The sequence below is a fragment of the Phaseolus vulgaris genome, chromosome 7 (assembly GCF_051622355.1).
Source record: "Phaseolus vulgaris cultivar YP4 chromosome 7, ASM5162235v1, whole genome shotgun sequence".
In the NCBI taxonomy this organism is placed as follows: Eukaryota; Viridiplantae; Streptophyta; class Magnoliopsida; order Fabales; family Fabaceae; genus Phaseolus; species Phaseolus vulgaris.
The window spans coordinates 54,821,253-54,943,148 of NC_143504.1; the positions used below are offsets into that span (position 1 = coordinate 54,821,253).

The 121,896-nt window shown below is 31.7% G+C and overlaps 10 protein-coding genes across 22 annotated transcripts; 5 read left to right on the top strand and 5 right to left on the bottom strand.

Moving 5' to 3' along the window:
• Window positions 1-3,955: 3,955 nt before the first annotated feature.
• On the bottom strand, window positions 3,956-4,706 carry LOC137829431 (uncharacterized). The gene has a single exon (XM_068636233.2). The coding sequence runs from the start codon at window positions 4,497-4,499 to the stop codon at window positions 4,188-4,190; it is 312 nt and encodes a 103-aa protein (XP_068492334.1). The 5' UTR covers window positions 4,500-4,706; the 3' UTR covers window positions 3,956-4,187.
• A 1,952-nt stretch (window positions 4,707-6,658) lies between these two features.
• Window positions 6,659-14,471, bottom strand: TAF12 (TBP-associated factor 12). Of its 2 annotated transcripts, XM_068637620.1 has the most exons (9): window positions 13,813-14,471; window positions 13,578-13,718; window positions 12,409-12,909; window positions 8,645-8,719; window positions 8,081-8,159; window positions 7,940-8,004; window positions 7,799-7,834; window positions 7,386-7,574; window positions 6,659-6,998 (listed from the first exon to the last, which is right to left on the bottom strand). In XM_068637620.1, the coding sequence occupies exons 1-8, from the start codon at window positions 14,299-14,301 to the stop codon at window positions 7,440-7,442; spliced, it is 1,521 nt and encodes a 506-aa protein (XP_068493721.1). In that variant the 5' UTR covers window positions 14,302-14,471; the 3' UTR covers window positions 6,659-6,998; window positions 7,386-7,439. The 2 variants fall into 2 exon arrangements, with proteins under 2 accessions (XP_068493721.1, XP_068493722.1); XM_068637621.2 differs by lacking the exons at window positions 6,659-6,998; window positions 7,386-7,574; window positions 7,799-7,834; window positions 7,940-8,004 and having other exon boundaries at window positions 8,641-8,719; window positions 13,813-14,465.
• Window positions 14,472-37,193: 22,722 nt separating this feature from the next.
• LOC137830355 (zinc finger A20 and AN1 domain-containing stress-associated protein 4) lies at window positions 37,194-38,444 on the top strand. Its single transcript, XM_068637641.2, has 2 exons — window positions 37,194-37,333; window positions 37,621-38,444. Exon 2 carries the CDS (start codon window positions 37,716-37,718, stop codon window positions 38,229-38,231), a length of 516 nt encoding a protein of 171 aa, XP_068493742.1. The 5' UTR covers window positions 37,194-37,333; window positions 37,621-37,715; the 3' UTR covers window positions 38,232-38,444.
• A 19,894-nt stretch (window positions 38,445-58,338) lies between these two features.
• ZPR3 (binding protein) lies at window positions 58,339-60,182 on the top strand. Of its 5 annotated transcripts, none has more exons than XM_068637622.2 (2): window positions 58,339-58,468; window positions 59,644-60,182. In XM_068637622.2, the coding sequence occupies exon 2, from the start codon at window positions 59,682-59,684 to the stop codon at window positions 59,907-59,909; it is 228 nt and encodes a 75-aa protein (XP_068493723.1). In that variant the 5' UTR covers window positions 58,339-58,468; window positions 59,644-59,681; the 3' UTR covers window positions 59,910-60,182. The 5 variants fall into 5 exon arrangements, with proteins under 5 accessions (XP_068493723.1, XP_068493727.1, XP_068493726.1 ...); XM_068637626.2 differs by lacking the exon at window positions 58,339-58,468 and adding an exon at window positions 58,622-58,738; XM_068637625.2 differs by lacking the exon at window positions 58,339-58,468 and adding an exon at window positions 58,964-59,104.
• Window positions 60,183-70,937: 10,755 nt separating this feature from the next.
• FACE2 (farnesylated protein-converting enzyme 2) lies at window positions 70,938-76,723 on the bottom strand. Of its 8 annotated transcripts, none has more exons than XM_068637628.2 (9): window positions 76,618-76,723; window positions 76,251-76,488; window positions 75,493-75,552; window positions 75,118-75,330; window positions 74,780-74,891; window positions 73,261-73,332; window positions 73,053-73,115; window positions 72,180-72,257; window positions 70,938-71,242 (listed from the first exon to the last, which is right to left on the bottom strand). In XM_068637628.2, exons 2-9 carry the CDS (start codon window positions 76,455-76,457, stop codon window positions 71,085-71,087), a joined length of 963 nt encoding a protein of 320 aa, XP_068493729.1. In that variant the 5' UTR covers window positions 76,458-76,488; window positions 76,618-76,723; the 3' UTR covers window positions 70,938-71,084. The 8 variants fall into 8 exon arrangements, with proteins under 8 accessions (XP_068493729.1, XP_068493728.1, XP_090161481.1 ...); XM_068637627.2 differs by having other exon boundaries at window positions 76,590-76,705; XM_090305355.1 differs by lacking the exon at window positions 76,618-76,723 and adding an exon at window positions 76,590-76,615 and having other exon boundaries at window positions 75,424-75,552.
• A 3,053-nt stretch (window positions 76,724-79,776) lies between these two features.
• Window positions 79,777-80,473, top strand: LOC150026002 (uncharacterized). Its single transcript, XM_090305171.1, has one exon. It carries the CDS (start codon window positions 79,802-79,804, stop codon window positions 80,153-80,155), a length of 354 nt encoding a protein of 117 aa, XP_090161297.1. The 5' UTR covers window positions 79,777-79,801; the 3' UTR covers window positions 80,156-80,473.
• A 5,382-nt stretch (window positions 80,474-85,855) lies between these two features.
• On the bottom strand, window positions 85,856-87,391 carry LOC137828290 (protein CENTRORADIALIS-like). The gene is made up of 4 exons (XM_068634786.2): window positions 86,976-87,391; window positions 86,719-86,780; window positions 86,310-86,350; window positions 85,856-86,212 (listed from the first exon to the last, which is right to left on the bottom strand). Exons 1-4 carry the CDS (start codon window positions 87,174-87,176, stop codon window positions 85,995-85,997), a joined length of 522 nt encoding a protein of 173 aa, XP_068490887.1. The 5' UTR covers window positions 87,177-87,391; the 3' UTR covers window positions 85,856-85,994.
• A 16,482-nt stretch (window positions 87,392-103,873) lies between these two features.
• On the top strand, window positions 103,874-108,001 carry LOC137830345 (alpha/beta-Hydrolases superfamily protein). Its single transcript, XM_068637629.2, has 5 exons — window positions 103,874-104,073; window positions 104,913-105,175; window positions 105,270-105,481; window positions 105,660-105,924; window positions 107,491-108,001. Exons 1-5 carry the CDS (start codon window positions 103,980-103,982, stop codon window positions 107,782-107,784), a joined length of 1,128 nt encoding a protein of 375 aa, XP_068493730.1. The 5' UTR covers window positions 103,874-103,979; the 3' UTR covers window positions 107,785-108,001.
• Window positions 108,002-110,336: 2,335 nt separating this feature from the next.
• On the bottom strand, window positions 110,337-111,259 carry LOC137830347 (RmlC-like cupins superfamily protein). The gene has a single exon (XM_068637630.1). The coding sequence runs from the start codon at window positions 111,186-111,188 to the stop codon at window positions 110,511-110,513; it is 678 nt and encodes a 225-aa protein (XP_068493731.1). The 5' UTR covers window positions 111,189-111,259; the 3' UTR covers window positions 110,337-110,510.
• Window positions 111,260-114,039: 2,780 nt separating this feature from the next.
• On the top strand, window positions 114,040-118,621 carry ABI5 (Basic-leucine zipper (bZIP) transcription factor family protein). The gene is made up of 5 exons (XM_068637642.2): window positions 114,040-114,225; window positions 115,773-116,883; window positions 118,018-118,089; window positions 118,196-118,225; window positions 118,351-118,621. Exons 2-5 carry the CDS (start codon window positions 115,804-115,806, stop codon window positions 118,432-118,434), a joined length of 1,266 nt encoding a protein of 421 aa, XP_068493743.1. The 5' UTR covers window positions 114,040-114,225; window positions 115,773-115,803; the 3' UTR covers window positions 118,435-118,621.
• Window positions 118,622-121,896: the final 3,275 nt, after the last annotated feature.

Genomic DNA, 121,896 nt, shown 5'->3' on the forward strand with positions numbered 1-121,896 from the left:
CAAATGTATCATTTTTTTTTATAAACAAAGTTAATAAATATTTCATTTGTAATTAAATAAATTATAATGTAAAATTATATGCGCGGCGTGTATATATATAATAACGTGTTTTTTTGTATTTGTGAAGAGAAAAGTACTTAAACCTTAATCATGATGGCTTATTGCAATTATATATTTTCCATGAGGATTAATGATATTGTAAAATAAGTGATTCCAGAGTAGACCAGGTTATTCCCAACGCAGCAAGGGAACTGCTACGTGCTTGTGTATTCTATTGAAATGGTCTTATATTAAACTATGTGCGCATATGGAAAGAGACATTTTTGTGTCCAAATTTTGTCTACTTATATAATATTTCAACATTTAATTGGCTTAAATGTGTTTTATAATTCTAAACTTTGTTCATGCATCTCATTACATCAACAAACAATTAACCAAAATTCCTTTGTCAAAGTGCCTAGATCTAGAAAAACAACCTCCTTCATAATTGGTAACTACAAATCCAAAAACATGTGTTGCACAGTTTTGTGAAACTGCATTTATCTCAATACAATTAGCATATTTTGTTTCTGCTTTATAGAGTCCCTTCTACTTTGAAGATTTGAAGTGCATCTTGCATATGGTAACAATATCTACAACATTATATATATTTGACATCAAGGGACAGATCAAATTGCAAATGAAAATCAGCTTCATAGACTCTGATAAAAATAAGATAATCTAAAGTAATTAGTAATTAAAACTTTAGTATTATATATCAATTTAGAAATTATTTTATAAACTTTTATTATTAACGAAAACTATTTTAAATATTAATAATTTGTTTGTTTATAAAGTGATATTTAACCTAATGACTAATATTATTTTATCTTTAAATTAATTATTATTTAATAATTTCCCTAAGTATAGGAATTGATAAGGAGTTAGTGCACCTCCTTACTCTTATTTTACCCTAGAATAAGCTATTTTTGAAATTATTCTTTTATTCTTTTTCTTTCAAGCTATTATTTCTATATAGAAGGTTTTCTTCAATAACTTTTACATTTTTTTAGGTCTTCTTAAGCTATCTTCTCCAAGTTAATTTTTTATTGAAGACTCTGATTTCAGTGTTAGATCAAATTATGATGTGTTTAGATTCACTTTAAATTAGCTCTTTCACAAACTTTAATTCCATTATATTCATTCAAATAGTACTTTACTTGACTTTTTGAATGAGTCATTATAATGAAAAGTCTAAATGGTTATAGTATTATCTACAAATGTTGTAACCTTAAAACAATGGTTATCAACATAACATTTACTATTTTGTTCAGCTATTTTAGAAAGACATTGAAGTACTTTAATATAGAAACCATAAACAAGTCACAAAAGTCAACTATTAACGTCACTTTCAAGTTGTTAATCAAAAGATTGTCTACAATTTTGTAGAAATCAAAACTAACGTTACGATGAACTAAATGATTATGCGCCAAAAAAAAACTTAAGATGTTCATTCAAATGTGTAATGTGAATAATCATGGGGTGAGATTGAATTATTTTTCCAAACTAGAAATTTGTGTGTACAACAACTCATGAAATTGTTCATAGCTTACAAGACCATACTACATTAACAACATGGCATGTGAAGATACACCATTGATTGAATGTTGACTCGTTTCATTTGAATTTGTTCTTTTAATTCCATTTACTTTCCTTTTCTTTCAAATAAATAAAGGAAATTTCACTTATCTTCGTATAAATATTTAAATCCCTCTACTTTAAATGTTTGTTTTAGCATTAAATGTTATTTGATATATTTGTAAAATAATTTTTTACAATATTTAATTTATTATACTTCAATAAATATAAATAAAAAATCTCTGTTAAATACTTCTTTTTTAGTAATCAAATGTTTATTAATTATAAATATATTTTATTTTTAAATAGAAATTTTTGTATATTTAAAATTATATTTCCCAACTACATTGATTATTTTATATCTATAATAATAATTTTCAAATTTTATGAGCGGAATTTATAAAATAATTTTTTAAAAATTACTTAAACTATAATTAATAATATATTAAAAGAGTTTTATATCGCTAATGCATTATTTAAACACTTTAAGTTTTTATTGTATTTTTTACCATGATTAATTATTATTGTCAACATAAGTTTTCATCATGTTTTGATTTATTAAACTTTATCAATCATTACTAATATTGATTTATTTTAAATAGTTTGCTCTTTATTTAATTATTTATAACTTAATTCATTATTTTAAAACTCAAAAACAAAAAATGTAGTAAAAAATTATTATATTTCATTTCTTTATTATTTATTATTTATTTAAATTTCTCTCATTTTTATACTTTATAAAAATAAATTAAAAAAAAATCAAATTAGAATTCAATTACCAGATACTCAAAACTGTGGCTGGTTTTGCGATCTAAAAGAAAACGAAAGTCAAAATTTCAACTATTCTAGTATGGAATTATGACTTTTGACAATAAATGGGTCTGTGGATAAAATGAAACTAGCTATATTTTGGATTTTACAATATATATATATATATATATATATATATATATATATATTCTGGAAAAACAATTTGAGGAGCTGGAAGGGATGAACTTAGTGCTAAAGGGGTGAGAATAACAGAAGTCCTTATGATAAAACACGTTCAAGTCTACTTACTACATAAAGAAGGAAATTTCTTCCACCACCTCCATAGTTTCTGCCTGCATCACCATAAATATTTTTATTCCAAAACTACCCTTCAGCAAAAGGTGTAGGGTTTTTTTTTCATTTTCAAATTGTATAATCTGTAAACCTTACAAAGTCTAAGATATTTTGTGAGTTCAAAAATATATTTCAACTCTTAAATTCAAAATACAATCTTATATTTTAAATTTTAAAATTCGAAAGTTATTTTTCAAAAAAAAAAAAATCTGTATTCTAAAATTTGAAATGCAATTGTATTTTAAATTCTAGAATTTATAAAATATTTTTTAATATAGAAAATACTTTTCAATCTCTAAAATTCAGAATATAAATTTGTATTCTAAATTATAAAGTTTGGAATTTTAGAATCCTAAAATAGAAAAAAAAAAGTGAATAAAAAAATGGTAAAATTATCATTTTATGTTTTCTATAGGAAGAAATTTTCCGTAAAGAAACGTAATAGACTACCGGACCCCAGAAAGGAAAAATATAAATAACCCAATTTTTAAAAAAGTTTATACTGACAATAAGATAGTTGTGTCTACTAAATCAACCAAAAATGTGTGATTTTTATTGTTGTCATTAATTTTTGCGTCATGTGTTTTTATTTTTGTGAAACACCAGAGTAAGATAAATGGACAAACAAGATAAAATTTAGGTTTAAAGTGGATTTAATATTTGTTACAATTTAATGTGATTTCAGTATTCTGTTTTTAATCTTTACAAAATAATTTATTTTTTACTTTTGTAAATAATTAAAAAATCACGCAATATCTTCTAAGTTTAAAATACTATATATGTGTCAAATATTATTCTGTTAAAAAAAATTACATTGATTTATAATTTTAACAAAAACGGAGAGTTGAGAAAAAAAATTAAGGAATCATATTAATTAACTATTTGCTAGAAATAGTGTGAGACTAAATAACATATTAAACTTAGCATTTAAAGTAGTGTGATACTAAATAATGTATTAAACCTAACATTTAATGATAATAATGTACATTCTAATCTTCAATCCAATTCACTCCGACAACCCTTGTAAGATTCTTTGAAACACTTTTAAGAGATAAAATATAAACAAAATTAAATCTAATATTTTTATAAATTAAGAATAGTTTATTCATAAAATAGTTGTAATCTAATTCTTCTTCTTTTTATCAACGTTTCAACCATAAAGGTTGATGTTTGTAACACATCCCTCTCATTTCTCTCCCTTCTATTTTAAACTAAATATATCTTATACAAAAACTTCACTACAATATGTGTTCTCATATTCAGAAACATTGAAATTCATAACCACTTTGAGTTCATGTATCATGCATCTATCCTTCTGAAGACTAGCAATTGGCACAGAAATTAAAACCGTAAAATGGTAAATGGTTACATTATAAGAAGCTTTTTCCATGACAAAGTTTTACCTGTAACCTTCATTTGTCACAGCAGAATCTGGGGTTGAAAAAAACATCCCACAGTGGAACATTTTATGATCTATTGGTGAAGGGGTTAATCTTGATAACTAGGCCAGGGAAAACATCATCAGGGTCATGAATATGTGGGTTCTCTTCAACAATATAAGGATCTCCACATTTTTCACTGATTGTTTGAAGGGTCTCTCCCTCACGAACCACGTAAATCTCATCACACACCTTGTTGTAATTTCTGTTCTTGACATTCTCCTGAAACACCTGATTCGTAAAATCTCTTGTGTTTGACTCGCAGCTACTCAACACCAGCATTACTGCCACAAACACTGCACAATTCCATGAAATCTTCTCTGCCGTTGCTGCTGCCATGTCTAAGTTGTCAACAATTTATGCACCCTTAGTTGGTTTTTCAGCTTCTTGATTGCAAAAGATCCCTCTTAGAATGCCAATGGAATAATATATTTGGTTTTAGAGGAACATATATGTATATATAGAGTAGCATGGATATAGATAAAATGAGAGGTGTTTCCTCAATAGTTTGTTGTTGGAGTGGTAGAGTTTTATGTGGGGGTTGAAATGGCACCTTCAAGAAAGTAGGTAATGGTTAAGTGCACAAAGGGTATGACCCAAAATTTAAGATGGGAAAGAGTTGGTTTATCTGCTTTATTAAATGGGATGATGGTCTTGGTTTTGACTTGTTTGTTTTAGGGCATTTTTTTCCTTTTCCCTTTATTATGAAAGACTTAAAACCCTTTATGGTATATGTGTCAGCAAACTAGGACAGGTGCCCCTTTGATTTGAGAGAATTTGGAATATTAAGATCATTACGGATGTCACAAAAGGTTGATGCAGAAGAACTTTGTAAGACATGATTAAGGTTTAGTTGAGCAACTGAAATGGCTGATAAGGGATGATTGGTGATCTTAAATTGCAATCATCCACCTGTCCTTGAAGCTTTTGGTACACATTTCATTCATGAACAAGATAAACTGATTTTTGGCTGTATAAATAACACCAACAATTCTCGACCAATAAGTGTGCATGGATTGACTTCAAAAACCGCAAAATCCTAAAAGTAATTACCTACTACGAACAACCTGTGGTTGACATCCAATAATTACTCAAAGTAAAATGTTTTAATTGTTATTCACGTCACAAACATTAAGACTGGAAGATAATAGTAGCTGACTTAACATACATTTAGATATATACAGCATCTCCGTTTATTTATAGATAAGTAATATTTTTCACAAAAATAAAACTTTTAAGTGTTAATTTTATAAACAATTATTCTATAATCAAAATTAGAGTTTTACTAATACAAATTTGCCCTGCAAAAAAATCACAAGAACTTAATGCAGACCATTATTTAAAATTTTAATTCTAGTTATATGTAAAACAGCAATAAAAGTAACTACATCTTTTTTAATCTATCGTTTAAATAATTAAGGGTTAGTGTAGTTTAATATTATCTTTAGCTTTTGGTTTACTTTGAAAATAGCATTTTAAGGTTGCCCAGTTTTACTGTGACATGCATATATAGTTGTTTTTCAGGGCAAATTTTAAGCATTGACTTCATTTAACAAAAGTAATCACCTTCGCAGATGCTTTCTTCACTAAGTTATCCATTAAATAAATACTAACAGATAATCCTATAATCTTAGGCATTATTATAGAATAAGCTTAAGATTTCGATGTGCAATTGACTGACACGAAATCTACCTAGAAGAAAAAGATAACAGAATGAAGAGCAACGTGAATTTCTGTGATGAAATGCGATTCGCTCGGTTGATGTTGATGAAAAGCGAAGGAAGAAAAGTAATAATGAAGAATGTTGACTCATTCACCGTACAAGAACAAGGTTTTGTGTTGCTTGTAAAGCATCTTAAAAACTTGTGAAAGGTCGAACCCCCTAATTATGATTAAGGTTCCTGGGAAATAAGGATTAATTTTTATATTGCGATTATAAATTAATTAGAAATTAATTAAATGTGATTTTTAAGATAAATATTACAGAAAACAATAATCCTCAATGTGTTGTGAGGTGGACACAAATTAAAATGTTTCTGATTTTTCTCATTTGTCATTTATGATTATTCAACGTGAAATTCGTTCCACACTTAACTAAAATTTTAGAGTATAAATTGTAAAAACTTAAAAAAACTTCTGATTCTCTTAATGGAACTATATACTATACAAAGTTAGATCAAATTACCAGTTAAGTTCAGTAGATTGAATGTTGGTATTACGCTACTCAATAATTTATAATTATCTTCACATTAATTGTATTTACAAATACAATTATATCAATAAAACATATTTGATGCAATGTATACTTGTAAAACATACAAAATAACAATTATTTGATTATCTTTCAACCATTGGATATATAAAGTTCATATTTCATATAAATTTATTATATAAATATGTACTTTATATACAGCCAATGTCAAAATCACTGCAGAAAGACGGTATTTCAACAATTTTGAAAATGGGTGCGGGAAATAAAAATGAATAAACAAAAACTGTTAAGCCACAATGCCACGGAATTTCAGATGGTGTAGGAAATGTTAGCTTACAGGAAAAGTGATTGCATATATATTTCAGGATTCTGTTTGCATCTAAATTAGAAAGCTGATCGGAATAAAAAATGATCCAGCCTAACCAACCAATGGCTCTCTTACTATTATCAGTACAAAAGAATAGATGTTGCTGAAGCCAATTCTGCTCTTTCTATTCTCTCTTTTCGGTTTTCAGATGTAAGAATTCATATGCATCGTGACACCCTTTACCTGGTATTCTGCAATGCTTCTGAGTTCGACCATTGCTCAGACTACGCAACGTGCACATGGAATGCTCAGGAACAGCCTGAAAATAACTATCATCATCCTCAGGAATCAGGGTCAAAAAATTAAACGCATCACTCCATGCAACAATTTGGTGCTAAGTGGGATACAACTTCAAAGTTTAAAGCATTTCTAGGCATTCAATTTCTGAACAGTGAATGACAGATATAGGAATGCCTAGTTTAAAGTTAAATCAAAGTTGTGAATTTCTACCATCTTCCTCAGGAATCAGGGTCAAAAAATTAAACGCATCACTACATGCAACAATTTGGTGATAAGTCTGAAACTACTTTAAAGTTTAAGGCATTCAATTTGTGAACTGTGAAATGACATGTGTATGCCATTTTGTTCACGATGCAAGATTTCAAACAGGAATACCTGTTTAATTTATATAACGAAGTTCAATTACCTTCACCAAAGTGGTTCCTCCATTACTGTGTAAAGCATAAACAAAGCGTGCATCCTACGAATTTTTTAGGTTTGGCGAGCCAATGATATTCATAGGTGTCTTTGCCTGATTACCCTTTGCACTACCAGAAGCCTGGCCAGCAGAGCCCTTAGCATGTGCCAACTCAGTAGCTGTCATTGATTTCTTTATCTGCCAAACCATTACAAATGAAATAATATATAATCACCATCATCACATTAACAATAGTAACAAAAAAAGGTCAAGAAAATAAAGAGTATATAGGAATAGTAAGGGTATTGCAAAAAGTCTACCAACACGTCTTCATGCTGGCAGAAATGTGCAATCACAAGAAACCACTAACAGATATAACAACTGCCAAAATAAGAAGAGGAAGAAAAGAGAACAAAACTTACAGCTGATAGACGCTCCTTGTGAATATCACTTGTAATCTGCAAAATCATCACAAATTCCAAGCCAATAATATGAAATTCAAAAGAGTACAAACCAATTAATGAAAAACATAAAGATGCAACAAAGATTCAGATCATTCTTACCTGTCTTCTGTAGCTTTTAATCTCATCACCGCCAAATCCAGGAAGTGTCATATTCCAATTTTTCTCTGTATAATATGTCAATAGCGTTAGATGTGAAATCTGCTGACAATTAAATCTGAGAACAGAACTTTAGTAACTAACCAAGATGGAGAAGTATGTCCTTTGCCTCCAAAGTTGTCGATTTCCTATGCTTGGCCAATGAACAACCAGACCTGATTATCTATTTAAAATAGAGAAAAAAGAATGAATATTACTGAAACAATCCAAAGAGTAAAAATGTAGGATAAGAAAATTATCTAAAAGAAGACCAAGAACAATTGAGAACATAATTCATTTCTAAAGAAATTAATCATCATCAATAAAGAGAAACAATTATAATCATTGTTCACAAGTAAGCACCTTCTAAGAACATGTCTTTTCGTATTTTTTTTTATTTTCAAAAAACACATCCTTAAAAAGCCTTGGTTTTATATACAAACACAACACAGAGGGAAGGAATTGTCGTACACTAGGTTAACATCCGTGTAATTCTGAAGAATTAAAACACCTGACCATTGATTTAAATTAACCTAATGGCTCAAAATAATGTACTTTGCTGAAAAGGAAAAATGATGAGTCCTAACATTAATAAGGAGAGAGACAGAATAATTTTATGAACTTGCAAAAGTGAACAATTCCATCACAGACTAAAATGTAAATACCCACAGACTCAAGAAAATTTTCTGCAATGTCCACAAGAATATCTGCAACTTCAGGATCCAACTTCTCCAATGGATCTACCTGCCAATAAAGCATAAATGTAAATATAGGGAAAACAACAAACATTTTTTGGGAAAAATAGGGCTGTTACAAGCTTTCCAAATCATTTAAGTTATGAAATTTGAAATGCCTCAAGCCATACCATCTAATGACCAACGTCAAATTGTAAATTAAAGTAGAGCTATATTTTTGCGGAACTAAGTGCTTAAGGTATCATCTATTGAGAAACAGAGGGCAATGGCAACTGTAAGCAGTTGAGTAGTTCGGGGTAAAAATTTATGATAACCATAAGCTACAACCAATAGAGAATCAATAAATAGAACACACCCATATACTGGCATTTTTTCAGCTGAATTTCAGGAAAATAATTGGTTTTTCTGTGAAAGCTCTCTTAGTCTCAGGAAGTTGCAAAAAGAAATAATTTTCTCAAAATAAGCAACTTCAATCACACACTAGGTTAGGCCAGTGACTTCAAAAGAATTGACCTGCATATAAGTTCCTAAATTCAGGTTACGTTTGGTTTAGTTTGGGGTGCTCCATGCTCAAAAGTACGTCAGAACATTGAAAATTTGTCCAGAAACTTGGGTGCTCCATGCTAAAAAGTGCATCTGATCTGATCATTAAAATTTCATTCGGAAACTCAGTTTCTTAGAAGCAAGAAATAACTCTAAAATAAAATATAAAAAAAAAGGAGTTTCTTTGGTATGCCATAGGAAAACTCCCACTTACCAAACCAAATAAAGGGCCACTATGGCATACCAACACAAACCATATCAGAAATATCAGGTCAGAAGCTTTGAAAGCAGAAACAGACATGGCTAAGAAACGGCAGGAGATGATCCATAGAGCAGAATTCAGACAGAAGCTTTGAAATCCTCTCTACAAAGTTCAAACATGGAGGGGATGAAAGTGTGTATGTGAATGGGAAGGTGGAAGAGATTTGGATTAAGCCTCTGCTTATTTTAGTAAGCAAATCCTATCTGCTTATATACGTGATTACTTTAAAAATCACTTATTTGAAAAACACTTAATTAAAGTTTAAACAAACTAGACCAATATGGGTAAGAACTTATGGATTTTTGAAACATGGTTCTCAAAACCAGACCCATGAGCCCAGCTACAATAAATGTATCCAGATTGGGAACAATTGCATTGCAGATCCTATGACATAGCGTGTAAGACCAGTGATTTCATTCCATTCTTACAGTTGCAATCCTAGCTGGTTGCAGCACAGAAGGGTGGTAACGGAACTAGAGCAATCATGAGATCCTATGAGTATAATGGCCACACTAACACTGATAAAAACAATCAATTACTAGTGGATTGCAGTGTCTCACTCCATTCGATAAAAGTCTTCAAATGTTGTTGGAGATAGATCAACTGGTAGTGTAGGAACAACAGGTGACTCAACAACAGATACCTAGGGAATATTGAGTGAACGAGAGGGTTTCCTACGCAACTTCCAACACTTATCCAGTGTATGTCCAATGCAGTGACAATGATCGCATTTTGGATGGTTTTTATAAACACCTTCATGAGAAGGTCCAGAATTATTACTCAGCGATGCAAAGACAGTGTTTTCCTCTGCAGACAAAGTATGTGTCTCCGTGTTTATTTTCTGAAGAATACAAAGCAATGCAAATGATGCAGAAGTCGTAGTAGGGTTTACTAGTGATCCCAAAATCTTATCATAGGTAGCAACATACTCTTGTACCAAGCCATAAAAGCCCAAGGTCATAAAGAACATACTGCAGTTCTCATGTTCCTTATTCACATCTGCAAATGGTGGAAGCAGCTTATTAAAATCATGTAAGGCAGCAAGCCGCCCATGATAAGCAAGCATAAAGGCAACGAGCCTCACTCCAAACCGATGCACACATCTCATGGGGATGGAAAATAGGTTTGAGTGAGATGTCAACAGTGGATTTAATAACACTATAGTGTTGCATCAAGTTTATCCATTGTTCTTGATTTTCTGTTGGAACGGATTCAGCAGTGGTAGTGAGATAGGATTTCTAGCCTAACCCACTTATCCATAACATGATTTCAGAAGCCCAAGTGGAATAGTTAGACCCATCTATCTTCTCAGTACTAACAATATGGTTGGAAAATATGGGAGAATTTGTTCTGGAGATTGACGATGGAAGACATTTTTTTTTCTAGAAAGCTAGAAAAAGAATAACCTTAATAGAGGGTAAAGTAGATCAAACTACCAAACGAACTTTGATGGACCCACCACCAAAGTGGTAGGAGCACACAAGAGGTAGCTTGGGCAAAGGTTGGTCAAAGAAAAAAGAGGTTGCTAGAAACTTCACCAAAAAAACTCGCTAGAGGCAACGCAATAAACACAAACCTGTGAGAAAGATTTGAAAAAAACATATATATCCTTGAGAGACAACGAGTCTAACAGGCCAACACGATTTTGAAAAAAAAAAAAACTCTAGATACCATTTTAAACTCTAAGAAAGAGAGAAAAAACTAAGCTAAAATTATGTTTCTGACCCAACACAAGTGCTTTGTTTATATTGAGAAAAAGGAATTAATCCAATAAATAGAAGAAATTTTATATCCTCTAATAACAAAGATATCCAGCGAATTGTGTTTATGTTCAACAAACTGGTGCGGTGAGCATGGTTCAAACACGAGTGGTTGAATCCTATATTGTTAGAATTCCTTGTATCAAAAGTCTTCCCAACAAGGGGTTACAGGTAAGTGTGTCCCGTTGTGATAATAACGGCGTGGCGGTACAAGTGGGTAACCACGCTTGTGCAGAAGTACCAATGTGGAAAAAAACTCGCACTTGAACGGTTGATTGTTAGGATTCCAAGTGAGTTTGTCCCACATTGAGTGGGAATGTGTTTCAAGAGCAATATAAAAGAAAGAAGACTCACATAGTCAATGCCTTAATGATTTGGGTTAGAAAAAACTTTCTTATATGAAATGTCCATGGCTCATTAGTGTCGAATCTCCTCGGCGTTTTCCCACAAAAAAAGCCCAACAACATATATAATCTAGATATTCTTAAATATATAGGATCAATTATTTATTTCTGTCATCATAATAGCTACTAAGAATAATATACAACATGCATACCTAATTACTAGCTAAAGTGGTTGTTACCTTGCATAGCTCCATTTAGACATTAAAACATTATTATAACCTTGATTCCAAGTTCCAAGTCCTAATACAACTTCTATAACATAGCACAAATTATAAAAGCTAGCCCAAGTTATCTTAAGAGCTTTAAGAATTTGTAAGCCACCATCCAATTCCTTAAACATCTAATGTGGGACCTGGGGAATTATAAAATTTCATAAATTATGAGAATCCATGAAATTCTTTAGAATTAAATCAGGAAACATAGAATGGGAAATGATCAAAATGATTAATGCAAGTCCGTTGCATGTTAAATATTTCTCTTTAGTCAAGGAATTATAAAATTTCATAAATTATGAGAATCCATGAAATTCTTTAGAATTAAATCAGGGAACATAGAATGGGAAATGATCAAAATGATTAATGCAAGTCCATTGCATGTTAAATATTTCTCTTTAGTCAAGAAATTCATACAAGTAGACACCTTCAGCATACCTACAAGGACCAATAGATCTGGAGAGTTCCACTCCTAACTTATTGAACAATATGTTGTAGAAATTAGAATATAAGCCCAGAAAATCTTCTATGGAAAACAAGAAAGTAGAACACTTCACCTGATTGACTAGCTCATGGATACTTCTTTTGCTGAGAATACTATTACAAGATTCCTCGGTATCTACATTTGTCAATCTACTTTGACTCCCTGTTTGAACTGCACTGGTTTGTGCCGCCACAAGAGATGAAGGTTTCTGATTTCCTGGTCCCTGTAGCCTAGTAACCTGTTGCTGGTGAGGCACATGATGAGGAGCCCTGGATGGCTGAACTTGTTGCCCGAAATGCTCTTGTGATTGATTAGACAAAGATGGTTGTTGTTGTTGTTGTTGCTGCGAAGATATCGGTGTGGATTGCTGTTGTGGAGGAATATGTGACCTCTGCTGCATTGATGGTGGGTTCAATTGCTGCCTATAAGCTGTGGATGGCAAAGGAGGTTTCCCTAGTGGTCCAGATGACAACCATGGCTGATTAAGTGACTGCACACTTTGTGATGCACCTTGAGATGGAGTAGCAGGTGATCCCACTGATGACGGTCTCATAATACCATGACCTTGGAAGCTCTGAAGAGAATGCAATGAATTACAAAACTACCTACCCTTTTTCCCTCAAAATATGCATGTTGCAAGAAAAGCACGAGCATTACAGCATGACACATGAAAGTGAGCAAATCTCTCAGATACACTTAACTAATGATATGAAGAAATTCTCAATATATTTTAAATCTTACACTCTAACAAGTCATATTCCTTCACCACCCTTAAACTAAGGAGAACACTCTTCCTTCAGGCAGAACCAAAACCTGCTATATTGGAAGTCTAAAGTGCATTCAAGGATCCCACATAAGAGTTGATATAAAATTCAGCCGATGTCCAGATGATAATATAATTTCATATGGAAGGCAAAACAGCAAAATTCAACACTAATTCATAGAAAGGACCTAACTATATCACTATATTTCTAAACACATTCAACCCAGCTTAAGTCAATCGGCCCAAATGTTTTAAGAAACAGCCCATGACAGAGATTTCAGCCACAACTTCAAGGTTTTAATTTAATGACCACGACTCGATCCCCATTTTGGTCATATCGGCCACATTTTTTCCCGCAATATCAAGAAATGCCACAAAAACACAAACGCGATTTAAAGCCTTAAACGGCGCAAACCCTCTAACTAGGCCAACACACAAAAAATGCAGAAATGGGCATAGTCAAAAACATTCACACTAACTTGTGAACCACCAGGTTGAGTATTCGGGGCAGAGGAAGGAGGTCTAAGAGACGATTGCACGGGTCTCTGTTGATGAGCAGCGATTCCACCAGGCCTCATTTGAGACCCTAACATCCCCATTCCTTGCACGGGCGTTCTCACCTAAGCGTAGTCACATTCATATACAAGAAATTGCCCTAGTCAAAAAGCAGGAAAACATGCATATCCAAAATAACGAAAAGATGCATAATAATACTTGAGAGGTGCTTGAATTGGAGGCAGATTCTGCGACATTGACTCCAGTTCGGCCCAGCCCGCCAAAGTGTTGACCGAAGGAGGATGAAAACGGAGGAGAGGGGCTTTGGTGGTGCGCGGGCACACCGATTGCCATACCGCCCCTCGGCGCTGCGGCGGCGCCGGGAGCGGAGGCAGGCGGAGGAGCGGAAGAGAAGTGCTGGAACTGAGGCTGCGACGGCGGCAAAGTGCGGTTGAAGGACTGGGGAGGGCGAGGTTGGGGAGGCGTGGGAGTGGGAGGTTTGGGGTTCGGGGGTTGGTTCTGGCTAGGGCCTGGGCTTGGGCTAGGGCCAGGGTTAGGGTTTGGGGAAGAGTGTGTTGGGGCTGAGATAGGAGGAGTTGATGATGTGGAAGATTGAGGTAAAGGAGGGGATGATTTTGCTGGTTGAGGTTGTGAGGGTTCAGCGGCACTCCGGGCGGTGGCGCCCGTTGCCGGAGCTTGAGAATCCATCCAGAAATGAGAATGCAATTGAAATTTTGAAACAGAGGAATGTCACTGCCTGAACGCGCTCTGATATTGCTTGAAATTTACATGATAATGCGTGATTGGTAAGTTGGGGGGGTACGCGAGAAGAAAAGAGAAACTTGAAAAGAAAGAGTAAATACCCAAACAGCTACATCAAAGATTGGTGAGCTCCTTATTAAGGTTTTTAAAACAAAAAAAATTCATTGATTAGGGAGAAATTCATGGTGTTTTGTTATTTTACATTTTTGTTTTTATAAATAAGAATAAATAATTAAAAAAAATATTGAACTATTGATACCAAATAAAATTATAATAAAATAAATCATTAAAATAAACTAATTAATTTAAATTTTCATATAATTTGTTTTTATTTATTTATTTTTAAATATAATTTTTTATTTATTAAGATTTGAAAATAAGTTTTTATTTTAATTTAAAATTCATTTAAACTCTAATTTATATCTTAAAAATTATGTCCATGTCAGATTATTTTTAAAAATTTACTTTACAAACTATTTTTAATTAATTACATTTATTACAAAATTTTCATTAACCTTCTATGTCTTCTCTTTAACCCAAACAATCTTACAAAATTTTCACTAACCTTCCCAAATCTTTCTTTCTCTTTTTTTTAGAAGTAGAAAATGAAAAAAAAAAAAAAATAGGTAAATACTGCAATTTCTTGTAGATACTGCCTGATGTAAACAAGAAAGTATGCAAGAATATTTGAGATAATTGCATTTGATGTTAAACAAAATTACAAGTCTTTGTGTTTTAAAAGATCAATTGATTCTTGATATAGTTGTTTTCAAATGTTGCTAAAATCACTGTGTTTTCGTATTTATAAAACTAACACATTGAATAGTGAGTACAGTGTTTAAGTTTATTTGGACAAATATGAACTTAACTAATATAGCTGTTTCTTTTATGTATAATTATGCTCTTACAGCATGTTTTGGATTAATAATTACGATGAGATATGCTAGATTGTCTTTTGCTTAAAACATATATTATTAGAAGGTTTACATGATCACTTCTTCAAATAACAAGTTAAAAGTTTATAACCATTATATAACATAGTTTGTTCATATTTATTTTCATTAAAACTTCTCGTAGAGAGGTAGTTTAGTGGGACTAAACAAGTACATATTATTCGAGTTTTAACATGAGGGACAGAAGAAATCACATAGTCAATGGTGATCTCGATGAGCATCGCCATAGTTAATTAAGAGGGTCTGACTCATGTATTAAGTTAAGTCTCTTAATCGTTACTTTAGTATGAAGAAATTTATGTCATGTAAGTCCTTAAGACGGGGAGGGTCTGAGGCAATGAAGACCCAAACTGTATTAGTGGTGAAAGAATATGAACCACAGAGAGGAAAGTCTTTGGACTAGTTTAATGATACATATACTTTATATAAATGTGTTTAGTAGTTGTAGCCTAAAACTTGATTTGAAGCTCATCATACACATATACATTTACATACACACACCTATATACACACATTTGTTAGACGATGATTTCAGGATAGCCTTTGTCTCTCTAATGTTTAAGTTGGTAATGCAACTCATCGAATGTCAATGGATTCACAATGTTTTATCGGTGTTATCATGTAATTTAATTTGTCTTTATTAAAGGAGGGAGAGTAAAAATAAGATCTTATTACATGGATATGTCTATGACTCTGGTTCAGAGAAAGCCTCCAAAGAAGCTTGATGATTTGACTACTTCATTAAGTAGTTTTTCTTACATAACATGACAATATGTGGTATTAGAGCCAACAGACAATATGATATCAAAGTCTATCTTTCCACCTTTGATCCCCATATGATGAGTAACTTCCTATTTTCTAGGAGATGAATAAAGAAAATAGAGTTTCGTGCTTACATTTTTGATACATTTGCTTCATATTCGTTAAAGAAGGATGACATAAGAGAGAACATCTAAAAAAGAAGTTGTTAGTAAGCCATCAAAGATCGAGAAAGGACATTCTAAAACATAATAGAATATAAAAGCATTTGATAAATTTTAATTTCTAAACTCCATCCATAACACGTATACAAGAGATAGGAATGGATGAAGTGAATGTAATTTTATGCATGTATATTACATTTGACACATAGTAGAGAACTTCATGAGGTGCTTAAAAAATGCAAAACTCGAAAAAAGGACCGTGTCAATATGGGTAAGTATATATCTTTAAAAATAACATTTTTTAAATTAAATGTACCACTTTGTAACTTAACTTGTTATGTTTAATATGCAACATACACAATGTCTTGATTGTGCTTAATTTTTTACCATCATAACTTTGTCCATAGTGGATGAAGTGAAGGTAACTTTGTGCATCTGTGTTGCATTCGACATATTGCAAAGAATTTCATGAGACATTTCAAGAATGCAAAACCCAAGAAGGTCCTTGTCACTGTGGGTTAGTACTATATTTCAAAACAACGTTTTTAAATTAAATGCACCACTTTGTAATTTAGCTTGTTACTTGCATATATAACGTACATAATGCATGAGTCTCACCCAAACTACTATTACAACATAATAAAGGAAGCTAATCCAAAAGTCGCAAATTAGATTGATGAGGTCCTTATAAATAAGTGCCCACTTATATAGGACGATCTCTCTGATTTTTATTTCCCTCTTTGCTGTTCTTGGTTTTTTTTTCTGTTCTCTTTCAAAATCTTGATTGGTTTTAAGAATCTTTTAGACAATGTTTAATGAAAACCCTAGTCTTCATAGTCTTAATAGTAGTCACACTATTACATGCAATTTTTGTGGTGGTAAATATGGTCATATTGAGACTGTTTGTTTTCGTAAAGTGGGTTTTCCTTGTGGTAATGTTAAAACCTCAAAGTTTTCTTTTACTAGAAAAGTCTGCACTTTTTCTAACCGTCTTGGCCACACTGTTGACACCTGTTATAAAAAGCATGGGTTTCCTCCTGGCTACAAATTCACCAATTGGACATCTCAAGCCAATAATATGATTACTACTGACACTTTTTCTGAGCTTTTTCCTAAAGAACAAGATGTAAAGGGGATTCAACTTACATCACAACAGTGTCAATTCCTTACCAACATTTTGCGTCAGCAAAACCTTGAGGATCCTGCCCCTCACACTCAAATTAATCAAGTCGGCACCATCTCTACGGATGAAATCCCAATACTGAGCATTCTTCAACAGGTAAGTTTCTCTCTTCACTATCTTCTATAAAAGAATCTTGGATTATTGATTCTGGTGCCACTGATCATGTTTGTCACAATTTGAACGTTTTTACTACTTATACTAAAATTAAACCTGTCTTAATTAGTCTTCCAAATGGCCAAACTGTTTATGCCACATATTCTGGTTTAGTACGATTTTCTGATCAGTTTTATTTGTCTGATGTGTTATACGTGCCTCATTTTCAACTAAACTTAATATCTGTTTCTAAACTCACACACCAACTTAAATGCACTTTAACTTTTACTTCAACCTACTGCATTATACAAGACAACCTCACTCAAGAGCGGATTGGTACAGTTAAAGCCACCGCTGGCTTGTACCTTGTCACTACCTTGCCTGCTTCTAGTCATTCTAAACCGCATTGTTTTGCTCCTTTTATTAATTGTAATATCACAAACAAAACACTATGGCATTATAGACTAGGACACCCTTCACATGAAAGATTACATGTCTTAAGCAAACAATACTCTTTTATTACTGGTGATACTCATCATGTATGTGACACTTGTAGTCGTGCAAAACAGAGAAAACTTCCTTTCACTTTAAGTAATACTGTTACCTCTGCTATTTTTGATCTTGTACACTTTGATATTTGGGGACCATGTTCCATAATTTCTATGCAAGATTTTCGTTATTTCTTGACTATTGTTGATGATTACTCGCGTTATACTTGGGTTATTCCGCTGCATAACAAATCTGAAGTGCGTCAACACATCATTAACTTCACTGTTTTCGTTCAAAATCATTTCAAAACTAATATCAAAACGATTCGTACTGACAATGGTGTTGAGTTTGCTATGTCAAATTTTTATGCTTCAAAGGGAGTTATACATCAAAAATCTTGTGTTGAAACACCACAACAAAATGGCATTGTAGAACGTAAACATCAACACATACTAAATGTAACCCGGGCTTTACTTTTTCAAGCAAATCTTCCTCCTATTTTTTGGGAATTTGCTGTAAATCATGTTGTTTTCTTAATAATTGTTATTCCTACTCCATTACTTGATAACATCACTCCTCATGAAAAGTTGTTTGGAAAACCATATGACATTTCCTTTCTAAAAGTGTTTGGTTGTCTCTGTTATGCTAGTACCATTACTGCACATAGGAAAAAAAATTAGATGATAGATCTATCAAAGGTATTTTTCTTGGCTTCCCGCAAAATACAAAAGGTTATATTATCTTAAATTTAAAGTTTCATAGCATAGAGATATCAAGACATGTAATCTTTTATGAAAACCACTTTCTATATAAATTGGACAGTGGCTTGCCTAAGGACCCTAACACTTTATCTCTCCCTATTTCTAATGCATATAATTCTGCTTTTGATTTTTTTTCTGATACTGCACCTCCTGTCGAGCCATGTGCCTCTACTCCTGCACCCAATATTGTTCCTCCACCAGCCTCATTATCCTATGATCTTCCAACAAATAGTGCCTCTGCTCCTGCATCCAACATTGCACCTCCATCAGAATTATCACCGCCTGCATCTCCAGGAAGCATCTCACCCCAATTTCCAAGAAGATCAGCTCGTCCTCACCGACAACCTACCTATCTTGCAGATTTCCACACTGCAACCAACACTGTAAGTAGTAGATATCCTATTCATAATTACTTGTCTTACAATTCCTTATCTTCCAATTTTAGAAATGTTATTTCCTCTATCAATTCTCATCCTGAACCTCGGACATATAACGAAGCCTCCAAACATGCTTCTTGGCAATCTGCCATGCAAGATGAGCTTCAAGCTCTTACTGTTAACAATACTTGGCAACTTACCCCTCTCCCTCCAGGAAAGAAAACTATTGGTTGTAAATGGGTATATAAAATCAAATACCATTCTGATGGCACTGTTGAGCGCCACAAAGCTAGAGTTGTTGCCAAAGGGTTTACCCAACTTGAAGGACTTGATTTCTTAGACACTTTTGCACCTGTTGATAAACTCACTACCCTCCGCCTTCTGCTTGCTATTGCCACTACCAAAAATTGGATTTTAAAACAACTTGATGTAAATAAGGCATTTCTTCATGGTGATCTCCATGAAGAGATATACATGACCCCCCCACCTGGCCTCTCTCTTCCTTCTCCCTAGCATGTTTGCAAGCTTCAACGGTCTTTGTATGACCTTCGTCAAGCTGGACGCCAATGGTACGCTAAACTTTCTACTTTTCTTTTATCAAATAATTACTCTATTTCTGTTGCTGATCACTCTCTTTTTCTTAAATATAATAATGATAAACTCACTATTATTCTTGTTTATGTTGATGACTTGCGCTTAACTGGTGATGACACGGAGGAAATCAATACAATTACTGCATCCCTTCACCATCACTTCAAGATAAAAAATTTAGGTAATCTCACTTACTTTTTGGGACTGGAAATTGCTCGCAACAGTACTGGTCTTCATTTAAGTCAACGCAAGTATACTCTTGATCTCCTTCAAGAAACTGGCATGCTTGACTCTGCACCTGTGGCCACTCCTATGACTCACACCTCCCGTCTCTCTCCCGACCAAGGCTCACCTCTCGATGTTGATGCCACTTCTCAATACAGAAGACTCCTTGGACGTCTAATTTACTTAACCAACACGCAACCAGACATCGCCTTCGCTGTCCACAATTTAAGCCAATTCATATCTGCATCCACAACTCATCATCAGCAAGCTGTCTCACGTCTTTTGCGTTACCTCAAGGGCACCCCTGGTGAAAGACTATATTTTTCTCACACTAGTTCACTTCACCTTTGTGGTTTTAGTGACTCTGACTGGGCAACATGTCCTACCACACGCAAATTTGTCACTGGATATTCCATCTACTTAGGAGACTCCCTAATATCATGAAAATTAAAGAAGCAGTCAACTATCTCCCGCAGCTGAAGCCGAGTATAGAGCCCTTGCCACCACCACATGTGAGTTACAATGGTTGTCTTACCTCCTTCAGGATTTACATCTTCCTCTCTCCCAGCCTGCAACCCTGTACTGTGACAACAAATCTGTCCTTCAAATAGCTTCCAATCAAGTTTTTCATGAACGAACCAAGCATATCGAAATTGATTGTCACCTAGTTCGTGAAAAACTTAACTCTGGTCTCCTCAAACTACTACCCATTACTTCTGCAATGCAAGTTGCTGACATATTCACCAAGCCCCTTGCTTCCGCACAATTCTCTACTCTCAAATCCAAGCTGGGCCTGACAAATATCTACTCCCCAGCTTGAGGGGGTGTTAATATATTTAATTTTCTATTTTAAATTATTGGGCTTTGTTAGTTTGACCCAACTTTCCTTTTCTGTTTCAGCTAGGTCTTAATCTTTTTCTTATATATATACCATGTATTTTACTCACTAATATACAAGTGAATAAAAGTTTCTTTTATATATATTTTTCTCTACAATTAGGGTTTATCAAAACCTCTTTTTCTTCATTACGATTACGTACGCTACATTAAAGCATCACATCAAACAAGGAATATTCATCTTCATTTACTGTAATAGATGGTACACTTGACAACAAACCTAGTTGAATCCATCAAGTCATCCCTAAAAAAATAATTTTTTCAACATTTTTTCATGAACATTGCTACATATAAGAGGTGTACCAATTTTTTCACACAAAAAGAAAGATAAATTACTACAATGAGTAATGTTAGTCATGTTTATTTCAAGGTTGCACCAAAGACACTGGAAGATGCCCATTCAAAATCAAACACTCACAAAATGTTTGAATTTGATATAAATATGAATGTTGTTGGTGGAGGAGATTATGAACCTAAGATAAGTTCGACGAAATAGAAAATTTGTATCAGAATATACATATACAGTGATTCCAACATGTATATCAATCTTTTATACATATTGGATGAAGTAGATAAAATATACGTTAGTTTGTTCGAAGAGCTTAAACACTAAAGGTATTGACCAATACAATGAAGGTCAACAAATTTGACTAAATGCTATAATTAAAATAATTTTCAAAGGTCGTTCAAAATAATCAAGAATTAGGATTGAAATCGACATTAGAGAACCAAGTCAACCAAAGTGATAATCTTATTATCAAACATAAAACACACGAGAAACCATTATTCCAACCATTTAACCTTAGAGATTATACTTTCAATCAATAATTATGTTATTTTTTCTAATATGTCATTAATATAAAAATCAATAAATCATTTAATTATGCTCATAATTTTAAGTCAAATACGAAATTTCATTTTACTTCTTCATTTTTATTTTATTTTATTTAAACCATTATTAATATTATTAAATTAATGTAAAAAATTATAAAAACTTCGTTGTTAAATTCTTTAGATTTGAATGTTTTTAAAAAAATATAATAATAAATCTTTAATCTCTTTCACCATATTTATTGATCCTGCCGGCAACTCGAACGTGGACGAATCGCTTCGTAGCACTCTCTGCCCTTTCTACGCGACTGCGTCTTCTGCAGAATCACCCTCCGAACTTTCTCTCAAATGTCTTCAAATGTGACCTGCAAAACACACAGACGGCGCCTCTAGCGGCCGTTTGCACTCCGACGATCAAGTTAGTCCAACAGAACCACCAGAAACTGGAAACTAGTAATGTGTGTGTGTAAAACTCTTGCTCTCTGTTTTTTTTCTCCCCCTCACTCTCACCCCGATTCTTTCTTTTATCTCTCTTTCCCTGCTTCTGGGCATAACAAAATTCTGTTATGCTTTTCTGGCATGTGTCAGAACCCTGTTATGCTTTTCAGAAAAAGCGTACCTTCAGAATCAGCAATGGGGAGCGTGAGAGTCTGCGCATGTCTGCACTTGGCTGCGCCTGTCTGTACCTTTAGTGGTACGGAGTGCTCTTTTGTCTGGACCGCACCCCTCTCAGATGATGACACGTGGAGGCCTGCAACTCACATCTAACCACACACGTGTCACTTACTGGAAGGGCTCTAGCGCCTCTCTTTGTCTGCCTAAGTTACGCCCTTGCGGAGTAACTTAGGATGCTTCTCTTATCTGGGTAAATCGCATACTCTTAGGAAAACGTCGGGTGTGGCTGGTCTAGGCACACTCACCAAACGTTGCTCTCTGTGCAGGCGACTTACCCTTCACGATACCACGCACGTAATGGGTTGAGGGAATCACCAATCACTGATTGGCTTACTAGTTCCCTCAGGCCACTCTCGTGCATGATTCCCTGAGGTGTGCTCATGCGAGGTCCATGCGTAACGCTCTCGCTGGGAACCTCAGTCCCAGTTTAACTGCGTGTAACACGAGACCCCGATGACTATACACCCGATGACTGATCAGTGTTTATTCGCTTATCGCGCTCTGCCTCCAGGCGCGAGTCTGGGAACTGGTCTGCTGGTGGTCACTTGGTTACTGACCACCGATCACCTCTCTTGGCGATCGTCCCCCCGACCTCTCTGCCACCTGGTCCACGTGTCACCCTTCGAGTGGTCCACGTGGTTTTCTGCTGCTGACGTCATCGACTACCGATGACCGATCGGATCACAAGCCCCCCAGTCTCGAGTCGAGAACTCGTTCTCAGCGAAGAGACTAAGTGGTCGTGCCCCCAGTCCACGTGGCAAGTGGGGCCGCCTCACGTGCCACCTCACGTGCTGCCTCTTTAACGTTTGGGCTTCTTCTCTTAATCCCGCGACACGTGGCCCCATCAACGGCCAGCGCTGCGCGTCGCTAGCGCTTCTCTTATTCAAATTGGCGCGCCCTTCCACTGTTCCTTCATCTTCTTCATTCAACTCCCAGACTCTCTGCGAACTTCTCTTCTGCGCACCCATCTTTCTTCAAATTCTCTGCTTCCCAATCTCTTGCGATCATTCAAAGGTATGGTTTTTCTTTTCCCTGGCCCCTTTTTGGTCATCTTTACCGATTGCATTTATCATTCTAGTTATCATGCATTCATCTTCCCCATTTCCCTCTCTCAAACCCGCGCTAGGGTTTTTTCAGGCTCTTACTCTGGCTTCTGCTTCTTCTTCTTCTTCTTTTCATCTGGGCATCTCCTTTTCCTTTCCCTTTTCTGTTTTCACCGAAACATTCATCATTCCTCCTTCTCCCATTTATTCTGACTTTTTCGTTTTTCCTCCATTTGCAACTATCTCACGATGGCTCGCTTGAAACAAACTGCGCGCGTCATTGCTTCTTCTTCTGGTGCACAGCCTTCCGCGAGTGCGCCAGCTCCACCACCGCCTGTGGCTACCTCCTACCACGACAATGCCAGGGTCTATCAATGGGCTCCTCTGGCATTGCTCGCCGAAACCTCCACCCTGCTGCCCGAGGGTCATCTCACGTCCCTGCTAAGTCGCAACCCCGATGAGCCTTCCTGCTCCATCGACAGGGAGAACGACTTCAACATTCAAATCCGCATCCCTCCTCAAGGGATGCCTATCTGCGTAGATGACAGGGCCACCAATGGGGTGCCCTTTGTCTTCATCTACTCCGCCATTTTCAAAAGACTAAAGTTGCGCCTCCCTTTCACTTTCTTCGAAAAGGAGCTGATGATGGAGTTAAACGTCGCGCCCTGCCAACTCCATCCAAATGCCTGGGCCTTCATCCGGACGTTTCAAATCCTCTGCAACTATTTCGGGCACAACGCCTCCGTGGACGTGTTCCTCTATTTCTTCGAAGCGAAGAATCCTGGGGACAGGTCCTGGGTCAGCCTGAACGGGGTTGCTGGACGGGTGCTCCTGGGCCTGTACCAGCAATCCTTCAAAGATTGGAAGGGCAGATTCTACATGATATCTGTTACCCCTCAAAGTCCAAGTCTGCTCGAGAGGTACCCCCTCTACTGGGTTCCTGGAGTTGAGTTCAAAAAATCCAGGGACCTCGAAGCTATGGCCCCCTATGAGCGCGAGCTGTGCGGGCTGCTCCTGGGGGCCAAGTACAGTTCTGCTAGTCTCATCAAAGACGAGTTCGATGTGGTGGCCTTAAAAAAGTACATAGGTAGCTCTTCATTCTCCTTTTAAGATACCTGCACCTTTTCATGTATGCTTTTATGTGCTTCTTAACTTACTTGCATACCTTGGTCCTCTAACTCTTCCTTTTTCCATCTGTGCAGACTCAATGACAGGGAAGGACAGGAGGCTAGCTTTACTGGAGCTTGCCAAACGTAGGGGGGCCAAGGGCACTGGCTCCTCTTCTTCCACAACAGAGCCCATCGCAGCCCATCCACTCTCGGTCGTGCCAGCTGAAGGCCCCGAGCCAGGGAAGAAAAGGAAGAGGCTGGTGAAGGCTTCCGCTTCAATCGCTGCTGCTACTGCTGCTTCAACTGAAGAGGAGAGCTCAAGCTCTCCTCTGGTACACCGCCAAAGGAAAAGGTCAGCAGTTGAGGGGGCCTCATCTCTCCAGCCTGGAGAGATTGAGGTGGTGGAAGTAGAGGAAGGGTCTTCCCCTCCTCCCTGCGTTCAAACTGCCACAGAGCCCATCAACCTTCCTTCTCCAGGCCACCAGCTGCCTCTAACTACCCAACTGCCATCTTCCCCCCAGCAGGCCAATCACCTGGTCCACCTGCTCATCTTGCTGTGGGTCCACCACCACCACTGCCAATCCCCACCGCCACTGCTGAAGGTGGGGGGTCCAGCTTGCGCCCAAGCACTTCTGGGGCCAACCACGAAAACTTCAGCAGGGTCATCACCCTAGTCCGACAACTTATAAGCAACCGGGAGCTTGTCGAGTGGAGTGGTGATGAGGTGGATATGCACCTGGCCAAGCAGGTAGTGCTCTCTCTGGAGTTTTCCACCCAGCATCGCAAGCAACTAACCCTGGAGAAGAGGGTGAAGGATCTTGAGCACGACAAGGAGTCACTGCGAAGTGACTTTGAGGCTGCCCAAGGATCTGTGGAGTTGATGCGGGGCATGGTGGAGAAAGCTAGGAGGGAGTACCTAGCGCAGGTCCAAGAGACCATCAAGACAGAGATCTTGATGGGGCAAGCTGTTAGCTCCTTGGACTGCACGGTGGTGGAGCTTAAGGCCGAGACTTCCTCCCTGCGCCAACAGAACACTCAGCTATTGAGGGAGCTCGAGTCCGCCAAAGAAGCAGCTGCTGCTGGGAAGAAAAGACTTGAGGAGGTGGTGGGCAAACTGTCTGAGGCTGCCTCCTCCCTTGCTGCCGTCACCACTGAGAGAGATGCTGCGGAGGCTTCAAAGCAAGAACTGGAGGTGGAGAAGGCTGATTTGATGAACGTGGGTGCTGATGCCCTTACAGACGGATTCGAGCTAGCACTCGAGCAAATCAAATGCGTTCTCCCGGACCTGGACCTCTCGCAGTTCAGCATCTACCATGAAGTGGTGGATGGAAAGCTCATCCCCCCTGCTCCTTAAACCCTTCTTTTCTCTGTAAATTTAGCTTCTGTACAGTTTTTCTTTCTTCGCACTTTGGAATTGTATAAGACTTGGCTATGAATGTAAACTCTCAATTTGTATGAGCTTCTTTTGTTGCATAAGTTTCTTCCCTTGTATTTTCTTTGAACTTCACTTATCTTTATGTGCGCGACTAACTGTTAGCTAGCTTAGGTTCAGCGCGGTCTTGGGCTTTACCTTTCCTTTCGCACACGACTAAGTGTTAACCAGCTTAGGCTCAGCGCGATCTGCTTCTCTTACTCTTTGCGCACGACTAAGTGTTAACCAGCTTAGGCTTAGCGCGATCTGCTTCTCTTACTCTTTTGCTTCTACTTGATCACAACTGGCTATTCCCTCAGCTTGGTGTTTAACAGTCCTCGTGCGCTGCTTTGCACCACTAGCCAATTACTGACGACTCATCAGTGATCGCTCTTTAGCCTTTACTTAGCTTTCTCTGTCGCTCTAGCGCTAAGTGCATAAAGGACTTTGACATCGATCGCTCAAGGTGATGCCTCGTCTTGGGGAAAGAAAAGTGTTTCTCGCTAACCCCTTTTACTTTCCCCAAGGTCATCACCCTTTGGCGGGTTGAGTCGCTCATTCTCTGTCTCACTCCTGGGGTGAGAAGGGTTTCTGACTAAGAGTCTTACTGGGCCAATATTGGTGTATGCCAAGTGGGTAAGGACGTTTTTTCAAAACCTTTCCTTTCCCCCCCCCCTTGGTCTTACTAGCACCCCTGGCTTTTCAAACCTTTAACTGCTTGCGCTCACACCTGGGGTGAGGAAGACTTAGATCGGTGCCAGTACTTGCGCCTAGGGCAAGTAGGGCCTAACCAATCACCTGCACTTGCACCTGGGGCAAGGAGGATTTTAACTTTAATACTTGAGCACGCTTTATATGCTGGAATTTTTTCTTTAATTGGGTGGCCTCGTTAAAAACCCTCCTTAGGGAAAAGAGTGCCCCCTTGTCTGTTCAACTGTTTCCACCACATACAAACATGCATCTTTTAGCGCGAGAACGCCTATTACTGTACAACTTTAACTGAAATAAAATTTTAAATGGGTGGCGTTCCATGTTCTTGGGATTGCTCCTCCTTCCAAAGTCTCTAGGCGATAGGCTCCGTTCTCTAATGTCTCCACCACTCTGTATGGGCCTGTCCACTTTGGGGATAACTTGTTCTTCATGTCATTCTGATGCGCCTTTCTCATCACCAGATCACCTTCCTGGAAACGCCTGGGCCTCACTTTAGAGTTGTGCCTCCGCTCTACTCTTCTCTTCACAGCTTCGGCACTGACTCTGGCCTCTTCCCGCACTTCGTCTAGCAGATCCAGATTCACCTTACGCTCTTCATTGGACTCTTCAGCAACGAAGTTCAAGAATCTGGGGGAGCTCTCCTGTATTTCCACAGGAATCATGGCGTCTGTCCCATAGACAAGGCTGAAGGGTGTCTCATGGGTGCTGGACTGTGGGGTGGTGTGATAAGACCATACAATTCTGGGGACCTCCTCTGCCCAGCCTCCTTTGGCCTTGTCTAGTCTTCGCTTCAGCCCCCTGAGCAGCACTCGATTTGCTGACTCCACCTGCCCATTTGTTTGTGGGTGCTCCACTGAAGCGAAAACCTGTTGTATCTTTAACACTTCACACATCTTCCTCAACTGATGACTTGTGAACTGGGTGCCATTGTCGGAAACCAGCCTCTTGGGTATTCCGAAGCGGCAGACAATGTTCTTCCAGACGAAGTGTTTGACTTTCTATGCGGTGATGTGTGCAACTGGCTCTGCCTCCACCCACTTGGTGAAATATTCGATAGCCACAATGAGGAATTTCATCTGCCTTGTCGCCAGGGGAAAAGGTCCTAGGATGTCAATCCCCCATGTATGGAATGGTCACGGGCTATGGATGGACCTCAACTCCTCGGGGGGTGCCTTGTGCCAGTCTGCATGCAGTTGACACTGTTTGCATCGCTGAGCAAACCTTATGCAATCTCCCTTCAGCTTTGGCCAGTAATACCCCGCGCGGAGTACTCTACTTGCCAAAGCGCGACCACCTACGTGGCTTCCGCACACCCCCTCGTGCAGCTCAGACATGAGTCTGGTGCATTGCTCGCCGTGCACACAGATCTGCACAGGATGAGAAAATCCAAATCTAAAGAGGTTTCCATCTATAAGAGTGAACTTACTTGAACTCCTCTTTATCCTTTTTGCCTCTGCCAGATCGAGCGGGAGTACACCATCTTCTAAGTATAGGTGGTATGGCGTCATCCAGGTGTCGGGTTCCTTCTCCACATGGACCTCCATCGACTCATCGGTCTTTGAGGGTCGCGATCTCACCCTCGGTGCTCTTAGCGTTTCTTGAGTCAACGACCGATGACTGATCGTTAGGCGCTCCATTGACTTGTATACATGAAGCACCTGGTTGTCTGATACGAACGCGCGCGGCACCTTCAGGGTCTCCTGAATGACAGTCCTCTGCTTCCCCCCCTTGCCAGAGCTGGCCAGCTTGGCAAGCAGGTCTGCTCGGGCATTTTGCTCTCTTGGCACATGCACTAACTCAAACTCAGTGAAGGACGTCTTCAGGAGCTGCACATACTCCAGGTAGGCTGTCATCTGGAGATCCTTTGCTTGGAACTCCCCCGTAACCTGCCCAGTGACCAGTAACGAATCGCTCTTGGCCAGCAGATTTCTTGCTCCCATTTCTCTTGCTAGCAACATTCCTGCGATCAGGGCCTCATACTCCGCCTGATTGTTGCTAGCTTTGAAGGCAAAACGGAGGGACTGCTCGATCAGTACCCCGTTTGGTTCTTCCAGGATGACTCCAGCGCCGCTTCCCTGCTGATTAGAGGAGCCATCCACCAATAACACCCATCGGAAATCTAGCCCTTCTGCAGGTGTCGCGACTGATGATAGCTCGACTACAAAGTCCGCGAACACCTGCCCCTTGATCGGTCCTCGGGGCTCGTACTGAATATCAAATTCTGACAATTCCACTGCCCATTTGACCATCCTGCCTGCTACATCAGGTTTCTTCAATACATTCTGGATAGGCAGGTCAGTCATCACCACCACTGTGAAGCTGTGGAAATAATGCCTGAGTCTTCTGGCTGAGAATACCATCGCCAGAGCAGCCTTCTCGAGGGCTTGGTACCTCGTTTCAGGGCCTTGCAACACTTTACTCACGAAGTAAACAGGCCTCTGGGCCTGGTCCTGCTCTTGCACCAGGACTGAGCTGACTGCTCTCTCCGTCACAGCAAAATATAGACGAAGAGGGATGCCTACCTGAGGTTTTCGCAAGACTGGTGGGCTTGCCAGATACCCCTTCAACTTAATGAAGGCCTCCTCGCACTCCTGTGTCCAGAGAAATCTGCTGTTGCGCTTGAGACACTAGAAGTATGGGTGACCTTTCTCCCCTCCAGCGGACATAAACCGGGACAAGGCTGCCAAGCGACCGGTGAGCTGCTGTACTTCCTTTACCGTCGTTGGGCTCCTCATTGCCACGATTGCTGCGCACTTCTCTGGGTTAGCTTCGATTCCCCGCTCTGTTAAGAGGAAACCCAAGAACTTCCCAGCCTCCACACAAAAAATGCATTTCTCAGGGTTGAGCTTCAGCCTGTACTTGGCAATGGTGGTGAATAGCTCTTCCAGATCAGCTGCATGATGCTTCTTCTCTTGGGACGTAACCACCATGTCATCTACATAGGCGTGTACGTTCCTTCCCAGCATGGGCGAGAGCACCCTATCCATGAGCCTCTGGTAGGTAGCCCCCGCATTCTTTAACCCGAATGGCATGACCTTGTAGCAATAGCAAGACCGTTCCGTCATAAACGCAGTCTTGCACTCATCCATGGGGTGCATCCTGATCTGGTTGTACCCCGAGAAAGCGTCCAAGAAGCTGAGCAGCTTTCCCCCCGATGCGCTATCGACTAGAGCATCTATACTGGGCAAGGGGTAAGAATCCTTGGGGCACGCCTTGTTGAGGTCAGTGAAGTCCACGCACATTCTCCACTTGCCGCTTGCCTTCTGCATCAGTACCACATTCGCTAGCCACTCGGGGTACTGGATTTCTCTGATATGCCCTGCGACAAGGAGCTTCTGCGCTTCGTCGTGGATCACCTTCCTCTTCTCCTCGTTGAATTTCCTTCTCCTCTGTCGCACCGGTCGAACCATGGGGTCCATCGACAGACGATGGCAGAGGAAATCGGGGTCGATTCCTGGCATGTCGGATGCTGACCATGCAAAGGCGTTCATGTGCTTCTCAATCACACCCATGATCAGTCTTCGCTCTTCTTCAACGAGGGATCCCCCCAACTTGAATTTTCTTCCCCCGATGTCCACTTCGACCCATCCTTCAGCTGGGTGGGGCCTTCTCTCACTGGCAATGACCGCTCTCGCGATCCCTGACTCGCGAGGAGTGATCGTGCCTTCCTCTTCTTCTTCAACTTGGGCTACTTGGGAGCCCCCCACCGCAGCATCCTCCATCCTCTGAGCGCCCTGTGTCTCTCTGACCACCGATCGCTCTTCGCGCACGCCCGAAGGGGGTTTTGTGGTGACATGGCACACACTTCTTTTTTGCTTCAAGCTGTTCTCGTAACAGCGTCTTGCCTCAGCCTGATCCGACTTGATGGTTATCACGGTCCCTTCCATCGATGGCAGCTTCAACTTCATATGCCTTGTCGATGGTATTGCGCCCAGTCTATTGAGTGTCGACCTCCCCAGCAGGACATTGTACGCAGAAGGGGCGTTCACCACCAGGTACTTTATCTTTTCAGTGCGGGCTGTCGTTCCGTCAGTGAACGTTGTCCTCAGCTCGATGTATCCCCGCACCTCTACCTGATCCCCTGCAAAACCGTAGAGACAACCAGTATACGGTCTTAACTGGTCAGGGGATAACTGTAACTTGTTGAATGTTGGCCAGAACATGACGTCTGCCGAACTTCCTTGATCTACGAGTACTCTGTGCACTCGCCTTCCCGCAGTGATGAGAGAAATGACCACAGGGTCGTTGTCGTGTGGGACAACGTCCCGTAGATCAGCCTTCCTAAAGATGATGTCCACTTCCGGGTAATGACTCTCATTCACCGCATCTACCGCCATTACTGACCGAGCGTATCTCCTTCTCTGTGAAGTTGTGCATCCCCCACCCGAGAAGCCTCCTGCGATCGTCTGCACTTCCCCATGGACTGGGACTTCATGCTGCTGTTCTCCAGTCTGGGATCCTGACGCGCGATCACCCTGCGGCTCACGCAGGTAATCTGCTAGGAAACCAGACTTCACCAACTCTGCCAGTTGGTGTCCCAGCGCCAAACAGGAATGAAGTGTATGGCCAAAAGCTTGATGAAACTCACACCATTCGTTCTTCTTCCTTCCAAACACCTTATCTGTCTTCTCTGGTACTCGTAGTCTTGCTGCTACAGCAGGAAGGGCGATGAGATCCGCCAATCCTACCATGAAGTTATATCTCGGGGGTGCGTTGTTCTCCCTTGCACGCCCCCTGCTCTGGTCTTTGCCTGGTGCATAGGGACGAGGTTTCTCTCGCACCTTCTTCCCCTCCTTGGCCTCATGCACCCTTGCTTGTTGTGGCTTTCCTTGCCCTCCACGCGATCTGGGTGGTGCAGCACTTCCCCTCTTCTCAGAAACCTCTGTTTCTGCCACTATGTGCGCCACCGCACGTCGTCGAATCTCTGCAAAAGTGCTGGGATGGCTCCTGATGAGAGACTCGCTGAAAGGGCCAGGCAGCACTCCCTTCTTAAACGCGTGCACAAGCATATCTTCATCTTTGTTGGGCAGTCTAACTACTTGTGCCCCAAAGCGGTTGAGGTAGTCCTTCAGCGACTCCCCCTGGTATTGGCGCACGTCGAACAGATCGTAGGACACCACTGCAGGTGCCTTGTTGACGATGTATTGTTCAGTGAAGAGCTTCGAGAACTGAGAGAAAGACGTGATATGCCCTTCTGGTAAACTCACGAACCACTCCATGGCGATTCCGCTCAATGTGCTCATGAACATCTTGCAGTACACAGCATCTGAGCCCCCAGACAACATCATCTGGGTGTGGAATGCCGTCAGATGCGCCTCCGGGTCTTCTACCCCCTTGAACGACGCTTTTACCCCCACCAGGTTGGGAGGCACCATGGTTCCCATGATCTCAGGGGAGAATGGCATGGGAAATGCCCTTGGAGGTGAGGGCTGCCTAGACACCCTTTCGTCAACAACGTGCTCCCTCTGCGCCTGCAGCGTCCTTCTCAACTCTTTGTTGATACGATTCAGCTCGTCGTTCCTGCTTTGCGACGCAGCCAACTCCATCTGCATCCTTTCTTGTTCAACTTTCGACGCTGCAGCGTTATCCTGCAGCGTGCGCACCATTTCCACGACCTGCGCCATTGTCACAGCTCCTTCGTCAGCGGATGGCGCAGGTGATGGTTGTCTGTTTCTAGGCATCTTCTCTATCAAAGAAACTGATAAAACTCTGGTGAGCTTTAAAACTGTGGTATATATGGGACATCGATTCACTCGGGCCCCACGGTGGGCGCCAAATGATCCTGCCGGCAACTCGAACGTGGAGGAATCGCTTCGTGGCACTCTCTGCCCTATCTACGCGACTGCGTCTTCTGCAGAATCACCCTCCGAACTTTCTCTCAGATGTCTTCAAATGTGACCTGCAAAACACACAGACGGCGCCTCTAGCGGCCGTTTGCACTCCGACGATCAAGTTAGTCCAACAGAACCACCAGAAACTGGAAACTAGTAATGTGTGTGTGTAAAAATCTTGCTCTCTGTTTTTTTTCTCCCCCTCACTCTCACCCCGATTCTTTCTTTTATCTCTCTTTCCCTGCTTCTGGGCATAACAGAATTCTGTTATGCTTTTCTGGCATGTGTTAGAACCCTGTTATGCTTTTCAGAGAAAGCGTACCTTCAGAATCAGCAATGGGGAGCGTGAGAGTCTGCGCATGTCTGCACTTGGCTGCGCCTGTCTGTACCTTTAGTGGTACGGAGTGCTCTTTTGTCTGGACCGCACCCCTCTCAGATGATGACACGTGGAGGCCTGCAACTCACATCTAACCACACACGTGTCACTTACTGGAAGGGCTCTAGCGCCTCTCTTTGTCTGCCTAAGTTACGCCCTTGCGGAGTAACTTAGGATGCTTCTCTTATCTGGGTAAATCGCATACTCTTAGGAAAACGTCGGGTGTGGCTGGTCTAGGCACACTCACCAAACGTTGCTCTCTGTGCAGGCGACTTACCCTTCACGATACCACGCACGTAATGGGTTGAGGGAATCACCAATCACTGATTGGCTTACTAGTTCCCTCAGGCCACTCTCGTGCATGATTCCCTGAGGTGTGCTCATGCGAGGTCCATGCGTAACGCTCTCGCTGGGAACCTCAGTCCCAGTTTAACTGCGTGTAACACGAGACCCCGATGACTATACACCCGATGACTGATCAGTGTTTATTCGCTTATCGCGCTCTGCCTCCAGGCGCGAGTCTGGGAACTGGTCTGCTGGTGGTCACTTGGTTACTGACCACCGATCACCTCTCTTGGCGATCGTCCCCCCGACCTCTCTGCCACCTGGTCCACGTGTCACCCTTCGAGTGGTCCACGTGGTTTTCTGCTGCTGACGTCATCGACTACCGATGACCGATCGAATCATTTATTAAACACACATTTTATTTATCTATATTTTTATATGCTGTAAATATTATTAGTCAATAAACAAAATTTAACTTTATTATTTAATTATTTTTTCATTAATTGGTCAAGTATAATTTTTTATTTTTTTACAATTTTTTTAAAATATCATTTAATTTTTTATATTTCAATTACTTAGTTTATCTATTTTTCCTTTTTCTTCATTTTTATATTATAAATTATTCAATATTAATATTAAATATGTCAATTAAACAGAAAACTAAATAATTATTACTTTTATTTATATTTTAGTTATCATATTTATTACATTTAAATAAACATACTTTAACTATTTTTTAAATATTTATTTCATTTTTTAAATTATTAAATTTAAATTAATGTTTTGAAAAAATTATATGGGAATTCCGTTCTCAAATGCAAAAATGACATCCAGAATTCGACTTCCAAATTTCAGCTATAAATAATGAAGTGTAGTATCTATCTAAATAAATAGTCTGCAAAGTATCCTATTAGAATAAATAAAGGAAGAAAAACAATGGTATAAATAAGTGAAAATTTGGAAAAGAAAAAAAAAAACAATTAAAAGTACAATATATATAGTAATAAGATACCTAACAAGTAAAAGAATGCATGAAGATATGTGTTGAAAGGGATCCAGTGAGTGACCAACTCATTGCTTACTTTACCTGAGTGGATTCATTCTATCAAGAACTAAACCAGAGTGCATCCAGCTAAGCACACAACACAAACTCATCTAACAAAATATCTCTGCCTCAACCTTTCACTCTTTATTTTCTTTCTTTCCTTGTCACTTCTGCCCCAACTTGAAGCCACGCGTTGGACACGGACTCGACACAATAAACCCTCCTTGTTATTTTCCTCAAGTCTATTTCAAATAATATTCATAATGTTGAAAATTTTGCACTGGATTATAATTATAATTGAAAACAAAAATATTATTTTAAAATTACCTTATTCACGTAGTAAACTGATTTATTCTGCAGTTATCAATTTTTCTTACAGATAATACTATTCATTCAAAAACTATAATCTATAAAGTCCCACATGGATGAATCATAATAACCGCATACTGCAGAAAATAATATAAATTTAAAAATATGAGAAATTGAGAAACTAAAGCATCCAAACTATCTTAATTTAGCAGGTTTAATCAATGATTACGATTTTTAAGTAATCATTACTGTTTTTAATCATGTCAGTTCCACTGTTAAAAAAGTTTTTTAAAGAATTAAAGAATATTTATAGACAACACATTTGAAAAATATTTGAAGATTAGACAAAATTTATGGCAAGAAAAACATTATTATTTATTATGTATTGACATATTGTCCAACACTTTATTTATTTATTATTTATTTTTCAACAAATGCTTTTCTGAATTCTAGAAAGACGCTGAACTTAAAAAGTGCTTACCAAATCCATATTCAGTACCACCACTGCCAGCGTGTCCCTTTCATTCTATATAATATTATCAAAAAGTTTTTAATGATTTTTTTTGGTACATTAACAACTTGTTTTAGTACATTAGGTTTTTAATCATTTCTTAACCTTTGATTTTTTTTGGCCTCTCTCTATTTCTCTTCATAACACTATTTTTTAAGTGCTCTGCTATTTTAAAAAATATAATACATATATTTATCATTTTTCATCAACCCCACCATAATTAAACACTGAATCAGTTGGTATAAAATTATATTAATTTAATCAGTAAATTTAAATTTAAATTAATTATATAGTTATATTTGAATTTAAATTTAAATATATGTTTATATTAAATCTATAATAATATATAATAAGATTCATCAATTGAGTTTGCACAACTTGTTTCCTGTTTTACTTAAAAATTATAATTACATTAATATAAAATTTACAATAAAGGAAATCAATGTGAAAAAAATAAAAAAATATTGTGAATAAAAATAAATAAAAAACAATTACTTTGTATGGAAAAGTAATGAATGAAACTCTTTGTAAATTTTTTTTTTTTGAAATATTTATTTACTTTTTATAAAATTTAAGCAATAATCAGAATTTGCTAAAATAACTATTACGAATGCATCTAACTCAACTATCAGAATTTGCCGTCTTTAATCATCTAACTCCCAAATCTTTTGAGGATACAATAGTTATACACAGATTTCTATAATTAACTAAATATATCTACTATTTTATTTTATTAGAAGTCAATGTTATATATTTTAAATTATTTAATTCCTAATAAAATGTAATACCTAATTTATTGACAAAAACATTAAATTCAAATAGATTGTGCGTACGGAGATGGATAAAGTAATAGACAAAATTTTGATAAAATAAATAAATAAAAAGCACAACTACCATGATAATGAAGAATGGATTCAGTGAATTTGAAGCATTATCAACCATTAGTTAACTTAATGTTTTAAATTGTGCTAGATGTCCTGAAAAGGTATTTACATTCATTTTTTTTCATTACAAATTCTTTTATTCACAGTAGAATCTTTCTATTTACAAATTTAAACTTAAAATTTTATTTTAATTTAATCTTTTAAAGACATCGTTCAAGATAAAAAAAATATATGAAATTCACATTGATTAACATCTCATATTTATTTATTAACAACAAAACTATAATAAAAAATACGTGACCAAAATTAAAACCCATACAGTTAAAAAAGTTTAAATTAGAGCAAATAAAAAAAGCTAAAGAGTTATATTTAACATTTATACATAACTATAAAAGTTTAATAATAATAATAAATTGTGTACATAAAAATAGTTGGAAAATACTTTTTATATATAGCTATAGATTTTGATTTGTTAATTAATGACTGAAAAATCAAAATTAATATGTTTTTATTTAGTCTTTACTTATTTGTTTTAGGACACGTGTTACAATTTAAAACATTAGTTTAATCTAATGGCTTAAAATGCTCAAAAAGCTATGGTACAGCATCCGTTCCATCATTGGGAGAAGAAAGAAGAATTGAAATCCAGAAAAAGCTCATAAGTCATGCTAAGTTTCGTTTAAGAAAAAAAGAGAAAAGCAAAGAAAGTAAACTACAGTAATAGTAAAATATTTAATATCATTCAATAAATAAAAAAGTTATGTTAAAAATAAAGTTTTTAATAAAAAATATGTAATATATATAATCATTAATAAAAAAACATTTATCATTGTATCCATCTTTTATATAAAAAAAATGTCACTAATTTTATCCTTATTAATATAATTTACCCTCCACTATTTATAATTATATTTATAAATTACTATTTTAATAATATTACAATATCTAGTTTTTAATTGTTAATGTAAAAAAAAGTAAATAGGCCACTAGTACATATAGACAGACTTATTTAGTATTTTATTTTTTTAAAATGGAAAATGTTGGAATTTTGTTATTTTATTTTTTGTCAAATGAAACAGGCTAATAAAATAAGCGAGAAATTGGAATTGAAGTTGAAAAAAGTGATAAAGACGTAGTTATGACGTCGTTGTCACCACTTGCGTTGTGAGTCTGAAGATGGATCATTCCCGTGTAAAAGTATTATAATAAATATATGTATTGAATATTTATAGAAATGATTAAATTTAATTTATAAAGTATAGAAAATATTAATAATCGAGAATGATTATTAAGATTTGTCGAGTTTCGGCGTCTTTTCCTTTTTCTCTCACACACCCTTTCTGACTCTGTTAATCAATCCTTCCCCCTTAAGATTCTTCTCGCATTTCTCTTTCCACCGTGGTTCTTATTATCCCTCTCTTCCCCTTTCATTCTTCTCATTCTTCTCATCCTCAACCTCAACAAGGTACTATTTCTATTTCCTTCTAACCCTCTATTTTCTTATTTTAATTTGTTTCTCATTATTTGATCAAATTTCGTTACAGCAACTAATTTCGGCTATTTATAACCCTACCTTGTTTAATTTCACAACCTGTATTTTTCGTATTTTCGGTTTCTACTTATATGCACTATTTCCTTCCAGCTAGACCCAGAGTTTCAATTTTTTCTCCTTTAAATTTTCTCGGATTCAAACGGAATCTTAATCGTGTTCTCTTTTTTGTTTCTCTTTCTTTTTCCGGGAAATTCCGGCAGGTTCGAAGACCTTTCCGATTCCGTCGCGAATTTCCGATTCCTAGAAGAAGAAAGAGAAAATAAAAACCTAAATCGACAGATCCGAACTCAGAAACATGGCGGAAGAACACCGATGCGAGACTCCGGAAGGTCACCGTCTCTGCGTCAACAACTGCGGCTTCTTCGGTAGCTCCGCCACCATGAACCTCTGCTCCAAATGCTACGGCGCGATCCGTTTGAAGGAGCAGGACGACGCGACAACCAAATCCACGATCGAGGCCGCGCTCTCTTCCTCCGCTAAGACGCCGCTTTCCACGTCGCCTCCGGCGGCGGCGGTCGATGTCCTTGTCAAAGCATCGCCTCCGCTTCCGGCAGAAGTTACGGTCGCGGTTCCGGTTCAGGTCCCGGTGACGTCTAGTTCTATAACAGGTTCGGCGCAACCGAACCGGTGCGCCGCGTGTCGGAAGCGCGTGGGGTTGACTGGGTTCAAGTGCAGGTGCGGAGTCACGTTCTGTGGGGCTCACAGGTATCCGGAGAAGCACGCGTGCGGGTTCGACTTTAAGACGGTGGGGCGAGAGGAGATTGCTCGGGCTAACCCCGTGATCAAAGCAGAGAAGCTGCGGAGGATATGATTCGATCTCATCCGTCCGATGGGACCGGAGTTTGATGATTTGATAACAAGCGTCCACGTGTACTGCGAGGGAGGGAGAGAGAGATGTCGTTATGTATGATGTTATGAATATGATGATGATGATGATGATGATCTGTCTTCAATGTTAAGATAAAACTTAAATAGTCGGTTTGTCTCGTATAGAAGGGATTGAAATGAATAAGTCATATTTTTATTTGGCTTTGTAAAATGGGAGAAAAAAGAAAAAAAAAAAAACAGCACTCAGATTAAAATTTGTAGGTCCACCACCGTCAGTAGTGGTTGAAATGATTTGTGATTAGAGTCTCCGGGCAGCGCAGTGCGGTGGAGCGTTTTATTGTGCTTTCGGTAATGAATGTGAGAGTGAACTCGTCGTAAGTGTCACCAATATTCGTTCTTTACTCTCCACGATTTTATGGTTTTTTTTTTCAATCCTCAATCATTTGTACGCATTTTTTTTAAAACACCAGATAACGTTGTTAATCTTGAAATAATTTAAGGTAATTTTTCGTTAATATATTGTTAAATGAATAAAAGTCATTCACCTTTTAAGTTCGTTTACCTTTTAAAGTGATTATTTTAGTCCTTCATCTTTTTAAATTTTAATTGTATTAGATTAGTTTCTTTTCTTTGTAAACTCATTCATATTATGTCGACTTAAATTGGATGCGTTACAATCATTATTCATTTAGGATTGTGTTCATACTATTATTATTATTATCGTTCTTAATATTGTTTATGTTTATGATAATAAAAAAGTAACTACAAGATCTAAAGGATAAAGTAATAAAATAAATTACATTAATAAAGGTAAACATATTAATAAATTATATAAAAAGGTATAAAGAAATTTCTTTTATTAATAATTGTAGATTGTTATTATTTATTCTTATTATTAAAAATTGTTACGAGTTGTATTGATTAAATAATTATTTTAGGAAAAAATGAAATATGAAAAGTATATATTTTTAATGTCACATCTTATTTTCTTTATATAAATATTAATTAAATAATATTTGTATAAAGGACAGATAACTATAACTCATTATGTATAATTGGAATTTTATGATAGTTATAAAATTTATTATTTTACAAATGATTGGAGGGAAAATACTTTAGATATTTTGGAAAACTATAATGAATTTTAAACATATTAAATCTTTGAAATTAAATAAAAATATATATAACGAATAAAGAGTTTTTTTTAGTGAAAGGAGCTAAGAAATTAAGAAAAAGTAAAGATAAATTTTTTAGACTAATAATCTACTAAGGTTTTATAGTGTTGATCGAAATTAAGAGTTTTATATTCTCATATGAAAAAAAAAGAGTAAACAAATGAAAACTTAGAAGCAGTAAAAATTATTAAATAAGTGCCCATGAAACAATTTAATTGAATGAAATTGGAGATTGTATTTCATGAAATACAATATACTTGTTTAAATAAAAATTACACAATAAAAAAAATGTGTAATTGAAGATGTGATGAAAGGAAAAATATCTTGGATTTTTAGTGAAATTATGCATATTAAATGAGTTTAAGAGTAGAGAAATAGTGAAAAATGTAATGGAAAAAGAGTTCTTCAAATGAAAGTAGTCAAAGAATAAAAAATAATAGTGAAATATAAATTTTAAGATTAACTAATAACTTAAGGGTATTTAGTAAATAAAAATAGAGATGAAAATTAGGGTGGGATAGTAAATATCGATTCTCATGTACCAAATTAGAAAAATCGATCATCATCGATACTTGTGTTTGGTCAATACAGGTATTCTCCATCAGAGTCTGGACAAGTTCAGGTAATATTCATTTGTGCGAGTTTTGTTTATCATCTCTAATTTGATCCAACAATGAGTATCAAAGACAATGTTACATATTTTATTAATATCAGGAGAAGTGCTAAAAGAAAATTTGTTAAAAGTTGCATTGATTGTCTCGTGATGAAAGCTAAATAGATTGTCATAATCAAATTGTGTTTGATTTCTAAGGAGGTAATTACTAAAAGGAAGATTTAGGTTGAATCAATTGTCTTGTGGTGAAGGTTAGGTGAGATAAGTTTCAAGTGAATCACATGCTAACCTTGAAGATTCAAGCTAGTTTCTTTGAATTGATTTGATATTCCCAACCTCTTGAATTTGATGATGAATGTATTGAAGAGATGATTATTTAGTTAACCTTGTGTTGAATTATAATTCTTAGATTTAAGTTATGTTTGAATGGATATGTAATGCTGGATCTTAATATTTTGTCTGCTAAATATTTTTTCAAAAAAATTTCAATTGCGTGAAATGAATTTTAACATGTTCAAATGTTCATACCCTTATTATAAACACAAACTTAAATGCTTTAATTAATTAAAAAAAAGTAATCAATTAAAATTACAAAGTGTTTGTTTAAAATCAAATATAATTTGTTTCAATAAATTGAAATATGAATCAATTGACAAAACCACAAAAAAAAATTATTTTAAGTGATTTTTAATTGGTTTAATTGAAAATCAATCTAATAATTTTTTCCAACAATTTATTTTAGTCAAGATGTTGAATTTATTAGTTCAACAAATAAAATTTACATCTTTAAAGATATATCATAGAACTCAAGATAATTAATTAAAGAAAAAAAGGAACAAAACACAAGTTGTGAATGTAAAGAAACTAAACCAACCTACGATAACAAATTCAATAACACATTCAAAGGAGTTTTCTTCCTACACCCCATGATTTATTCCTATACCCATACTTTAAAAAATGTTAAAATTATTTATTTTTTATATTACATATTGTGTAATACAGAACAAAAAAACCCACAAATTTTAACCTTTTGATTCTATAATTATGAAAATCTTTGAATTCCACACTCTAAATTTTAAAAAAAAGTTTAATAAAAAATATCAAAAGGTAATTTAGATATTGGTGCAGAAAGAATTTTCCAAAATGGAATAGGCAACGTTGATGGAGGTGTCTTAAAAGAAAGCTCAGGCCCTTTTCCTCCGGTTCTATTGTAGTAAATTATATTGGGCCAAAAGAAACCCACTTACCTCATCGTGTGGATCTTGTCAAACTCGTATGAGAAATAATGGTTACAAGATGTTTTCTCCACTCTCATGTGATTCATGAGCAATGAAATATGCATCTTATATTTTGCCATCATCAATTTTTTTTTGGCTTAGACATAGTGTACACACTTGTGGTGCCAAGTGTCACAAATTTATTCATTCATTACTATTTTTTAAGTAATTTATTGGATATAATATCTAAAATATTATGTCTGTATATGTTTAACTTTCTGCAAAGAAAGGCTTCAAAATTTTGAAATTAGCATATTCATCTTGTATCGTTATACAACAATATCTTTGGAATATATAAAGAAAAAAAAGGGTTTATTTATTTGGTTATTATAGTTTATATGTGAGATTCATGATGGGCACTCGATAGGATTGCGACAAGAAGTTAGAGAGTGAAAATTTATGATTAGGAAATGGCATCCTTATAATGAAGGCTACATAGTTCATGCCACATGCAAAGTGAAAGTGTTCCTATTTGAAGTTGAATTGTGATTGCTACAAATCGATACACATTTATTCGTAGGTTGTAATGATTCCCCTGTAGTAATTAAAGTGGTTTTTGCCCCCCTTTTAAGAATCCTAAAACAAACTAATTTGTTCATAGTACCATAACTATGTTCTGTAAATAAGTCAAAGATATGTTTATGTTCTTAATCGTTTGTGACTGCACCTTTTACTTTGATGTGACGTTAACCTGCTTTACCCTACCAAATATCATTGGATAAAGTTGTGTTGTAACACAATTCTGTGGCCAAAGGTTTATGGTTTTCTAAATCACTTTCTAAGGACATTCATTTTCTTGTCTTTCTCTATAAAAGCTATCAACAGAGGATTACAAGATCCTAAACCATTTCAACTTTCTCTACCACATTCTTAAATGAAAAATCAAATGTATTTCTATCATGATTTTGATCTTGTAGAAATACTAAACAAATGTATATTTTGATTCAAATTGTATTTAAAATAAATATTCATATATAATTGTTAGTTGTTGAATAGAAACTAGAATACAAAATTTAATAAAAACAGGATTAAATTTAAATATAGTTGCATTTAAATATTACTATATGTTTTATTATTTATTTTATCATTATTTAAAAAATAGTTAATATTTGAAACAAGATTTTTATTTAAAAGATAAATTTTAAATTATTAAAACTGATTAAAATATAAATAAATATAAGATTTCTTAATAATTTTAATAAACTCATAACATTACATCCAACCTTCATATTTAATTATTGTAGGTAATATTAATTATGATGTGAATGTTAAAATAATAAGTACATTTAAATATATATTATTATAATATTATTATAATTAAATTTTGAAATTATTATAATGTAATTATGCTTAATTAAAATATATGTTTTTTTTAAAAATTAAAGTAAAATCTTTCATAAAAATACTTTTTCGTAAAAATATATGTGTTCTCTTATAATTAAAATATTGAAGTCTTTTTATCAATCTGCATAATTTGGAACTGGAGGATTTCCTAAAATTCAATTGCTGATGTAGTTTGAATTATGCTTTACAAACTAATCATTATAAAAATATCAAGCGTTATAAAAATAACAAGCAACAAGAGTAAATCTTTTTTTTTTTTTAAACTCATTTATATTATATTTTTTTAATACACAATACAATCCCCTTCTCATGTATTTAACGTATAGATAAATAATACAGCAATGTACTTGCTTATGTGGTTTTATAAAAAATAATAAAAGAATGTTTGCAAGACTGAAGACTATTAAGAAGATTAGGAATTTCTTCAAGATCAATATTTATCTTGTAACTCTCTGTTAGTGAACCTTGATTATGTTGATGAATAACATTAACTAATATGAATTAAAAATATCTTATGTAAATATTTTTTTATACTTTATCTGTTTATTTTGCATGTTTTTATCTGAATCTAATAGAAAAATGAAAGTTTTGTAAAAATAAGTTTAAAAAACATTCTGTTAAAGGTGTGTATGATGAATCTCGTCAAACATATCTCTTAAAAAAAAAAACAATTGTGCAATGCAATAATCCACCTGAGATGTGAATCCATTTTTTACTTTGTTGACTTTTATCTAAGTAGAATCTAAACTTTGACAATAATGGAAACACATTCAGTCACCATGCAATGAAAGAAAACTTATAAACTCTCCCAAGTTTCTTAGATAATTCAATTTTTTCTCACTCAATAAAGGTTTATTGAAAAAGAAGAGAAGAAGGAAGAAGTTTTCAAAATTTTAATTCTTATTTAATCAACCATATAAATACATTTTTTTAATGATGTCATATACTGACATAATATTTTTGATGTTCTTGAAGTTGACAATTTTACTAACACATGATAAGATTACAACATCATTGTAGTTAACAGAAAGAACTAACAATCAAGACTAAAAGTAAAATAAATTAAGAATAACAAAAGCCTAATTGAAGTCAAATAGAAAATAAAAATAACCAAAACCAAAACACTCATATAGTATCAGGTAAAATATTTTACCACAAACTTATAATTAGCATAAGTAAATTTAGGAAATGTATCATGAAACCTAAGAGAGGGTAAAAAAGTTGAACGGCTAATGACAGAACCTTTATTTTAGTGTTACATTGACCTTTATTTCCTTAACTAGTTTGTATAACTAATGAATTCATTGATACTAGAGTAATGTTCTATTTTTTTCTTGCATTTTTTATTATTTTATAAAAATATTCAATGCTTTAAAAATATAATAATAATAATTTATAGTGTTACAGGAAATGATGTATGGTGGACGAAGTGATGTAATAAAGAAAAATCCTTGTAGTACTATAAATGCGCCTCATCTTTAAATAAAGAAAGAACATAAAGAAAGAACGAAAACGTGCCTCGTATCTGAAAAGGCTAAATCTAGGTAAGAAAAAAGACAAAAATAGTTTTTGCCTAAAAATGCAAAAGGAAAAGAGAGAAACAACAGACCTCATATCTTTATTTTATTTTAACACACCAATATTCTTCAACTCCCATACTTTTCTCATGGTTTCTGTATTTGTTATTAAATAATAATAATAATAATAATAATAATAATAATAATACAATTTCATTTAATCCACATTTAATTCATCCAAAAATTTTCCACCTGAGAACATTTTGCAACATTTCGTATTTCTTTTATAATAAAATACATTTTTTAAGACTAAAGCACATATAGAATTAATGTTTGTCAAATGGATAAGATCACCATACAAACAAAAAAGTATTTTTTACAATTATTTATTGTAGATACACATGCCAGAGTTCAAAGTCAAAATCACTGTTTAACTTAAAAGCATCTAACCATATTTTAAGACTGCTTTCAAAATAGAAAAAAAAGTTGTAACAACAATGTAAATCACAAACCACTATATACTTACTGGGTTAAAAATTCTAGCACAAATTAAAAGTAAAAATGATTTTACTAAAATAATTTCACTCTATCGATGAATATATTAGGTTTATATAATTTAAAAATAAAACATTAACATTTTATTAAAAATTAATAACTAAAAAAATTGAGATTTTCAAGAAAAATAAATAATAAATTTATTAATCTGTACAAGGATGTTCAATTTCGTGGAATTCTTTTATGTGGTAAGAAAGATTAACTTACTATTGCTATGAAACTTTGAGTTGGTATTTTGCAGGAAAGTTAGAAAAAAAGTGAGTAGTTGAAGAGATTATTATGCCATGCAGGGAATTGGAAAGATTAGTAATGGAAAAATGTGGTTATGGGAGTTAGTAAAGTAGCAAAGAGTGAAGAGAAGAAGGAGAAGGAGAAGGAGAAGGGGTGAGGTGTGGTCCCCCAGAGAGGGTAAAAAAATTGATGGAACCCCTAAGCTCACGTGTAGGGTTCAATGCACTTACGGACCGTAATAATGTAAAAAACCATCATTAGCAGTGCAGGGATTGGTATTATGCGAAATCATTGTAAATGACCTCAGAAAAAGAAGTAATGGAAGGTTTGAAATATTCATGAAATCATGGCATTTGGGGTTGGTCTCGTTAAATGCCTAACCTTTTTATCTTTCTTTCTTCCACAACTCATTACCCTTCTGTGATCTTTCTCTCACACGCTCACCCATGATGAGCACATATAAATAAGAGAAGGGGATGAAATTTCAAACCCTTCACGTGTGTTGCTTCAAAATGCTCCACAAATCACTTCTTATGCTTCTTCTCACTTTCTCACTGCTTCATGCAATCATCTCAAACTCTTTTCAATTTCTATTTTTTTCCTTTTGGTAAAAAATAAAGATGGGTCATTACCACGCTGCATAATTGTAATTATAGAGAAGGTATATGATGATGGGTAGGGTATTGATGAGTGGTAGTTATTTTCTGTGGCCATGCAAATATTATAAACAAAAATCTTTACCACTGTCATGCTCATTTATGAAAAAACTAACCACCCTTAAATCATGAATGAATAAACTATTAAATGGGACTCAATTCTGCAGGAGAAAAGCAAAATGGTTATTTAAGAAGGAGTGGATTAGCAGGGGAAGAGAACCATTATTGTTGGCCCTTTGCCATCATTGTTTCACTCTGACCAGATTTATAACACCCTTTTATTAGATTCACACAAGCATTTAATCCAATTTACTCTCTGTGTTTTGTGCTTATGCTCTTGCTTCCATTCACTTCTTTCACTGCCATCCTCATCATCATTGTTTTTGTTACCATGATTTTTTATTTATTTTTTGTCAAGTTGAATGGCATTTTGACTAAGCACATGTTGGGGTAGTAGTGAAGATGTTTGGGGTAGGAACTCATGAGGCTACTACTTTTGTTGAGCAGAGGAAGCCCTTAGCCGCAGCTATATCGCCGTTACAAAGGGGTAGTCATTCATTTGCAGAAAGCCACACTAACTCAATTATGGATTTCACTACTACTATTACTACTAATTGCAATTTTTTCCCCAACTTCTAATTCAGTCCAACTCTACAAACTAAACTATGCACCAGAAACTAGCTAGCTACACACTACTCTTCTGAAGGAAACACAGAGCAAGAAATTTTAGAACTAACAGTAGATTCTTTGCAAAATATCACAAGTTAAAGACTGGAACTTTTTTTCATATCAAGTTTAGATTGGCTTCAGGGGTTTACTAATCTCAATAAAACCTTCTAACAAGTGTTTATTAATATATTATCAATAATATTCTTCTATCAATAAGGAGGTTTAAATTTATTTTAGTAAGACATGACACATTTTTACTACATGAAGATCAAGATCAACCTTCAGGGTATACAACCAAGAACAGTTATTAAAAAACATGTGCTTTGTTAATTTATATAATTTCCATAAATAAAAACAATGATACATGTTTTTTATACTTAATACCATTTGAGGTATCAAACTTCAAAGTTCAAATGGATTAAATATTATGTCATTAAATAGTTACATACATTACATAAACCATCTAGAGTGAAATATACATTTACAAAGTGAATTGAGCAAGTATTTATCACTTGAGAGAGATACTCTAACGAACTAGAGTAGAATTTGTTAACTTTATCTTGATCAAGCTATCGGACAATATACTATATTACTTGAATGATATAGATTACATTTTAGCAATGAGACTTTGTATTTACTTTAAAAGAATTTAAGAATATCATGTAATTCAGTGGTACTTCATCACTTAAATGATTATGTAACGATTAAAGTTCTAGAAGAGATAGAATTGTTATGATGTTTCTCTCACCCTAATTTTCAACCCGAACTTAAGTGAGAAGTGTTATTACTTGAGTGTCAACTTAGTTGCTAAAATAATAATGCTCTACGCTCAAAATCTTAAGCATAACTCAATTAGAATATGCATAAATAACAAATCTGAAAAATTAACGAAACAATTTTACAATCCATAATTTATTGTTCTATCAACTCAAACATGTTTGGATGTCTATATACACTTATATAAAAATGTACAATACAACTTAATTTGATTATGCCAAACTAAAAATTATGTTTAAAACCAGTGAAAGCATATCACATCCAATTCAAGTCAAACATTCCCAATCAAAATTTTTAACAATTTCAACATTAATAATAATTAATAATTCATTTTGATTTTCAACATGAATAACAATTCATAACCAAATTCTGTAAGGACCGAGAAAAATAGTCTTAGAGTAGAAGAGGTACAATTAAAATGACACATAAATATTTTATTATTAAATTTAAAAGAGCATATAAATAGAAATTCAGTTATTCAGGTTTCATTTTAAAAGAACCATCATCTCTCTAAAAAGTCTTTTTTCATTTCCTCTGCCTTCTTTCTAAGATTATGATCTCCTCGCTCATGAGTTTAACGATTGGAGTCCGCCATCATCAAACTCCTAGCAGTAAATACTACAAGACTACCTGATCATAATCTTTAATAGAGTAAGTTCATTTTTGCTCTTCTCTTTGAGTTAAATTTTGAATTTGTTAGATTTGTCTCTGCATAGGCTTTGCATGTGACCCTTTTAGCTTCAGGGTTAATCTCTGATAGCTCAAGGCCCTAGTGATATAGTTAGATTTTTTTTATCAGGACTCTATGGTGTAGGTTAAGTTACCTTTAAACTTTTGATAGATTTGGAACACTTAGTGAGTATCTGCTCAAGTTCAGGTAAGAGAAACTAGTTTAAATTTTCAATAAAACCTTAGGCTAGAAAATATGGATGTGGGGGTAACGTGGTCACCAGTTTCAAATTTTGTTTTAGGATTAATTGCAGGTCTCTGGATGCTAATTTCAATACACGAGTCTTCCAAAAGCAAAGTCAAGTGTTTATGTGTTCTCAGTGAGTAGAAGTGTGACATGAGAAAAATAAATTGTGAATTTTGATAGACACTTGATGGTTATGTGGAAATGCATGAGAATTGATGACTTTATGCGAATATTTAAAGTTATATTTATATTAGAATTCTTAAAAATATTTAGCTTACCATTTGCTTTGTTTTGTGGATTGTTTTTCTTAATATGTGATGATCGTGTATTTACACGAGAGCAAATGCTGGTGATAGAACTCCTTGGTGAGAAGCTGAAGGAATGAAATATTTATTTTATTTTGAATATTTTGTTTAATGAAAAGAGATATATTTTGTAGAATTGTATGAAGAGTTATATATATTGCAGATTTTAATTATTAAATATGGGAAAATATAGGAATATTATAAATTCAAAATAATTTTTTATAATGCAATAAACAAAAGATAACTTAAAAACACCACATATCTAAGAGAAGAAAGCATCACCTAAGATAACCAAAACACACCTAATAAGATGAACTAACTAAAAAATTTAACATTTATGAGTTAATGAATGAAACTTTATAATATTCATAAATAAAGTTAGAAGAGTAAGGAGGTAGAAAAATGTTAGAGCATGGGGGTAGAAAAATGTTAGAGTAAAAGACAACTTACTTTAAATTAATTTTTAATAAACTAAAAATACTTTATATCTAGTTATTTTAATAAACTAAAAATACTCTATATCTCTAGTTATCTTATAAACGTAAGATATGTTTATGAAAAATAAAAAAATAAACGGTTTAAAAAATAAAAGGAAAAGAGCATATATAGGACAAGAACTAGAAAAAAAATAAAAAAATGATAAAAAAAAGAGATAATAAAGAAAAATGAGTGAGACCTATGATCTTACAATTACTTTATTTCAATTTTTAATATAATATTAAAAATTATATAAATTTAATGTAGAATCGTCTTTTCAAACTTCAAGTTTTATAGTGAAATGATGAAAAATTATCTTAATTATTCTTAACTAGTTAAGTTAACATTTTTTAAAGTCATTCAAAATACTTCAAGAATAAGGCTTTAGTCTTGTATTAGATATGTAGTTAATTCTAATTGAAAACAAACTTCCCTTGAAGATTAATTTTATAGGATTGAAGTATTCTTAAAATTATATTTAGTCAAACAATAATGCAATAGATATGATGTATATACAACATAATTTTTTTTATCTATGTATCTTCTTTTATAAGGACATTTAATAAATGACAAAATAGGAAGGAGATATAAAAAAATGTTCCTTTTGTCTATTTAGGGTTACCGGTAGGAGGATGCCATAAGCGCAGTGTTTTCTGGAACGGGGTGTTAGAGAGAGTTCAGGGCAAGTTGTCGAGGTGGAAAGGCAGGTGTTTGTCGATGGCTGGGAGGATCTGTTTGATTAAGTCAGTCCTCTCCTCAGTTCCGTTATTCTTTATGTCCCTATTCAAACTGCCATCTGGGGTGGTTGACAAGTTAGTTCGGATCCAAAGAAATTTCCTTTGGGGGTGGGGTTCTGACAGAAGGAAGATTGCTTGGGCCTCTTGGAATAAGGTTTGCGAGCCTCGGGACTACGGGGGTCTTGGAATCATTGACTTAAAGACTTTTAACCTGGCCCTGCTAGGCAAGTGGATTTGGAGGTGGGGGTCGGCCAAGGGAGGTTTGTGGAAAGAGATTCTTGACTCTAAATATGGTGGATAGAGGAATTTGAGAGCGGAAGGTAAACCCTGTAGGGGTTCTCTTTGGTGGAGAGACTTGAAGGAGGTTTGGGCCTCGGTGGGCTGGGGCAGAAGTTTTGAAGATGGGGTTGAGTGGAAAGTTGGTGATGGAGGAAATATTTCATTCTGGGAGGACAGCTGGTTGAATTGTGGTGCTCTGAAGGGAATGTTTCTGAGATTATATTCGCTTAGCACAGCTAAAGCTGCTAAGGTGGCCGAGTTCGGGAACTGGTTTAATGGTGTTTGGATTTGGCATTTGTGCTGGCGTAGATCCCTCTTTGACTGGGAGAAGTTGTTGGAGGAGCAGTTGAGTCAGTTGCTGCAAGGGGTGAAGATGGATGTGGGAGGGGTGGATAGCTGGATCTGGAAGGCTGAGGGGTCTCAAAGTTTTACTGTTAACTCAGCTTATAGCAAGGTAAGGAGGGTTAGTGATGGGGAGTCCTCTCCGACCTACTGTAGGTTGTGGAGGTGTAAAGCCTTGCCTTCTGCTGTATTCTTGGCCTGGAGAGTTTTGGAAAATAGGATTGCAACTAGGGTTAATTTGGTAAGGCGCGGGATGGTGGTTGAAAATCCTGTATGTTGCTTGTGTGGGAAGGTCGATGAGTCGTCGAGTCACTTGTTCGCCGTTTGTGACTTTGCTTGGAGGGTATGGTGCCTTTGCTTTGAGTGGCTTGGAGTGTCGTTCGTAATCCATTCGGATCCAATGCAAAATTTTATTCAATTCAGGTTGAGTCAGGCATCTGTTTCAGTTAATGATGTTTGGGGGGCAATTTGGGTTGGAATTGTGAGTGAAATTTGGAAGCATAGGAACTCGGTCGTCTTTAATGGAGGAGTGGCAGATGCGTTAGAAGTTTTTGCCTCAGCACAAGTAAAGGTGTGGTCTTGGTTTGCTGCAAAGTCCCGCGAAGTTTATTTTTCCTATCCCTGTTGGGTTCTGGATCCTTTGGCCTGTATACGGCTGATTCGGTAAAGCTAGTTAGCGCTTGGTTTGGTTGGTCTTTTGACCGGCGGTTTTGGGTGTCGAGTTAGGAGTTAAATTGTATGTGTGTTTGTAAAAGGGTTGGACCACCCCTGAAGTGGTTCTCATTTATTGATTTTTTATTGCTGATAAAAAAAAATATAACTTGTTGTACATCTAACTGTTATTTTATAAGTCTTGAATTAACTTTGGGAAATTGAATATATTTTATACCTATACCTATAAAGGGGATTCCTCTCTTAACTGCTCTTAATTTTTTTCCTATTTTATCCTTATATTAATATTTAATTTTATTATTGTATTATGGTCATTGTGTTATTTCTTATTCCCTTCTTAAATGCTCTTAATTTTTTTCTCATTTTATCCTTATATTAATATTTAATTTTATTATTGTATTATGGTCATTGTGCCCTTTCTTATTTTTTATACAATATTTGGTATACGTAGTGGGGGCGGTTTTGAATTGAAAGAGATGTGGAGGAACAATTATGAATTGATGAATTGAAAGAGAGGTGGAGGAACAATTATGAATTGATTGAAAGAGAGGTGAAAGAGTGGTTATGAATTGAAAGAGATAATTTATTTTGAAAATGAATTACATAATGAGAGAGTGTCTGTTGTGTGAGAGAGAAATAAATTTAATAAAATATTTTAAATAAATGGAACAACCGTTTGAATTGAAAATGAAGGTGTTTGTTTTATGAAAGAAAAATAAATATTAGGAAATGTGAGTAGTGGTCAAACGTGAACAATTTGATTATTACTGAGCGGTTACCACTTTCTAGAGTAGTTTTCACCGTCACCATTTACATCCACTTTCTTACGAAGGAGTAGTTTTCACCAGTTACATCCACTCCCTTATAAGGAGTAGTTGAGCGGTTACCACTTTCTTCCACTTCCTTATAAGGAGTAGTTTTCCCCAGTTGTATCCAAAGAAAAAAAATGCTCATAAATTTTGACACATTTTGAACCTTCTTCTTTCACGCTCCATGTTCTTCTCCTACTCTCACCCATCTTAGTCCCTCTTCAATCACCACTATACAACAACAACCACCATTGTTTCCTCCTTCTCGCACTTCCCAAAGCGTTCGAAGCAGAGACGTGTCTCATTGTTATAGGATTTGTACCTTTTTGTTTCTATTGCTTTCTTAATTTTTTTTTTATATTTTTGTATGAATCCTAAGCCCAGCTTTGCAGGCAAAGTTTTTATGTCTACTGATGCTTTGATCTATTAGATATTACATAAGTTGGAAGTTTGGTAATTTGTATTTAGTTTATTATTTTATTTTTTTCAACTTCTTTGCCATGGAAGATGGGGATTCAATTGATATGGTGATAGATTATACCACTTCCAACATACAACCATTTGCATCATGTTTTGACATTGTTTGCTAGTCCATTTTTTTTAAACCTTAATTTTAATCTTGATAACCTTACAAAGTTCAAGACTACATCCAAGTTAAATCAAAATTTAATATTCAAAAATAATAAAATGAAAATATAAAAAAATTAACATAAAATCTTAATAAAACTATTATTAATTATGTTGGAGATCCATCGACTAGAGATTAAAGTCTTTCATTGTATATAAGTGGGTGCAAACCTCAACCTCATGAGCCGGTTTTATGGGATTGAGTTAGGCTTAAAGTCCACTTTGTAATATGGTATTAGAGTCATTTTGGACCTATCGTAGCGAGTGTCCTATGTTCCCACTAGTATAGATAAAGTCATTTAGAATAAAACATAAAAAGAACTTAATAATGGACTATATCCATTGAATAAAGTTTGAATATAGATATGAAAAAAAACTTAATCATTTTACTGTAGATACTTCAAATATAAGACTATATATTTTATAGGAGATATACCAATAATATTAAATAATTAAAAAAACATAAAATTTATTTGACTGTATAGAGAGTGAAAGTAGTGAGAAACAAAATAATTGAAAGCAGGCCCTGTTTGAACTAAAATGTTATGGATTTCGTTGTACAAAGTAGATGAAAGTACAAAACCAATAAAAAAATTATAATTTGCATTTCATTCCATTGTGTAATCATAATCTTCCCATGTTCTCGTCCAGATTTAAGTTCTTTAAGGAGCTTATAATTGATAAATTAGTTTTTATCTCATAAGCCAGTTAGTACTAATAAGTTTTTATTTAATAAATTAGCTGATAAATATGAAATAAATAAAAATAGGACTATACAAATATTATTATATAAATGAAATTTATATTTTTAAACAACAATAATAATATTTTTAAACTTTTTAATATAATTAATATTTTTATTAAACTTTTCAATATATATTTTTTAAATTATACATGTTTTCAAAATTTTAATTTTTTAATTTAAATTATTATATATTAAATTTCCTTTTTACAATTTTTATTATGTGTGACTTTTACATATAATTATTTAATAAAATATTTATTATTTTAATTTGTAATATTAAATTATTTTTAATACAAATTGCACGAAAAATTAAAAAGGAAATTAACAAGTAATAGTTTGTATCATTAATTATATTTATAAGATTAAAATAATAATAAGTAAAACGAAATTAAAGATAATAAAAAATATATTAAATTATTAAATATAATAATTAAATAAAATTTAATAAACTACAAATTATAATTTAAGTAAGTTGAACTATTTTATAGTTTATATAAGAAAAAAGTCTATAATAAATTATTTTGAAGTATTTATATTATAAAAAACAACTTAGATAAAAAAAGAAGAAGATAAAGAATATGAGAAGAAATATTTCTTCTATTTTATTTTTTTAATTAAATCAAAGTAAAATCCAAACAGTACAATCATTCTAGATAGTTAAAGAGACAAAATGTGAAAAAAATAGTAAGATAAAACAAAAGCTTGACATATATACAAATATAAACAACTAAGAATTAGAAATACAAAATTAATATTAATTTTCTTCCAAAAGTCATGCATCTATTAACTAGACTCCGATAGCATATTAAGAATTAAGAAATAAACTTTAAGCTTAATTCAACCTCATAAAATCAGCTTATAAGGTAAGGGTTGCACCCACTTACATACTATGAAATGTCTTAATTTCTAATCGATGTGGGATCTCTAACACACACCACTCACACCCCGAGAGTGACAGCTCGTGTGTGGGACAATATATTCCGATAACGATCCAATAACAGATGACATGATAAACCCAACAAACTCTCGTTAAAATTATCATATTATAAAAAAGAATTTAGATAAACAAAAGAGAAAAATGAAGACAAAAGATTTGAGAACAAATATTTCTTCTATTTTATTTTCCTTAATTAAATCAAAGCAAAGAGTCTAAATATATATAGAAGGAGTACACTCATCCTGGGTAACTAAAGAGACATAATGTAAAATAAAGAGTCAATAAAGACTAGAATAAGAAAAGACAAAATAAATGCTAAACATGTGTATAAAGAGAAACAACTAAGAATTTAAAAAGACAAAATTAATATTAATTTACTTCTAAAAGTCTTATATCTATATCTCTTAGTTTATAAATCCTTTTATATATTAAACTAGTTTATAACCTATTTTTTATATTATCATTGGTTTTCTCAAACACACTTTTAAAATTGTTAAATTTATCCTTGAAATTTATTATATAAAAAAAAAGTGTTAAACTTTTTTTAATGTGTGTAACTTTTATTGGACAATACGTTTAACTTATTAGAAATGCATCATCATCAATGAGGTAACTTATTTTTCTTTTGTTATTTTATATAATTATTTAATATTTTTCTAGCTTACGAGCGGATTGAGAAATATAATTTAATATAAAATTTAGCTAACAATTAAAATAACAACTTAAATAAACATTTGTCCCTATAATATTAGTGTGTTTTGATTTTGAATTAGAATTTGTTTACTCACAAATTTAAAAATATTAATTGTAATCGTTATGGAATCATTTTTTATTTATTTTAATTGTAAAAGGTTTTTTTTTTCAACGTGGATCCCTCCAAAATCTGAAATTATTGCTTTTGATTCCTGTAGTTTAATCTAATATATATAAATACAATTTCTTTTATAAATCTAGAATTTTTTTGGAGGTATCGAATTTGTCATCATAAAATACAATAGTGACTACTATATAAGATAGACACATGATCTTTCTTTAAACGTATAAGTCACGAGTGTCATTCATAGTAGAAACTAAAAACAAGTTGTATATTTAGAGAACTGAAAAATAAGCATTTTTTTTTATAGAAGGTAGAATAAAAATTGAAAACATATTCAAAATATTTAAATAATAAGTTATGTTTCTAACATTTTTCATAACTACTAACGTTTTTTTTATGTAATGTAAAGACGTTTTTAACATCATTTTAAAATATAAATATATAGGTACCCACCCAACTAATATTTATAATTATTAAATAAAAATTATTATTTTTTAAAAATAGTTAATCATTATATTGATTAGATTAGATATTATTATAAATATTAAAAAATTATTAATATTTAAAATATTTTTTAATATTAAAATTTATAAATTAATATCCAATTAATTATTAAAGTTTTAATTATTATTTCAATTTTTACAAAAATATCTAATTTAGTCAATATAATAACTAATTATTTTTAAAAAAAATTGATTTTTATATAATAATTTTTCTACATAAAATATTAAATAATGAGATTGAAGTTTAAAATTTCATTTTAACCTATTAATTATATTTTAATGTTTGCATAGTCATATAAAATTAGATAATAAAATTTAAATAATTTCAAAAAATTGAAATCTAACTTTTTATAGTAATTTTCAATTAACCAAAACTAAAATAGTTGTTAATTTATTTCCTATTTATTATGTACTTATATATGGTTTAATTTGTTTCTCTGTTTTTTTTCCTTGGTTTAAACTTATTTTTAATTTTTATAAAAATAAAAGTAAAATTCAGATATAGAATAGCATGTTTAGGGGAGCACCACATGTTCATAATTCATGTTATTTATTACTGAATATAAAAGAAATTACAAAACTAATGTATTAGCATTGCATTACACAAATTAATTAATGTCATTTGGATACTTTCATCAAATACATAAAAATTTAAAGCTAAAATCCACTTTTGGTTCTTATAATCTTACAAATGTGAAATTTTTATTCTTAGAAAAATTCAATTGTATATTTAATCCTTCATTATTATATATATATATGAATAAATTAAAGAGATTTGAGACTTTTGAAATTGAAAATAAAATTATAAAAACAATTTAGAAATAAAAATTCAGTCTAAGCTTATTAATTTGATTAATTAATACGTCAAAAAATAATTAAAATTAAATATTAATATCTAAAAAACAATTATAAAAAAAAGTATAAGATAGTTGACATAAGAAAAATTATATGTTTTTTTTTTCATGAAAGTCATGCTAGAGAGCATGTGTCATCACATGAAAATGATATAAAAAAAATAGTAGACTAAACTTATGAAAAAGAAACAAATATACTTCCAAAAATAATCTAAACAATGTATAAACGAAAAAAAGACAAAAAATTAAAAAAAAAATCTCTAATGCATAACTCTGATAAAAATAAAAATAAATGATTGAATCCTAAAAATCTAATCAAATTAACTTCGTTACTCAAGTAATAATTCTTATGATTTATTAAACAAACTTAGTTAGAGTTTAAACATGATATATAAAAACGATTGATGGTGAACATCAACAAACTTCTTCATTAATATAGGTTTTTTAAAATTAGTTTAGAATTTATGCATAAGATAATTGTAGTTAAAAAAAGTAATTTTATTTAGTAAAAGAAGATGAAAATTGAAACCCCAGAAATAGATAAGATAGATTGATGGAAGGAAAGTCCGAAAGAGGGGATTGAAAGGGGGAAGGAAGAAGGGGGGGCACACCCACGAAGTGCTTGACAAATTGACTCACATAAGAAAAATAGACGCATCCAAAATACCATCTGTCAACCATCATGTTTCACGTTTCTACCACTCATAACCCACGAGGGACTTCGGGGCTGCCTGGCCCAAACTCTCATCCAACCATCTTTTTTTCCCCCAAACAATTATTATCTCAACCTCTTCTCCTTAATTTGGCAACAAAACCACTGCTTTACTTAACACACTACCATACACATTTCCTCATAATTATTACTATTTTTTTTTATCATTATATATAATAACGTAAAACAAAACACCATCAGTGCTTCTAATTACCTCATATAAGCCACAGGGTAATGAATGTGAATGGAATCTCACTAATTCTCAAACACAGCCCTGCTTTAGTATAATCACAATGCATAACACTCCTCCCATCCTTTTCTTTTTTGCCCTTTTTGTGGAACCTTTTTAATGATTTCACATTTAGTTTGTTAAAAAGTTAAAGCACTCTCTCTCAGGCACAAGCATATAGAAACAAAGAAAGTGAATTAACAGGAGGTAAGGCAACGGATTTTGGGCATCTCACTCACTCATATCATATCCTATCATATCATATCATATGATACACCTACATAAATGAACAAAATTTGGTATCATCACTCAAATGTAAAATGAGGGATATTCATAATTAATATGGGAAACGATGATGGTAAACAATTAAACACACAAGTAGCTACTAGTAGCTAAGTAGTGCCGTGTAGTGGAGACAAGTCCATAAACAAGTGGCAGTCTCTTCTTCTCTCTCTCTATCTTTCTCTCACTCAGGTCTCAATGCACAAAAATCGCCATTTTCAACAAAAGGAGGAATAACATTACGGCAACAAGAATGATTACTGCCAACACTTCCCAACACATGAAAATTACACAAACGAAAGTGTAAATTATGGAGGCCTAAAAATAGAAGAACCACAGCATAAATAAAACAAAAGAGTAATTGATGATAGGGGTGAGGGGGTAAGGAAGGGTGCTGATGGTGGTTTTGGACCCAATCCAAACCATCATTGCATATCTTGGGACGGCCTAGCCCATCATCATTTTACAAACCCTAACTGAAAGCCCCCATTATTGTTCCTCTCCTCCCCATTATAACCACTTTTATTCCCACTCTACCCTCCCCCAACAGGGATTGCTTTGCTTCTTCTGCCATACTTAAACCAGATCAGTTTCTTAACAAAACACTTTGTTTCTGCTGAATAGGATATCTTGGACATAAAGTTATACACAGATACATACATGTTGTGTATGTGTATAATGTAGATTAGATATATGTACACCAATCATGTGAAAGCATAGTTGGTGGGAAATGTGATCCTAACCAACATTTGGGTGATAAAAGAAAAGAAGAAGGAACGTACCCTTAAAAAAATAGAAAAGCAAAATGAAAGGTAGAGCATCATGATTGGCATGACGCCATAAGCATCATCATAGAAGCGAAACATAAAATCTTTTAGGCTACTAACCGGCCGCCTTCCATGCTTACACATGCATGATTGTTGTGTCAGAGAGAAGAGGGGCACGTCCCCCCACCCTCTCTCTTTTTTATTTTCATCCATTGTGTCTGTCTGTGACTCTGTGCTCTTCCTCTCTCTTGTGTGTTTTTTCCTCTATAAATTAACACCCTTTGTTCCCCTTGTCCCTCACTTCCTCATCCCTAAACTCACCCTTTTCACACTGCTACTCCTTCCACAATCCAGACTCTGCTTCCTCCACCAAAGTCTCCCAACCTCCTTCAAAAGGTGATCTTTTTCGAAAAGTTCAGGGGGGAAAGACAAGGGGACCCCACCTCTCTCTCTCTCTCTCTCTTTCTCTCTCTCTCACACACACATTATCCATCCTCTTGTTGTTGTTGTTGTGCTGTTTTGTTTTCCTCATTACTTTCACAAACAAATGTAGACATGGTATTTTAGGCTGTTGCAAAGTTAGTGTTTTTTGGTTTAGATATCTGAGTCCAAATCACCTGTACTCATGCTTGCTTCTTCTAACTTAAGGCTTTCACATAGTTTGAGGTATCTTAGTTTCACTCCACCTTGTTTTGTGGAGGGAATGTTTTTGGCCTATCAAACCTTTTTCTCTGTAGATTCTGTTTCGTTTATTTTATTTTATTTTTATTTTATAGTTTTTTAAAAGAATAAAAAGAAAGGAAAACACCCTCAATGGTTTCTTTGTCTTTCTCTAGCCATAGCCTTCCATTAAGTTATTTAGTTATTTATTTATTTCCATTTTACTTTTGGCAACTTTTGGCACTACTGAGGATATTAAAAACCTTTTGGAATGCCTCTTATGTGTGCTTGGAACACCAAGAACTGTGTTTTTGCATAGACATACAAACACACAGAAGATCTCGGTGTACGAAGCTTGTCTCTTTTACGTAGGTAGGACCTTTATCCTTTTCTTCCCTCTTGGGATAGCCGAAAGAAGCCATCTTCTTTTTCTGCTTTCAAGTCAGTGCAGGTTTGGACAACTGTTATTAACTTATTCCCCCCCCTCCCCCCCCTGCATCATCCATCTTCTTTAGTTTTTCAGACAACCCCATATGCTCTATTTATTTGACAAGGTGGTCCAAAAGACTCAATTGTTCTGCCCTCCACCCCCCCTATGCTTTTCCCTGTTCATCTTGCCTTCTTCTCTTAAGTGTCATAATTATATCTACCAAAGCAATTCATAAAGCAACACATTCACTAGGAAGCTTGCATATTCTTCTTTCTTTCTTTCTTTTTTTTCCATTCACTTATTATTAAGGTGGTTCTGTTCCTTTCTTGTTTTCTTACTTTATATTTTCCTTCTTCTTCTTCTTCTTTTCAATCCAATATAATATATATCTGTATATGAATCTACCCCTTTAAGTCTTTGGATTCTTTGCTCGATATCATATCCTGTGGATCAAACAATAACAATTATTTTCTGGTTTCAGGGTCAGTGCAGGAAAATTTGGAGATTTGATTAGCCGTGATGGAGAGGTTGAACTCAAAGCTGTACCTGCAGAACTGTTACATAATGAAAGAAAACGAGAGACTAAGGAAGAAGGCACAGCTTCTTAATCAAGAGAACCAGGCACTGTTGTCTGAGCTCAAACAGAAACTCTCCAAGGGAAATCAGAAAGCTAATGCTTCAAACTCCATTCTTGACCTGAGTCTCAGCTCAAGTGGCAGTCAAAATCCTTCTAGTTCCTCCAACTAATGTGCTTAGCGATGAGAAGCATTGACCCCTCTAGTGACAGTAATTGTTTTTTTTAATCTTTTTTGTGTAAAACCAATGTGAGCAGTGTAGTTGTAGTTTCTGTTCCATAGGACAATACTAGCAATCCTCTACCAGGGCACTATTACTTCCATTTCCATGTTTAATCAACTTTTCTTTTTTGGGGGGTTAGATGTGAATTTCTGAACTACAAGGTTGTAAGATGGTGTATCAGGTCTATCTGCTAGAAAGGAATATAAAGTTATTATATGCTTAGCTCTGATTGCCACTGCCTCTGGTTTTCCATGTCGTGAAATAATATATACACTAACATAATCAATTCCATGAATTCTAGTTGATTTTAAAATTCATGAATTGGATGAAATTTCTATGGAAAATGGTAATTATTACATGAAGCTCCCCCATGAAGCAAAGTGATAATCGGGATCAATGGTGTCGTGTTGCATGCTTTATTTTATTCTTTTCACTTGGCTTGACACACAAATAATTGTTGGTAGTGTATTAGTTCGATGACAAAATACTAAACAAATAAAGTTTATGGAATAAAAAGAAAACGTGGGTAGTCTGTCAGTCAGTCCACATTCAAAGTGAAAAGAAATGTTACATTTTTTATGAAAATTAGAAAATGAAAATGAAGGGTGACAGAGATGGCTTATCGTTCAGATTCTTTTTAGAAGAGATCTTCTTATCAGAAAAGAAGTCATCAAAAGATTCAGGAATGAAAGTCAATGAGGATTCATTAGAATATGTGAGGAAGAAACAAAGGTAACCCAGAAAATATCAGAGTGCAGGACATGACATTGTCAATGCCTCGTATGGTTGACTATAATGTAGATGAAGATCGTATTATGATTAGTAGGTCAAATAAGTCTTCAAAATTATGTATAGTTAACCGATATTAGTGTTAAGAGTATTTTCATCCCATTCAGAAAAATAAACCTCTCTTCTCTACTTTTTTATTTACCCATCTTCTTAAGTACATCCTATCATTACACGTATTTTTTTGTTACTTTTTATAACTTCAAACAGTTTTTATTTTTATTCAATCTATTAATGTTAAACATTTCATTAGGGTGGAAAATTTATTTTACATAGTGGTAAGAAAATAAATTCAAAAATCATCAAATTCAATTTATAATTATTTAAATTCATATTATTTTAAATCTAATTTAATAGATTTATCTCTAATCCAAATTTATATCTTTTAATTTTGAGTTCATTCCATTTAATTGAATTTGAATTAAATAGAAATTGAATAATTATTTAGATTTTGAAAATTCAAAAAATAATTGGATTGAATATATATTTAATAATTATTTAGACTTTGAAAATTCAAAATTAAGTTACTAGTCTAGCTTACTTAAAGTTATGAATTGTTAGGTTAGGCCAAATCCGACTAAGAAAATGTTGGGTTAGATTGGACTTAACTCATGCAAGGTCAACCATGTTGGGTTTAAGTTAAGTAAGGATGGGTTGAGTGGAGCCCAAGACAAGTAAGATTAGGCCACACAAAAGTCAAACTAGACTAGGTCTGACTAGGTTAGGTTGAACCAAGCAAAACTTACATCAGGCTAAGCCTCAAGTTGGAATAGGATCAAGTCAGTTTAGGTAAAGCTAGAACCATGTCAAGTTGGTTGGGGTGGACCAAACACAAATCAAGTTAAGTCACGTCATACATGTCAAGCCAAATTAGGGTTAACCCACGTCAAGTAGAGTTTTGTCGAGTCCAAGTCTGGCCAAGTCGACAGGGCTGAGCCCTGTTAAGCTAGGTCCACATCACTTTGAGTAAGTCCAGGCTCAAGTAGTGTCGATTTATTATGGGTCCTTAAGGTAGAATCAACACGGGCCCACTTCAAGCTGAATTGGCCCAGGCCCAATTCAGGTTGAGTTTGCCTAAAATCCATGTTAAGCCAAGTTAGGGAATGCTCACATTAGGCTAAATCGGGTTAAGACTAAGTCAAGCCAAGATGGCGAGGAACTAGTTGAGCCAAAATGAGGCAGACCCATATGGAGCTAAGTTGGGAAGGCTCAGGTTAGGCCAAGTTAGTTTGGGTTCCTGTCAGACTAATTTGAGTTAGGCAAGGGTTAGCCTGATTCGGCTTGGGTCCACGTTGGTTGAGTAAGCCCGGGTCCATGCCAGGTTGAGTTAGCTTGGGTCCTCGTCAGGTTGAGTTGGCTTGGGTCTATGTCAAGCTCAATCAATCGGGTACATGTCAAACTGAGTCGAGGCAAATCCTTATGAGTTAGGTGGGCCTAGGTTGGACGATGTTGGGCTGGGTCTAGATCACGTTGAGTCAAAAGGTGCCTAAGTTAGGAGGAGTTGGAAGGGGGCATGTCAGGTTGAGTTAATCCCATGTTTTTGGAGTAAAGATGAGCCTATGTTAATCAAAGTTGAGTTAGGTCCATGTTAGATTGAGTTTGGTCGGACCTAAGTTAGGTAGAGTATGACTTAGGTTAGGCAAAGTCAAGATTAGCTTAGGTTGAGTCATGTCAGATCTAACTCAGGTTAAGTCAGATTGGGTCCAAGTAAAGAGAGGTTAAGGTGGTTAAGGCACAAGTCTTCCAAGGTCAAGTCGGGTCGGGTTGAGCTCAAGTTAAGATTTCTCAGGTTGGACTCACGTATTTAGGTTGTGTCAAACCCATGTTTAGGTTGAATTGGGTTGGGTCAAGTCGATGTCAAGCTTCGATTTAGTCTAGTCGAGCTTAGTTCAATATGGTCGGGCCAGGTTAAGCCCATGTTAAGCTTGGTTAGGCTTAACCTAGGTTAGGATGCGTTGAATGGGTCAAGCTCAGGTTAAACTTCGTTGAGTTGAGCTAAGATTTAGATAAGCTAGATTAGTTTAGGGTGAGTTAGGTTTGGTCGGGCTAAGCCCACATCAAGTTGAATATAGATGGACCAAATCTATGTTAAGTTGGGTCACTGAGTCAAGCACAAATCAGACCAATTCAAATTTAATTTTAAAAAATTAATATAAATTTAATTTAGTTGACAAACTGATCCAGTCCAAATGACCATCACAAACTATATTCAATTTAGTTTAAATTTAAATTTAAATGGAAATTGGAAAAATACAAATCAATTTAAGCTAATTAAAATAGATATTAATTTTAAATCTAATATATTTTATTATATTTTTTATTTCCGATCTATGATCACCCATAAATAAGTCACTTTAAGCTAAAAAAATATGAATAAAAATATCATGTTTTTATCATAATTATTAATAGTCTTTGTCACAATGGTTAAATATACAATTAATGTAAATATATATATATATATATATATATATATATATTACATTGATTACGAGGGAATTAGTGAAACAAACATTTTTCTACCTAGAAGATATAGAAAATTAAAAAAATATATTAATAGTGGAAAAATATATTAAGGGTGACCTTGGTGTTAGGCACATTGATCTATTTAGTAAGGCACTCTTGACTAAATGGTTATGGAAAATAGGTTTCCCTGAAACTGGCCTTTGGAAGAATGTCCTAGAATCGAAATATGATTTGTGGAGGATGACAAATTCAAGTATATCGGTTTGAAACAAGTATAAATCCAGATGGTGCGAAAACAGATGGTTCAAGTACAATAGTGCATATAAGCTTTACTTGCTCCATATTTCATTATTCACTTATTTGTGTTGTTAGTATTGATGTAATAAGTTGTTGCATGTGTTGTTGTTGTCAAATATTATGGGTTCATTTTGTATCTTTGAGCTAAGAGGTGCGGAAGGTTGAGTTTTTTTAGTGCAGGTTATGCTTGAGTGGTGCAATGCATCAAGGAGGCTGCAAAGGAATAAGTCTGGGGAATGTACTTGTTATGTTGGGAAGCAGCGACAAAAGAAGAAACGCCTAGCAGTGTAAAGAAAGTGAAATTTATTTGCAAATAAGCATAATTGCAGTTGGTGTGAAGAATTACACATATGCAGCCCCATTCTTATTGCTTTTGTTTGTTGATGATAATCATTTGATCTCATAGATCACCTGGATTGGAAGCAATATGAAAACCATTTCTAAAGAGTAATGGCAAAAAACGTTATTGTAGATTGTGCATAATCCTTTCGTAGTAGAGTAAACTAGAGGATGCTATAATTTATAAGCAATTATATTATCTATGAGAATACTATATCTTGTTAAGTTAGCTTTTTGGGTGTTTTTACTTATTATTCGGATATTGTATAAGGGTTGAAGCATCCCTAAAATGTTCCGCTTTAATATTAATTATTTCATTTTTTGCTAAAAAAAATTAGTTATTGTATTTAATTTTTAGTTTTGATTAGTAAGTTAATTTAGTTTTGATTAGTAAATAATTTATTGTTAGTTTTGATTTAACTTTTTTATTTAAATGTTGATGTACTTTAAGTAGAATCATTTATACATTTTATAATTTATTATCTGGAATGAATATTAGGATGTATATTGCTGAGAAATATATATTTGATATAGCTAATTCAAATTATTTTTAATTACATGTTGGGGAACACATAAATAGAAGTAACATTAAAAATAAGTTACATACTACATTGATTATAGGATCATTTTACATCCATTATAACATGAATCGATATAAAAAGAGATAAATAACTTTGATTAAAACTCAATATAGAAAGGTATCAGCTACTAGGTCTTTAATTGATGTAGAATGTAAAATATAACTAATATTAAAAGTCTTTTTTTTTTCAGTAGTGCATTACATATGCTAGATTTTTTTAACATTGGTTATTATTAATAATAAAATATTTATAATTTTATTATCATTTACACAAACAGTCCGCAATAAAGAAAATAACATTAAAACAAGCACATGGTACTTAATTCACGCTTAATAAGACGAATGTCTAATTAAAGGCTCTTAATAGACATTTGTTCTCAATAAGCAATAAAATAGAATGCGAGCACAACACTTAAGATTGTAATGGCCTAAAAATATATTTATAATAACTACTTTATTTGATGGACTTATGTTCTTTATTAAAATTAGAGCTATCTTATAAATAAATTTATCTAATTATATTTTCAAACATCAGTTCAATATGATCTTGTGAGTTTTTTTTTTCATTATGTATATTTTAATGAAAATGATCTCTTATATATCCTCTCTTAATTCAAAAATAACTATTGTCATTATATTTATTTATAAATTCATTCCTTTCTCTTATCCTCTCTTAATCAAAAATAAATATTGTCATTATATTTATTTATAAATTCATTTTTTAAGTAATGATGTCAAAACTTTAATGTTAAAAATAAAAAATAGAGTAATTCATTTCGTCATTCATTTACGAAGAGGAGTAAATTAGTACGCATTGATAGAAAGAATTGAAAATCACTCTCAAAAAGTAATTTTAAGAGAAGAAAATAAAAAAAATTAAATAATTTTGTATATAAATTAAAAATATTTTTTCATAAATTATGTTAAGTACGTTCTTTATTTAAAATTTCTTTTCCTTCCCGTTTATTAGATTTATCTCTATAATTATAATTAAAAAAATTATTCTTATTATTTAAACTAAAATTAGAATACAATGCATTCAAAGAACGTTATTAAAGGAAAAATTCAGAAGGCGAGAAGTATCGTAACATTCAAAACTGATGTTTAGGACATTAGGTAGGAAAGTAATTCAACATCTTTCAAATTCAATTTCAGAATGTCTTTATTGGAAGAAAATCTCGTTATTTTATTTTCGCTCAATGAAATTATGCAAAAAATGAATTTGGAAGATTTTTTGCATAGTTCACTCAGTTATTTCCCAATGCCTAACCCTTCTCAATTCGATAAGTTCTTTTGAGCTTTGCACTTAAAAAATCAAGTTTTTTTTCTCCAAAGCTAATCCACTCAACGTTTTGAAATATGGTCAATGAATATAGCTTGTTAAATTCCTAATTTCCAACTTTGCTCTTTGAAGTGAATCTACATTTTGATATCTATTAAACAAAACTAAGGCAGAGACAAATTGCTTTTAGCAACCCTCTAAGTGATTTTAGATATATATAGCCATAAGTTTGTGTCTTTTTTTCATTTGACAAAAAATAGAGCTAAGAAATGGGAGAAAAAAATGTTTTCTTATCAGCCAAAGGAAGAGGATACCAAGTGTTTTGACCTCAAGTTCGAGAGATAGCATCGTTAGGGACAATCACTACATTCGAGGTATTGTCTGCTTTGGAGGTCGGTGTTATGTCACGATTTTGTCCTTATAAGGCGTCTTAGTGGGTTGGAGGAGGAGAGAGTATATAAACTCCCCTTAGACCTTGACTGGGGGGCTTGTTCCGGTTTGTCAATATAGTCTCATATCGCTCAGGAGTCGAGACCAATGGTAGTTTATATACTCCCTTCTCCTCCAACCCACTCAGGTGCCTTTTAAAAACAAAACCGTGATGAAACACCGACTTTCAAAGTAGACAATATCTCAAATGCAATAATTGACCCTAATGATGCTTGTCAATCTGCTCTTTTCTTCCTCCTCTCTAAATTCTTCCAATAATAATTCTCTTTAGGTAAGTGGTTTTCCTATTTCTATCTTTTCTCCTCTTTAAGGTGTGTCTTTATGGTGTGAGATGTGTCCTAGGAGTAGTATAGAATCATGGGTTGGGAGACCTTAATCCTATAATCTTTTTCTTTTTTTTAAAATAAAGGTTGTATTTGAACCTTCATATAATAAGTTATTTTTAAAATCCCTATTGTCATGAAATATAGTTCTTTATATGTGGAAATTTTAAGTTTAATAATATTTTTTAAGAAATTTGAGAAAGTCAATTGTAAGTATGATTGTTTCAAATATATCACTATAAAAGTATTTGTCTTTATCACTAAACTAAATGACTTTAAAAGGATATGAGAGTCCTTTAGTTCAAATTCCTCATGAGTATAAATATAAGGAATATGAGAGACACCTCTCATAATGTTTGATTTCAACATTATTCCAATAGAAAAAAACCAAAAAGATTAAAAAAAATTTTATAGGCAAACACACATTATTATTTCATAAGTTAAATTTTGATTATTTATGTACAATTTAAATATAACTTCTTATTACTTTTGAAACAAGTTATGAAATGGATTATGATAGATTAATTTACTTTATTTTATTTTATCACCTACTCAATTAATCTCACATATATTATGTATTTCAGATGAATAGGTTCAAAAGTAAATTGTATTGTTAAAAATATTAAGCAAATTTTTTAATTTTGATACAACTTCATAAGTCTCTTAGTTATATTTTTGGAAGGACTTTGTATATTTTCTTTCATAAATTAATATACAGTTATATAGTTTTATACTGTATAAAGTATTTCTTTGTTATAGTTTATTTATAATATTGTATAACACATATCATGTTATTTTATGTAAGTATCTATTTATTGTTAATTTGCTTATTCTTTATATTTGTTGTTGTATATTATTCTCACATATATTATAAAGTATTATAGAAAAAGTCTTATATTATTTAGGAATTGAGATTAAGAATAACTTATATATAACTTATGTTAACCCATCGATGTGTTTTTTAAGAAAAAATAAATAAATTTAACTAACCATACTTCAAATATAATAATTAGTCATAAACATTTTATCTTAAATGATTTAAGGTCAAAATGTTGGTTCCATCTATGAAAATAAAAATAAGAGTTTCAAAACATTACTTAAGAGTTTAAATAAATAATACTATATATTTATTTATTTTATTATTGAAATCAATAAATCTAAAATTTCAATATCAATTATTTTCACTTAGTGTTGAGATGACATCACTAGGTCAATCATAAAATATCCTTAATATTAATGTGAAACTATTAAACTTACCGAAACAAAACTTCAGTTAATGACAAAAAAAAATGAGACTTGAAATCGGAACATCCACTTTAGTATTATTATTTAAACTTAAATGGTACTCATAAAATTATTATTTCTTTACTTTTTAAATCTGAACTCATATGTATTTCTTTTTTCTGTATTTTAAAATTTAACCCTGTGAAGAGCAATGGAAGAAATTGTTGCGGACAAGAAGGATCCATATCCTGCAATGAATCGGGGTGCAATGCGATGGGAGACAGGAGAAATGAGTGGTTTTTTAAAACTATAGTGGCGATTAAAAGTAGCATTATATATGTTTAGTGATTTAAAAAAGAAATATTCAGTTTTAAATTGCTAATATTTTTAAATTATTAGTAAAATTAATTCTAAATGGATGGAATAACTATTTTGAGTAATTTAAACAATAAATTTTTAAAATGAACTTTTTAAAATATAAATGACGGAATTGAATAGAAGTAAAATTAAAAGGACTAAAATTATTATTTATTATTACATTTTTAATTTATGAAAAACACTATATATATATATATATATATTTCTTTATTCCAAAAAGTGCGTAGGAGGAAATTTATCTTTACCAACTCTATATAGCAATGATATTGATGAGTTCATTTATTAAGGAAAAAAAAGTTAATTAATAATGGACTCAATAATAATATAAAATATTAAAAATTATTTAATTATATTTTTTATTACTATTCTATAAAAAAATTATGAGTAAAAATAGAGTATCGAATTATATCAATAATTAATCATGACTTAGGTTTATCATGCAACAAAGTAAGATACACAGTAACAGTAGAAATCACATTTTTAGGAATATTATAGTAAAAAAATGTCATAGGTTAGGATTTAGTAATTTTAGCACAAAGACATTTAATTAAAAACTAGATAAGAGTAAAATAAAAATAGAAGAATATAGTAAATATAAGTAATTATTATAGAGAATAACTTTTATTTTCATAGAAATATCTCACTTTTATTTAACCTGACTAGTCAACTTGTCTCACTTGTTTCGTTGACCGGTTAAGCAAAGAGAGTTAAAATGGATTGATGAGTTCAAAACTCCAACCAAACTTGTTCCTCATCTTAGGTTTGCACAGGGAGTAATTAAAATATCTCATATATTCATTTCATTTTTTTTTTATTATTTTAGTGCTGTTTAATGTCATACTACAGAATTTTTTAAGAGTTTTATTATTTAAATTTTTAAAAAATGGTCTTCAACAAGTAGTTATTGTAATTATGTTGTTTTTTTCAATTTAATCTCTCTATTAATAAAATATTTAATTAAATTCTGAAATTTTAAATGTAAATGTAACTCTTATAAAAAAAATTAAATATAAAGATAAATGTGTAAACTTACAATTTTTATCAATTAAAAAACTATAATTTACAATTTTTCATGAGTTTTTTCTATATTTTTACTTTATCATCTCAAATTTACCTCTTCAATTCCACTCTTTAATTCAAATAAATCATTAAAGTAAAATTGTAGTAGTTTTATATGTTCATACCTAATTGGATGAAAAGTGGTGATTTTTGAAAGATTTGAAGAACCTGATTGAAGTTTCCATTAAGAGGGGATAAAATAAATAAATATAGAATAGAATAAAGAGTGTCAGAATAAAAATTGAAAGGGATTTCACAAAATTTCATCATGTAATTCTGCAGCTAACTGAAACTGAGGTCTTAAGGTCACGAAAGCAGGTGAGTGTGTGAAGTTTTGATATGGAATTAAGGAGAGGGGCATGATGACTGAGATTCCCTTTGAAGACCCACAAGTCAGTCAAAATTTTAATAAATGGGTCCAAATATGAGGAAAGATACTTAAATTTTTTTGATATTATTGCAAAACAATAAATAAATTCACCAACAGTAAGGTGGAGTTGGAAGTATAACAGAAGCATATGGCTTAACCAAGAGATGCCTCAGAGCAGGACCAACATATCCACATATTTACCACTGCTGCTCTTGGATTTAACTTAGCTGTATTAAATGTTTCTTGAAACTATATTCTCTTTGTTACAGAGTATCTGCAGCCTGCAGATTCGGCCATCATAACCATATCTAACACCATATTATGGAGTTATAGGACGAGTTTCACAAACCAAAATCAATACCAAAACAGAAAACTATATTTTCTTTCTCCATAAATAACTTTTGCCTTTTGAAAACATAAATTATTAACTCAAGTAGCAAACTGAAAATTTAAAAGGAATCTCAATAATTTTAAGTTGACTCCAAAGTATCTTTTTGCTGGGGTTTTCAATTGCTCCTCCATGTCACACTGCTATTGGTTTTTAGTGAGCTGTAATATTGAATCCCAGTTTGAAATTTTAAGTTTGCAAATAACAACTGTGGAACATATAGAAAAGAAAAGTGGGGAACCTTCAAATTATGTGAATGAATGAATATAAGAAGGATGTTTTGAGTGAAAGTAATCATTAAAAAAATTCCAACCACCTGCCATTTAGTAGAAAAAAAATACAGTGAAAACTATGATTGCTCCACAGAAAAGGAGGTGGTGTTGGTGATTCATGCAGTTTTTTAATGCTCATTTTGAAAAAAAGAGAGGTGTACAAAACTCATTTCTAACTACAGAATCAAAACAGTATTATTTTCCTCATGCACATGAAGAAACTCACCATTTCTGAGCTTCGAAAATGGCTTGCATAGCCTCAGACTACTGAAGTGCACAAAGAATTAAGTCGGTAGTTGAGCAATTGAAAGACAAATAAGTAATGAGTGTGTTTTAGCTCTTTCATTGTCATATTAATTGTTTGTGTTAAATACATTTAAACAATTTTATTTATTATTTTATTTCTACTTTATTAGTATATATTCATTATTTCATTAATATTGTATTATTATACTCTGCATGGTATATTTTCCTAGTTACTTGTAGTTAATAAAAAAATCTTCAAATGTTTATCTCCATTTTTTCAACAAAGGGATATTTATTTGAAAGAATACAAATTTTAGATGAAAACAACCGTCAATAATAAGAAATTCTAAATTTTTTTCAAAACACGACAGTCTGACCCACATTAAAATTAAACCCTTTTATATATCAAAATTTGAAATTGAACCATTTTACAATTTATTATTTGTTTATACTATTCTAGTTATAATCTTAATTGTTGATTTTAACATCTTGATTATTACTTTACTTTAGAGGAGCAAAATTCTTGAAAACTATAATCATGTAATGATGTGGAGTCTTTTAAAACCCTTTGGAAAATTTTAACTTGAAGCAATTTTAAGGAAAACTCTGTACATATAGAATTCTTTCTTACTTGGCCACCAACCCCTCCTAAAAAAAACACTAACATTTACATCTGGGGCATTCTTATCCTTTCTCTCCATGTGCAGTACCCTTGCCAACAACTGCAGTTATCTATTCTTTCATTATACAAATCTGGGCCCGTCATTGGGAAAAGAAGCCACAAAAAGCCCAGGAATCCTATTATGAATGTTACACTTACAATCCCTGAAACAGAAACAGAAACAAATGAATAAGTCCAAAACCACATTTATATGGAAATGAATAGTAAGCCATAGATCACCTTATCCATAGTTCCATGACAAAAAATGAGCAGACCATGAGTACAGTTTATCGTACTAAGTAACACTGTTTTCCTCCCCTGGCCCCCTCTTTTCTTTTAAAAAAATAAAATAAATCTTCCTGTACATGCACAATATAGGTCTTACCAAGAGTGCCAGTTCTTAGTGTGTCACTATCAGATATTAGATCTAAAACTTTAATAATGTCCACGGAAGAATCAGAATCTATCTCAACTTTCATGCTGGAGAAACCTTAGTTAAAATAAACATACTTCCAATCACAGAACAGGCTTTTAGTTAAATAAACATACTTCTAATCCTGATTCACTGTTGGTGTAAAACTTCAGCCAACCATGTAATGTTGTCAAGTATGTACCAAGCTTTAAAAATTAAAGTTGTCTATTGCAAGTGAAATTTCTTAGTTGCCCCGATATTTTAGTGATCTACAAGTAACATCAATTTCAGAAAGCTAAACAAATTGTAACATATAAAAGTACTTTTCTACATTACAGTTCTCCATTCTTTGCTTCATATTTTAGCAAATAATCCATGATGACAAGAGGTATAGAAGAATATTAATTCATAGTACAACGTAAGTCATTCCTAATAACTTAAATTTTACAATTATACTTACAGTCAGAAGTCCGACTGAAACTAAATTTCAAAAACTATTATATCTTGCAGTACCTTTTTAAGCTTTACATTATACTAAGATCAGAATAATTCAAAGAAAAGAAAAAATTAGCAAAGAGTCTTGGAATGAAAATAAAAGGCGATGAAGAGAGAATATATGGTAGTTTGATAAATTGATATATTATAACCATAGAAGTCACATTTGCAATTTACTTCAATAGGCAACTTACTACTTCTCTGCGAATACAATACAGGCAGTCCCATAAAATTACAGTATATGTGCGCCACTAAAGGAGCCACAAGGTGTCCTGAAAACCATCAGCGAAAAACAAATATAAGAGACAAAAAAAGGAAGAATAGGCCACCCTAACATACGTTGGTTCCTCGTTAGAACTGAACTAATCCCCAAAAATAGCTTACTAGAATTGATCCAATGCCCAAAAATAACAACACCTTTTACGGCTCAGAAAAAGAAGGCTAAGTGAACAGTGTGAATAAAATTATACCAAGTCATAGTAATATAATTTCATGATGTCTTTCCTACCATGTCAACCTCAACCGACAACAGAGAAACTTTCTGTACATTAAGGCAAGTGCATTACGTTACATTTGTCCCACAAATATTTGGTTCAGTTACTATAGCTTTATTTTTTAAGTTTTTGGTCCCCATAGTTTAATTCTGTTAAGGTTTTGGTTTCTATAGTATACCAAACATTAGCCTTGATGATTGTATGACTTGTCTCTCGAAGAATGTGTGGTGTTATGTTGTTAGTGACACGAACAAAACCCAAACTACAGGGACTAGAACTCAAACTATTATAGGGACCTATGCTAAAGGTAGACTACAGGGATTAAAAAGGTATTTAAACCTTATAAAAAAGGTTCACTGTATTTTGAACTTAAAGTGCATTCACTTTCCTGTAGAAAGGGTAAATTTGAGTAATTTACCCCCCATAGTCATTATCCATTCAATTCTTTAGCAACGCTGAATGTATCTAAATTTGTGTTTCAGAAGCGTATTCTATCATCAATAGTAGTCAGACCAAATATATGAAAGCCATAAGCTCATAACCATGCATCAAATGCTCAAAAATACCACATACCAGTTCGAATGAAAAGAAAAGATGCGTATGACCCAAAGACAACAGTGTAGCCAAGCTGGAGACCTGTGAACAAATTTTATTTTGCAGTGAGATTCTATGAAATGCCCTAAAATCTTAAATACTCTACAAAAGATACTTGGACTTAGCCAGTGTGACATAAACATATAACAAGTCCAGGAGCTGATGAATAACATAAACATAACCTTACCTATAACCATAACAGCCTTCATTATTCTGTAATTTTGCTTGGTGTAAATCTCCACAAAATGATTTAAATGTGCTGCAAACCAATAATGCAGTAAAACTTCTCAATAAACCTTGCATTTGAAAAAGAAAACAATAATATCTGCTCATTATTTTCTTCAATCTACAGGCAAATGAAAATTTGCTGAATATTGTAAGGGAATTTATCTCACTGTTAAAACTTTTATCTGGCATCTATGCTATGTGAAACATGCATTAGTTTCACTCAAGTGTAAACCAAAACTGTTTCTGTGCTTACATCTTAGGACAACACTGCTGAAAAGGGTTGTGCATTAGACATAGTACGAATACTGAACAGAATCTTATCCACTACATTTCCTTTTTGTTAGGGTACATGTAATCTTTACCAATTAGTAGTTAACATTTATTCATGTATCTTGTGTAAAATATAAAGGCAGCAAGTTATTTTGCACATATATTCTAATTAAATGACAGTTAAAACATTGTCTGCTAATTCATTATTAGAGTAGTGATACACTACTAAGAAATGTACAAAGAAATCTCTTGTATAAATATGCATCCCCATTCATGCATACACACATGCTTCTTCAGCTTACAACCATAAAATGAATTTATTGTGTCCCTTCGAAAGTCTTCCAAACAACAACAACAACAGCCTTATCCCAGTAGGTGAGATTAATTACATGAATCAAATGACACCACCGGACTCAGTTAGAAGACAAATTCTCATGTATAAGTCCTTCCAGAAGTATCTGGAAAATTTATTATTAAAAATAAGCACTTCGAAAGCCTGATGAACTTCAGCTTAACAAAACTTGGTACAATGCCATTGTTGTACTCAGGGATTTCAAACTTAAAAGTCTATGTAAACTTGTGAAACTTTTGTAGATTTGACTCATAAACTCGTAAGAGTTTACCTGAAATAAAAACAATATTATAAAATCTATTATTGATGGCCTATATGCGTATCATGATACTTTTGACATAACAATAATTCAACATTTCAACTTCATAGCAAAGAAAAGTAGCAAACTACAATTAATAAAGTAAGATAGTACAATAGTGTATAATAAGATTAAATTTACATAAATGACCTAATCATATATAAATTGATAAAAACATAAGTTCTTAAAGTGAAAACCTTTAAAAAAAAGGAGCTAATTTCTTCACATAGTTTGAGTCCTAAAAAAAGTCACTGTGGTGTTAATGTAGGTAAAAATTACATTGATTTCAAACTCGTCAAGTCGAATCATGACTAGAGAATTTATGTGAATTTACATGAGTGTATATGAGTTTACTTAGAAAAGGAAGAGTTCACTCGTTTCATCCACCGAAGACCGTATACTCGTGAGAGTTTAAGACTTAACTCGAGAGTTTGACAACCTTGGTTGTAGTACTATGGATGATTGATGACTTCTCTTAAAAGACAAAAGATACTCGTATACATGTAAGAATAGAAAATTCTACTACCTAAAAATCTTAAACATCTTCCACGTACTTACCCAAGCTGAAGAAAATAGGGCAAAGAAGAGTAACACTGTATGTTTTAAATCCTCCACACAGAAGTAAAGGTATCATGCATGCCCTAAACACCAACTCCTCGGTAAGGGGTGCCTGTAAGGTATACCATAACAAATCATTCACATAATGCATGTGAGATATGAAACTGATTCTATAAAACGCACATTACTTAAGCTGTATTCACAAGTTACCAAACTAAACTATTTATTACTGTGCTTTCAGTTTCTCACTATAACACGAGAGAAAAATAAGCTACAAGCTCAGTGGCTTGTTGGAAGCATTAAGGCTCAACATGAACAATGATGACAATGGTACTAACCACAACATAGTTTCGCCACACCAAAATATTTGACGAAATCACAGATAACCAGTCAAGAAACCGCTGTAAGGCAAATTTGCAGGAATCAAAGGACAGGGCATCTCCAGAACTTGTGTGTTGCCCCCAAGAAGCCAGAAACAAAAGACACTTGTCAAAGATAGACCCAGCATACATTAGGGAGGTCAAGCAAAGAGGAAGGACCACAGCTTGCCACTGTTTCATACAGAAAACCACGTTTCAGAAAGAAAATTCAGCAATGACCTTTTTTTCCAAATCTGCATAATGTAGCAAGAAATACAACTTTACATCACCACACAAGAGAAAATGCTCTTTTGTCCCTCAATTGAACCAGTGAATCTCATACACATTACTCACAATATGGTCCCTCCGGATGCCAAATACACCAACAATGTGATGCAGTTCCTTAGTTTGCACCTGAACACATAGTAAAATAAAGCCATAAATGATCACGAGAGTAAACTCAAACATTGTGACCATCTCAGCTAATTTTTCCAAAATAACTCTAAAACCCTCACCAATTTCATAAACTTATATGTATTTTGGTACTTAACTAAAGCTAAAATTTCACCTAAGGAATCCCTATGATATATATTTGCAGAAAAAAATATCAAAACTATAAAAGTTAAACTGTAATGAAAATTGGAATACACCAAAAGTATCTAAACAGAAGCATCTAAGTTTTCTTGTTCCAAACTTTATTTTCCTTCAACGGCAATCCTTCCACTACCACACTATTAGACACTAAATATAAGACAAATGCATCTAATCATTTTAATAAAAATAATAATTAATAGTAGTATTATATTTAATTACTTATATCTTTCTATAGTTACAAAAATGAAATAAAAATAGTCTCTATGCTTTTAAATATATTTTAGTCCCTTCAAGTATTTTTTATAACTCTTTTAGTCATAACCTCAAGGACCAAAAATACTACAATGTAATGTATAGAGACTACTTATATGGGAATTAAAAACGATACTTGTAAGAACTAAATGAGAGTACTTTTAATCATAGGAAGTAAAAGAGAATGATTTTAACTACAGGACCTAAAACTACAAGGAAAAAAATTGTAACCATAACCAAAATGATAGGAGAAGGGACGTGCATACGGGGAGGATGAATACGGAGAGGAAGAGGGAGAGGACAGACGAAACGATGGCGCACAGGAAGCGTCGAATCATGTAGGTTTCGAAAGAAGAAGGAGGCGGGAGACGGAGGAGGAGGGTGGGAGCGTAGAGGATGGCGACGTAGAAGAGGGCCATTGTTATGCAAGCAATCAACGCCATTGAATCCGAAACAACGCCTTCTTCCCCCATTGCGGAAGCTTAATGCTGCAGTTGCAGAAACCTAGAGAGGAAGGAGGAAAAGGGGCATAAATTAGGGTTTGTGAGAATTGGGAATCAAAGTCTGAATCCAATTTCAATTTGTTTAGGACTTAGGTTGACTACCTGAGAACGGTAAATATATGTTCCTCACCTCAAAAGGCCGTCAAAGGATCAACTTTAAGCAAAGGATACATTTTGGTGTTTTCTTTTCTAAAAAAATATTTGTAACTTTCTCTTAGTTATTGACGTTTGTTTCTGAGTTAATTCAATGTAAATTCACTTTTTATGCAATTTTGGTCATCAAAAACATTTTACGAAATTATCTGGTGATGACGTGATAAGTCATTTTATTCTCAGGATAATTTTTATATCATCTTAGACAATAGAACTACAAACTAAAAATATTAAACAAATTAGCGAAAACATATTTATTATATTAATATATATATATATAATTTTATATCTTTTATAATCTCGTTATCTTTCTAGCAGAAAAACACGTGTAAATATGTTTATATTTTTTAAAGTTTATTATGTTTTATTTTTTTATAAATATTATTACATTATAAGTTTATTAAATTTACAAATTTTAATATATATTTTAGAGACATATGTTCTAAACAAAGTACTAACTGATGATCTCATAAATTTATAATAATAAATTATTTTTTTAAGTAGGAGATTAAATAACAATTAAATTCAAGATTTTATGTGATTTCATCTAGGCTTTTTTTTTAGAATACGTAATTCATTTGTTGAGTTTTAACAACTTACATAAAAAAAAACTAATATCATGTATTTAGACACCTTAATAATATAATGTAGATTTTTTTTTTCATAAGGTTTGTTATTACAGTGAGTATGATTTATATTGAGTTTTGATATTTAATTCTTTTATATACTATATACATTATTATATGTAAATTTGAACAATTAAATTTTTTTAGAATATATATATATTATGTGTTTATCTTTTGGAAGAGTAATTATTTTTTATCAAATAGTTTAGTTTTATTTATTGTTATAATGAATAATACGATCTATATGAATAAAAAAGTTGTTGACATTATCATTATATAAATCATTCAACAAAGAAAGTATATTTAACCATCACATGTATTATTGTAAACTTTAATTAATTTTCTTATTTTGTTGTCATTTGACTTAACCACCAATATTAATGATTTGACATCTTTTCAAGTGTTTTATTGCTTTATAAATTCAATTTCATAGGTAGGAATGTCAATTATTAAAAATTACAAAACAATAAAATATACATATATTAATAATTACATGTTTTTTTTAGTAAATGTTTGAATTTTTTTTCAATATCTTATCTTCACTAAACACATTTTTACAATAGAGCCTATCATTCTATTGTTTTGCATTATCTGCATAATAAATATCTTACCATTCAATTCAATGAAGATCTAAAAACAAAGCACTGATACATCTGCCAATTGACAATAAAATATAGTGATTTTAAATAATGATGCTGATAATTATATTTTCTTTATTCATATTTTGCCAATTGACAATAAAATATAGTATGTATCACTGAGAGGTCGAAAGGCCGAATAGTCGATAAGACCGAACGAACGTAGAAGCAGATGATAAATCATGATTAACCATAATTAAGCCAGTTTAATCATAAATCATGATTAAGGCATAAATGGACCTTCGCCTGAGCCCAAAAGAAGGCCCATAACAGCTGAAGCCCAACACAAGGCTATAAATATCAGAATGGACCTAATTTTTTGATCTCTAACACATTTACATATTATACCCAAACTGACTTGAGCGTCGGAGTGTCTTCGCAGGTACCCCGCCCTGCCGTACTTGGAGAAAGACTTGCAAGACAGAGAGACGCCTAACACAAGAGCCGCGAGGACAAGAAGACGAAAGGTACCTGAATCATTTTAAAAAATACCCGACCTTATAAGAATATTTTGAAATAATGATGCTCATAATTATATTTTTTATTCATATAAACGAATTCATCGTTTACAAATTTATTCCATTAAATAAAGGTCCACTAATAACAAATAATATATATAATTAATAATATGCACTTTTTAAATTCTTTTAATTATTTAAATTTACATATAATAATGTAACTATTGTAATTCATTGTCTTCCCATTAAAAATATACAAAAGAATCTCATACTTATAATAAAAATATTTTTTTCATCAAAATATTTACATTATGATGTTCTTATAATTTATTTAATTTATTATTCAAAATTATATATTATTAATGTGTCATTAGGACATAAAAGTAATTAACGACTCAAATAATATATCGAGAAGATATTTAAAGAAGAGAAGGAGACAACGCTACTGCGCGAGATGAGGGGATGCAGGGCAGGTATGAAGAAATAGATATTAAAAGAGTTTCACACAAAAAAAATTGTTGAGGGTGAAAAAAGCAAAAATAAATGAAAAATAATAATTTGACAACTAAGATGTATATAATTACTAATGTGATTATTTAGATATAAATATATATAATAAAAAAAATTATAATTAAATAATATAAAAAATATTAAAATAATAATATTAAGAATTGTAATATAATTATATATAAAAAAAATTGTCACCTCCTCAGTCTCGTGTTTCCATTTTCGGACTCCTTAATTGTTTTTGTTCGCTACTACTACACACCACCACTGGGTTCATAATCATTTTCCCTCAATCCATATTCTAAATTTATCTCCCTTAAACATGTGAAGTATTTCATATAAATTTTAAAATAATTATTTAACGTTTCGTCCATAGATAAATTGAGTCCAAATTGGTGTTGTCAATGTGGCCTGCTTCTACTTTTAGAAATTTATGACTTCTAACTATAAGCCATATACGACAAAGCTTGAATGTGAGTTTGGTCACTTGTGTGTTGGTTGTTGTTTCTCCCATGTCCAAATCATCACAATTTTTTCTTTTAGATTTCTATGAATCTTTTAGTTGTAAGTTAGAAAAAGAAAAGTGGAACTCTTCCATTGCTACTTCATTACCATTTAACAATGGCATGAGTTTACGATTCTGTTGGGTAGGTAGCTCTACGTTTGACTTCATATGTTATGATTTTGGTGAAAGTGAATAAAATATAAGTCAGCAGCAGGAGCGTTGAATTATGGTGGAGCAGCTCAGAGGACTATTTGATTCTCTGAAAACATATTGCTAACATAATCACCTCTCTCTTTGATCCTTTTTGACCGTTGCACATTTGTTGGGGAGCGTTATACTTGCCACCATCCACCTCAACATCATCAAATTGCCACTATATATATGCATGTTATGTTACATGTTATGTTACAGTATTCCCAAGGAGACCATGGCAACTTCTTCACTTAGAGCTTCAGAACATCATGGAAAAGTTTCCGAAACTTTTGAACTGGAAGAGGAAGAGGATCTGTTTGAGATTGACCTTGAGGCTGTGAACTGTGTTTCACCACCTGGTTTCTGGGAAAGTTGCTACACTTCGACAGGGAACATTGCACTTTTGGCGAATTGTTTGCTACCAAAATCTGATGTCTCAAGTGCTGTTCCAGTAGTGTGTTGTGCAGGGAAGAGCAGTGTTGTGTTGATTGCAGAGGCCACATCGTTGGGGGAGTATCTTAGGCTACCGTTCTTGGGGATTATACACCAGAAAATGGAACCGCAGTTTCATTTCCAATTTCAGCGATAGCAAGAGACTTGTAATATCTGATTGCAAGTTTTATACATGTTGGGATTTTAATTTTAATTAAAGAAGAGGAAAATATCTACATAGTTGTTTTTTATATACGGTACTTTTTCTTCATTATACTTTATGAAGAGAAATCTTTACATTGAGAAATATTTTGAAAATCTGCTTCTTCGACATTTTAGATATGATAAGAATTGAAAAGCATTCTTGCTTTCATGATCTTTTCAGTCTTTTACATGTTTTTTTCTATGTTGAATCATAGTTGTGTTCCTTCCCTTTTCTCTTTAATGAAATTCCGAGGAAGAGTTGACAATTTTTTTTATCCTGAATACTAAAAACAAAACAAAAATTTGTGTCATTAGATATTATTTGAAATCATGCATACCCCTTTGTCTTTAAATTAAAAAGTAAATTTAAAGGAGTAAATTTGAGAAAAAAATAAAGTTATTTGAATTAAGATATATAAAGTGAAAAGTGAAAAAAAATTATGAAAATTTGTAAGTGAAATGACGTGGAATTGAAATTGAAATTATTTTTAATGGATAAAAGTATAGCATTATAAATTTGTCCTTGTATTTAAAATAATTTAAAAAATATGATTAATATATTTCTTTTTCATTGATAATAATAAATATAATAAATAAAAGTATTTGAGGATATTTTATATCCTATTACAAATAAAAAAATTCTGATAAAAGAAAGTCATCCACACATCTGATTAGTCTTGATCTATGTAACATTGACAGACACTGATACGATACAGGACACGAAAATACGTATAATATCTAAAAATGTTTATCATAACTGGTTCAAAATGATTTGTTTTTTATTTTTATAATCATAATAAAAATTTATACAATAAGTTTGAGTTTTTAGAAAATTAATGTATTTTTCCTTTTTAAAATTGTATTAGAACAGTACTAGAATTGTCAGAAATTCAATAAATACTTTTTGAATTTGATACTTCACGAATACATGTCCTACAAATGTCATACAGAGTGTCGGTATTTGGTGTTTGATATGAGTATCTAACATCAATACGTCATTTAAGAAAAGTGTCTAAGTTTGATTGGTGCTGATGATTCCAAACACATAAAAAAAATAAATCTGTATCCAAACCGTAAAAGACAACAAACTATCAAGAACCACTGCTAATATGCATAGTGTTTGGGAATATGAGATTATACATTTCAAATCAAACCCACTAGTATTTCTTTGCCCATTCTCTGCTAGCTCTAGACAATACATTCCATAGGCTTGAACAATTTTTTTAATCATTTAATAATTGATTGACTATAACTTTCACATATTTTTAAGTCACGTTATCGGGAAATAAAAATAATAAAATATATATATATATATATATATATATATATTTTAATAAAAGTTTTTATGTTACACATCTCTAATTTAGAAACTATTTTTTTTTAGTTTTTAAAATGGTCTTTAATTTAGTCACTATATTAACTAATTATTTTTTTTTGTAAAAATTGATTTCTATTTCATGATTTTCGATATATATATATATATATATATATATATTATTTTTTCACAATCTATATATAAAAAAACTAACACTACTAACAAAATATTTAAAAAAAAAACCAATTTTAAATACTATTTTAGAGATAAAAAAATATTGGTATCCAAATTAGTTTTTAAATTGTTATTTAATGAGTTACATATGTTTTAGCTACCAATTATCTAGATTTTAAAGTTGATAACTAAAATTTTGATAGTTAATTAAATAACTATTTATCAATAATAGAAACTAATTTAGATATTAATAATTTTTGTCTCTAAAATTGATTTTTCTTTAATGATTTTCTAGTAATAGTGTTATTAATGTATATTTTACACATGTATTTATATAACATCTATAATTTTTCTTCTAAAAATTACAAAACTCAAATTAAAATCATACTAAACTTTTCTATAAATTACTTACGTTCAAACTTTTTTGTTTCCTTTCCAATCAAAATTAATATTAATTTCAAAAAATTTAAATACTTATTTAAATTTAATTATTTTTATTTTTTTCTCTTACCCTCTTTTTTTCTATTTTGAAAAGGAAATTAAAAAAAAAAGTCCGACCGGAATGTAGCTCTAATAATAAAATTTTGATAGGTTTTGTAGCACTAGAAGATCTTGAAAATATCAAATTCCTAACATGATGAAAGGGGTCAGCTTAATTAATCAAAGTAGAGAAGGGTTTATTTCAATATATAATAAAAGGTTTATTCTGGAGAAAACTTCTGTAATTTGTATCTAATGAGCAGCTAGGTCTTACTTGGGGGCTCCTTTGGTTTCGTGTCAGATTTTGCCATTAATTATACATACAACGAGTGAAGCCAAGTCAATTCCTAGACCCTTGTTAGGTTTTGATGTAGAACAATCTCGGAGAGATATTCATCTAAGAACTTGGTTTTGTTAGTTTAATTTTTACAGACGCTAAAAAATAAAAATCAGAAGAATCTGATACCAGAAGCTAGAGATAATGTTTGGTTAGGGTAAAAAAGGTTTAAACGTAGGTTTGCCAGTTTCATGGGAGTTTCATAGTTGTTTATTTATTCTAGTTTCCTGTTACTGAATAAAGTAGAGTATGCAGCAGCTAGCAATGTAGGGTTATAAAAAAACCAATGGATGCGGAAAAGGAAGTAGAAGTACAACATATGTGTCTTCTATCTGGTTTGCGTAGTACACACCATTGGAGTGGATACGAATGAACTCACTACACAGTTTCTATCCCTAGGTTTCGATGCCTCAGTCAAGATAATGTTTTGAAGAGACATAAGAAAGACACTTCAATTCCTTTCTTTTATATATCAAGCTAAGGAATTTATATACAACTAGAGACCACATCGTCTACCGTGCATAAAAAACAAAAAAAATACTAAAATGGTGTACTAGTAAACAATTTTTATTTTAAACAAATTGTAAATTTCATTAGGCTTCAATTCAATATTTTGGAACATTCTTATACTTTGAGTTGTTATTACATAATTTTTTTAATACTAATAATAATTGATGAGTAAAAAAGTATAATAATGTCATACGAGTGTATTTTCTACCATTTGCATGATAGCTAAGGAGGGATATTAAACAAAGTTGGTCTTAATTGTATTTATTATTTAAGTTTTTATCCAGATTCATCTCATGCATTAGTCCAATTCTTAATTTTCTTAATTTCACATTATGAAAATGTTTTATCAATATTTTTTCATTGTGAAAAATTAAAAGGATGATGAAGTTTGTCACATTTTCTACCATTTACGTGTTATATCGAGTTTTGCATTATAAAAGAATATCGAGTTTTGCATCTTTTATAATGACTAACAATCTTTTAAACTGAGGTTTTATTGGCAAGTACTATAATACTTTAGAAGGGGTCATTTATTTCTTTCTCACCATTATTTTCATCAAGTTTCTTTTTGAATCATAATAATCCACATGTGAAACACACCTTTAATCCAACAAACTCATTATCAAGTCATTATCCTATAATTCACAATCAGCAGGTCATGCATATATCTTCTTGTACTCCATACTTATCACACATAATATCTTTTTTTGCTTTATAGTTGTAATTAGGTAACATGTTAACTTCTAAAAGCATCTCTGTCAACAACTCCAATAATTTTGTGAAATTTGTATCACTTTATCAATTTATTACTTTTAAACCGAATAATCTTAAAATTGCAAACAAATTAGTAAAATTATTACATCCTTAAATACAATTGTTGCTTCAATTATAATTTAAAGAATCATACCTGTGCTCTTTCACAATGTTCTTTGTCAACTTAATATCTAATATTTCTTAGTGTCATGTTTATATTGTATAACTCTTCAATACCAACTAGATGAACTGTCATGCTAAATTTTGTTTCTGAACTATCCTTCAACCAACCCAGTGTACCTTACAATTGTTAAAGAATTCAAACGCATCCAGATATGTGAGAAAGCTGAAGATTAAAAGGTGCAGAAGAGCTACGTTTTCTAGCTTACACAGTAAATAGAGGAACAAAAACTGAATGATTATATGGTCTGGTTAATTTTTTTTCTTTTTAATTTCATAAATGTCCAAAACCCTTATTCTTAATGCTTGTTGTTCTAAACAGTGACTGGAAAAGCTTATAGTTTAATAAGAAATGTATACTGTCTTTGTTTGTGTTTTGTATAAGAATTGGAGCATTGCTCATTTAATTTACTTAAATTTTTGCTGATAAAAACATATGGAATAAAATAGTTTTCCACCATTGTGTCATTTGCTTGAGACATGGGGAGGATTAAAAGGCACCACTGGATGAAGGCGAAGCTTCTCTCACACAAGCTTTACATAATTGAGCTTTGGAATATCTGATTCTTTACCTAAAATCTTGTCTGCACGATACTTTCAAAGCTATAATGCTCATCCTCCTAAATTTTCTGAAAAACCCTTTTTAACTGCCATGTTATATATTCCAAGCTGAAATATCCTATATGCTTTCTTGACTATATATATATATATATAGATATAGAAAACTGTCTGCGTTTTGATGCAAAACAGATTCACATCCATTAGAAGTTAGAGTAAGCAATTTTTGCATACTTCAATTATTAGGTGAGGTGAGAGAGTATTGGTCCACGTTAACAAATTCATTCCAACCGCATATAGTAGAGTCAGCAAATAAAAATTTATGCTTGGAATTTGGGTGTTGCTATATACTTTTCATAGCTTTACTTTTCTTTTCCCTATATACCTGACTTATCTCTAGCCAACATCAATTTTAAACAGATATTGCAGATAATTTATATAAATATTTTGTAAGTTATTAATAAAGACTTAGTCCCCTTTATCTAAAGTTTTCATACTCTTTTAACAATTTTCATGTTGAGTAAGTTCATGTCACAATTGTGTTGAAACTATCATATGAAGTGTATTTTGATATTCTTAATAGTCACTTAGTGATGCATACTTTCTGCTTTTGTTCAATCGAATTACGACTGAAAGATTTCATCATCTTCATTTATATTAATTTATTGAATTACACTCAGCAGTGTCAACTTCACAGTAAAGATATGGTTAATCAAATATTCAATATATATTTGGAAGCTTGCACTGGAAAGTTGCTCATGATTGAAGAGGTAGACAAAATTTCATTCCAATACAAAATTGACAAATAATTTGGTTTTTTGGAAGAAAAATTATTCAACCCTCTCGTACGTCGTACTATCATGTGTTAAAGATTCTAGTGAATCTCAGATCTCTGATTGATTACAAGTTAAAATTTTCAATTTATACGAAAGAAATAATAATTAACACTTAAAATTAGACTATATTATAATCTCTCCTCCTTGCTTAATCAAGATTCGTTTCCTTGCAAAAAACTTCCATTTCCACAGACTTTAAAAAAACAAGGAAACAAAGTGAATTTAAACTCTAGGTTACAGATAGAAATAAAAATTATTATTTCACATAGAAATATAAATCTCTAGGTTATAAGCATGATGGAACGGATAAGGATACATGCACCACCTTCAAATTAACTCAAATACGTGACATGGAGAATTGAAGAGAGCTCCATTTTTTATGAAGGGTTATATATAGTTATAGGAACGTTTAATTTCCACAACTCCACCCTTACGACACAACATAATTTTTCTCAACACCATGTATGATTTTTCACCAAACACAGATCAAAACACACACCCATCTAAATTTTATCTGCTTCAAAGAGTTAATAGAATAAAAGATAAGATTTCTGCAAGCTATTTGAAGGCACATGAGGGTTAGAACTGAAACTACTCACATATAGGCCCCTACGTGAAGATAACTTATTGAGTACATTGGTTAGCCATACTAGCGTCTTCTTGCAGCAGTTTCCCTCCGTGCATTGAAGTAGACAGCAGCAACAGGGAGGCCAAGATCGTTCTCAGATGAGAATTTGCGAGTGTTAAAGTGATCCCTTGAAGAGGGTGGAGTAACACACTGCCTACGTGTTTGTTGGAACAGGACAAACACAAACCTGTGTATCCCTATGTAAGGCTTTGGCATTTCATAGCTCACCAACACATTCCCTACCCAAAAAAGAAGGGTGCAAAATATGGATTAAGTATATATATGTGTGAGCATACATTTTTCATTTTTAGTAGATATTAATAGATAGAAAGTTACCAAATGAGGCATTTGTTGTGCCTGGAATGTCTGTCACCATCCTGCAAAAGGGCTCAATTTCAACCATTTAAATAGTCTAGGCTGAAACCTTAGAATTGCTTTGCTTTGTTTGCTTTGCACAGTAGTATATATATATATATATATATATATATATATATATATATATATATATATATATATATATATATATATTATATAACCTGAATTTTCTTAAGATTAATTCTACCAACGACTACACACCAAATTCTGAATGGCATTGACATTAATTCTTCTAAGTTTACTGTTTCAGAGTTTTTCCTTCTCTCATTTAGAATTGGTTTGGTTTTCAGGTAATGATGATACAGATTATTCAGCCAATAAATCAAGCAAAATATAAATGGTTAATTTCAGGCAATATCTATTCAAGTACCAGTGCAAATGCTCTCTCAGATAAGGGTCACTAGGGCCAGGAACATCTGGGTCTGTCATAATCTGCAAAGAGAAAAGGAGACATTTATTTCAAATGATTGAAGTTATGCGTACATGATTGAAGTTTCGAAAGAATTATGAATAAAAAAACACACATACATATAAAGTTCTTTTTTATTCAATAAAGAAAATAAAATGCGAGGAAAACGAGATTAAGGGGTTATAAAAATATACATATATGTGTGTGTATATATATACCAGTGTAAAGAAGGACCTCATATCTCCTCCACCAATCTCAACCCTGGGCCTTGTGGTGACTGTGGAAGGGAAGAGTTCACTGCCATTGTAGACTTGCTTCATACTGTAAGTCACAGTCATTTTTATGTTTGGAGTGAAAGAATCAAGAACATCTCCTATGACTCTCCCAATAACTAGTGGATCTGTCGATACCCTTGCCATCGTTACAGCAACAAGGAAAAAGAGGAAATAGAAGAGTGGGAAAAAAATAGAAAATATTACTTGATTAATGGTGAAGAAAATGGGAGCATGAACTACATATTTATATCCTCTCCAAGGCTACTATTAAGATAGGTTTCTCCTTTTTTTTTTCTTTTTAACAAAAATACATGTTTTGTTCTTCATCTTTTATCTTACTGTAGTTTTTTTAGCTTAACTTTTAGCAGTATTTTTCATTTTTTTACTATCTTAATTAATGAAATGCATGCATTTACGTGACATTGATGTTGTTAATTAACTGAGTCTTAATTGACAATTAAACATCTCAAAACCTGTCATTTTGAACGAAGAGGAAGAATAAAAGTTGCAGTAAATATAAATGAATAAATTGGTAAATTTTATTCCGGCACTGAGAAGAGAGAAGGTTGTTCTTTGTTCATTCTGTTCCTGTTTTACCTCTGCATATTCTCACGATTAATGTGGGTATAATTATACTTTACATGATAAATCTATTTATTAAATAGTAATTAAAATTAGAGAAAAAAAATTAATTAATTACTATAATAATTAAATTAAATATTATTTTAAAAATTAAAATATTATTTATATTTAAAATAATTTTTATTATTAATAAAAATTTATAGAATAATTTTAAATTGATATTTAAATTAACAGTTTTAGCTACTAATATTTTAAATTATAAATTAATCTTAATTAGTAATTTAAAAACTAATTTAAAATCTAAAATATTTGTTACTAAGATCTTGGTAACTAATAGTTAAATATCAATTTAAAAATTATTTTATACATTTTTATTAATAATAAAAATTATTTTATATACTAATAATTTTTTTAATTTTTAAAATTATCTCTAATTTAGTTCAATAGTAATTAATTATTTTGATTTTTAACATTAATTACAATTTAATTATTTTGTTGAGGTAGTGTTAATAAGATTAATTATTAACATTTTCCCCTCCTCCCCACTATGTTACCTAAAAAAATGTTGCAAAGCACATTTTTTATTCCATCAATACTCAAATAAGAATCATCTCTCAAAAACGTTGCTATATTTCGGTTAGAAATAAATCTATAAACTTTATGTCAAAGAAATCACTGTGAAAAGAGATTTTCAATTTCAATCATAATTTCTTTTAATACGGGCAAAATATTTCACTTTAAACTATATTACATACTCAATGTAAGAGAAAGAAGTTATGGTTAATATGGTTGATAAATAATCTTAATTTTAAAATGTATGATTCGAAATATAACTTTTAAATGTATGATTCGAGATATAATTTTTAAGTTATGAGTATAAATAAAATCCCATTATAGATATTGCTATCTAAATTTATCTCAATCCTTGACTAAAAGTTATTCCGGTTAAAAATAAATAGCAAGACAAAGTTTTCTAGGGTTGTTGAGGATAAGCTTGAAGATTCAGTGTTTGAAAACTAAAATTTGTAAATGACTTTCTGTATTATGAAGGTGTACAAAAATAAGAAAATTTAGATTCGTTGGTAGTAAAATTATCTGTTAAATTTTGTTTAATTTGAATCTTTATAATTAATTTCAAAAATCATAGTTTAAAATTGACTTGATGAATAGTGTTTGTTTTTTGTGTGTGACTCTGGTATATTAACTTAATTATTATCAGTGTAACCATTATTTATATATATATATATATATGTGTGTGTGAATTTCCATTCGGATACCGCTTTTAAAATAAAGAAAAGAGTTAATAATAAATTAAAAAGAGTTGGAAATGACGGTGTAGATGATGGAAGAGGTGAGTTGAATAAGAAACTTCTGAGAATTAACAGAAGTACGGAACTCCAACCTTGGAACTTCGTTCAAGAATTCTGAAAATTTAATATTTATAAATATGAGTAAAATATAAACAAATTTAATAAATTTTTGGGGAAGACCTTTAAGAGGTTATTTATAAATGGTAAAACATATAACTAAAATGCAAGAAATTTAATTAATGAAAAATTGACCTTTTAAAATTTTAAAACAATTATAAATATCATTAAATATTAAATACTAGTCTTTATTTAAAAGTTACATATAATATTATCAAATAAATTTATTGTTAAGAAAAAAATAATATATGTAATAAATGTGTTGCATCATACTATTAGTATAAAACTACGAGAGAGAAGAATCTATGCAAACAATTTCGTTTTTGTAAAATAAAAGCAGTGTTAACAAAACAATGACATTGAATATTCTTTATTTGTTTAATAAACAATTTATAATGAATATTTTTCATTAATAACATTGAATGAAAACTTATTATTATTATTATTATTATTATTAATGAAAATATTTATAAAAACCAAATATATCTTTTGAAATTCATAAAATATACATCATAAAATTAAAAAAAAATATCCAAAATAAATATATATACTCAACAAAATTATATTTGATTTTTTTAATCATAGAATATTTCATTGGCTGTATTGTTAATCTAAAAAAATTAATAAAATAGTCAATATATTCTCTTTATATTTTTAGAGATAATTATTATTAAAGTTAAACTTATCAGCATTATCCTAGTTTAAAGTTTTTACTCATGTTTTATATCAATGGAATAATCATTGTTATCAGGAATTTAGGTGTGTGGAGATTATGAGTATATAGTTTTTTTTTTTAATAAAGGTTGAACTATTATTTAAATACTTTTATATATTTAATTTTTTGTCAATAAAAAAAATATTTATAAATAAATAATAATATAAATTGTTTTTTAAATTTTAATATGTATATATTATATATAACTTTCCTCTTTCTGATTTAAAATATTTTCTTTTATATTTTTATTGTGAAATGAATTGTTGTTGAATGACATGTGAAAATAAAATAAAATGTATTGAAAAAAAAATAAGCTAAGTACATTTGTTTTATAAAATTGAATTAAATTTAAAGTTATTTTTTAATATAGTATCAAACTATTTATAAGCTATATTTATTGAACTGATGATGGAAAGGAATTAGATTAGGTTTAAAGTTTATTTATTATTAAAATGATAAATAAAACTATAAAGAATTTAATGCGTACTTACTTTAATAATATACATATATATATATATTCTAATGAATTAATAAAGTATTAGATTAGAAAAGTAATGAATAAAATATTAGTATCTATAATAAAAATATACTCCAAATAGGAGTAGTACAATTTGAATCTACCTGTCGATAATTTAGGGTTAGAAGCACATAAAATGTGTGGAATGCGAACGCTGACGTCATCAGTTTAGAGTGTTCGACAAGTGTCGAGAGCAATTTATACAGTCATACCCAAATCATTACACGTGTAGGTACATGAGTTGCAGCCAAAAATTGGGACACTCTTTGCTCTTCATAACCAAATGTTGAGGGAATCTAATACCCACATCAATTTTTATTAAAGATACTATCTTCTTTTCTAACCATAATACCAATGTTAATTTTATAAATATTTTATTATTGGATTAGCTAGTACTTTTAAAAGCATGCCAAATTCTTATTTTCTTACACTTTTACGGGTCTATAAACTAATTTTAAATTTTTTTATTATAAAAATAAACTTTAAATCTAATTTAATCTCATAAAACCTCTTAATGAAAAGTTTTAATCTCTACTTCAACAATTAATGTTATTAAGAAAATATAATTAAGATGAATATGTGATTTGAATTTAAGAAATATAATTAAGTATCGTAGGGGTCCATTGAATCGGTTGTTGATTGGGTAGTGGTTGGAGTCAGAAAAAGCAGTATGCGTAATAATGCATGTTCGTACATCCTACCTTTAGCAACTTGTCAAATCCTTTCTGTTTTATCACAGAATGAATCTTTTATTTCTTCTTCCAATAATATACTCTTAATAATTTTAATTATATTCATCATACAATATAAACTATATTAGATAATATGCATCGAAGATTCTATTTAATAATTTTATTTAAAGAATTTATCCCAACCATACTTTTAAAAAAAAATATCTCCTTATTGGGACTTGAGACCTTTCCTATAAATCAAATTTACATTCGGTCAACAAAACATTTATTTAATACTTTGAATATGAAAAAAATATTATACTTATGTTTCAAACATTTTTGTCTTCATTATAAGATGTTTTTAATTAAAAGTATGTTTTTCTAATAAACCACCATTTCACCCATATTTAATCACTACTCATTTTAAAATACCAATATGTACGTTCATATTCTAAAAAAAAAATACTTACTTTACAACTCATTTTAATAATATAATAATATGTTTTTAAATTATAAATAAAAAGACATGATTAAAATATTAATTTAATATATAATGTAAGTTGGAAATATGTCATATTTATTTTGTGAAAAATTTAAAACTTATTAAAAAATTAAAAAAAAATATATCAATGGTGTTTTATCTCAAAAAGGTAAATAATATTTTTTTTTCAATTGATTTAGTTTATATTATTTATAATTAATATTATTATTATTTCGTATATAATTTAACATTGTTCCGAAACTAAGGTTAAAGATAGTTTATATACTTCTTTATATTTAATTTGTAAAAAAAAATTAAAGATAAAATTGTAACAAATTTTATATATTTTTTATACTTTCAGACAATATCTTAAATAAAATAATTGATTTTAGTTATGTTATTTATCGGATTTTAGATTAAAAGATATGTGGCAATTAATATTATTATGACACTTATGGTATCCTATTTTGGTCTCATTAAAAGAAAGTCCTCTATTTTGATTTCCAATTTTCTAATTTATTATTTGATCTATATTCTCTCATTTTTCTTTTAAGGTGTCATTTCTCAAAACTGATTTATATTTTCTATCCATTTTCGTCTCTGTTTTCCCCTTCTTCTTATAGTATCTCTTTATTTACCACAAAAACAAGAAAGGCACGAAGTCTCAGTATTATTATATGAATTAATTTTTATAGTGTATTAATGATATTTATACACATACATTGCTTCATGTTTTTTACTACACATAAGTTTTTTAATATTCTTCATACATAATAGATCTCTTTCTGGTCCCCTACATTCTCTCTCGCGCACACACACACAAAGGGTTTAAAAAATTAATATCAATCAATATTTTCAAACAATAGTTGTTAACTAAAAAATATTTTAATATGAACTTATGCCCAACTTTAAATAATTAATTAATAAGATAATTGTGAAATAATGATAATGATTAGAAGTAATGAATTCTATAGTTTATATAAAAAATAATGAATTCTATATTTTTAAAGAGTTCAATATGTTTCTCGTTTCTCTCCTTATATTTAAAATTGATTTTCATTCTTAATTTAAATTTTATATCTCTTAAATACTAAATAAGAAAATGAAAACTACTAAAATCTTTTACATGATAAACACTGATAAAAATGCATTTTAATAATTTTTTACTATAATTAGGTAGTCCAAAATTTAGACTATAAATAAAGATTAATTTTACATTATAATACATGGAAAAAATTATTTAACCATTTTTAATATAATACATGTATTAAAAAAATCCTTTTAAAACTTAGTCACGTTTCTCACTTTCTTTGGCATGTGAGTAAAATTGAATAATAGTTAATTAGGTTATGTTTTTATATTCTAAATATTATAAACGAATATTTGTATTTTCAAAACCTTTTCTAAAATGATTCTTTTCTTACGGTGTTGGCTAAAAGAAAGAAGTATCTTAAACTATAAATAATTTATAGGAAATTAATTTAAATTTCAACATAAAATTTTATAAACTGATTTTAACGTGGTCAAATTCTCACATCAATCTTCCTGAGATAAAGTTTATTAAATAGCAAACTTTTTTTAAAAAATTTTAAGAGAAAAAACATTCCTGTTGGAGATCCCACATCAACTAGATATTAGAGTCTTTCATTGTATATAAGTGGGTGCAAACCTCAACCCTTCTGAGTCGGTTTTATGGGGTTGAGTTAGGCTTAAAATCCACTTCGTAATATGATATCAGAGTCATTTCGAGCCTATCCTAGCGAGTAATTGTTGGCCTTATCAGGCCACCCGCCATCGGACCACCCATAATATATAGTTCCACGCACGATTAGAGTCTTTCATTGTATATAAGTGGGTGCAAACCTCAACCCTCTGGGCCGGTTTTATGGAGTTGAGTTAGGCTTAAAGTCCACCTCGTAATAATTCCCAATGTAATTCATAAAAAATATTTTAATTTTCTAACTTATTTTTAATCTGTGTAAAGTTAATTTTATCTTATGATTTTTTAAAGTCTGTGTAGAAAAACTAATCTAAACATGTGATAAGTCTGAAATGTGCTTTATTGATTTTTTTTTATGTACTAAATGATTATGAAAGTTGAAGTACTTTTAGAATAATTTGAATTAAAAGTAGTTGTGATAAGAATGTAAAATTAAGTGAGAGATGAATGTTATAGGTGCATAGTTAGGGTTTAGAGGGAGACAAAAACGAGCTTATAATCCAATCCAGCTTCGACAACACAATGAGTCGCATGCAAGGGAACAGTGGAACATCATGGGGGAAGGAACCTTACAGGCTTACACCACAAATTACATTTTACTGCTTTCTGGGTGGCTACCTGAATATTCTTCTGTTCTTTGTCCCCATTCTTCTTCTTCTTTTTTTCTTTCTTTTTCTTTTCTTTTTAATTAGCTTGAGCTTTATACTTTAATTTCTTAAAGCTTGTCTCTCATCATCATAATGATAAGAAAAAGAAAAAACATTTAAATTTTGTAAGAAATAAGGCTTAGTTAAAATTGAGAGAAATTTGCAAATTGATTCAATAATTCAACAAGAGGGTTTTGATTTGCAAATCGGGTAATCAGAGTATTTGATTTGTTTTAGGTTATATGTTTATCTGTTTTTTAATGTTTTTTTTTCTGTCCTGGAGATTTCACATCGACTAGAGATTAAGATATTTCGTAGTATATAAGTGGGTGCAAACCTCACCTTATAAGTCGATTTTATGAGATTGAGTTAAATTTAAAGTTCACTTCTTAATATGGTATCAGAATTATTTAGAACCTATCATAGCGATGGTTTGTTGGGCTTATCAAGCCACTCGCTATCTGACCGTTATCAGACCACCATAATATATAGTCTCGTAGTATATAAGTGGTGGGTGCAAATCTCATCTTATAAGTTGTGGTTTTATGAGGTTGAGTTAGGTTTAAAGTCCACTTGTTAATATTTTACTTGAATTATAATGATTGAGAGTCTAAATACTCTCTTTTATTTAATTATTTTTTATTGATAAAAAATAGTAAAAAAAATATGTGCTTGCATGAAATAAAGAGAAAATATTTCTTTTGAGATGTTTACTTTAATTATTAACGTGTTATGTTCAATTTATGAATAAAATTATACGAGCATAATAGAAATGAAAGGAAAAGGAACCCTAACCCTAGAGGTCGCGAAGGTTCACAATAATATTTGTTTTTTTTTCTTTAAAATCTCCCATCCGCATATTTTCTCTAAGAAATCCACTCCATATTTAAAACAGGTGGTTTTGTTAAGTTTTGTGGATTGGTATTTATTAGTTATAATAGAATTATATATGTTAATTTTGGAAAAAAATTAAATTGATTTATTTGTACATGAGAAATTATTAATATTGTGTTGGGCTTTTTTATGTGAATAGAGTGTTTTAACTTGATCCGGTGTTTCTTCCTGTACCCATCAATGTTCTTCCTGCATTCTATCAATATAAAAAACGATTTATTCTATTTTGAAATGACTGGAAAAGGTTTTTCAGAATTTTTAGAAAGTATTTTCTAAATAAAATTTTCATAACGTGTATAATACGTTTCAAAATATGTTTTTTAAAATAATTTTGCTAGAATGTATTCTAAAATTATATCTTCAAAATGAAACCTAGTTCACTACAAGAAAATCATGAAATAAAAATAATTAGAGACTAAAAATAATTAATTGTGATAGTGACTAAATTAGAGATATTTTTTAGATTGAAATTTTTTTTAGCTTCTAAATTAGTTTCTATTATTGTTAAATAGTTTTTAAATTGGTATCTAATTAACAACTAAGACTTTTTTTAATTATAAAATATTTAGATTCTAAACTTGGTAGCTAATTAGATACCAATTTAAAAACCATTTAACAATAATAAAAACTAATTTAGAAACCGAAAGTTTTTTTAGTTTCTAAAATGATTTCTAATTTAGTCACTATAACCACTAATTATTATTTTTATCTAAATTTAGTTTCTATTTCATGATTATCTTGTAGTGGTTAGATGAAACATTTTAGTGATTTTAACTATTTATAAACAGGGATACCCATAAAGTATTTATTTTTAATTCACTTAATTCTTTGATAAAAAAAAAACTATTTAACAGGATGCATAAAGAAATTTGACGGCTCAATTCCCTATCTAGCACCATTTACATCATTATTTCCCTATCTAGCACCCTTTTGTTTTTATTTCCCTATCTAGCACTCTTTTATTTTTTATTTCCCTATCTAGCACCATTTTAAAAATAAATAAATAAATAATAAATTATTATTTTTTTAATAATTTTAATTTTGAATGCATTAAAAATAAATATTTTTAATGTTTAAAATAATTAGAAATATAATTAATGAATAAATAAATGAGTTTTTACAAAATAAAAATAAAAATGTTTAGTTTAAAATTATTTTTTTAAAAATGAAGAAAATAAAAAAATTAAACTCTACAACAACATAAAAGTTGAATCTATAAACATAAATTAGTATTTATTTTTATTATTATTGATGATGTAATCATGTTAATTTCAAGTAAAAAATACAGGACATATTTATAAAAAAAACCGAAGTCAATTAGTATTAATTAATAGTGGACACATAAATAATATTGAAGTGTTTACCTAAATGCAAAATTCTAAAAAAAACTAATACAAATGTTACACTTAATGCTTAAAAATGAGACCAAAAAAATAAGTATAGAAAATAAAAACAGCAACAATAAAATAAAAACAAAAAATAGATATAAATAAAGAATGACAGAAAAAAAAAATAACAACTAAAAACATAAAAGATATAAAATAAAGGCAAAACAAAATAAGATAAAGATAAAAGATATAAAAAAAATTCAAACAAGATAAAGATAAGAGATATAAGGCGATATTAAATAAGTATATGTTGATCATAAAAAGGAAAATAAATAAAAGATGATCATTCATTTGATATTTTTACATTTTTAAGCATTTTTAAATGCATTCAGTGTAGCATTAAGTGTAGCATTTGCATTAGCTTTTTTTTTAGAATTTTGCATTTAGGGTAGACACTTCAATATTATTTATGTGTTCACAGTTAATTAATACTAATTGACTTTGGTTTTTTAATAATTATGTCCTATATTTTTTACTTGAAATTAACATGATTATATCATCAATATCAATAATAATAAAAATAAATACTAATTTATGTTTATAGATTCAACTTTTATGTTGTTGTATAGTTTAATTTTTTATTTTCTTCATTTAAAAAAAAAATTTAAAGTAAACATTTTTAATTTATTACTTTTTTATTTTTATTTTGTAAAAATTCATTTATTTATTCATTAATTATATTTCTAATTATTTTAAACATTAAAAATATTTATTTTTTAATGCATTCAAAATTAAAATTATTAAAAAAATAATAATTTATTATTTATTTATTTATTTATTTTTAAAATGGTGCTAGATAGGGAAATAAAAAATAAAAAAGTGTTAGATAGGGAAATAAAAACAAAAGGGTGTTAGATAGGGAAATAAAGATGTAAATGGTGCTAGATAGGGAATTGAGCCAAATTTGACTGTTGCAGAAACACCCATCCATTTATTTAGTGGTTATTGAGAAGTTAGTGACATGGAGAGTTATATACAAAATATTGTTATGCTAACATAATCAATAAATACTGATTAATTTATATAAAAAATAATCATTATGTTTGTAAGGATCTAGAAAAATTACTTTAGAGTAGAATTGGTATATTTTAAATGACTCCTGAATAATTTTAAATGAAAAGGGCATATAAATATAAATTCAGGTTTTATTTTAAAAAGAACCACCATCTCTTTAGAAAGTTCTTTTCCTTTCCTCTCCCTTCTCTCTACAATTCTGACTTCCTCGTTCATCTGATCGACGATCAGAGTCCACCATCAGACTCCTGACAGTGAGTACTACAAGACTGCCCGATCAGAGTAAGTTCATTTTTGCTCTTCTCTTTGAGTCAAATTTGGAACTTGTTAGGTTGTTTTCTTCCTTGTTTGCATGTGACCCTTTTAGCTTCAGGGTTAATCTCTGTTAGCTCAGGGTCTTAGTGATATAGTTAGATTTTTTATTAGGACTTTGTGTTACAGGTTAAGTTACCTTTGGGTTCTTGGTGGTTTTGGAGCTCTTAGTGAATATCTTCTAATTTTCAGGTAAGGGAAGCTAGTCTTATTATTTTCAATGAAACCATAGGTTAGAAGATTCCGGATTTGGAGGTGACGTGGTCACCAATTTCAATTGTTTTTCTTGCAGGATTGTCTCTTTTGAAGAGTAAAGTAATATATTGACTGAAATGGTTGATTTTGAATCTTTTATATTGATTTTAAGGTGAATAATTTGTTGAAACTGTTTGAGATTGAAAGAGATTGAAAGAGATTGAAACTGTTTGATATTGAAACTGTTTGAGATTGAAACTGTTTGAGATTGAAACATTGAAATCTAAAATTTAGATATAGTAGATGATGTAGAATGTATATAAGTTTGGAATTGAATGAATTACTGAATGTATTTTTTGTTTCTTGACAATTTCAGAGCATATATATTTTGAATATTTCTTGATGATTCAGTTTATGAACTAAAATTGTCTGTGACAATTTTTAAAGTAAATTATGAGTTGATTATTTTGAGAGCTATGTTGATTGTAATCTGAATTCTGGTGTTTTTGAGATAAGTTATCAAACTTTAATTTTCATGTTGTGGCTTCCTCATCTTTTTATTAAATACGGTTGGATATAGTTGTAGTTTGAAGATAATTTTATTTCATTCTCCTTTTATTGTCTCTCTTTTTGGATAGTAAAACTTGATGTTATTTAGATACACTTTGGAATCCTTTTGATTCAAGACATTTATATGATTAGTGAATGAATTGTTGGGTGTTTTGGAAATTCTAAATTGTGGAATGATTTGATTGTTTGATGTGGGAGATTTTAATGTTTAGAATATATTTTTAATCAAAACATAGTATTTTCAGGAAAGAAAATACCGTGTTAAGATTGTTTAGGATGTGCATTGACTAGGGATTCGTCTAGAAGGAGATATCCTGACCCTCCTGAGATAATGAAATCATATAGATGAAGTTATTCAGGTGGTGAGAGTCGAAGGAGGTTCATATGAATGGGTAAGTTGTTTGAAAGATAACTAACTTGACCTGTTATATGAGTTAACCCTGTCATACTAGGAGAGATATGATATTGAGATTCTTTATGCGCATAACTGTGTGGATTTCACAATGAGGTAGTATGACAGGTGCAGATCTCTGAGTCTAAGTCAACGCACGAGTCTTCCGGAAGTAGAGTCAAGAGTCTATGTGTTATGAGTTAGTAGAAGTCCGACATATGAAATATGAATTTTATGAATGTAATAGCCACTTGATGATTTGAGAATTTGTATGAGACTTATGATTTATGTTTTTTTCTTATTTCAAAGTGAAACTTTATAGAATTTTGTCTTATATGACTAACTTACCTGTTATTTGGTTGTGTTGTTTCTCTAACTGTGATGATCGTGTATTTCCACGGGAGCAGATGAGATTGCAGCTAATAGAGCTCCTCAGTGAGCAGAAGGATTAGATAGTTTTAAATCGAATGCTTTGCTTTGTTTTGCTTTTGAACTATTTGGATGTATATATTAAGATACAAATATGAGAAAACAATATATGTTTATCTGTTAATTAGATATTGCATGCATAATATATTAGCAAATATGAGTAAAATTAGGGATGTTACAATGTTAATTAAATTTATTTATGTACAAAAGATGACAAGTCTTGATATTTTTGTGCAAAAAGAAAAAAAAGTTATTAGCAGTGAAAAACTCCTCCAAAATACATTTCTATTATGATTTTCAAATCTATAACACAATTTTGTTTTATTTTATATAATTTATTATATTTTTACAATTAAGAATTACCATAAAATATATAATACTTTATCATCATTTTATATGGATATATAAGAAAAAAGAAAAAAGTAATTTAATAAATTGGTGTAATAATAATAAAAATAATAATAAATAATTACGATAATAATTATAAGAATAAGTGAAAAATTGTTGAGGTTATAGTGTAAGATAATTTTTTAAAAATTAGAAAAAATCATGAATCTTTGATAACCTAACCATCTTACAAATCATAAAAGTCTTTAGTGATCCTCACACATATATGTTGATATATAATTATTTGACATAACAAGCAAATCTTAATTAAATGTGTGAAGACACGATTGAGAGAAACACTAACCAAACAAAGTACACATGAAAAAAAATAGTGAAGAGAGTAAGTGTACATGAATTCATTTTTAGATAGTTGTAATGGATAATCATTTGAAATTTCTTTTTTCAGTCTAATTGTGATTTGATATAATTTCTACATTGAACTATGTGTTTGCCTTAATGATTGAGAAAATATTGTTTACTTCAATTATTTTTCTAAAAGGAACCTATTTTTTTAGATTGGGCTTTACATTTGTTTTTGTTTCGCTTTAGGATAAACTAACATTTTAAGTTTGGTATGTTTTGATAAGTATCAAATATTAATATATTTTTATTCTAACTCTGGCCTTTATTTAAGCTCTTATAATTTTTTTATGTTATCTTTGTTAGTTCTTGTTTAATTTTTTAAAAAAATATTTTTATTATAATTTTACATTTCTCTTTGTGTTTTATTTTTAATTTTAGAGTGAGAAGAAGAATTCTTAGTCAAACAAAAGTTGATGTACTTAAGGAGACAAACCAATTGATCATAAAAAACATTCATTCAAGCAAATCATCATCTCGCTCTAGATGGTGCTTACATGAGAAATATGTGATTTGATAAAATAAATAATGAACAATATTAAGATCACATGGACACCATTGTTGCTACTCTCTAAGGGTCTGTTTGCTTCAAGGGAAGTACTGTTCACAATGATGGAAGTGCAGTGATATCCCCTATTTGGATCAAGTGATGTGCGCAGAAGTGTGAGGAAGGATATCCACATGAACAGTGAAAATCATATTCCTCTAATATGCAGAGATTGTTGTGGAAAGACACGTCAGCATTGGTGATTTTCCTAATTTACCCCAGATTTTGTTTTGACATGCTAAAGAGAAGGCAAAGGAAAAATAAACAAGACAAGAAAAAAAATAAAAAAATAAAGATAAAATCATATTACAAAACAAAAATATTAAGTATATTTATAATAAAAATAAAATTATTAAATATAATTATATAATCAATTATGAATAATATATAATTGATTATGTATATAATTTCTATAAATTATTTTTTAAATATTATTATTATTTTAATATTTATATTATTATTATTTAATTTTAAAAAAATATATTAATTAATTATTTTTTTAAAATATAAGAATAAATTTTTAATCTTAATATTTTATTAATTAAAAAAATTAAAATTTCAATCACACTCTCGTCACATCATTTACAAACTTATTATATTTATGAAAAAAATTCATGTACAAAGAATTATAAGAAACTCGTGTTTTTAAAAAAAATAATTATTCATCGATATTGAAAGTAATTTACAAAATTTTAATTAATCAAATTTATAGAAAAATATTTCATATTTCATTATTCAAATATTTTTAAAGACAAGGATAAATTTGTAAACTTACATTTTACACTTTTAAAAAAAAATCAAAATTTCTTCACAACCATTCCATTAATCACAAACTCCCATAAACTTTCCTCACATATCTACTTTAACATACCCCAATCCAAACAACCTCACTTTCTTCACACTTTCCTCTCACATCCTCACACATCCACTCCCTCAAATCCTCACACATCCACTCCCCAGTCCAAACACACCCTAAGGGTTTAGGGTTTAGGGTGTGTTTGGATTAGAGGTTGTGGGTGAGTGAGAGTGTGAAGAAAGTGTGGAAAAGTTTGGATTGGGAGATGTTAGAGTGGATGTGTGAAAAAAGTTTATTGAAAAGTGTGAATGATGTGATAGTTGTGAGAATATTTTAATATATTTTGAATAGTGTAAATTGTAAGATTACAAATTTACCCTCTTGTATATAAATAAATAGAAAAATGAAATATTAATTAATTTAAAGATATTTAAGTTAATTAAAATAATTAGTATTATATTATTTTATAAAGTTTTAAATTATAACATTAACAATTTATGTCATATAAAAAAAACCTACAAATTACAAATTTTTATTTTCACTTCTAAAAATATTCATTTTAATTTTTTTTTCTTATAAACAATTAAATCTTATAACAAAAATTACTAAAACATTATTTTTTAATTTTTTTAATGATAACATTAATAATTTATGTGAAATCTAAAAAAAATATTAACTAAACATTATCAAATTTTATTTCCATTCTGTAAAAATATTATTTACAAATAAATAACTATTTCTTATAAACAATTTAATTTTTAAAAACTAATAACTATCTACATTTATTATTAAAAATTCAAATTTATTCTCAATTCTGTAAAAAATATTTCTGTCTTTTTTAATTCTAACATCAATAATTTATGTAAAATAAAAAATTGCCCTACAGAATCCAAATATTCATTTTAAATAAATAAATATATTCTCTTATAAACAATTAATTGTTAAAAAAAAATTATGTACATTTATTATTAAACATATAAACAATATTTATCTAAACTTTTTCAGTTTTCTTTAATTTTTACAACAATTTTTTAATTGTTTTAATTATAACATTAATAATTTATGTTAAATATAAAAAAAAAACCTAAACTGTACAAATTTCTATTAACATTATGTAAATCATTAATTTTATACAAATAAATATTTTTCTTAAATGTTAAAAAAAAATAATAACTATCTACAAAAATTAAAATAAATAAATCAAATAAAGGAATTAGAAACAACATTAATTTACTAACTAATTAACTAAACTAAAATCTAAACAAATTATATTGCAAAACAATAATTATCCAAACAGAAATATAAAACAAAAACTTAACATCCAAAAATAAAAAACCTGAAGAACAACAGTGAAGAACAATGGGGATGGGGATGAAGAACACCACACTAGGAAGCACAATGGGGATGAAGAACACACAAGGAGAGTGCTTGAAAATTAAGAAAATTATAAGCAACCCAGAAAATTTCACAAACCAAAAAATTAGAACATAATCGATTATCCCATCAGTTACAAAGAAAGGATAATCGATTATCCAAAAATATCAACCATAATCGATTATTCAACAAGGCAAAAAACAAGGATAATCAATTATCAAAAAGCCATAATCGATTATCACCATTTATTAAGGCTTGAGATAATCAATTATGTCTTCATCTCTTAACACATAATCGATTATGTGGCCAGTGCATTTTCACCCATAATCGATTATGCACCATTGCATTTTCACCCATAATTAGGAATCTCACTGTTTCATATGGCATGCATGCGGGGTAGTGGTTTGTCCTGGAATGGAGAGCACAAAAGCAAGAAAGCAAGGGCACAGAGATAACTTTCAAGGTTTGACGTGACACTCCCTCTCATGACCCCTACTTTTTCTTCAGCTTGGAGAAGAGCCCAAATTCACTCAACTTTATCTGTCATTCCTCCCTCACCCGCCTTGAAATCTGGAAGCAAACGGGTGGTACTGAGACTTCCGTCGTCGTGAACAGTACCACCCCAGAAGCAAACAGGGCCTTAAGGATTTGTAAAGAAAAAATTCACTTTTTCAATAAATTTAGTTAATTATTTTTGCTTTGTCCTTAATATTTGTTTGAGTTGAATTTCATAAATTTAATTGTATTTGGAAACCTTATTTTAAATTAGGATATAGATAAAAATATTACCAATGATCTTTATGACAGTCACTTTTTAACCAATTTCACAGAAGTAATTGAAATCTTCTTTAAATTAAATTTGTGGATTGTTGAATTAACCCATTAATTAAAATTGTTGATGAGAATTAGAATGCATTTTCTTATAAATGTTAATGAAATCCACCTTCGATAACCATTTATATTTAAAATCATCTCTGTTTTTATCATTATTTTTATTCAAATATTTCTAACTATTTCTTAATTTGACATTCAGTTTTTTTCAAGTATTATCTCCAACAGTATTCTCTTTCTAGTTAAATAATTATATAACAACTTTACGTGAATATTTTTACTTTTATATATTAACTACTTGATAATTTAGTATGTTTATCAAATAATTGTCAAGTTAACTACATTTATCCGTTAAAAAAATAATAAAACAAAATTGAGATTATTTTAATAACCATTACGTACATTAATTAGAATACTAAACCTTTAATCTTTATCAAAATAAGTGTTTTCATTTAATGTTTGATCTCGTCTTGAAAGAGTGTATAAGTGGAAAGAAAATTACAACATTATTTTGAGTTTTTTAGAAAGAACAAAAAAAAAAAAACAGTTTGTTTCATATGAAAAAACATATTTTAACCTTTTATTAGTAATATGGCGTGTTTTAAAGTCCATCTAGCTTTCTAACCTTCCTCTGTTGTAGGTCATATTAGATCTCTGCACAGTACTTTCGCATAAATCATTCAAGTTGAAACTCTCAGCATGGCCACCGGAGTGAACAGAAAAATTTCTGCTGCATCAGCTCGGGCTCACACCAGGAGGGCAAAGAAACCCAATTCCCCACAACTCCCATCAGGTCCCTTTTCGCAATTCCTTTCACTTTTCATCTCACTTGCACTTTTTTCGCATTTCAAATCATAAAAATTATCTGGGTCGTGCTGCATCTTTTGTTAGACCTGAGAATGTTGAACCTTTCCCAGCGTTTCTTTTAAAGAATTCTGGCTTTTTAAGGTATGGATGATGTAGATTGCTTTGTTTGGACACGTAAAATGAACCCTCCATTATATTTCAACTTAATTGTTATTGTTTGCATTGCAATTGGGTAATTATTAGTTTTTTTAATATTTTGATATTCCTTCCCACACGTCTGCATATCATTTTCTAGTTAAGTTTAATTTTTATGTACTGTCAGTATAAAACCTGTTGCAGGTTGAACCAATCTGAAATGATTCTCGGTATAACCTCGAAAATAGTTATTATAAAATTTAAATTGTACGTAAATACATGCTAAATTGGTAATTGTTGATTTGATGGTCGTGTAAATAAATCTTTACAACGATTTATTGTAATTAGATCCTTGTTAGTTATCAATGGAATTGGTCACTTTTTATTTTGTTCATTCCTTTTCTTTAGTAAGAGACTTATTCATTAGTAAGCTGATGTTGAGGGGATTAATGGTAGGAGGAGTCTAACATAAGCATTTGTAAGTAACTTGGTTTGATAATTGCCGACTGAATCAATCCTTGTTGGCTTTAGAGATTTATAGCTAGTCTTGCCTGCATTGGAGCATAGGGTAATTAATAAGTTGTATTTTGATATTCTTATGCTTGATTTGTTGACTGCAAATTGTTATTTAAGCTTTTTGTTTTAACTTCTATTTATCTGTTTTTTCAATTTGGCATCTCAATTTATCAGGAATTCTTGGAACAGCACTAGCAGTGTTGTTTATCGTGTTTCTAGCATGGGCTTATAAGGTTATTCAACCTCCTCCTCACAAGATATGTGGCACCCCTGATGGACCGCCTATAACAGCACCAAGAATCAAATTAAGAGACGGAAGGCATTTGACATACAAAGAGTATGGTGTTCCAAAAGAAGCAGCCATGTATAAAATCATCTTTGTCCACGGTTTTGATAGTTGCAGGCATGACGCCGTGCCTGCTGAAGACCTATCGCCTGTAATTTTTATTAATATTACATTTCTCTCCCTTTCATAGCATTATGTAATATCTTTTGTTGTTTGTACTATTATATTAAGATGGATTTTTCCAGGATATTGTTGAGGAGATGGGGATCTACATTGTCTCTTTTGACAGACCTGGTTATGGGGAAAGTGATCCTGATCCAAATCGTACATTAAAAAGCATTGCTTTAGATATAGAAGAGCTTGCAGATCAGCTGGTGTTGGGGTCCAAATTCTATGTAGTGGGTTTCTCCATGGGTGGACAAGTTGTTTGGAACTGCCTTAAATACATACCTCACAGGTATGACTTATTAAGGGTATTATTTGTTTTGTAAACACAAAAAGCATTTCACTAATAATATTGCTTGTTGCATTATTAGCTCTTTTGTTATATTCACGTATTTGCTTTCATATCCATGTTAGTGGTGTGAGATACAGTTGTCAACCTCTCTTCAAAATTAACTTTTCAATGCTGACAGGTTGGCAGGTGTGGTACTGGTTGCCCCAGTTATCAACTACTGGTGGCCTGGTCTTCCTGCAAACTTAACTACTGAAGCCTATGGCCATCAGAACATACAAGACCAATGGGCTGTTCGTGTTGCACACTACTTACCGTGGCTAACTTACTGGTGGAACACTCAACAATGGTTCCCTGGATCTGGTGTAGTTTCTGGGAGTCCACATATCCTTTCTCGTGAAGACAAGGAACTTCTGCCTAAGATGTCCCATAGAAAAAGTTATAGAGTAAGTATCCATCCTTTACGTGATTACAAAATTGTAGTTTTTTGCTGAATGCAATTCACTCTGGGATGTTGACTTCCAAGTTCCAACAGAAAGTGTTTTTTCATTTTTTTCTAACTGTTTTAAATTAGCATGTGGATTTTTTCATTTTTTTAAGCTGGTCGTATACAATTATCACAGCCTAATTTTTCTGAGTTTTCTGTACTCATACTCCGTGTTTTTTGTTTTTGATGTTATACTGATAAAAATAGTTGAGTGGCTCTTGGAATTAATAGCGTCAATAGTTTGTCTTTGGTTTCAGATATTGAAAGATATATATCAGACAAAAATATAGACAGGAGTGTTTAAACTACGATCGTTGATCCATTATGTTCGTATAAATTTTGGAATAGACATTTATAGGCAGCAATAGAATTCTAAACAATACCTTGTTTCGTTAAACAAGTATTTGGTTTGGATAATGCTATTCATGCATGGACAGTCGTGGCAAAAAAATGCCTGAAAATTCACTGTAAAGGTTTATAAACTTCTTTTTTTCTATTGTGGTGTTTGACATATATAGAATATATAGTTATTCAAGTGCTAACCTTGTATAGTTTGCTGCATTTTGTAATAATCAATCAAATAACATTGATATATGATAGAAAAACTTAGCCTTTATCCGTGAATAGCACGGAATAAATTCACTTCATGGTTGAAACTTGATATCTGTTTACATGATGCATCTTCTTCAAATTTAAAGTAGAGTACATGGGTTGCATGAGAAATATTCGGAAGCAATTTTTTGTGAAGCAAAATTTTTGTTTGTACTCACGGCTTTGGTGCATTACTCCTGTTAGATAACTAAGATCCTCGTTCGCTAATCTTCAAAATTACCTAAGAAACTTATATAGATAATTGTTAGAGCACACTGCCACCATGGCCGGTTTAACTTGGCATAGCAGGTAAATCAAAACTTGATGTTGTTATTAATTTTGATTTGTTACTTTTCTCCCTGCATCCATGGATAACGTCCCCATTGTTTTCATGGATAATGTCTTAAAAGAGTTGTCTCGAAATTTGTGATGGATCATTGAGTAACAAAGTGAATTTTGAAGGCTCCATTGTAATTATAAGGTGTGGAAATTCTACAACTCTGTTTGTCATTTCCTTGTTGAAGCACTGCACAATGACATCATTCGATCTATGTAGTTTGTCCAACACACTGAGTAAAGACGTGTACTGTGTATGATCGTGTTGAACCAAGACAATTTGTTACTTGTGTACGCTGTTTGACTTGATAATGCTTCCTTAGCATGTTCTTTTGTTTGGATATTTAATTTCAGTCACACATAATGGTAAAGCAAATTTTCACTTCTATAAGCAACCCTTATGGAAAGCTTTCAATTTTCATCCACTTGTAAGAACTAATTCTGGAATTTGGTTCTTTTGAAAAGTGTTTGATTACTTGAGCCATTGAATTTGATTAGCCTCATTTTAACTGAGCATGTTCTATTGTGTAATTTCTTAGTTTCTTACGTCAATTCGTGATAGAAATTTATAAAGTTGTTTTTTGTGCTGCTTCCATAGGCACAGATAAGACAACAAGGTGATTATGAAAGCCTCCACCGTGACATGATTATTGGATTCGGTAGCTGGGAATACAGTCCCCTTGATCTTGAAAATCCATTTCCAAATAATGAAGCTTCTGTCCATATTTGGCAAGGAGATGATGATCGAATGGTTTCAGTTACTCTGCAACGATACATAGCGCAAAAACTTCCATGGATTCTCTATCACGAACTTCCAGGTTCTGGTCATTTGTTTTTTTATGCTGATGGTATGAGTGACACTATCATGAAGACACTTTTACTTGCGAAGTAGGCTTCTTCTCTATTGATTACAGTCTATTCAGGTCAGTTTTGGCATTTGACATCTCAGTTTTAGAGAATTCAGACTGTTGAAAAGAATGATGTATGATCAACTTTGACGAACATCAAGTGCACTAAATGTAGGGAGAGATTCGGTTACTTAATAATTGTATGAACTTTGTTCTTTTACGTGGGAAGTTGTTTTATAGAAGCTGGTTTATTTCTCTAAAGCCTTACTAAGTTACTCCCAAGCTAACACAGTGGAAGTCGGAACATTGAGCAGTTTTTCTTTTGGCAAAATTCTTTTTTATTAAGATGAATGATATGATGATGGTCATGATTAATAATTAGGTCCTAACTGCTATATTCTATATATTGCTACTTCCACAATCTTCTCTGCAAAGTAATTGTCTTAAAAATTCGATCACTTTAGCTACTGCCATTTTAGTAATTGGTGTATAATATATGAAAATAGAATGTATAGATAGCAAAACCCTGTTTTATAATACAGTTATTCACAAAGTTGATTGGTTTTTGTGATAATTATATTGAAAGTGATACTTATAATGCTTTAATTTGATTGAAAAATTCTAAAATTTCTTGTCAAACAATGTATACTCATTATTTTTGCAATGATTCTTGGGGGGCTTTATTCAAAGAATCAATTATGTACATGTGTGTACCAATTTTGATATGGCTTTTCCTTCCTGCATTCCCATTTCTACCTACACCTGCATAAATTTTTAAATAATCATTTTACCCTTTAAGATTTACAAATTTTCTAGAATGAGATGTTTTTTGGACCAAGTTTTCTAGGATAAACTTTTCAACATCTTAGATAAACCTTCATCTTCCCTTTTGGGATTGAACAATCCAGAAACATTATTTTTTGTCTTCCGGATTTTTTATTCCAAAAATATCCTTTGCTTAACTCTTATTCTGAATTTTGTTTAGGAAATCTTTATTTTGGAATTATCCAAAACTCTAAAAGGATAATTTTGGTATTTTAGAAAATATAGGGCTGCAAGAAGAAAAATTAAGGGTGCAGAAAGAAATTCCATTATGTTCAACTTTCTAAATGCCCATATAGGAAATTGTGGCCCATATTAACATAACTAAGGGCTTTTCATTCTGCACCCCTGTAAATTTAAAACTGCATTCCCATATAATATGAAAATCCTTATCCATTTTTACCCTTTTAAAATTGTATTCTCTCGAATGTATAATAATCTGGAATGGAAAATATGTATTCCGAAATGTACATTTTAAAAAATATTTTTTATTTTAGATTGAACATTTTGAAATACATTATTTTTTATTTTCTTAAATGTATTTATATTTATTTGAATTGATTTTTTTACAAACATAAATGTGAAAAGAAAGAAAAATAAGGTCGACACTAAAATAACATTTGAGTGTTTGTCTTAATCGCATAAAACAATTTTACACTTTTAACCAATTAAAAAGTATGATTGATATAACTTTTAAGATAGTTATTATGAAAAACAACACTTTTATAATTGAATAAGACATCAAACTATTTTACACTACAAATACATATACGTTGTTTTTTCTTCTTCTTTAAAATAACCAGAGATACCTAAGGAGATTTGTTCCAGAACGTTAACATCTAAAATTCTGAAGTGAAAACCTATCATCCAAAGCAAAGAGGTCCATAAATTACTGTGAATAATGTTTCCAATCCCTTGCACCCTTTTCCTTGTCAGACAAATATAATGTCATGAGAATTCAGAAGTAAAATTGTGAAGAAATGAATGGAGTTCATAATTTGTTCGTGTTGCTGGTTGTCTCGCGTTGGATACACCTTTCACTTTTCTCTTTTGCAATCAGAGCCATGTCCTCCACTTGCCAACAAAAGGATAAACAAATGTTGGCTTTCGCATTAGTTTTTATAGATTTTGAAGCTTAATAATGTGCTGTGCTTGTTTTGGCAGTGTTGTCAATGACTTTCACTGGCTTTCTGAACCCTTTTTTTCTTCTGTTAATTGGCAAAGTCTTATGATTGCTATCATCTCTTGCAAAAACGCCTATGAAAGCTTTTTGAAGTTGTTGGGTGTAAAATAAGTTTCCTACTCATTAGGTTCAGCTCTATTCCTTGTCATCATCAATCACACCACCATGTGCTTAAGACCAACTCGACCCTCATTGCTTCAATCACCACCCAAGTCTTATTCTCTTGTTCAACAAAACTTGAGCTTCTTATGCACTTTTTAATGTTGTTTTTTCGTCTACTTTTTTAGTTAGATTATCGATACAACAAGATTCTAATTTTTTAATGGAATAAATTAAAATCATTGGTGTAACTGCATAAAAATCTTCTCTTTTTTTTTTATGTAGAATCTCTTACAATATTATAATTGATTAGAAATTATGTTAAATATATAATGTTTTTATTTATAGTCTTATCTACAGTGGATGAAGTTAACTTCAATAATAAAATATGAATAATAATTTGTGATTAAATTATATACACACTCTATTTACTCATTTTTATGCTATTAGTTTTAAAGGGAGAGGGAAAAGAATTATTTTGCTGCTTCAAGGTTTCATTACAAGGCACTGCATTTCATATTCTTTACTTTATATAGTATTATAAGACACAAAAAGTGGGAGAAGGGGTTGAAAACTCTTCATAATAAAGAAATTAAAAAACTTAAATCCCATGATATGACTCAAACCCTGAAAGGTAAATGGAGAAACTGAAGCTTTACCAGATATCTACCTTGCAGTCTTGGGATCAAACTTTTTCCTCAAGGTCCCAATCTGCTTAGAACTCAATCCAAAAGCTTTCTGTAGAAGCTCCTCATCAATCCCTGAACCAAACACAGCAGATGGTATCTTCTGAATACCAGGGTTTTGGCTATTGAAGCTTCCAAACAAAGTAGCAGGTTCATCACCAACATTCATCATGAAGTGCACTAGACCTTTAGGGAGCACCATGACCTCTCCTTTTTCAAGGACTCTGGCAAACACCCTATTGCTTGAATCAACAAAACCTAAGTACACTTTCCCTTGCACCACATGAACTAGCTCTGTGGCTCTGGGGTGAAAATGTGGTGGGTTGATGCCCCCAACTTCTATGTCTGCACGTGCAAAAGACAAGCCTAGAGTGTTGAGCCCTGGAAAATTGGCAGGGCTTGCTAACACCACCGCTAGGCCTGTGTCTGAGAATACCCCTGTGGCTTTTAAACAAGAGAAGACAAAGTCTTCAGTGGTGGCCTCGGAGGAGTTCTTGCATGGGAGAATGTAGTGGTTGGCATGTGCTGTTTTTATGTCACCAAATCTTGGGTTTGGTATGCAGAAGTCCTGAACGGGATCAGGGTCAGAGGCCAAGCTGATGGCTACACAAAAGGAGAAAACAGCAAGCAAAAGCCAAAGGGTGTTTTCTGAACACATTTTTCTCTTGTTCTTTTGCCTCTTAACCTGTGTGTTGAACAAAGAGTGAGTTGAGGAGGCTTATATAGAAATGAAATGGATATTTTATGTGATAGTTTCAAATATTTAAGAAGCTCTTTTACTAAAGAAAAACTACACTAGGCTCTTGGAATGATTACACATGGTAGCATAAGATGCAAAATATTACAGGATCTTAGGCACATATTCTGCAATTATAATGCTTCTTTTTGGGAAAACAAATATGTTTTTGTTAGTATAATTTGTTTCAAACTTGTATTTTATATCTTTATATTCAAATTCACGAATCAGTCATTCAATTTTTTAAAATAGACGATTTTAATATTTTTATACTCAAACTTAACCTTTAATAACAGTTTTTTACGGTTAAAATTAATAAATAGACTAAATTCATATATTATATACTTGATTTTTTTTATATTTTAAATTTAATATTTAAAAACGATTCTTAGTGTTACAAAGTTAATAATTTAAAACTTAAGAGAAAATTAATCAAGTTTTTCAAGTAAACAGCCAAATTTAAATTTGACAAAAAAATAAATATAACAATTAAAAACATAATTTATTTTATCTTCGGTTTCAGAAGTAATAAAATGAGACACAGCTTCAATACCTAACTACAAAATTACTTTATAGATATATAAACTACAAATAATCAAGTTTCTCAGCATTTGAAGACAACTTAATTAGTAACATAATGAAACAAAATTTCTTATAGAAAATGATATTAACTTAATTCAGATTAAGTGATGTTTCTAAGCCATGATTCTTGCATATAAGGTTCAACGTACTTATGTTAAAATTTGATTACAAAAACATTATTTGCTGTATTATAATATACAAGAGTTCTTAATTTAACTTAATTAAAAATGGTTAAATCATATGCGATTCCACGCGTTGCATAGAGCGGCGCGGACAATAACCATGATTAGAAGGATTAATTAGGAATCTGTGTTTTGTTGAAAGTAAAACATTGAATATTCATGTGCTCGTGCCATGTTTCCATTGATTGTGTGGTGCTGTTCTCATTGCTTTGCTTGTGTTTGAAGAAAGTTCGCAAACAAGAATGATGAACTTTAATCCACGCATTGCTGACGTGATTATTTGTCAGCAATATGTTATCACTGTTCAGTTTCAATAACGTAAAACTCGCTGTAACATATTATGGTCTCCGATTACGGTTGATGTGCTGATAAGTTCAAGAAATATTTGTTAAAATAGGTTAGAAATTATTCTGATAATACATTACGAAGTGAACTTTAAATCTAATTAAACTTAGAAAATCAGATCATTTAATAAGATTTACATTCATTTATACAATGAATTGTCTCGAATCTTTAACTTATTATTACATTAATTTAAATATATTAAGTAATTCTTGGTTCTCAGACTCATTTAGATTTTACTATTCCTTTTGATTTCGACACACTTTTAACTGATCGAGGAATTGAGATCTTATTCACGAATGAATCACACTCACGCAGCATGAAAAGGCGATATTCATAAGATAAATAAAAGAAAGAATAAGAATCAAAACTCTAACAACTTGACTTTTAGGAGCAAAAGACTTTGATTTTTATTTTATTTTACTAATCACTTTTATTAACATTTTATATATTAATAAAAAAATTTATACATATTATTGAAATTTTTTATTAGCTGAGCAGAATGATTCTTGTGAAAAAAATAGTTATTAATTGGACCCACATTCTGTGGAGGCAATGATGGACTTGAAGGCCCATTAATTAATTGCTTATGTGAGAGTGGAATATCCCTACACCTTAGAACTTTCTCTTCAAATTTCGCATTAATCGTAAAAAAACAGTTTTAATTGTTTTAAAGATTTTAAATAACTTTAAATAAAGTATAGTTTTATATTTTTAAATAACTTTAACTGTATTTGACATTATTATATTTTTGTCCGGTTGTAATACTTTCATTTTTCCTTCAGCTATGACATTTATGAAAATAATTTTATTATTTGACATGTTTTTAATTGATTTTATAAAATAAATTGACACTTATTGAAGTTTTTCCACAAGTAATATTACAAAAATTCTATAAAAAAATAATTATTGTTACAACTTGAAACAAATTATGAATTCTTGAAACCAAAAATTTCTTCTACAATAAACCGTATCTAATATATATCTTTAATAAAAAAAATAACCTAATTTATTGCATATTTATTAAATTTATAATATATTATTTATTGATGTAATGAATTTATCCATACAAATATTAAATAACATGACTCAATCATCTTCAATCGATATAAAATCATTATGTCAAATTTCTAGACAAGAGCATATGTTAAAATATTGTAATCTAACTAATTCAAACATACACGTGAAAATAAAAATTTTAAGGATTTTTCTTACGTTTCATTTGATCATTATTCCCCCTTATCCAAAAAAAAAGTGAAAACACGAGCAGAGAAAACGTAAAAGAAAAATGTATAAAAGAAACATGCGATGGCAGAAAAGTAATTGAAAAATATGAATGAATGAGCACTACCAAGCATGTTTCACCAGAAATAGATATCCTTTTCTTGCTTTGTCCTAGTATCCGATACCTCACAGTCAAGCCAGAAGACATTCACATTTTCAACCAAAAAATATGAAGAAATGAAGAAGTAGGTGCAAACAAATTGAGGGGTACACGTGTTGAACTCAAAGACAGAACGAGGTTTAACAAACAACACCTGTCCTTAACGTGGCAAAAGGTGCGATCGAGCATAGGAAATTGGTATCTCATTTTCTGCTCTCTACGTGGGACAATCTCAGTTTCTCAATTCTTATATATATTATGTTGCTGCATTTAACAGCTTTTTATTCTTTAATTTAATACCTCTGCTTTTGTGGCGTCTTTGTTAGTTTGAACACACACTGTGCAATGTTGCCACTCTCAAACACTCATAACAAAACTCTTCTTCCTTCTTCCCAATTACCCTTATAAATAACTTCTCAAAATGTTGTAAACTACACACAAAAATTTGAGTTGAACCTATAGTTTTCAGGTATCTTTTCTTTTTTTCTACTCTATTTTCGTATACATTGTGTAATGTGATTGTGTATCCTTGCTGATCCTGTGTTTTCATTGCACTGTTCATTCTCTCTTTTGGTTTGAATGAGATATAGATCTCACAAAGACCACACAGTGCATGCATGCTCCTTCCTTAAGTTGGTACCTCATCCTTTGCCTTGATTTTCTGGGTTTTAATTTCTTTTGTGATTTATGTTTCAACGAGACTAATTTTACTTTCAGTTTTTTACAGAAAGAAGTGATAGAACATATAACTGCTATTTTTTTTTTTGTATTGACTCACTTTTCATTGAGTTTGAGAAAAAATATATATGAATGGAGAGTTTATAAGTTTTCTATATTTTCATTTAATTATGAATTAGAAGATATCATTTCTTAATTTATATTATAATTATTTTAAAAGGTTATACTATTTTATGATGGAACAAAAACCTATTTTGCCCTTTTTGAGATCTGGCTTCCTTCCACAAATTCTATATCTAATTATATTCTGTTGAGAAGAGTTTTAATTACTGGTTGATATTTTTCTCTGGTGAAAATTGAAGTCACATATTAAATAAACGTGAACTTTATATTTAAGGTATATATATATATATATATATATCACATCTTTTAAATATTGATTATATTATTACTATGATTATAATTATAATTTTCGTGACAAGGTTCTACATTTTTAGCTCTTTACCTGGTACAAAATTAATGGTTACGAAGGCCCATATACCTACTGCACTTGTGTGTGCCAATAAAACCGGTGGTTGCTTCGATATTTGTAGGCAATGCACTAGACAAAGGTTTCAACTTTTCCTGCTACCTTGCCCAAGTTCATACACTCATAATATTCTTTCTTCAGTGGAACAAGAATCAAAATCAACATATGTATCTCAGAAACCTTTGCCATAATATTAAATAACCCAGCTAAGTTTTTTTCAATTGCTTTCTTGCACCTGACTAAGAAAAAGGACTTCATTCTGAGTGAAATTCCAACTCATCAATTTTATGGTACTAGTTAGTTTTTCACACATTGTAGAGAAAAAAAATGTTTTTGTTCTTTACTATTACAAAGACAATAGGGAAGATCTGTGTTTGAATTTTACTGTATGTAAAAATTTGTTGGACTTTATCTATGTAATAGTAGAAAATCTATATTTTCATCAAATTAATTAATTAATACATGTGCTACAATTGTCACTACTGTGGCATCTAGTGCTAGAGCCATGAATTGGAACATGTATTGTGGTCTTTAAGAGACTCACACGTTTCATATATATATATATATATATATTAATTTGATATATATTTGGATTTCTATTTGTTAACACAGTGCCAAAATAAGAATTGAAAAAAAAGTATGGTTGTTTAGTTTTTGTTCTTTTATTAAGAACACAATGGCATCATAATGAAGTTGTTATATCATCTTTTAGTTTCCCTCCTATTCATCTTTTGACCTTTCACAAAGCAAGTGCAAGAATAGAGAGAACAAAGAATCAACACTTGGTTTTTGACTTGGCATCTTTGCAGCAAAGAGAAAAAGGCAGAGATTGAGAAGAAGATGGTGGTGGCGGAGTCTGATATGAACTCACAAAACGAGGTTGAATCTCCAATAGAGTTGGAGCAACAGCACAACATGAACAAGAACCATCCATTCCCTTCACTGGGAAGAGAAGCTTCCATCTACTCCCTCACCCTCGACGAGTTCCAACACACGCTATGGGAGAGTGGCAAGAACTTTGGGTCCATGAACATGGACGAGTTTCTCACCAGCATTTGGTGCGCAGAGGAAAGTCAAATTTTAAACAACAACAACATGAACAGTTTGTCACTGAGTGAAGCTTCGGCAGAAAAAGGGTTGATAAGGAAGCAACCAAGCCTTCCTCGGCAAGGGTCTCTAACACTTCCTGCACCTCTGTGTAGGAAAACAGTGGACGAGGTTTGGTCCGAGATACACAAAGTACAACAACAACGGCAACAACAGAACAACAACAATAACCGTGGAAGTGTTAATAATAACAACAATGCTGAAAATACCGAATCTGCCCGCCGTCAGCCTACCTTCGGAGAGATGACTTTGGAGGACTTCTTGATAAAAGCTGGGATAGTTAGGGAACAGCGTTCCATTGCAATATCAGTTCCAGCTTCTACAAGTCAAAATCACCATATGCAGCACTATGGCTTCTTTCCTAATAACAACCGTACAATGGAGCCTTCTTTTGTCGGAAGGCAGGTGATGGGGGTTGGTGGCGGCGCTGGCGGCGGCTGTGCTGGTGGGAATGTGGTTGCACCGCCTTATCAGGCTGTGGCTCAGGGTGGTGGTGGTGGTGGTGCAGTTGGGGAGTCTTCTGTGTATTCGGCGGCAGTGCCGGCGGCGGTTTGCTTTGGACCGAGGGTAGTGAATGGTGGCGGTGGTTATGCGGCAGTGAGTAAAATGGGAGTGGTGGCTCCGGTGAGCCCGGTTTCCCCGGAGGGGATAGGTACTGGTGAAAATTTTGGTTGCGGGTTTGGGATGGACAGAGGTGTGTTAAGAGGGAGAAAGAGGGTGTTGGATGGGCCTGTGGAGAAGGTGGTAGAGAGAAGGCAGAGGAGGATGATCAAGAACAGAGAATCAGCAGCCAGATCTAGAGCAAGAAAACTGGTACTTTCTTCGTCTCATAATTAAACTGCATTTTTAAGGAATATGTTTTTTGTTTGTCTGGTTCTTAGAGATCATACTGTGCAATGTGCACTGCACCTTGTATAGTTTTGATTTGAGGTTCTGTTCTTTTATGTCCTTGCACTAGTCACTGGAATAGGCTTTGTTATCTTCCATTCCCTTCAAACAGGGCCACCAAAATGAACTTTTATTTTGAGTGGTGAAGTTAACCCATCTTTTTTTTTTACACTATTAATTCATCATTACATAAATCAACCCCATCACACTTTATTCAAGGAGTTAATTGTACAACTTCTCTCCAAGAAGAGTATGAAAAAGAAAAATTAATCTACATTCCACTTTTTATTGGTGACTGAAACAAAAAAGGACCACAAGTGAGATAAGTAGTTTGCCCCTCTTTAAAATATGTTATCCAATCAACTGCTAATTTAGCCACAGGATCTGGTAATTTGTTTTGATTATGATAACATGCAGATTGATTTTTTTTTCAAATTTATTTTGCAAAGATGTCAAATTGTGAGTAAGATTTGTTTGCTGCCACATGGCTAGGTGCATTGTGATTTTTAGTTGGTGAGCTCCGCATAACTGACAGGCAAAACAGTTAGGCAAATTAATTATAACAGCACCTTTTTTTCAACTAATTATAACAGCACCTTTTTTTTAACATTATAGTTTACTCTTTTAATCTTCTTTATTGATAAACTTTCTTCCCCTTTAGTGACAAAAGGGTGATGCAAAGGGATGGCGTAAAAGATGCGAGAATAGGCTTTTTTTATTAATTATAAACTGGTTAGCACCTATGGAGGAAAAGGTAGAGAAAAGGTACATGATTAGATGAGTAGGATAACTTTTGAGAGTTTTTTGCCTTAGAGAACTTCTCTCTAAATTCAAACAAAGGAATGAAATTGCAGTTTAAGAGATTTTAAACTTTTAAAATACAAAATTGTTGCTTTATTATCTTTAACCATTGTAAGGATATTTTATATGCATTTTTCCTTTATGTGCATCTAATCGCTCTTTAATTAGACGTCATAATCTGGTTAAAATATTGGACAAAGTATTGTTAATGACATTTCTTTTTGCGCCATAACTTTTTTTATACTTTTGCTTTGGCAGGCATATACAGTTGAATTGGAAGCAGAATTGAACCAGTTGAAAGAAGAGAACGGTGAACTTAAACTAGCACTGGTATGCCAACTATTTTGTACTTTGATCAATGTTGAAGTTGTTTCTTTTGTTCTTTACTGTGTTGAGTAATTAGATTTCATATCTAACATGCTGCTTCTATATATAGGCTGATATTGAGAGGAGAAGAAAGCAACAGGTAACTGAGATGCTTATTGAATTACAAACCTTTATTTATTCTCAAATTTAGGTAAATAGTTGTCCTTTCAACTTCCATAACCATAAGAACAACACAATGTGAACGATAGTGACCTTTTTGTGCAGAATTTAGAGGAAGGGAATTGCAGAGTTGAAAAGGCTAAAAAGAAATTGAGATCATTGAGAAGGACTCTGAGTTGCCCTTTATGAGAAAATGATCTTCATGTACAAACAGTGACTAAGGAAAGTTGGTGATCGATCAAGGATTAGTTTACTGTTTTTCATGATGAGTGAGTGGTTGGTTAAACATAGTAAATTATATAGTTGGTTGTGTTATATTAATGATATTTTCAATGTCAAATAAATAAAATCATGTACAGTGGTTTTCTTCATTTCATCAATGGTCCTTTACGAATTTATACTGATGAAATAAACCAAATGGCGCGATCACTGAACAGGGAATGAAGAATGTTGGGTGAAATGAACTTAATGATTTGAAATTAGTATGAAAATGTGGGATGGGTTAAATTACATTATCAATTTCGAAATTCTCATAAGTGTCATGGATCCTTCAATGTCTTGGTCACTAAATGGTGTACTTAGAAAATGTTTTTTCGTAAATTTCTATTTGCATAATTATGTTCGTGAAAACCATGAACATTGATAAGAACACTGGTTAAAGTCATAGTTAAATTTGGTTATATCTGGTTAGGAATTGATTAAATGGTGTTTAGGATTGAAAATATTGTCGACTAATGTAAAAATGAAAAAAAAATGAAAAAAATGAGTGATGTGGGATTTTCAACACACCTTCCTCACATCTGCTAAACTCGTGCGTGAGACTATATATTATGGATGGTCCGATAGTGGGTGACACAATAGGTCCAACACAAACACTCGCTAGGATAAGTTTAAAATGACTTTGATATCATATTACACTCAATTCCATAAAATCAGCTCAATCTGGTTCAAGCTCAATGAAATTTGCACCCACCATTTATATACCGGCAATTCCATAAAATCAGCTCAATCTGACTCAGGCTCAATGAAATTTGCACCCACCACTTACCGACTTTAATCTTTAGTGGATGTGATCTCCAATAAATTATTAAATTATTTTTTTATGTGATCTCCAATAAATTATTAAATTATTTTTTTATGTGATCTCCAATAAATTATTAAATTACTTTTTTATGATTCACATTGTTTAGATAAAATGTGATTGACTCTGGTTAAATATGGTTTGGAATATTTAAACGAATTTATAAATTTCAAAATCTTTATTAATGTTATCATGCCTTGTGGAGTGAATGGTCTACTTTGGATCTTCATGGTTTTCATTTTGTTGATGGTAATCTTGAAATTCATTGAAAAGATCATGGTGAAATATGGTTGCATGTAGTTAATAGTTGGTCGAATGGTAGTTAGGTTTGAAAAAATGCTCACTAAACTAAGAATGAGCATGGACATTATGAACACCTAATATCGTCTTGGTAAATAAATTTTAAAAATTAAATAAAAATAATAACAAATAGTTAAATTAAAAATATATTCAGAAAAATATAAATCCTTAAAAAAAATCTTTGTATTATGAAACTTTAAAATATCAAAATTTTTATTTCTAAATTTTATCATTTATTTTCATTTTCGTTTTTTTTAAAGAAAAGAAAGAAAGAGAATACGTGAAAACTTTGGGCCCAGTCCATTTTTTTTAAAGGAGTGAAAAGATGAAAACTTTTGGCGTAGCCATTTTTGTTTAAAGGAACCAAACAAAAACGGTGTTCACACAACTTTTTTTTAATTTAAGTTTTTGGCTAAAGTTTCCCGTTCTCAATTATAGTTATTCAATTAAAATTTCTGATTTATTTTTAGCATCTCTAATTTAAAATGTTACTATTATTACTAATTTTCATGCATCATTTCTAATCAAAATAACACAATTATTTTTTTTAAAATTATTTAATCATTTAAAAAAGAAAGTCTTCTTAAAAAAAATTATTAAACTATTTATGTACAATTCCAATATAGCTAAAGTTATACATTGTATAAACGATTTTAACATAATTTATTTTTAAAATTTGTCTTTTAAATTTACGAGTTTTTAATTAAAATCATATTTGTTAAATATAATTTTTTTTCATCACATTACATCAAAGGACATACAAATTCTTTAAAAATTTGCAGAATGGTATACGTAATAGTATCGTACCACATTTACCCAATCCTAAAATTAAAAAAATTTGAACATTTGCTAAAATTTGAATTAAAATTACACTAAAAAAAACCTCCTACATCTAATTATTTTCATTTCCCAGTCTCTACTATCGATGTCATCGATGATGAAACCTTCAACTGTATTATCAAAAAATCTCTAAGTGATCTATTCATCCATTTATAAAGATCTTTTTATTTTTATACTTTCACAATTTTTTTTTACTGTTATCCATTCAAACAACCAAATTCGATTTAGAGCTACATTTTCCTCTATCAACCTAAACACACGTAAACCATGTGGTCTTATCAGTATTCAATTTGCATCTTAATCCAACTTATTGATACGCACTTTTTGTGGATGAAACTTAATGAAAACATCAATTATTAGGATTAAGAACAGCAACACGATACTTCAATCGAAAAGACTAATCTGCTGTTTTTTTCTTTTAAAACACTACTCATCTATCACTATTCAATTTGCATCACAATTCAACTTATTGTTAGCACTTTTTGTGGATCAAACTTAGTTCAAACTTCAATTATTAGGATTAAACACAACAACACGACGAAAAGACTAATCTGTTCAATAAAATATATTCAAGACTTAAATATCACCTCAAATAGCTTACCCTTTTAAATTTTAGACTCCTAAACCCACAAGGATAAACTTAACAAACACAAGACAATGCCAATGAGTAACAAGAATATTCCACTCACACCTATCTCTGAATTTTATGGGGCAAATACTCTGTTTATTTAACTCACATCCAATGCACAAATTTCTCCTAGTTTAAATCCCCATGAAACTGGTATCAAATTTTTGTTCATTCACAGCCATGTTATGACATGAAAAGAACTCCATGAATAGGTCAAATATTGCGATGGAAGTAATCGGACACATGGACCCAGATGATGAATATGGAGGATGACATGCCAGTGTGAAAATGGTTGGTGCACTTGCATGGCTCAGTGCCATTTACGTCAACTGTTACGTTGTCACTTCTATGTCACCCACATCAAATTTGGATTTGGTGCTTATTAGTTCTATATGGGTCCCATGCAACCCTAATAACACGTGAATTGTGTTTCCTTTCACACTTCTCTTTTCGATTAACCACTGTGTGCACCACAAATGTTTATCTTGTTTAAGGAATTGAATAAGTTGAATGATTGAGCTATTCTTCTTGCATGTTACAGGCTTCAAACTATAAGCAAAAAACTGAGGGAAAACAAAATCATTTCACTCGTGCTTGCTTGAGCTCATGGTGTTGTTTATGGGTAGAATTGGAGTTTCGAAATTAATTTATACATGTAGTTAGCCAACAAGGTTCCAAACTTTGGTGTCTTTGGAGTAGAATTTACTAGGAAAAATTACACTCACGCTTGTGTTTCGTTCAAGTTTGATGTGGTATTTCTGTTTTTTCAAAATAAACATTATTTATATCCATTATAATGACA

Excerpts from the sequence above, each read along its gene's own strand:
- TAF12 (XM_068637620.1), bottom strand. The coding sequence starts at position 14,301 with ATGGATTCTCAAGCTCCGGCAACGGGCGCCACCGCCCGGAGTGCCGCT. Across the intron at positions 12,910-13,577 it reads CTCAACCTGGTGGTTCACAA|AGCTTCCAAGGTCATGGTAT; the intron begins GTTAGTGTGAAT and ends CATTCTCTTCAG. Across the intron at positions 7,835-7,939 it reads TTAAAAGCTACAGAAGACAG|ATTACAAGTGATATTCACAA; the intron begins GTAAGAATGATC and ends ATGATTTTGCAG.
- ABI5 (XM_068637642.2), top strand. The coding sequence starts at position 115,804 with ATGGTGGTGGCGGAGTCTGATATGAACTCACAAAACGAGGTTGAATCT. Across the intron at positions 118,090-118,195 it reads GTGAACTTAAACTAGCACTG|GCTGATATTGAGAGGAGAAG; the intron begins GTATGCCAACTA and ends TTCTATATATAG. Across the intron at positions 118,226-118,350 it reads AGAGGAGAAGAAAGCAACAG|AATTTAGAGGAAGGGAATTG; the intron begins GTAACTGAGATG and ends CTTTTTGTGCAG.
- LOC150026002 (XM_090305171.1), top strand. The coding sequence starts at position 79,802 with ATGGCAACTTCTTCACTTAGAGCTTCAGAACATCATGGAAAAGTTTCC.
- ZPR3 (XM_068637622.2), top strand. The coding sequence starts at position 59,682 with ATGGAGAGGTTGAACTCAAAGCTGTACCTGCAGAACTGTTACATAATG.
- LOC137829431 (XM_068636233.2), bottom strand. The coding sequence starts at position 4,499 with ATGGCAGCAGCAACGGCAGAGAAGATTTCATGGAATTGTGCAGTGTTT.
- LOC137828290 (XM_068634786.2), bottom strand. The coding sequence starts at position 87,176 with ATGGCAAGGGTATCGACAGATCCACTAGTTATTGGGAGAGTCATAGGA. Across the intron at positions 86,351-86,718 it reads CTGAGAGAGCATTTGCACTG|GATGGTGACAGACATTCCAG; the intron begins GTACTTGAATAG and ends GCCCTTTTGCAG. Across the intron at positions 86,213-86,309 it reads CACAACAAATGCCTCATTTG|GGAATGTGTTGGTGAGCTAT; the intron begins GTAACTTTCTAT and ends TTTTTTGGGTAG.
- FACE2 (XM_068637628.2), bottom strand. The coding sequence starts at position 76,457 with ATGGGGGAAGAAGGCGTTGTTTCGGATTCAATGGCGTTGATTGCTTGC. Across the intron at positions 75,331-75,492 it reads GCATCCGGAGGGACCATATT|TGGCAAGCTGTGGTCCTTCC; the intron begins GTGAGTAATGTG and ends TGTATGAAACAG. Across the intron at positions 71,243-72,179 it reads ATTGTATTCGCAGAGAAGTA|GGATTGTAAGTGTAACATTC; the intron begins GTAAGTTGCCTA and ends TTTCTGTTTCAG.
- LOC137830355 (XM_068637641.2), top strand. The coding sequence starts at position 37,716 with ATGGCGGAAGAACACCGATGCGAGACTCCGGAAGGTCACCGTCTCTGC.
- LOC137830345 (XM_068637629.2), top strand. The coding sequence starts at position 103,980 with ATGGCCACCGGAGTGAACAGAAAAATTTCTGCTGCATCAGCTCGGGCT. Across the intron at positions 105,482-105,659 it reads CTTAAATACATACCTCACAG|GTTGGCAGGTGTGGTACTGG; the intron begins GTATGACTTATT and ends CAATGCTGACAG. Across the intron at positions 105,925-107,490 it reads CCCATAGAAAAAGTTATAGA|GCACAGATAAGACAACAAGG; the intron begins GTAAGTATCCAT and ends CTGCTTCCATAG.
- LOC137830347 (XM_068637630.1), bottom strand. The coding sequence starts at position 111,188 with ATGTGTTCAGAAAACACCCTTTGGCTTTTGCTTGCTGTTTTCTCCTTT.